This window comes from Magnolia sinica, chromosome 9 (genome assembly GCF_029962835.1).
Source record: "Magnolia sinica isolate HGM2019 chromosome 9, MsV1, whole genome shotgun sequence".
Classification (NCBI taxonomy): Eukaryota; Viridiplantae; Streptophyta; class Magnoliopsida; order Magnoliales; family Magnoliaceae; genus Magnolia; species Magnolia sinica.
In genome coordinates, this window is record NC_080581.1 from 71,440,098 (window position 1) to 71,579,040 (window position 138,943).

General features: G+C 40.9%; 4 protein-coding genes across 5 annotated transcripts; all 4 read left to right on the forward strand.

Moving 5' to 3' along the window:
- Positions 1-13,278: 13,278 nt before the first annotated feature.
- LOC131255106 (mitogen-activated protein kinase kinase kinase 20-like) lies at positions 13,279-20,229 on the forward strand. Its single transcript, XM_058255799.1, has 2 exons — positions 13,279-13,411; positions 19,400-20,229. The coding sequence occupies exons 1-2, from the start codon at positions 13,279-13,281 to the stop codon at positions 20,227-20,229; spliced, it is 963 nt and encodes a 320-aa protein (XP_058111782.1).
- A 13,480-nt stretch (positions 20,230-33,709) lies between these two features.
- Positions 33,710-102,433, forward strand: LOC131255639 (uncharacterized). 2 transcript variants are annotated; one of them, XM_058256406.1, is made up of 26 exons: positions 33,710-33,995; positions 39,662-39,832; positions 39,946-40,111; positions 40,828-40,947; positions 41,025-41,158; positions 52,540-52,699; positions 56,218-56,285; positions 56,577-56,675; positions 69,621-69,736; positions 84,704-84,878; positions 87,960-88,070; positions 88,142-88,220; positions 88,299-88,442; positions 88,543-88,656; positions 92,474-92,589; positions 92,683-92,765; positions 92,870-92,994; positions 93,111-93,222; positions 93,310-93,447; positions 97,645-97,741; positions 97,904-98,029; positions 99,031-99,123; positions 99,222-99,327; positions 99,418-99,560; positions 99,695-99,781; positions 102,140-102,433. In XM_058256406.1, the coding sequence occupies exons 1-26, from the start codon at positions 33,825-33,827 to the stop codon at positions 102,263-102,265; spliced, it is 3,180 nt and encodes a 1,059-aa protein (XP_058112389.1). In that variant the 5' UTR covers positions 33,710-33,824; the 3' UTR covers positions 102,266-102,433. The 2 variants fall into 2 exon arrangements, with proteins under 2 accessions (XP_058112389.1, XP_058112388.1); XM_058256405.1 differs by having other exon boundaries at positions 33,798-33,995; positions 40,831-40,947.
- A 4,651-nt stretch (positions 102,434-107,084) lies between these two features.
- On the forward strand, positions 107,085-109,859 carry LOC131255640 (pentatricopeptide repeat-containing protein At5g39350). Its single transcript, XM_058256407.1, has one exon. It carries the CDS (start codon positions 107,564-107,566, stop codon positions 109,718-109,720), a length of 2,157 nt encoding a protein of 718 aa, XP_058112390.1. The 5' UTR covers positions 107,085-107,563; the 3' UTR covers positions 109,721-109,859.
- A 449-nt stretch (positions 109,860-110,308) lies between these two features.
- LOC131255641 (uncharacterized) lies at positions 110,309-114,620 on the forward strand. The gene is made up of 5 exons (XM_058256408.1): positions 110,309-111,453; positions 111,553-111,662; positions 111,753-111,891; positions 112,026-112,112; positions 114,391-114,620. The coding sequence occupies exons 1-5, from the start codon at positions 111,286-111,288 to the stop codon at positions 114,514-114,516; spliced, it is 630 nt and encodes a 209-aa protein (XP_058112391.1). The 5' UTR covers positions 110,309-111,285; the 3' UTR covers positions 114,517-114,620.
- Positions 114,621-138,943: the final 24,323 nt, after the last annotated feature.

Consider the following 138,943-nt stretch of genomic DNA (forward strand, 5'->3'; position numbering starts at 1 on the left):
GGCCCTCCCTGGTTAAAAATTAGCATGGAGCCATCCGTCCATGGTAAATGGGGCCCACTTATTTGGATTAACCCACGAAGAGAATGAGCCTAACAAGGCCTAAGGAAAGGTCACAATGCGGACATCTAACCGTCATTACCCAACAATGTGGACATCTAACCAACATTGCTCCGAGCGAGTGACCCACATAAGGCCAAACATATAATGGGCCCACGACCTCACACAATGAACTCATAACTCAAGCGGGTCGCATCACATGGGCTGGAAATACATCTCAATGGTCCTCATCATATGAGCAGGAATATATCACAATGGCCTCACTAAATAGGTTGGAAAAACATCACAATGGGCCACAATGTATGGGCCAAGTATACATCTCAATGGGCTATGACTCATGGGCCCCATTACATCATAATGGGCCGCAACCCGTTGGCCTCAAATACAGTAAGTGGACCACATCAATGGGCCTCATACACATCAAGTGGGTTGCATTATATGTGCTGCACTAATGGGCCTCGCCCATTGGCCTCGGATATATCACAGTGGGCCACGTCTCATGGACCTAACAAGACAAACAGATGGCCCGCATATGAGCCAAACACATCATAGTGGGCTACATGCGTCACAATGGGCCACACTAATACATCAAGGTGGGCTTCATTTTATGGGCCGCACCAAAAAAATCATTTCAATAGTTGTAGGTATAACATGTGTATTATTACACCCATGGCCCACGTACGATGATCAGCGCTGTCCAACATATCCATGTAAATCGGCGCCAACCAAACATTGTCCAACACTATCCCAACATTATGGATGGTGTGGATACAAAATACGTACATCTAGGCGGGCCGCACAAGTGGACGGTATGGTGAAGTACACACTGCATGGTGGGCCTGTACAGTGTAGGCAGGCCCAGCACATGCAGCAAGCGGGCAAAACGGGTAGACAGTGCGGATATAAAATACATACATCAGGGGGAGAGTCCCACCATCCAGCTGGCTAAATGGTACAGATATACAATACATTTATCATGGCGGAATCACACATTGAAATGGGCCTTATATACATCATATTGGGTCTCGACCCATGGGCCCCAAATACATCTAATGGACCACATCACAGGGACCTCATATATAATAGGGTGGGCCTTAATAATGGGTCATAAACATGGTAAGTGGGCCACACCACATGGGCCACATGTATATCAAATGAGCCACACTCAAATATAAGTGGTGATAATGATCTCCACTACTAAAATTCCCAAGGCCCGCCATAACATTTATTTCCCATCCAATCTAATCATAAGATCTCAAGAATTTCAAAGGTAGCCGTTCAATCCTCACCGTGCACTATGGTCCACTTAATAAATAAATCTGCCTTATTTCGTCCCTAACCTTAAAATCATTTTCCAAAAATGGTTGGACGGTTGGATGAAACACATGCATCATGGTGGGATCACACTACAATGGGCCTTATGTACGTCCCATCGGGCCTTAACCCATGGGCCTCCAGTACATCAAATAGGCCTCATACATGGGTCTCGTATATATATATATATATATATATATATATATATATATATATATATATCAAGGTGGGCCTCAACGACGGGCCACAAATGCATCAAGATGGGCCTAGTCACATGGGCTTTGCATACATCACAATGGACCCCATAATATGGGCCTTATACAATTCAAAATGGGCCTCAACAAGGACCACCAATACATCAAGGTGGGCCTCAACAGACCGCCCACAAACACACCAAGATGGGCCTTATCACACGGCCTTAAAATATTTTCTAAAATGATTGGACGGTTGGATAAAACATATGCATCATGGTAGGACCCACACTAATGGAGGGTGTAGATCACAATATATACTTAAGTGGGTCCTAAGTGGGGCCTACGATAATGTTTATTTTCCACCCGACCTGAGCCCAATGTAATGTTTACTTGCCATCCAACCATTCATAAGGTCACGTGGACCATAGGAGGATAGGGCCCACAGTGATGTTTGTTGCCACCCAAATGGACAGGGTCATGTGGACCATGGGCCCACGGTGATGTTTATTTGCCACTCATCCGTTCTTAAGGTCACGTGGACCACGGTCCACCATAACGTTTTTTTACATCCACGCTGGGATGTTTACTTGCCATCTAGACCGTTCATGGGTCATGGTTTGGTAGCCCACTGTGATGTGATCCACTGATCCAGCCCGCCCATTATGCGGGTCCCACTTGGCTGACCGTTCAAACCAAGTTTCAACTGCATCCAAATTTCAGGTAGGCCCCACCAACTGATTTTATATGTTCTAGCATGTCTTCACATGATTTTAAATGGTATGGCCCACCTGAGTTCCGTATGCAGCTAATTTTTGGGATGGACGGCTGGTCCATGGGGACCCATCCAATGCACGGTTTCGATGTTCAAAACGCATCACGTGGGGCCCACGGCTAGAGCTGTGAGGTCCAGCCAGGCCGTCCGCCCGCCCATGCAGCCGCAAGCGCTGCATTCTGACAGCAGCAGCGCTGCTGCCTCTTGATTATTATTTTTTTTTCTAAATCCGATTTTCTAGGGAATTTCTTAGGTGGGGCCCTCATCAGGAAAATCTATCCTGACCATTGCATCTCACGGCTCAATATTGACCAAACAAGACCAATATTGAGTATTTTTCAGCGTGTAGAATCGTCGGGTGAGTTTTCAACGGTAAAAATTACCATTTCCTACGGTATGGCCCGCTTGATTGTCAGATCAGCCTCCTCTTTTGGCTCAACGCCTAAAATGAGATGAGAAGTGAAATGGGCGGCGTGGATTTTATACATACATCAAGGTGGGGCCTGCATGAGCAGTCCACCTCCAAACACTATTCTTCTTCCTCTCCTTTGCTTATTAGTACACCACCATGTCAGTGCACGCACACCACTTTAGCCACTCCCTGTCCAACGTCCCCTGGACGTTGGACAGCATAGATATAACACAATCATCATGGTGGGTCCTACGTGTAGGTGGTCCACGTGTCACCAAGGTGGGTCCCACATAAACGTGGCCCACCATATTTAAATCAACTTGATATTTGTGTGTTTCCACCACTATAAAGTAGGGTCCACATGACTTGTACGGTTGGGATAAAACATACCTCAAGATGGGATTCATCCAAGTGGACCACACATCACAAAAAAATGAGAGGAAAAGAAAGGAGCACCCACCTTTAATCTGCTTGGACCTCTTCTTCCATCAATGCATCCTAGAGCTCCAAAGGGTGCATTTGAACGGTGGAGATTGATTTTGGAGAGTGGGATTAGGTGGTAGAGAGTGGGCCACACCAAGCTCCCCATGGAAGCCATGGACGTTGGAGCTCTTGGGGTTGTTTGGAGAATGAGAGAGATAAGAGAGAGAGGAGTGAGAAAGAGATGGGTGATGGGAGAGAGGGATGGTGCATGTTGACTTTTGGGTGAAAAAGGAATGGGTGACATGCCTTGTTGGTGGAAAGGGAATGGCTAAGTAAGGTTGTGTACTTAAACTTGATTAGTGTACTTAAACTTGATTAATGAATTGATGTGACATTTAGGCTAGAGATTCTCTTAGAAATCGCGACGCGCGGTGTTTTCTCGAAACGAACGCGGGCCCACATTTCCTGGCCTGAGTATCGCCTCGGCGAGCGAGACGTGGCATCGGAATTGCAGCGACTGCGCGGTCACAAGGGTATAGGTCTCGGATCGAGCTGACTCTGGAATACGGGATACCACTCGGGGTCGCCCGCAACTGTCAATAAAAGATCGCGGGTCGCCGAAATTCCACCGAGAGGACCACGAAAGCCTACGGGACGATACGGGCTAGAATACGGGGCTTACAGGGCAGGCTAAAGCTGATGGTACCAAGGTCAGCCTAATATTCATGTCTGAGCCTGAGCACGTGCACGTCCATGTTGTTTCAAAGCTACTACTTTGAAAGCCACTCATGAGATGTTGGTCTTTATTTAAAATATATTGCCGTCCATAATGGAATGGACGGTCGCAAATGAGCATCCATCCTGCCCGTAGTGATAAATCTCGTTCTTTTCAATTTACCTAGTAAATTTCTCAGTAGATTTTCAGATTTTTCATTGGAAAAATGTTGCCAAAAATAAAAATATTTATTATAAATTAATAAAAAAATTTAAAATTTTGAAATATATATTTATATTATAATGAGCTATTTAAATTTTTATTATTATTTGGGTAAATTCTATGGATAATATTGCAATGAAAACAAAACATTTTTAAAATATTTGAAAATCTTGCAGCAATACTACTTTAATGTAGGGGTGCACATCAAACCGGACCGGAACCGACCAAATGGTCTACTTTGGTCCGGTTCTAGAGTGCACTGGTTCCAGTTTTAAAAATCAAAGAACCAATTATATCAGTTCGGTTCTCAATTTGTGTAGAACCGAACTAAACCATGAACTGATCCATAGAATCAAACCGTGAATCCAAACCGCGGAACCGAACCTATATTTAATTAAAAAAAACCTAATATGTTGCAGCTGCCCTCTCTCTCTCTCTCTCTCTAACCGATCCTCTCACTCGATGGTCCTCTCTCTCTCTCACTGATCCTCTCACTCGATGGTCCTCTCTCTCTCTCTCTCCGATCCTCTCTCTCACTGCTTCTCTCTCTCTCACCGATCCCCCCCCCCTCTCTCTCTCTCTCGCTACTTCTCTCTCTCTCTCACCGATCCCCCCCCCCTTCTCTCTCTCTCTCCCTCTCTCGCTGGTCCTCGCCCAGAACCGTGGAACCGATCCAGAATCGAACCAATTTTAATGGTCTGATTCCAATTCTGAATATCCTAGAACTGTTAGGAACGATTCGGTTTTGGTTTCACCCCAGAACCGGACCAGACCGAACCGACCTGTGTGCACCCCTACTTTAATGTAATTTTTTCCATAGTTTTTCAACGGTGAGTGTCGAATCCCCCACTGGTTTTTGGTGGCGTGATTCACTAAGTCTTGGAACTACTTAATTTTACAATCATACCATAACATAACATGGCAAAACAGATAGACATAGTGGATGTCGCATGGTCAGTGGGACCTACAACATTCAGGTAAGGATTACAGTAAACTTGTATGGGTAAGACTTTTCCAAAGATGAGATTTATTGGGCACACCTGGCGTGCAGTACTACTCATATATATGCCATACGTTTGGCATCAAGGCACATGATGTTCAAGATCCAATCCATCCATTAGAAAGGCACCACTATATTTTAGAGAAAAAATACAGTCACACCAACTAGTGGATGAGTTTGATCTCAGAGTTACATGTTATGATGGCACGGTGGCCACCCCTATATGAAAAGATCATATAAACCCATCCGACAGTCCAGTGGACCGCACGAGCAGCGGGCAGCGGGCCATGGCTGGCCTGGCCGACGAGCCATGGCCGCACACTCGCACAGCTAGCCATGGCTGGCCTAGCCAACAGTTTATTCCATACATCCATTGAGATTTGAGCTCTTAACAAAAAAAAAATGGAGTGGCCGAGTGGGTCCTACCTGATTGGGATCGGGAATGGTGTGCCAGGCTGCGGAGTGAAGACTCTGAACTTCAGTTAGAAATCGGGATCAAGATAGCTTTCTTTGCCCTTAAGAAGTTTTCAACAGCAGACATCCAATTCCCATTATTTCCCGTGGTGTGGTCCACTTGAGTTATAAATCTGCATTGTTTTTAGGATCATGCCTCAAAATGATTTAGAAAAATGGATGGACAATGTAAATCTAACACATACATGGTAAGGCCTGTTAAAGTTCCACATGTCAAAATATACTCTTCTTCTTCTATCATTGGGTCCCCATGCTAAGCAGATTAAGCTTCGGGGATAACATGTTAGTGGGTGTTACATTTACCATGGGGCCCACCTTTATGATGTGTTGTATATCCACCCTGTCTATCTGATTTTAGGACGATTCAAATCTCGTGTAGACTATCTCAGGAAACAGAGTTGATTGAATGCCCACCATTAAAAGCTTCCGAGGGCCTACCTTAAGCAGATCAGTAATGTTTATTTGCCATTTAACCCCTTGATAAGGTCAAACAGGCATGGATAAAGGGAAGATACAAAGATCAACTTGATACAAAACTTTTATGGCTTTAACAAAATTTAATGGTCATTCACTACTTTTTTCAATGGTGTGGTCCACCAAAGATTTGGATCTACTTAAGTTTTGGAATAATGTCGTAAAATGAGTGGAAACAGTGAATGGGTGGCATGGATATGCAATACATTAATCAAGATAGGCATTACACAGTAAGGATGGCAGCCACTAGGGAGTAACACCTAATACGCTTCCAATTTTAGGGCATCCTTTCCCGTTTTGGTGGTGGAAGGATTATGTGAGACCCATCAGACCCACCTTAGTGCATGTGTTTTCGCTATGCTAGCAATCCATTTTACCAACTTATTTTAGTACATGATTGTAAAATTGAACGATGTTTTTTCTCAAGTGGACCACACGAAAGAAAAGTAGGGATTTATCACCTACTATCGAAAACTTCTCAAGGCCTTTCAAGTTTTGGATCAAAATGATATTTGCGTATTCCCTTTATCAGGGTATTTATGACCTTACGAACATGCTAGATGGTAAATAAACATCATAGTGGTCCCTAACAAGGTTTCAAATGTGGGCATATTGTTCCATGACTTTCCGTGAGGTGGTCTACTTGTGCTTTGGATCTGCCTCGTTTATGGGTCATGCCCTAATTTACACTCATTTTTGGCACGCTTACATGGACCAATGACATACCGCCATGTGTTGGCACTATGCGTTAAATATTGAAAGAAATCTTACTCGTGCACCAATTTCATTGTTCACACTTGATCTAATGCGGTCAGATTGAATTGTCCAAAAGGTGTCATGTGGTAGTTAGGCCATATGTGGTGTAGATCAAACTCAAGAGGAAGAGTTAGAAATATGCACATGAGAAAGCATTAAATGTTAGAGTTCTATCAAAAGTATCATCCGCAAAAACTAAGAGTCTTGTTAAAGCAAGTCTCTTTCTCTCTCAACATTAAATGCCAAAATTCTATCAAACCATATCTTTATCTAGCATTAAATGTTATATAATACTAAAAGTACTTTCTACGGATGCCAAAGCCAAGTCACGTAACGACTTTAATTAGCAACCTCCATATACAGGAGTTCGGTAACATAGGATTTTAGCCAATGCACGATCCGAATAAGGGAGAGTCTCTCTTGTATACGTGACCATATACTATAGGCTACACTAACGTGTAAGAATCAATAAGAATTCCATAGCCAATCATCCAAATATTTCACAATGCTGAAGACTACACAGGGCCACTAACTCTTATAGGCCTATAAAAGTAATAATCGGTGAAAAGCTTGGGCTTCACATCAAACACAAATCTATCTTCCTTACATTACATTTATATTTTCGCTTATTATAACACAACTTAAGCCTAGTCTTAGCATATATATTCTTTATATTTTATCGAAGGATGAGGATTATGGGGTATACTTGAGGGCATCGATCCCATACATACAACGAATAATCCCAAAGAACTCTCTCAGTGGAAAATGAAGAATGGAAAAGTTATTACATGGATTTTAGATTGGTTGATAGAACTATTATTACTAGCCTCACTCCTCATCAGACAACCAAGGCAATGTGGGATCATTTAAAAATGATCTATCAACAACGCAATGATGCTCGGTTGTTTCGACTAGAGCAAGACTTGCTTAAAATCACACAAGCTTATTGGACAATACATGAATTTGACAATGCAATCGTGAGTATTTGGACTGAGATGTCAATGGTGGATCCTGAGTTTCCAACAAATGATGTCAACATCTTTTCAGAACATGCGTGAGTGCATTCATGTTCGACAATTTCTTATGAAACTATGCCACGAGTTTGAACATTGTCGAGCTGTGTTAGTCAACCGCAGTCCACTTTCTGCCATGACTGTTGTTATGTTTGACTTATTGGCAAAAGAACAATGTGTAATGCCCCGCAATTCGACACCTAAGTACAGATACCCCAATGTTGAGTTCCCTGGTGTTAACTAAATGAAAATGCACGTGTGATCTCATTCAGATTTACACTGACTTCACACACGAGTAATCAGAGTAACACAATTCAAATTAGCAGATCAAATGCGAGGTAAAAATAATAAAAATCAATAAATATAGGGCTAACAGTCATAGTACATTTAAAAAGTGATGTGTATTCAAATGGAGATTATACAAACCACAATATACATACCTAAGATGATTAAAGTGCAAAGTTTTCAGTTTTCACCCTATCCTCTAAAACATAACGATGGCAGTACAATCCGATCTCTGTCTACCCATATGAGGTCTCACTAGTACCTACATCAATAATATTGCCTAGTTGGTGTTTTAAAACGCTATCCCAGGTGGGAGTAAGTAGCCAACTCAGTAGTTCCATTAGTTCTAAGTTACACAAGTTATTAACCCAACCAGTGCATGTAATAATATAACAAGAATTCAAACAATTCATAAATACTCTTATTAAATGCACAAATGAGATTATAAAATGATGTATACACCTTACAATCTAACACTCCCCCACAAGCGACTTCAATGCCTATTTCGCAAATGCCAACACTCCCTCACGAGCGACTTTAATGCCCATTTCACAAATGCCAACACCCCCTCACAAGCAACTCAAACGCTAAATCGCAATTTATCTTATAGTATCGATGATTAGCCAAGTGATTATTAATTATAATTCATACAACAGATTGGCAAAGTTACGATACCGACGTTATATCATGGGTCCTTATCCGGATCACGCGTCTCGTTGCGGCAAATAGTGGCTACTCATCAGTATCCCTTGATCCAAATTTAAATATTACCCGTTTATCTCACAAATCAACTATTCTAAAAGTATGATATGATATCCAAAGGTGTGAGGATCAACCTGGCATGGGTCGTCACCCAAACAGCGAGTATGATCACTCAGTTCTAAGGTACGGGCTTGTCACATAAAACTAAATCACTACAAAGTAGCTCGTCACCCAATTCCATTCACATTCGGGTCGTTCGAACGGTACTCTGACACGGAACCATCGATCGAGTAATTTGACGGGAGTCCTTCGAACAATGATTTATCACCTCTATTAGTACTCACTGGTCATTACGGAGAGGCTTGTCAGCTCAGTATAGGCCGACAGATCGAACACGGTGTCCCATACTACCATGTCCGGCTCATAAGTCTTAGTGGGATCGTATCACACTAACGGCTATAAATGGACTCATCCATTGAGAACGGGATATCTTAAATTCAATTTGGTTGTGTCATACATTGTGAATATAGATAATCAATCAGCTAGTAGACTAATTTGATTGAATTTCATTCAGGTCCATGTGACCTTACAAACAAGTTAGATGGAAAATAAATGTCAGGGTAGGCCTTAAAAAGGTTTCAATAATAGTAGTTTAATCCCCACTTCTTTGTATTGTGGTCCACTTGAGATTTGCATTAGGGTTCATACCCTAAAATGGTTGAATAAAATTCATAGATACACATATATTGTAGGCCATAGAAGTTGCACACAGAAAACATTCGATTGATGCTTTATGCAGTCAGGGACATTTGGAAGTCTGTATATGTATTTTTATTTTTATCTTCTTCTTTTTTCTTTTTAGTCCTAAGGAGGATTTCCTCTCCCACCTTTGGTAAAAAGTTTCTCAAAAGTTAGATGGGCCTCATTAGTATGTTTGTGAGAGTTTGAACTCATGCATCCGTTTTTAGAGCTAATTTTGGAGTATGCCATAAAAAAACAAGTTGATCTAAAACTCGAGTGAGCAACATGAGATGAAAAGTGAGATTGAACGGTCACAGTTAAAACACTCCTATGATCATGTATCAGTTATTTTATTATTATTTTTTTTGTATTTTCCATTCATTGGAGTGGGAATGACCAATAAAGGCCCATTTGGCCGGGCAAATTGGAAGGGATTGGAAGTTAAATCATAGGATTGGCCGGGCATGCCAAACAGATTGCGTGATCTGATCCCAATCCCATGGATCTTAAGATAATCCACTGATAACACCATCATTACCTTTAAATTCCATCCAATCCACCCTAATTCGTTCAAATTTGCCTGGAACATGTTTGGTTCGAGGGATTGGAAGGGATGAGAAGGTTTAATCCAGGGATTGGCCAAGGGTGCCAAACAGACTCGATATAGCAATCCCATGGAACTCAAGACAATCCACAACACCATCATTACCTAGAAATTCATGCCATCCACCCTAATACCATTCGATCCCTTCCAATCCACCCGGCCAAAAGGGCCTTAAAGGGTTTGGAGCTGTCATAAACACTAAGGGCCCATTTGGCCAGGTGGATTGGAAGGGATTGACTGGTATTAGGGTGGATGGCATGGATTTCTAGGTAATGATGGTGTTGTTAGTGGATTGTCCTGAGATCCATGGGATTGTCATATCCCTGGATTGCTATATCCAGTCTGTTTGGCACGCCGGGCCAATCCCGAGATTAAACCTTCCCATCCCTTCTAATCCCTCGAACCAAACACGTCCCAGGCACATTTGAACGGATTAGGGTAGATTGGATGGGATTTAAAGGTAATGATGGTGTTGCCAGTGGATTGTCTTAAGATCTATGGGATTGGGATCCGATCACCGACTCTTTTTGGCACGCCCGGCCAATCCCAGGATTTAACTTTCAATCCCTTCCAATACCATCGAGTCCCTTCCAATCTGACTGGCCAAACGGGTCCTAAGATGGAGCCCAGGAAGGTTTCAACTATAGCCATTACTTTCCCTCTCATATGACGTCTTTTAAGTTTTGGATGTACCTGATTTTTTGTGGCATATGCTAAAATGAAATCACAAAACAGATGGACAATGTGAATTTCTCGTGAACATCATGGTGGCCCCACCTAGCTTCCAACGTCCTGCAAAGGCTTTTTGAAAGAGGGCCAACCTGATGTATGAATTTTATCCACACCATCCATTCATGGTGACATATCATTTTAGATTATGAACTCACAAGAAGAAAATATCCAAGGCTCAAATGAATCACAAAGTGGGGATTAAATTCCTACTGTTGAAAAATTCTTGAGGGCCACAGAAGTTTCGGATTAAGATGATATTTGTTGTTTGACTTCATCCAAGTGTATATGACCATATCAACAAGTTGGATGGTAAATAAACAATACTGTGGACCCTAAAATGCATTCAATGGTGGGCATCCTTAGCATCGATGCTTCCAGTGGTGTGGTCCACTTAAGAATTAGATCTTCTTTATTTTTGTTCCAGTACTCTAAAATGATATGGAAATATGGGTGGACTGTGTGGATAAAATACATACATCACGGCAGCCCCTCAATGGCCCTTGGAACCTCTGCCGGTCAATAGGTGGGGTAGTACATTATCCAATCACTAGGCCTCTATGACCTTTTGGGGCCATAAATGTTTTGGATCAAGATGATCTTTGATTTTTCTCTTCATCTGGGCCTGTATGACCTAATCAACAGATTGGATGTCAAATAAACAGTACAGCAGGCCTTAGGAGGATTTTAATGGTGGATATCCAATCACTATGGTTTTCATGTGGTGTGGCCCATCTGAGATTTATATCCCTCTCATTTTTTGGATCAAGCTATAAAATGATATGAAAAAATGGATGAACGGACTGGATGAAACACATACATCATGGTGGGGCCCATAGAGCACTGACCATCAGCCACGGAGGTGCTGGCAGGGGGAGTAGCCAATCCGTTTCCTCACTTGAGTTTGGATCCACATCATTTTAGTCCTGGATTTCCAGCTAAAGCCTCCTGCAGGAAGTTCCAAAACTTATATGAGGCACACCTCGATGCTTGTGAGAAATCTACCTGTCCATCTATTTTTTGAGATTACTTTAGGACATGGAACAAAAAATAACCCAGATCAAATACTCAAGTGGGCCGCACTAAAGGAAAAGGTAGGTAGGGAAATTCCTACCGTTGAAAGTGATGTTTACATGCCGTCCATACGGTTGGTAATGTCATTCCTACTGAGATGAAGTAAAAAACATAAATATTAGCCTGATTCAAAACTTTTGTTGCGTCACGAATATTTCAACTGTGGACGATCAATACTCACGTTTTCAACCCATTTGAGTATTAGATCCTAGTCATTTTTTATCTTATGTCCTAAAATGATCTCAAAAAATGGATGGATGGGGTGGATTTATCACAAACATCACGGTGGGTCCTACCTTATGAACAGTTTAGATACCAAATAAACATTGCAGTAGGACCAGATAAGGTTTCAACGGTGGGGATCATAATCACCAGTGCCTTTTATCTGCATCATTGTTTGCATAATAACCTAAAATGACCTTTCAAAATGAATGGACGGTTTGGATAATACAAATATTCACGGTGGGCCCCACAGAGACCCTGACAGGAACGTACGTCTCTAGTTAAGTACCCAATCCGCGGGAAAGGAAAGGAAAGCGCAGTTCCACTTTCCAAAAACGAAGAAAAAACCTTCCGAAGAAAAGCGAAAACCCAACGGTAAACTATTTTCAAAATTCAGAGAGCAAAGCAGAGAGAGAGAGAGAGAGAGAGAGAGAGAGGGATGGTGTTCAAACAATCCCACTGAAATTCAGAGAGCAGAGCAGAGAGAGAGAGAGAGGGATGGTGGTGTGGGAGAGAGGACGGATGTTGGGAAAGGGTAGTTATGGAACGGTGAGTCTAGCCTCTGTATTCACAAAACCCTGTTCTAAAACCCCTCTCTATGTAGCCGTTAAATCCTCCCTTTTTTCAAAATCTTCTTCCCTTCAAAAAGAGATGAAGATTCTCTTTGAAGTACAAGGTTGCCGCTGAATCGTCCGCTGCCTCGGCAATGACCTCACTGTTGAAAATGAACTGATCATCTACAACCTATTCCTTGAGTACATCCCTGGCGGCACGCTAGCCAACGTAATCAAGGCCACACCTCATGGATTGCCAGAATCCAATGTCCGAAGCTACACAAAGTCGATTCTCCTTGGCCTCAATTACATTCACGAAAGAGGATATGTGCATTGCGACATCAAGCCACAGAATCTTCTCGTCTGCTCTTCTTCAGAAATCAAGATTGCTGATTTTGGGCTGTCGAAGAAGGCCGGAGTGTCAGTGTATGGCAACAATCACGTCCGTGGCACGCCCCTTTACCTCTCTCCCGAATCTGTGGGCTGGAGTGAGTACGACCCACCTATAGATATCTGGGCACTAGGGTGTGTGGTCGTCGAGATGGCGGTGAGGAAGACAGCATGGGAATGCCTGATTAATGGCGATACCAGCGATCTTCTATTTCAGATTGGATTCACTAAGAGGTTGCCGGAGATTCCTGAGTGCTTGTCTGTGGAGGGGAAGGACTTCCTGAGTCGGTGTTTTATTAAGGATCCCCATGATAGATGGACGGCTAAAATGTTATTAGATCATCCATTTATTATGAATGATGTCATAAGAGATGAAGTATTGTCTGTTCATAATGCATTGCCTTCTTCTGGAGTTTGTATGGAAGAGGATTTTATACCACTGCCGGTTTCTTCATCGGAATCATCCTTTGAAATATCTAGAGGTGGATCTAATGGGTCTAGTATCCCAAGCTTGTGTCGCCCATGTCTACAATGGGTGCCTCATTTGCTCATCCAGTAGAGCATGCATAGGAGAATTTTGGTTGATTAGCATTAACCGGCTTCTTTGTATAGATGGACAGGCATTGATTGTGAATTTGTTTGTAAATATGGAGATGCATTCTTTGTAGGTTTTTCTTCCCTTTCTTTGTGTCTATATTTATACTGTAAATGAATCAAATGAACACGACCATTTTACTGAGATTTTTTGTTGTATCAACTATGTTTCTTCTTCTTCTTCTTCTTCTTCTTCTTTTCAAAATTGTATTAGTATTTAAGACCCACAAACTAGCTGTTTCTGTTACAGAATAAACTAGCTTTGATTCTCTACTTGGTCAATAACAGGATTTTGATATGCAGGGTATAACAATTTCAAGTTTCAATTTGTACAAGTGGGTCCCATGGTGAACAAGTTTAGTAATTCAATACTACAAAATGACTAACAGAGTAAACAAGCTTAGTAAATCAATACTACAAACTGAACAAACTGATGGTGAACCAAGCTCAGTGAATTCGATTCATTAAGCACCTCAAGAATCCAAACTGCAAACTGAACCATGACTATGAAAACTGTGTGTGACATGACATCCCAGCCATCTTTCATATGGGCTTACCACATAGATGACTTGGCCCTAGAGTCAGGTCAATCTACTCATCGAGAGAAACACCTCCCTCTAGTTTTTGTTGTTTTTTATGTTGGAAGGGCCTTTCTTTATTCATGAGCAAAGAGTTTCAACATATTTGATGTAGCTAAATATTCATAACAGCTTTAATGTCCGTGCCTCTCCCAATTGTTGGTTAAGCATATGCATAGAGAAAAGGAACATGGGATGGTCTTAGTTCGTGAATATTCAAACAAATGAGATCAGAAAGAAGGAAAAGAACATGTATGAAAACAGTGAAGATTGTATGAAAAATTCGTCATGGCCCACATTCAAAATACAGGTGCAGTTCGTCCAATGAGTGGACTGTCCTGTTTCTTAAGCAGGGTCATCTACAAGGTGAGGCCTTCCTGTTGCATGTTCAAATGTTCCATGCATGTGTTAGGGTAGTACTTCTGGCTGTGTGTAGAAATGCTTGTGAAAAGTTGCATGTGGCTTAAAAACTTAAACCAAATTCCATTTTCACCAACTATGTAATGTGTGGGTGCACATCATGGTTGTTGGGTTGTCTATATTGGCTATGTAGACATTCATCTGAACTTTGCACCTAATGATCAGTTATCCTGCCATGGGTGGCCCACGAGGCACAAAAGACCCCACCAGTTGGAAGAGCCACATGTTTAACTGATATCTTACACACTGTAAACATGAATAAAAGCACTGGATTTTTACTTGGATTCATCTAAATATTTTCTGTTGTGATGGTTTACTGCATCCTCTCCTGCAAATTACAATAACAGGTTTGTAAGTCTTTCTGGTCATAACAGGTATTTCTGCTGCTAGAAATTACATGATCTCTACTCGTGCTCAGTGTTCTCTGGTTTTCAGTTTGTATAAGAGAGACCCATGTTCGGTGATTTCCCACCATGGATGAGCTATGTGCCCATCATCTTCTAGACTGGAAGCTCCTGGGCACCAATCTTGGGCCTTTGCAATTGATTCTGGACAGGTGCAGTATCCGTTGTTGACTATCTATTTGCAGGCCACGAATTGAGAGATCAGGGTCATTGCTCTCAAGGAGATTTTTTGGGCATGGTCCATCACTGCAGGCCCAGCAGAAGAATGGCTAGTTTCACAATGGGCTCCATTTTTTAAAACTGAAAATCCAAGAATCTTTGCATATTCTCCAACCATTGATCACATAATTCATCTTTTACTGTCAGCCATTAACAGTAGGGCCCATTAGATGGTTGGTCATAATTCACAGGCCTTCCACATCCAACCTAAAGGAGGCCCTAGAACAGCGGCAACAACTTTCCTATTTGGGAGATTTTGGTTACCCATGTTTTGCATCAGACAAACTGTCTAGATCACTGAATCATAAGTCCATTGATAGAGCATAAAATACCTGTCGAGTCAAGTGTCTGAACTGTTCTCTCTTTAAATCATCCCACCAAAGGTTATTAGGAATACTAAAAAGCAGAAAAAAGTACTTATTTGATCCCGGGCCCAAGGATAAGCAGGTTTTTAGTTTGTGCAACAAATGGGGCCCATGGTTCTGTGATCCAGAGATTATCTGTTGTGCACCAGAGTGGATGGACAATGCCCAAAATTCTCCTTGATCAGATGATACCAATGGTCTTGATCTCTCCACCATAGGACTCACTTGTGTACTCCCCCCCCCCCCCGAACTGTACCATGTGTTGTATAATCCCTCATGCCAGGTGATACCAATGGCCCAAGGATAATCAGGTTTTTACCCAATGAAATGAAAGGACTCCCTCCCTCTCTCTATACAAAACTATTGTTTGGATGCTCCCTCCCTCCCTCTCTCTATACAAAACTATTGTTAACTATTGTTTGGATGCTCAGGTGGTGAATGATAATTTAATTAATTATACAGGAAACAAGCAGAATGGAGGTGGGATCATTTTTTTTTATTTGTAGAGGGGACCTCTATGCCATAAAATGCAATTCCCACATTGCTTGGCCTGAGGATATGCTTCATTTACTCAGTAGATCAGTGGGTCCCATTGTTTAACACTATTTTTTGAGATACTGGCCACCAATCCTACGGCCCTTTTCAAGTTGAACTTTCACCATATCTTTCTCATTTTGAATGTCTATTTGCATTCCACTACTTGAGAGTTCAGATCACCTGATCAAGGAGATTTTGGGGCATGATCTGTCTACTGTTGATTCCAACAGACAATAGCCTAAAACCATGGGTCCCATTTGTAAAAACTACATATTAAAAGCCCTACTATATTTTGCATATCCTCGGTTTAATTATTTCTAACAACCTGGCATCAACTTCTTGGGGTGCCAACAGTCAATCCTGGAGATTTTTTTCTCCTGTTGCTAATTTCTATCTAGACCGTTGATCTGATGGACCCAAAAATCTCCTAAATATGAAGATTGTAGCCATCAAAATAGTTCACCACTTGCACTAGATTGGCAAATTTCCCACGAATAGTTCCTGCAAACAGTTTACCGTTTGTACTAGATTGAGCGAATCGAATTGGCAGATTACCCATGCTAAAAACTCCAAAGTTCATCATGTCAGTTTACCCATGCTCGCATGCCTTCATTTCATAAGAAGGGTCAAAGGTTGGAGTCGAGATGACTTGAACTCAAGATATGTAATGAAATCTAGTGCAGTTTGTAAACTTAACAAATCAGATTTGGAAAATGAACATGAACTGAACTGAACAATGATCATGAAATCTGTGTGACATCTACACCATCTATCATCATGGGGGGCCCTACATAGAGATGAGTTGGCCCAAAAGTCATGTCATTCTACTCATCTGAAGAAACACTAAGGGCCCATTTGGCCGGTCGGATTGGAAGGGCTTGGCTGGTATTGGAAGGGATTGAAAGTCAAATCCTGGGATTGGCCTGGCGTGCCAAACAGAGTCGGTGATCTGATCCCAATCCCATGGATCTTAAGACAATCCACTGACAACACCATCATTACCTTTAAATCTCATCCAATCCAACCTAATCCTTTCAAATTTGCCTGGGACGTGTTTGGTTTGAGGGATTGGAAGGGATGAGAAGGTTTAATCCCAGGATTGGCCGGGCGCGCCAAACAGATTGGATATAGCAATCCAGGGATATTGCAATCCCATGGATCTCCAGACAATCCACTGACAACATCATCATTACCTAGAAATCCATGCCATCCACCCTAATACCATTCAATCCCTCCCAATCCTCCCGGCCAAACGGGCCCTAATAGTCTTTGTTGTTACCTTTTTATATCTGGTCACTCAAAAGAATGTCTGTCTGGTTAGAATCTGGTATATCGTATCTCAGAGTGTGGCTACAGCCAACTTGTGAGATCAACTTGTTTGTAATAAAAATGCTCGCCAATCGACTTGTTGTGAGATTAACAAGTCCCGACTTACTGACCAGAACTGGGGAAGGCAATAGGCTGAGGATGGGTTGGGCCATGTTTCACGGACGCGGATTAGCTACTAACGACTTCAGTCGCTACTCTCTGCTACTGAAGTGATGTCACCAGGTTTTGTGGGCCCCACCATGATGTATGTGTTGTATCCACACCATCCATCCATTTGGAGAGATCATTTTCAGGCATGAGACAAAGAATGGAGCAGATCCAAAGCTCAAGTGGGCCCCACCACATAGAGCAGCCACAGTATGGTTATCACTTATCACTGCCTCTTCTCCATTTCATCTGCCTCATTTTCGGTATTAAAACTTAAAACGATATTTAAAAATGGATGGATGGTATAGATAAAACCCATACATAACGGTGGCCCATCAGTTTCCTGCCCGGAAGGGGATTGCAAGCGTACTGAGTAAACGCTGTGGGTCCCACCGTCATTCATGCATTGTATCAACTCCGTCCATCTGTTTTATCATATAAATTTATGAGTCTAACCCAAATATTAAGTATATCCAAATTTCAAGTGGACCACACCACCCGAAATGGTGTGAATTGAAGTCTACCAGTAAAAAGTTCTTAGGGGGCTACGGAAGTTTTAGATCAAGCTGATATTTGTGATTTCCCTTCATCCATGTCCGTGTGATCTTATGATAAGTTTGGATGACAAATAAACATCACTGGGGCCTTAGAAAGGCTTCAACGGTAGAAATCAATACTTACACTGTTTCCTGAGGTATGGTCTACTTGAGCTTTTTCTATACTTCAATTTTGATCTCAACGCTTAAAATGATCTGGAAAAACGGATGGACGGCGTGGATAAACCACGTGAATTCACAGTGGGCCCAACAGAGTTTACTCAGTACGATAAGAGCGTACTGAGTAACTCAGTACGCAATCCGATTTCTTCCTGCCCGTGCCGAGCTCGGAACGTGCGGGCGTAGAACCGGACGCGGATTTCCTGCGGAAGCCTTTCGCAATAAGTTCCCGCGCTGTAAACTTAGTGGGTCCATCGTGATGTTTTTAGGAAATCCACTCCGTCCATCCGTTTTTTGAGATCATTTTAGAGCATGACACTAAAATCGAATAGGATCCAAGTCTCAAGTGGGCCGCACAAAAGGAAAAGATGGGTAGGGAAATTCCCACCGTTGATATCACATCCCATCCATACCGTTCATAGCGTAATCCATACCGTTTATAGAATCATTCCTACTGGGATCAACTGAGAAAACAAATATTATCCTGATTCAAAAATTTTATGACCCCACGAATATTTCAACTGTGTACGTTGAATCCTCTCTTTTGAGTCACATTTGAGTATTGGATACGGTTTATTTTTTATATTTTATCTAAAATGAGCTCAAAAAACGGATGGACGGGATGGATTTATCACAAACATCACATTGGGCCCCACCTAGGTTTACAGCGCAGGAATTACTGCGAAAGGCTTCCGCAGGAAATCCGCGTCGCGTAGAACCGAAGCCGCGTGCGTCGGCCTTTTTAAGGAAACCATCCGAAAAAGACGCATTTTCAAAAATTACCAAAGATTACAGAGAAAACCATAGCGAGAGAAAGCAAGAAGGAGAAAGAGAGAGAGAGAGAGAGAGAGAGAGAGATGGTGGTGTGGGAGAGAGGACGAATGCTGGGGAAGGGTAGTTATGGAACGGTGAGTCTAGCCTCTGTATTCACAAAACCCTGTTCTAAAACCCCTGTTCATGTAGCCGTTAAATCCTCCCTTTTTTCAAAATCATCTTCCCTTCAAAAAGAGATGAAGATTCTCTTTGAATTACAAGGTTGCCCCCGAATCGTCCGCTGCCTCGGCAATGACCTCACTATTGAAAATGAACTGATCATCTACAACCTATTCCTTGAGTACATCCCTGGCGGCACGCTAGCCGACGTAATCAATGCCACACCTCATGGATTGCCAGAATCCAACGTCCGAAGCTACACAAAGTCGATTCTCCTCGGCCTCAATTACATTCACGAAAGAGGATACGTGCATTGCGACATCAAGCCACAGAATCTTCTCGTCTGCTCTTCTTCAGAAATCAAGATTGCTGATTTTGGGCTGTCGAAGAAGGCCGGAGTGTCGGTGTATGGTGAATATCACGTCCGTGGCACGCCCCTTTACGTCTCTCCCGAATCTGTGGGCTGGAGTGAGTACGACCCACCTGTAGATATCTGGGCACTAGGGTGTGTGGTCGTCGAGATGGCGGTGAGGAAGACGGCATGGGAATGCCTGATTAATGCCGATACCTGCAATCTTCTATTTCAGATTGGATTCACTAAGAGGTTGCCGGAGATTCCTGAGTGCTTGTCCGAGGAGGGGAAGGACTTCCTGAGTCGGTGTTTTATTAAGGATCCCAAAAAGAGATGGACAGCTAAGATGTTACTAAATCATGCATTTATCGTGAATGATTTCGTAAGAAATGAGATGTTGTCTGCTCACACAAGTTTGATGCCCCCAACAGAGAAAGATTTGAAGGATTATTTGCCCCCATGTCTATGGGTACCTCATTTGCTTATACCGTCTAAGCTGGCTATTTAAAGATGAAGATGCATTCTTTGTAGTGTTTTTCTCCCCTTTCTTTGTGTCTATATATGACCAACAATGGTTATATTAGGAAGGATGTATTCACCTCTGTAATTAAATAGCTATACTCAATGAAAATACAAGCAATTATTCAGTTTTCTAGTTGTTTCCATTCCAGAATAAACTAGCTATGATTCTCTATTTGGTCAATAGCAGGATTTCAATCTGCAGTGTATAACAATTTCAGGCTTCAATTTGTACAAGTGGGTCCCATGGTTAAGTTAGGATTGCCCAGTCAAGGAGGTTCTGGGGGTATGTTCTATCCACTGTTAGCCCCAACAGCCAATAGGTTGGAACATAACGAAGTTCCCTGTTTGTGCAAGTTACGAACTGGAAACCATTGCCTCGGGCCTATAATCAAGTAATCCCACTTCTGTTATAACTGTTTCTTACAACGTATCATTTGCTGATCATGCTGGACTTCGTTAATCAAATTGATGCTCAGATCGCTGCAAACGGTTCACCATTTTCACTAGATTGAGCGAATTGAATGGGCAAATGCCTCATTCTAAGGATCTTCATAGTTGCCTTGTCTGTCAGTCCTTAAATTGGGTACAATTTTCTTTCTTATTTGAGATTGCATGGTTCGAATTCTTTTGAAGGATCGTAAGTCGGATTCGAGATGACCTGTACACAATACCCGTAATTATAGTCACAAACTTAACAAACTAGATTCACAAAATGACTAACAAAGTGCGCAAGCTTAGCAAATCAATACTACAAACCAAGCTCAGTAAATTGGATTCATTAAGCACCTCAAGAATCCCAAACTGCAAACTGAACCTGCACTGAACCATGACCATTTAGATGACTTGACCAATGAGTCAGCTCATTCTACTCATTGGGAGAAACACCTCTCTAGTTTTTGTTATTTTGTTTCAATGTTGGAATGGCCCTTCTTATTTATGAGCAATGTGTTTCAATTTATAGGGAGTATCTATATGTTCAAAAGAGCTTTAATATTCGTGCTTCAACCGATAACCGATTGTTGGTTCATCATTTGCATGGAGAAAAGGTGCATGGGGTTGGTCTTAGTTCCTGAATATTCAAACAATCAAGATCAGAAAGAAGGAAAAGAACATGTATGAAAACAGTGAACATTGTTTGAAAAATTCCTCATGGTCCACATTTAAATACAGGTGCAGCTCGTCCAATGAGTAGACTGTCCTGTTTCTTAGGCAGGGTCATCTACATGTTAAGGCCTTCCTGTTGCATGTTCAAATGTTCCATGCATGTGTTAGGATGGTAATTCTAGCTCCGTGTAGAAGTTCTTGTTGGGTGGTAATTCTAGCTCCATCCCACGAGGTGCAAAAGATCCCACCAGTTTGAAGATCCACATGTTTGAATGATGTCTTACACTGTAAAATGAATAAAAGCACCAGATTTTTACTCAATGTTTTCTGGTTTTCAGTTTGTATAAGTGAGGACAATGTTTCAGTGATTTCCCACCATGGACTCACTTGTACCCCCACTGTACCATGCACTAAATAATCCCTCATATCAGAATTACCCAATGAAATGAAAGACATCTATCTCTCAACATAAGACGACTGTTTAGATGCTCAGTTGGAGGGAGTAGTGATAATTACATTAATTATACAGGAAACGAATGTATAGATGTTTGGCTTGAAATGAACTACTTGTTATTCGAGGGCTGGCCCTTCACCATGATTGGAGTGGGGCTGGCCCGGCCTAGGTCATTCTACTCTACTGAATTGAATTATTCCAATTTAACTCAATAATGCACCTCAACACCTACCAAGAATGAAGAAAAGATACTTTGTCTCTCTAACAAATTCAACATTCAAGGGTCCTATTCAAAAGTAATATATAATGAGAATCCACCTCTACATGTTATCTTAGCTCATCAAATACAGGACTAGAGGAAATATGATTAGCAGCTTGACTGTCACAAAATAGTTCCATAGGCCTTTTAGAATGGAGAAACCAACCTCGGGCATAAATTTCCTCAGCCAAACTGGTTTGCAGGTAGTGTGAACCATTGGACAATATTCGGCTTTTGTACAAACAACCCACAATGCTCTGCTTCTTGCTTTTCCATGTGACTAATTACTACAAACATGTGGAGGTAGATCGGCATTTTATCAAAGAGAACCTTGAAGCCAAGATAATCCGATTCCCGTTCGTCAAGTCCAAAGATCAATTGGCAAATATTCTTACCAAAGCCGTGTGTAGCAAGAACTTCCACAACTCACTTGACAAGTTGGGCATTAGAGATCTATACGCACCAACTTGAGAGGGAGTGTTGGCGTGAGTTGTATATTAGAGAGATTGTAGGAGTAAATGGTGGCTGTAATCCCTAGCTGTAATCCCCTAATTAGAGGTGTAATATACACATAGCCTAATACAGGCCATACCGGACTGCTATATGTAGCCTTCCATCTTTGTACAATGAAATACGAAAAATTACAGAAAATATTCTCTACAAGCTGTCAAATTTCTCTCCCAGTTTGGTGCCATACATGTTTCTTGTGCATTATGATCCAAATTCATTCATCATAAAGCTCCATAAATGGGCCATAGACCAGATTTTATGTGAGTGGGCAATCCTGACCATATAAAATTTGTTGTGAGGAAACCACTGATGATTTCTTGTATATTTGTCTACACCTTTTTTTTTTGGCCACATGTCTAAATCAATGCAGGATTCTGTGTTCTTTTTGTAAGCTTAGATCTCATCTTACTGATATAGTTGAGCTTATCCATCTACTTCTGATATGCGAGCTTTTCTGCTGTTCTTAGTTTATGATCCTCTTATTTGTTCAAATGAGGAATTCTGAATGTTTGCTCTATGTTGCTTTGGCTGTGGATTTCTGCAGCTCAAATAAGTTTGATCGAAGGGCATTATTTGAACAAGTATTATTTAATCCTCGACCTGAGTGTATGCATTGTATCAGTGTTTCTGGTTTGTACTAGTGTGATCCATGATTCCTGGTCTAAACTCTTTATATGATGGGTGCACCAAAAATCTTCAATGACCCAAAAACTTCTAGGTTTGAAGAGCCTAGCTATCTCAATCTTAGGCATCTTTTCTTTAGAGTTGATCGTGGGCCTTTTCTGTTGTTCTTCTCTTAACCATGCATTTGCAGATTAATGATAAGTTGGGATTGTTCTGTTGAGGGAATTTTTGGATCATGGTCCATCTATGGTGGCCCCATTTGGCCTGTAATCTGAACTACTGAACATTGGGTCCCACTTTTTCAAAAAGAGAACTCAAGATGATGCATGTATCTTGGGATTGAGGATCATATCCCCTCACTGAAACGAATGGGATGCGCTCGTCGTCTGCTCTTTGGGATCATGTGATTTCCTTAGAAACCAGATCAAACTGTTAGAAATTTCAATTATTTAATAATGGATGATCAGCAAAGATGGACCACACCTAGCATGTACAAGCAAAAACCATCAGCTAAATACCCATGCTCAGCCTGTCCTGCTTATTAAGCATCTTGGTCCAGATCAGGCCTCTATGCATGGCCAACGCATGCCCATCTGAGCATGTGGGCCTTTAAGCTGAAGCCCCAATCGAGATGGTGGGGTGGGCCAAGGTTGATCACTTGATCTTCTTTTGTATTGGCGCACATTAGCATGGGTGTTCGTGGAATCTATGATTGTCTTATGATAGAAACTGATTAGGTGCATCACATGGTGATTATCAACACAAGTCATTGATGGAGTAGAGGGTCGGGAATCCTTTCTTCTTCTTCTTCTTCTTCTTTTATTTTTTTTATTTTTATTTTATTTTTATTTTTTTTAGAAGACATTTTATCATGTCTTACCTATTTAGGTTTTTCTTCCCAGTTTATTTGCCAATATGATGATCAAACTAAGTTTTGTCACTCGGCTGGCCCATAAAGAAATCGGTCAAGTTTGTGAGGAATTAGATGATTTTTATATGTACAAATCCATCTATACAAGAAGCCAGCCAGGTTTTTGGACCTATCTGTTTGAAGGCCACATATTGAACAAGTAGGATTGTCTGAATGGGCCATGCAAGATGGCACCCACGAGATGGCCAGTCTAGATCAACTGTCCACACAGCCACATGTAAGGTGGATGGTGGAAACTGACAATGAATCAAGATTTACTCATTGCAAGAACCAGAATTGATCTTTACTAGAAACGCTTCATTTTTTTAATTTTTGGTAACAACAGGATACCAAAAGGGCTTCCACCATGCAGTGCTAATATAGAATATGGTTAGCCATGATCTTGTTCCTCTTACCCAAGTAGTTACTATTAATGATTGACTTCTTGAGCTTTTAGAAGGAATTGCAGGAGTTGAGTTGGGGACTTAACGGATATTCTCATTCTCTGAGGAAGTGAACTTAATAGCCCGTAGTTTCACTGCAAGGTTAGTTTCAAGCTTTGGAATGCCTTAGGAGGATCAGTTGTTCTTGTACACCTTTCAATATAAAATGGTACCATATAACAAGAGAAGGACAAACCCAGGTGATTTACTAACAATCTGTTATTGTTATGTTTTATGCAAGCACAAACCCAGCCCATGTCCAAAAAAGAATTCAAAGCATTGCCCAAGCCCAACCCAAATGACAATTTATGTGACAATGAGCAGCCGACACAGCCCATGACCACTTGCATGTGCCAAATATGTTTTTAAAAAATTCAAATTGCTGAAAGAGTTTAAAACTCAATTGGCAGATTCACAGATTGATACATGCCATATGCAATATGTACTCTAATTTTGGAGCATTGACGTGATTTGCTGCTAAGAATGCCCTGCTTTTCTGTCATTAAAAATTTTAGATGGAATTTCTTTTCTTAGTTGTTCATATACATCTTTTCATAGTAATTTAATGGATTGGTACTGTTCAGGACTGCAGAATTGATCACAAACCCAGGTTTAGATTTTGTTTTGGCAGGGTCTTTTGTTGACGATGTGCAGACAGTTCCAAGTTGATGGCTTCGAGGCATGTCTCCGGAAATGCTACTGGTAAGCAACCTCCATGATGTGTTACAATATTGAGGTGTTCTTTTTCTTGTACTATAATATTTATTTGTTCACTTTCATAGTATTCATTATGATAGATCTTGTGATTTTCTCTAATATATACGTTTATAGCATTTTTGTTTACATATTTGGGTTTTTGTCTTAATGGTTCATGTTAAAAAAAAATTCTAGGTTATTGCGAATGTACTAATCAGGTTTTGTATGTTTACTTTCATGCATAAAACCTTTTGGGGCTCTATGTCAAAATCAAGCAGTTGAAAAAATATTGTTCCTAAATTGAAATTTTGCGATGGTTTTCAACTGTTCCTAAATTTAAAATTTAAAGACTTCAAAACAGTTCATAAATTGAGAATTTGTGACAGTTTTCAACCGTTCCTAATTTTTTGTGATGCCACTATTAAAAACCGTTTCTAAATGATTTAGGAACGTGTTTCAACAAGAAACGAAAGGTATTTGATTTGGGAATTATCTTATTCAATCATAATCAAGAAAGAACATATAGAGTAATCATCAAGTTTATTTATTTTGAATTCATTTACATCCTTCTGTTTCCCTTGATTCTAAGATAGAATATAAAAAGTACAAATTTGAATATCGAAAGTGGTAACTTTTTGGCTTGTGATTTGTTCATCTCATTGAGAGGAATATTGTATGGATGTGATCATCTTGTATTTTCTTCTTCAACTCATAACCATGGCTCTGAATTGAAGAAAAGTTGGCCTGCTCCAATAATTTTAACAGTATTTCAAGTCTTTGATATTAATCCACGCGCAACAATATGTTGCACGGGACGACGTAATGGAAGAACTTCATTTCTTCTTCTCCTCTTCCTTCTCTTCGGAATACCTTTAAGGTCTTTGTCTTCTCTAGAGCTTTGATCTTCTTCGTCGTCTTCGTTGTTTTCCGAATGACAAGGGAAGGGGTATTTATAGGCCTCCACACGTGCGAACCCTCGATCTCCGTGTTGTGGGGCCCACTTCTCACAATATCTCAGCCATCTGAACCACCTTGATCAAACGGTCATTGCGCGGTCCTGCACAACCAATGTCAGTGTTGTGCGGACGACTTAATTATCTTTGTAAGACTAAACATTGTGAGGATAGGAGACAATACATGTCATGTGCTTGGATGCACCAAAATCAAAATACCAAGGAGACCAGGGAGTTAGAACCTGACAGTCCACCAACAAATAAGGTTTGCACGATCTATTGGATCATATATGGAGAAAGATGTCCACCAATAGAGGGAGTAGCTAAATCATTAGTAGACGAGTCCTTAGATGCAATGAAGTAAGCCTTTTTCATCATTCATTATTCTTCTTTTTTCTACATTCATGTATGCTATTGCCACGAATCCTGAAATACGTACAGAGAGGACTATCTTTTCAAGTCGTTATGAGATAACCAAATTTCTTGCACGAATTACTTTTGATATGAGGTATGTCATGTTTTCCTAATGCAAAAGTAAATGGCAAAAGAACTATATTGAAAGGTGTAGGAATCTAGGGCAAACTAGAAAAGAGCTTTGAGACATTGTGTAATATCCTGGAATTTTGATATTTTATGGATTTTCAAAAATCCTTGAATTTTTTTGCTATAGTTAGCTTACGTTATCACTTATTGACCCTTAACGCTCGAGGTGATCCTATATGCACGTGGTACCGGTAAATCACCGCATAAATCCAATTAATCAACCATAGAAAGCCAATGAATCTGCCCGATCACTTAAACATCAAGTTTAGCCTAGTGATTTGTTCACATAGGGCCCAAATCTATTTAACATATTACTGGTTAATCAAGACAACCGCATCGAAATAAAGGCCCACCAAAAGGTGATATAACTAGGGGTCGGATCTTAACTAACAAACCAAACTGACCCAATTATCCTTTTAGACTAAGAATCAATGGTTTATGATGATTCTGATCGAATTGCCATTTTTGCTAGTTGTAAATAGGCCATACTATGAACTTAGCTAATCTAAACCCTAACCATTGTACACAAGAAATATAGCTCCCAAATTCATTCTGGAAATGTCTTGATTATCTAAAGAAGTTCTAAATCACTCATTAGTGGGCCAGTAAACCCAAGACTATAGAAAGACGTTTCTCTTAGTGGGCTTGACGTCCATCGTGAGACATTGAGCCAAGATTATGTCTCAAATCGCACAACTTGGACTTACAAGATCAGTGCATGAGATGTGTAAATATTCCTAAAATTAATCAAGAACTTAAGTTAATTCTCTGTTCCGAGTCTCTGCCCAAGCTGTGGCTTTTGGGCCATTGGATCATTACCAATTTTAGGACAATAACATAGAGTAATGTCATACACAGATTCGTATAGTCGTGGGCCCGATTGATGGTCATGACTGTTGAACTGACTTCTGATCATACTTGTCGATCGGTGCATCCAAATGGCGGGCCAACCATGTCCATGAGTAAAGCATTAATGGAGCCAACTATCCTACGGTGGGTGTTGACTCCTACGCCCCATGGTGGCCCCCAAAGGTTGGAAACACCTTCCCCTAGGGCTAGTATAACAAAAACTTAGCCCTTGAGGCCATTGGCACTAATTCTGGTCTTATAAATAAAGATTTTAGGGGCATTCCTTACCCCATCCGATTTTTCCATAGAAGAAGAGAGAGAGAGAGAGAGAGAGAGAGAGAGAGAGAGAGAGAGCTTGGGATGTGAGGATTGGTGAACCTCCACCCTCTCATCCCCCTCTATAGCCACTTTGCCGCTTGTGCTCTAATATAGTCTTTTGAGATAGATTTTTTAGTCCTTATAATGGTTTGTATAATTGTTTAGGCTTTGGTGGATTTTTCCTATAACCCTAATCTATGAGCGCTTTGAGTTGGGCGAATCATTACAAATGTGTAGACCATTATCTCTAGGTTATCTTTTATCGACCATTTAGTGTCTCAGTCAATTATTAGTTGCTTGTAGATGAATTTGTACATGTTAATATGCTAATATTTTATTTTTTTCCTATAATCTATTAATTGGATATGGATGCTCACATATTTGATTAAATGTCTAAGTGGTGAAATGTGTTGCTTTGTCGATGCTCACATGCTTGATTTAATGCTTAAGTGATTGTATTACTTTATGTATACTCACATATTTGATTTAATGCGTTAGTGAACATAGTACCGTATGGATGCTTACATGTTCAATGAAATGCCTAAATGGTTGTGTAGTGGAACGTATACTATAGTTGCATAATATAGTATTTAGTTTATAATGATAATTAAGATTGCTACGATGTTGGGTCAATTGGCTAACCACCTGAACTAAAGGGGTGCCCTGAGTTAGGATAGCCACCCTAGGGCTTGTTCGATCGACCCAGGTTGAATACGGATAACCGACAGTAGCTGAACTACACGGAATGCTTGCACCCAATTCCGGTTGCATCGGGGATCTCTCAGGTCAATCAAATTAGTCTACTAGCTAATTGATCGTGTATGTTCACAATGTATGACACAACCAAATTGAATTTAGGATATCTCGTTCCTAATGGATGAGTTCATTCATGACCGTTAGTGCGATACGATCCCACTAATACTCATGAGCTGGGTATGGTAGTATAGGACACCGTGTCTGATCTGTCGGCCTATACTGAGGTGACGAGCCTCCCCGTAGTGACTAGTGAGTACTAATAGAGGTGATAGATCATTGTTCGAACGGCTCCCGTCAAATTACTCGACCGATAGTTCCGTGTCAGAGTACCGTTCGAACGACCCGGACGTGAATGGAATTAGCGATTTAGTTTTATGTGACAAGCTTGCACCTTAGAACCAAGTGATCATACTTGCTGTTTGGGTGACGACCCATGCCAGGGTGATCCTCACACCTTTGGATATCGTGTCATACTTTTAGAATAGTTGATTTGTGAGGTAAACTGGTAATACATAAATTTGGATCAAGGGACACTGATGAGTAGCCACTACGTGCCGCAATGAGACACATGATCCAAATAAGGACCCATGATATAACATCGGTATCATAACTTTGCCATTCTGTTGTATGAATTATAATCAATAATCACTTGGGTAATCATATATACTATAGGATAAATTGCGATTTAGCGTTTGAGTCGCTTGTGAGGGAGTGTTGACATTTGCGAAATGGGCATTGAAGTCGCTCATAAGGGAGTGTTGGCATTCGCGAAATAGGCATTAAAGTCGCTTGTGAGCGAGTCTTAGATTGTAAGGTGTATACATCATTTTATAATCTCATTTGTGCATTTAATAAGAGTATTTATGAATTGTTTGAATTCTTGTTATATTATTATATGCACTAGTTGGCTTAATAACCTGTGTAACTTAGAACTAATGAAACTACTGAGTTAGCTACTCACTCCCACCTGGGTTAGTGTTTTAAAACACCAACTAGGCAATATTATTAATGCAGGTACTAGTGAGACCTTGTATGGGTAGACAAAGATTGGATTGTGCCGTTGTCACTATGTTTTAGAGGATAGAGCGAAAACTTAAAACTTTGCACTTTAATCATCTTATGTATGTATAGTTTGATTTGTATAATCTCCATTTGAATACACATCACTTTTAAAATGTATTATGACTGTTGGTCCTATATTTATTGATTTTTGTTATTTTTATCTCACATTTGATCTGCAATTTGAATTGTGTTACTCTGATTGCTCACGTGTGAAGTGAATGTAAATTTGAATGAGATCACACGTGCATGTTCATTTAGTTAACACCGGAGAACTCAGCATTGGGGTCTCTGTACTAGGCTGCCGAATTTTGGGGCATTATACACTGTTCTTCTGCCAATAAGTCAAACATAACAACAGTCATGGCGGAAAGTGGACTGCGGTTGAGTAAAACCACTCGACAATGTTCAAACTCGTGGCGTAGTTTCATAAGAAATTATCGAACATGAATGCACTCACGCATGTTCTGAAAAGATGTTGACATCATTTGTTAGAAACTCATGATCCACCATTGACATCTCAGTCCAAATAGTCACAATTGTATTGTCCAATCAGCTTGTGTGATTTTAGGCAAGTCTTGCTCTAGTCGAAACAACCGAGCATCATTGCTCAGTTGATAGATCATTTTTAAATGATCTCACATTGCCTTGGTTGTCTGATGAGGAGTGAGGCTGGTAATAATAGTTCTATCAACCAATCTAAAATCCATGTAATAAATTTCCCATTCTTCATTTTCTACTAAGAGGGGTCTTTGGGATTATTCGTTGTATGTATAGGATCGATGCCCTCGAGTATGCTCCGTAATCCTCATCCTTTGATGAAATATAAAGAATATATATGCTAAGACTAGGCTTATCTTATGTTAGAATAAGCAAAAATATAAATGTAATGTAAGGAAGATAGGTTTGTGTTTGATGCGAGGCTCAGTAGCCTTGTGAAGTCTTCAGCATTGTGAAATATTTGGATGATTGGCTATGGAATTCTTATTGATTCTTACACGCTAGTGTAGCATATTGTATATGGTCACGCATACAAGAGAGACTCTCACTTATTCGGATCGTGCATTGGCTGAAATCCTATGTTACCGGACTCCTGTATATGAAGGTTGCTAATTAAAGTCGTTACGTAACTTGGCTTTGGTATCCATAGAAAGTACTTTTAGTATTACTATAACATTTAATGCTAGATAAAGACGTGGTTTGATAGAATTTTGACATTTAATGCTGAGAGAGAAAGACACTTGCTTTAATAAGACTCTTAGCTTTTGCGGATGATACTTTTGATAGAACTCTAGCATTTAATACTTTATCATGTGCATATTTATAACTCTTCCTCTTAAGTTTGATCTACACCACATATGACCTAATTACATGGCACCTTTTGGACAATTCAATTTGACCGCACTGGATCAAGTGTGAACAATGCTCTCGATACACGAGTAAGATATCGTTCAATATTTAACACGTAGTGCCAACACATGACGGTATGTCATTGGTCCATGTAAAAATGAGTGTAAATAAGGGCACGAGCCATAAACGAGGCAAATCCAAAGCACGAGTGGACCACCTCACAGAAAGTCGTGGAACAATATGCCCACATTTGAAACCTTCTTAGGGCCCACTATGATGTTTATTTACCATCTAACATGTTCGTAAGGTCATAAATACCCTGATAAAGGGAATACACAAATATCATTTTGATCCAAAACTTCAAAGGCCTTGAGAATTTTTCAAAGTTAGCTTCTGTGGTGTGGTCCACTCGAGAAAAGACATTGTTCAATTTTGCAATCATGTACTAAAATAAGTTGGTAAAATGGATTGCTAGCATAGCCAAAACACATGCACTTGGGTGGGTCTGATGGGTCTCACATAATCCTTGCACCACCAAAACGGGAAAGGATGCCCTAAAATTGGGAGCATATTAGGTGTTACTCCCTAGTGGCTGCTATCCTTACTGTGTAATGCCTATCTTGATTAATGTATTGCATATCCATGCCACCCATCCACTGTTTCCACTCATTTTACGACTTTATTCCAAAACTTAAGTTGATCCAAATCTTTGTTGGACCACACCATTGAAAAAAGTAGTGAATGACCATTAAATTTTGTTAAAGCCATAAAGTTTTGTTTCAAGTTGATCTTTGTATCTTCCCTTTATCCATGCCTGTTTGACCTTATCAAGGGGTTAAATGGCAAATAAACATTACAGATCTGCTTAAGGTAGGCCCTCGGAAGCTTTTAATGGTGGGCGTTCAATCATCTCTGTTCCCTGTGGTATCGTCCGCACGAGATTTGAATCGCTCTAAAATCAGATAGAAAGGGTGGATATACAACACATCATAAAGGAGGGCCCCATAGTAAATGTAACACCCACTAACATGTTATCCCTAAAGCTTAATCCGCTCAGCATGGGGACCCAATTATAGAAGAAAAAGAGTATGTTTTGACATGTGGAACTTTAATGGGCCTTACCATGAATGTGTTAGATTTACATTGTCGGTCAATTTTTTTAGACATGATCCAGAAAACAATGCAGATTTATTACTCAAGTGGACCACACCACGAGAAATAATGGGAATTGGATGTCTGTTGTTGAAAACTTCTTAGGGCTAAAGAAAGCTGTCTTCCCTTCATCCAGGTCTATGAGACCTTGCGAACCAGGTAGATGGAAAATAAATGCCAAGGTAGGCCTTAGAAAGGTTTCAACAATAGTAGCTCAATCCCCACTTCTTTGTGTTGTGGCCAACTTGAGATTTGCATTAGAGGTTCATACCCTAAAATGGCTGAATAAAATTGATAGACGCAGATATAGTGCATGCCATAAAAGTTACACACGGAAAACATTCGGTTGATGCTTTATGCAATCGGGAGAATTGGAAGTTTGTATATGTATTTTTATTTTAAATTTTTGTTTTTGTTCCTGTCCGGGGGAGGATTTCCTGTCCCACCTTTGGTAGAAAGTTTCTCAAAAGCTAGATGGGGCTCATTATTATGTTTGTGAGAATTTGAACTCATACATCCATTTTTAGAGCTAATTTTGGAGTATGCCATGCAAAATCAAGCTGGTCTAAAAATCAAGTGAGCAACATGAGATGAAAAGTGGGATTGAACCGTCACGGTTAAAACATTCATATGATCATGTATCAGTTATTTTATTTATTTATTTTTTGTATTTTCCATTCATCCGAGCCGTGAATGACCTATGAAGAAGGGTTTGGAGCCTACATAAACATCAAGATGGAGCTCAAGAAGATTTCAACTATACCCATTACTTTTTGCCATTTTCCCTGTTGTGTGGCCTCCCTGGGTTTTGGATCTACCTAATTTTTTGTGGCATATGGTAAAATGAAATCACAAAACATATGGATGGTGTGGATTTCACACAAACATCACGGTGGGCCCCACCCAGCTTCCAACGTCTGGCAATGGCTTTTTTGCAAGGGGGCCAACCTGATGTATGAATTTTATCCACACCATCCATTCATGTTTACATATCATTTTAGATTATGAACTTAAAATAATAAAACATCCAAGGCTCAAATGAATCACAAAGTGGGGATTAAATTCCTACCGTTGAAAAGTTCTCAAGGGCCACGCAAGTTTTGGATTAAGATGATATTTGTTGTTTGACTTCATCCAAGTGTATATGACCATGTCAACAGGTTAGATGGTAAATAAACAATACTGTGGACCTTAAAATGCATTCACTGGTGGGCATCCTTAGTACCGATGCTTCTAATCGTGTGGTCCACTTAAGAATTAGATCTTTTTTTTTTTTAATTTCAGTGCTCTAAAATGATATGGAAAAATAGGTGGACGGTGTGGATAAAATACATACATCACTGTGGCCCCTCAGTGGCCCTTGGAACCTCTGCCTGTCAACAGGTGGGGTAGTACATAATCCGCGCGCCGTCCGTTTTTGTTGGCTGACGTGGACAAATAAAAAGAGAAGGCACAGGAATTCTCTGTGCCTTCAACACAGACGATCCGCACGGCCCAAAGCCCTAATGACGTCTCCCGCCTGTTTTATGCCCAAAGCTCTAATAACGTCTCCCGCCCACAGCAGATAGAGAGAGAGAGGGAGAGGAGAGGAGAGGAGAGAAATGGGTGCGATAGAGAGAGAAAGAACGATAATGGAAATGAAGGCGGAGGAGCTGTTGAAGGAGGTCCGCCTCCAACCTTTCACCCCAAAAGCTGCTACAGCCATTGAAAAAGCCATTTCTGCCATTTCAGAAGCTATTGAAAACATCCCCCAACACTACTCTACCATCAACGTTCGTAATCTTTCTTTCCTTTTCTTTTAATTTTTATTTTACTTCTATACGTGTTTGTGTATGTTAAATTTTATTTTACTTCTATGTGTATATATACACACGTGTGTGTACATATACGTAGATACATACATACATACGTATACATATATGTACATACGAGTATATATACACACGTATATGTGCGTGCTTGCCTGGGGAAATGGTACTATGAGATCGACAGCTCCGTGGGCCCCACTGTGATCTATGTTAGGGGTCGTTTGGATGCCTGTTAAGTCTTTAAGTAGTAATCTGATTACAGATAATCAGATTACATGGGTTGTTTGGATGGGTGTATTTTCCTGTAATGGGATTACATGCTGTAATATGAAACATGGCAAAAGGGCATGTTTCAGATTATAGGTAAACAGATTACAGGCAACGCATCTATTTTTTGAAACTTTTTGATGTAGGGAGAATTGAGGCGTGGCTTCAGCATTCCCACCCTCCCCTTCTTCCAACGGCTGGACCCATAGTTCAATGATATAGATCATCGTACATTTATGGCACATTGTATATGGCGCCCATTGTACACGTGGGCCCACTGCATCCTCTCTATGTGTATTGTTCACCAATGTTCAAGGAATTAATGGTCTTGATTTGACCCATTGTACATATGGGGCCATCCAACTACAAAATGATTAAGTAAAAAAGGAATTAGTAGGCCCATTTTTGTGGCCCGCCAAATGATTGGTTTAGTATAAAGTGTAACTACGTGCTTTATTGAAATGGGCTTATCCCAATGATCGATCTTAAATAAAGACTTTACATGTCATTTGATAATTTTTAAAGAATTTACCACTCCAAGCCTTGTCGTGCGTGAATACCCAATTATAAACTATAAACAAACAGGTTATCCAAACTGGACGGATTGTAAACATCGGATTACAACTTAAAAATTTTACAGGCATGCAAATGACCCCTTAGACATCCACATCGTGCTTTTGGTGGGTCCCCACTAGGTAATGGGATATCCAAAAAAGTAGTCGTATCTGGAACTCAGGTGTGTCACACTATCTAAAATTGTATGAAAACATGCCTAAAACATCTAAAAGCACTTGGTGGGGGCCCACTTGAGTTTTAGATATGGCTGAAACTTGGTGTGACCCCTCATCTAAGTGGGACACACAATGGATGGGCAGGATGTCTGAACCACATCTCAATGGGCCCTACAAATGATCATGAAGGCTTCAATGAGTGGGTATTCGCTCTCAACTGTTGTCTGTGGTGTGGCCAACCTAAGTCATGGATTGACCTGATTTTTAGGCCTGTGGCAGGCAGATATTAAATTGTGCTATTTTGGTGCATGAATGCATAGATTCAAGAAATAGAGAAGGAAAGAAAAGAGTGGTGTGTAAATTAAACATTGAAAAGGCCTACGACCACGTTGATTGGGGGTATCTTAAGGACATGTTGAGTAGGATCAGATGCGGGAGCAAATAGATCCAGTGGATTCGAGAATGTGTTTCTTTGGCGTGTTTCTTAGTTTTGGTTAAACGGATTGCCTAAGTGTTTCTTTAAAACTTCGAGGGGACTAGGGCAAGGTGATTTGCTTTAACAATTCTTGTTTGTAGTGGTAGCAGAAGCCCTTAGCAGAATGTTATTAAAAGCCAAGATGCATATCTTATTTTTGGATTCAAAGGTTCATGAGGAGGGGTTAGGATAACTTAGAATATATGGATGATACAATTCTATTTTGTGATGTAGAGTTGTCAATGGTTGACAATTTAAGGAAAATATGGGTGCTATGCGGTAGTCTTCGATCTAAAGATAAATGTCCGTAAAAGTGAGATGCTAGGCATTGATTTATCCAATGAGGAAGTTTGGGAGTTCGCAAATGTATTTAGTTGTAGAATCGGTTTTTTTTTTTCCCATCATCCTATTTAAGATGCATCCTCTTTGTGTATCATTCATCTATGTTTAAGGAATTAACGGGTCTCGATTTGACCCATTTAACATGTGGGGTCATCCAACTACAAAAGGATCAACTAAAAAAGGAATTAGTAAGCCCATTTTTGTGGCCCGCCAAATGATTGGTTTAGCATAAGGATCAACTACATGCTTTATTGAGTTGGACTTATTGATGAGGATATCGCGTCACATACACCCTTATGTATGTATCAGAGGAGGAAGCGGGCCACGCTGATTTCCCTGTGGCTAGGCGAGTACTCGTGATCGTGCTGAAGACTCCATGTGCATGTGCGAGTATCTGTAAGACCCCACACTGGGAAGATGCACATGAGCTGTTTAATGGAGTGATCCAGACCATTGGATCAGAGGGACGCGACGATTGGGCCATTGGATCACATGAATCACATGGTCGGGCCATTGATCGTTGATCGTCTACATCGGTTTTAGACTTTATCATATTTTAGGATTTAGTTTTTGATTTTTTTATATTTGGACATATTATGGGTGTTTTAGTTGATTTTATTTAGATTATGGCTATTTTCGTTAAAGCTCACAAGATAGGGGGCTTTTTGTAATTTTTGAAAGTTCTTGGATCTATAAAAAGAAGAGGGCATGTGACGTTTCCCTCATTGAATTTCGTGATAAATAAAGAGAAGCTCTTGCTTTCTTCTCCCATCTTCATGTGATTTGAAGATACTTCCATGTGATTTGGAAAGAAGATTGGTGCGAGGTTAATCTCCATCAACGGATGTACGAGGTCTCCATCTATCCCCACACCATCTTCTATTTTCTTCCCCACCCAGTTATTCTTTTCAGGTTCTTAATTCTCCCATCTCAAATCTTCGTTTTCTCTAAAACCTAACTTTCCCATACCCATCCACAAACCAAACCCTAACCCTAAACCTAAAATCCCTAACTTTCCCCAAATTACCCAAACCCTAATTTTTACCTTAGGACGTATTAGGTTTTCTATTTTAAAATAGACAATACCCTATGCTAATTGGATGTCCCTACATCCATTAGATCCTAGTTTCGTTTTATTTAATGATCTTATATTACGATGTTCGTAGCTGAGGCCAGGATTACGCATGATTTTCTTTTGATTTTCATGATATTTGTGATGGATATAGTGACATTTGTGTTTTTTTGTTAAATACCTTAATTCGGTTATCCGATCTCACATGTTACTTAGTTCATGCATCGGTCCTACATCACTTATCTTAATGATTGATCTTAAATAAAGACTTTATATGATGGGCCAAGCGCTGTTTTATTTGGGTTACACACCCGCTCACACTCTTGCTGCAAAGTTTGCACATTATTTGCTGTCTACTCCCACCTTTCCTTACTCCATACATCCACCCTACATCTTCATTCTCATTTCTAGCCATCCCCAACAAATACAATTATACAACATATGCACTAACTACATGGCCTCAAACACCACAAATGATAAAGAAAATGTGTTATCAATTTGCATCAACTAAGAAACTAAGCATATGAAATTGAAATTGAAGCAACGAAGAAATTTGCATCTCCCTAGACATGCATCACATATTTACATTTCAAGTTACAACTTTCAACATATTTTTAAAAAACAATTAACAAAAAAAATTGAAATTGAAGAAAACTAGACATAATATTAAACAACCCCCCTAAAAAAAAAAAAAAAAAAAAAAAAAAACACTTTATTTCCAATCAAATCTGATGTAGATTTGATCGAAAATGCCTCCCCTCTTTAGATTTGTGATCAGATTTAAATAAATTCTGAAATTTATAGAATTTTCGACATAATATTAAACATCCTTCTCAATCTCTCCACTCTCATGAATTATCAACCTAAGGTACCGAAAGTGGTCATTTTGGGAAACTTCGTGGTCAACAATCTTAACAAATTCCTTGTTGCCACTCCTATTGTTACTAAAATTGCACTTCATATTCTCTGTTTTAGTTGGACTAATTTTAATGTCTTTAGATTCTATAGCACCCTTCACCCTCCCTTGCCTTGTCCGTCAAAACTATGTCATTTGCAAACAACATACACCATGGGCTCTCTTCCTGCAAATGCCTAGTTAACTTGTCCATAACCAATGGAAAAAGTTTTGCGTTCAATGCTGACACCTGGTGCAAGCCTACAATAATTGGGAACTCACTTGTCAATCCACTAGTAGTCCTCACCTTTGTTACTGCTCTCTTACATATATCCTTAATCATTATCAGTGTTTGAATTATCTCCGATATTATCTCCCGCTCAGCGATACCAATAACACTGGTAGCGATATCGTTGACGCTGGTAGTATCAGAAATTCTCGATATTCGCAATGTATCACTAAGTATCGCCAACGTGTCAATGTCGCTAATGTAATCGCCAATATTTTCAACTATATAAATTCTAGGTGTTGCTTATATTGCCAATGTATCAATATCGCCTATGTATCACCAATATTTTTGATTATGTAAATTCTAGGTAATGTTTGCATCATAAGTGTATCGACGATATTTCAATAATATCGCCAACGTATTGATATCATCAAAATTTTATTTGTTAGAAAAAAATTTATTTCAATTTTTTTTCATGGGCACATGGTTGTATGTAGTGTTCAATTTGTCATTGATAATATTGGTAATATTTCGATATTATCGATATCGCAACATGCGTGATATTGAGACCACAATCTTTCGTTTCTTTTTCAATTGTTGATGATTTCTTGGTGAAATATCACATGTTGTTGATATTTTGCAATATCGATGGATGTTTGGATGGTTAAATAGGCTGGATGGGATGGTTGGACTGATTTCTTACAACAACAGATGCTCTTAAGGCCCCATTAAATGGAAACTTGTTATGCACGCATTCTTTTTGCCTTTTTTTTAGAATTTGTTTATTTATTTATTATTATTATTTTTAAATTTCTAAATATGCAAATGTATACATTTTAACATCTCCTGAAGTTTCGTTGGAAATTCTATGATTTTCCCCATGTTTCCCTGCATTTCCGGTTATCAATGATATTATCGGCAATATCAATATTGTTTCTGTATCCTTGGCCAACGAAACTTGTAGCAATACCGATACTTCAAACACTGATCAGTATCGATATATTCTCTTGAAACTACTTTCTTTCTCAATACCCACTAGATTAACTGTCTAGGGATTCTATCATAAGCTTTCTCTAAGTCAATAAAGACCACATGGAGATCCTTTCTCCTTTCCCTATATTTCTCCTTCAACGAAGTTTTGGAACTGTGTGATAGTTGGCTAATTCTTTCATTTTGATCAGGCACATCAGATGAATGAATTAGATGACATAAAGTTTATAAACAGCACAATGGGCCCTACGCAAAACTGATGGTTGACATGTCCACCCCAACTGTTTCCTGTGGTGTGGCTACCTAAGTTTTGGATCCTCGTGATTTTTTGGTTCTAGGGTGACCATGAGACAACTTAAGTGGGCTCTCATGAAAGTTCTGCCCCCATGCTTGACCTATGTGAGGTATGTTAGCATGGTTGAAAAAATTGTGACTGATTGTCCACATGTGCACACATATTCAGATTCCTGGTGGCGGATGATAGTGAGTAATTTTCATGGTATTGAAAGAGTATTTTGCGCATGAAAGAGTCCTTAAAAGAGCTCTATGCCCTTTTATGTAGTAGTATAGATATATATGAGAATTAAAACGCTGAAACTCCTACTCAATTGATTGTGATGCTTGTGCAGGAAGCTGCTCCCGGTATTGCCCGTGACCTCCTCTCCTCCTCCTCCGATAAAGATAAAACAATTGGCTTGACCTTCAAGAAGCCTGTTTCCTTGGAAATAGTCGGCAGTTACGCTATTGGATGCATCACTAAACCACACTCAAATGTCGATATCCTACTCCGCATGCCCCGGGTATGCACTCCATCCTCATTGCTATCTCTTGGTTATTCTTAGTACATGCACGCTTTCAAATTGCTTTTCTTTCTTTCTAATTCTATTGTAATTGCCTACTACTTACATGCCAGGAGTGCTTCCATGAGAAAGACTACTTGAACTATCGGTATCATGCCAAAAGATGTCTCTACCTTTGTATCATCAAGAGGCACCTTAAATCCTGTCCTGCCATTCGCACCATCAAATGGTCGACCTTTCACAACGAGGCTCGGAAGCCTGTTCTGATTCTATATCCAGGTTCGTTGCTATACCTCCATTCCTTTTTCCATGTTTTCTTTATACCCGAGTTGAGATAGTAGAGCATCATCCAACAACACATGATTTCTGTATACTTTGGCCTTGTCCATTGACAAATTAGTTATTCACTTGTTAAAGGAAAAGAAGAACTTGGCATAATGCATCACTCTCTCTGTTACTTGCCATTCTAGGAAGCTTATATTTACATTTTATTTTCTCTCGCAAGTTATATTTCTCTGGCTGTTAAACATTTTTTTTTTTTATCTAGCTGTTCTCCATCTTCATTAACAGGCAAAATTTTTTTGTCCCAGTTAGTAAATTCTTTTTTTGAGCCAATTAGTTAGTATTGAAGAACCCAATTAAATTCTCCGTAGGAGTTCTTGATAAGAAAATAAAACAACCAAGCACTAACCTGCCCTCACTTTTTTCCCTTAACATGAAAAATTCTGAGCATAGCTTTTCGGAAAAATTCAATAAAAAATTCAATAATTTACTCGACCAACTCAGGATTCTCAATCCAGTGCTTTAGGTGTGTGACCAAATTCATGAAGATTCTGTTCTAGTGCTAAATTGAGTTTTAAGTAGATTTGCACCCTGTCAAGTCAAAGTTGAATATCGAGATTTTAAACATTCAGTCAAAGTTCTTCTGGCATGTTGGGTTTTGCTGTAACATTTGACAGGAGAGTGGAGGCTGACATTATCTTCTTTTGATTTAGCAGATCTAGAGCTTGCTGAACCTTTTGAAGTTTTCATAAGGTTAATTCCGACTGCTGCTTCCTTATTTAGCATTTCAAAGCTGAACTTGGGACGAAACAACATTCGTGCATTAAATCAAGGTAACATCTGAGCAAATGCTCGTTTGAATTAATCCTCTTAAGTTGTCTGATTGACGTGTCTTATTCTCAATGGAAAGGGAGCATTCCGAAGCCTACGCCCAAGTACAATAGCAGCATTTTGGAAGATATGTTCTTAGAGGAGAATGCAGCGTTTGTGAAAGAAACTTTCCTTGAATGGAGGGATCTTGGGGATGCTTTAGTTTTGCTCAAAGTACGTTTCAAGTTCCTGCAAGGATATTGGTGGTTGGTTTCATAACAACTTTTGGTAGAACACCATTTCTCAAGTATCGCATGACCTTATGCTCATTAATTTGGTAGATGTGGAATTTTTGTCACTTGATCAAATTACTAATTCTGAGTTAAATGCATATTTTGTAGAGAAGCTCTTAAGTCCAACCAATTGGACCGCAAATTATGGTCAGCCCAATGGCTAAATTCCAACCTATCATGTGCACCCGGCATTTTTTTTTTTTTAGGATGACTATTTATTGATAAAGTGGCAAAAGTCAAAAGAATATAAAGAATAAAAGAAAACAAAAACAGTGAACACCACCCAAGCAACAAGCCACTACAAAAAACTACCCACACCTAACGGCCTCAGCTTAAGGGGAAGTTGCTATCCACTGTAAAATATAAGATCTTGTTGTGAAGAACACCTCTGTCAGATTGCCGCGAACATCCTGGAAGCATCTAAAATTTTGTTCCTTCCATATAGCCCACAACCCAATTAGAAGAAACAGCCTCCATTCCTTACTACCTAGACTACCCTGACCTCCACCATGCCATTGCCTGTACAAGTCTTCAATAGACTTAGGGAAGACCCAATAGACATTGAGAAGCTGCAAAATACTAGCCCACACCTCCCTTGAGAAGGGATAGTGCATAAAAAGATGGCACACTGATTCCTCATCTTGGCAACGCAATGGACAAGCATTGATGATTAAGAGACCTTTCTTTCTCAAATTGTCCAATGTCAAGTGTCAACACTATTGCAACCCATTAACCAAATAAAAGCTGCCACCTTAGAGGGTGCGCCATAGGACCAAAGAAATAGTGTGTGCGCTTGTCACCACCACCATTCCCTCCACTTTGGCCTTTTGAATTGAAAGCAAAGCGTGGAAGGACCTCACCGAGAACTTCCTGGATTTATCTTCAAGTCATCGCACCGAATCCCCCCCCCTCCGAAGTAGAGATCCCCACTAATTGATTTAGAAGTGCCAACAATTCCTGAAATTCGTCCTCAAGAAGGTCCCTTCTACATAAAGGAGTCTAAACCCCGCAATTCTTGACAATAGAAAAACAGCTTTTGTTAAGACTTGGGTATAGATCTTGCAAAGACTAATCACCCAACCACACATCTTTCCAAAATCTCACCCTCGCCCCATCCCCCACCCCAAAGCCCACCCTTGTAATGACTACTTCTTTAAGCATCAAAATATGCTTTCACACACCTGAAGCTTTATGCATGAATGGGCTATTGGGCCACTAACCTACTTGGTCCATCCCATACTTTCTAGCTATGACCTCCTTCCAAAGACCCCTCTCCTTCGCTTTGAATTTCCATATCCACTTCTTTAGTAAAGCTTCATTCATAGACCCCAAAGAATGGATACCCCCCACCCTCTTCAGGTCTACAGAAATCGATGAAATTTTCTCTTTGCCTTCCCACCTTGCCAAAAAAGGTTACTTCTTAACTTCTCGAATTTGTCTAACACCCATTTTGGACACCTAAAGAGAGAGAAAATATAAAGGAAGATTTGATAGCTCCTCTTTAATAAGCACGATTTTGCCCCCCCAAAGACAATTACCTGCTTTTCCAAACTAACAACTTCCTCTTGAATCTTTAAGGGAGGTATTGGCTTCTCGGGGGGGTGGATTCGCTTCTGGAAAGACGTGTGGTTAGTTTAGGGCCTGCTCTTGGCTGAATTCACTAGGTTGGCTAGGCTTTCTTCGTGTGTGGACATTCTCATCGCTTGCTGCTTCGCTTTTTCAGGCTCTGAGGTAGTTTGATCTCCTCCTTGTAGAAGACACTTAACGGACGAGGAGGTTTATGACTTTGCTTGGCTTTTTTCTCGGATTCATAACGTATTCTCCTCGACTAATGTGAAGGACAAAACGATGTGGAGAATGGAGAAGTTGGGTTGGTTCTCAGTTGGCTCCAACAATTTGGTTGCCCAGCCTTCTGTGGGTACGTGTAGTGGCCACATTGCCTTTGTTCCACACTGCCACTCCCAAGGTTACAGCCTTTGCTTGGTTGGTGAGTAGGAGCTAGGTTCTCACCATTGATACCTTTAAAAGAGATCAACGGCTATTCCAAATATTTGCAGTTTGTGCATGCAAGACATGGAGTCTGTGAACCACTTGTTCATCCACTGCCCCTTTGCTACAGTTGTTTGGGAGAGTTTCTTTGGTCTCTTCAGGTTGTTGTGGGTGATGCCGGGGGCCATTGAGGACCTGTTTCTCTTGTGGCACGGGGATGCGATGGGGAAGAAAGGTAGGGTGATGTGGAGGCTTGCTCTATTGGCTGGTCTGTGGGCTCTCTGGGGAGAAAGAAACTCACGGTGTCTTCAGAACCTGAGTGGGTAGTTTGCTGATGTCTTTAGAAGGGTGAAATCAGATGTCACGGAATCGGCCTCATGCTTAAAGGCTCTTGATCAGTGTATTTCTCTTTTCTAATTGGGATTTTTGGCCTTTTGGCCTTCTTATCTTTTATTTTAAAAGATTTTTGGCCTTCCTATCTTCTTGTAGCCTTTTGGGCGCTCTTTTTCTTAATTAAAAAAATTACGATACTAAATTTGTAGAGAATTTAGAGATTGCCCATTATTGAAGCATGTCTATATGCTTCTCTTGCAGGCATAAACCTATTAAATTAGACTCATAGGTTTGTAAACTAAAGATAAAAAACAAGTTGGAAATGTCCATGGGTTTGTTGATTAAGGATGCTAATTGCATTAGCTATTTTTTCTTTTCTGAGAAGCAACAACATTTTATTAAAAAGCCACAAAACGGACAAAGAATACAACCCCCGCCTATGAGCTTAGACAATAGAACCACCTATGGCAACCTTTACATGAATCGCCCAATTCAGCACAAAACTCTTGACTTTACAGATGACCTCTTCTATACTCCCTAATTAATTCCTAAAACATTACCCATTACGGGCTCCCCACAACACCCAAAAAACCGCCATTAAAAGTAATCTCCATATAGACTTTCTAGCTTTGCCAACTCCACCACCGCGCCATTCCCAAAATTAGCTCGGAAACAAACTTTGGCATAGCCCAATCCACGTTCATGGCATTGAAGAAATGATACCAAACGCTCTGGGCAAAGGAGCAATGGATGAAAAGGTGGTCAATTGACTCCTCATTAGCCATACACATCAAACAAATATTTGACAACACAAGGGATCTCTTCTGAAGATTATCTATTATAAGAACTCTCTTTCGACCCAGGAGCCAAACAAAAACTGCCACTTGAGGAGGAGCTCCGTAGAACCAAAAGTGAAATGGGTGGGGCGGGCTAGACTGCGGGGGAGTTTCTGAAATCAGCTCAAACAAAGATTTCACTGAAAATTGTCAAGGTGATGCCTTGATCAGAACATCGAATCAACTTCGAGGACCTCAGGCTGAACATGACTAAGGAATCCCAAAAGCTCAAAAATCTCATTTATCTCATCTTCCATTAAGTTCCTTTTACAAGGCAGGGCCCATGCCACCGATCGCTCAACAATAGAGAAACAATCTACCATTCTAATCGACCTATCTGGAGTAAGACGAGCAATCCTTGTGAAGAGATGTTGGAGTTTATGAACATCACACCAACGATCGGTCTAGAAACGAATATGGTTAACCCTTCCAAGCTTTTACCTTCACATTAAGTGCTTTATACTAGCCACGTCTTTCCAAATCGTTGACGCTCGATACATTGAGGAATTTCTCATGAACCACCTGCCTTCTTGAGTGCCATACTTGCTAGCTATCACTTGTCTCCAAAACCTGCCTTACTCCTCAAATTGCCAAACCCATTTCCTAAGGAGGGTAGTATTCATAACCCCCAACGGTTTAATGCCATCCCCTCCCTCTTTAACTGGTTTGCACTCATCATCCACCTGAGGAGATAGAACTTCCTTTTATTGCTCTCTCCTTCCCATTAGAAATTCCTTCTCAAATTTTCCAACTTATCCACCACCGTTTTGGGACATTTGAATAGAGATGAGAAGTAAATGGTCATATTGGAAAATTTCGACTTTAAAAGGGTCAGTCGCCTCCTTTGAAGATAAGCAACAATGCTTCCATGAGGCCAACTTTCTCTCAATTCTTTCTATCACTATATCCCAAAGGTGCTTAGTAGACTTTCCAATGCATAATGGCAATTTTAGGAATAATAAGGGGTAGGAACCTATCTTGCACCCAAAGATGCCAGAGAAGTGGTCAGGATCATCCCCACTAATGTGCACTCCAAGCATTTCTGATTTGGCCACATTGATCTTCAAACCTAAAACGACTTTAAAACATGCTAGAATTTTCCGAAGATTATATATCAACATCTCCTTAGCTTTGCAAAAGAGAAGTGCATCATCTGCATGCTGAAGGTGGGATATGTGGATGCTGGCCCTGAATATCAAATCTTCTGAACAATCCATTCTCGACCCCTTTAGCAAGCATACCATTGAGTGCCTCTCCCACTACCACTAACAAGTACGACGATAGCGTGCCGTAAAGGGAGCCATTGACCAACATGGAGAAAGATGTGGATTCGATGCATGCCTTAATCCACCCTCTCCATTTTAGGCCAAAACCCAACCGATTAGCTGAATATTCTTCACAACTAAGGGATTAAGGATATATCTTAAAAGGCTTTTACCTTATGCCCATGATAGTGTATTTGCTTAAATTCTAACTCAGGAATCTTAAATAACCTTTCGATTTAAAAATGCCTGAAATAATATGAAATAATTGTCTGTCGCTGTGCCTTGGTCTCCCACTTTGCATGGGGAAACCTTCTAAGCACTTGTGGGTGAAGGTCATTGAAAGATTTGAGAGGAAGTTGTTGAGTTGGAAGAGTAGATACCTCTTCTTGGGTGATAAAATTATTCTCATAAAGGCAACCCTACTAAACTTGCCTCTCTACTTCATGTCTCTATTCAAATACCTGGAGTCTTTGTTGGTCGGGTGAAGAAGTTGAGACATGATTTCTTTTAGCAAGGAGTTGTAGAGAATTGGAAGTTCCATTTGTTAAAGCGGGAAGACATGTGCAAACCTTACGAGGAAGGTGGAGCTAGCATTATGAGGCTGGAGGACGTAAGCTTTGCCCTTCTCAATAAATGGCTTTGGAGATTTGGAATGGAAGAAGGGAATTTATGGAGATCGGAGATTGCTAGCAAGTATAAGGTTAAGGAAGGATGGTGGTGGGTAGGGATTCCTCCCTTTACAAGTCACTTGGTTTATGGAAGGCGGTTGCCATCGTGACGCACAAGTTAAGTTTAAGGGAGGTATTGGCTTCTCGGGGGGGGGGAGTGATTCGCTTCTGGAAAGACGTGTGGTTAGTTTAGGGCTTGCTCTTGGCTGAATTCACTAGGCTGGCTAGGCTTTCTTCGTGTGTGGACATTCTCATCGCTTGCTGCTTCGCTTTTTCAGGCTCTGAGGTAGTTTGATCTCCTCCTTGTAGAAGACACTTAACGGACGAGGAGGTTTATGACTTTGCTTGGCTTTTTTCTCGGATTCATAACGTATTCTCCTCGACTAATGTGAAGGACAAAACGATGTGGAGAACGGAGAAGTTGGGTTGGTTCTCGTTTGGCTCCTACAATTTGGTTGCCCAGCCTTCTGTGGGTACGTGTAGTGGCCACCAGTGTTCGAAATATCGATACTATCGGCCGATATATCGGCCGATATTATCGGTATCGCACCACTGCGAGACGTAACTCCTCCGATAACCCCCGGAAGATACCAAAAATCCAAAACTTCAGATATCGTATGATATTATCGTCGATATCGTGCGATATATTGTCAATATCATGCGATACATTGTCGATATCACCAATACAACCCACCCCGATCTAACAGTTCGAGCTTTTTTTTTGTAAAGAGAGGAAAAACTGGAGGGAGGATTTCAGTACCGTGATTGGAGGTCGAATTTGGTGGGTTTCGATTTCCCTCTTTCTTTTTTCCGTTGAATCCAATGGAGATGCATCGCAACGCAACGGAGATTTCGGCGAAGGGATTTCTCCAACTGAGATTTCGGCGAGAAATTGGGCCTATTGAGGTGAAGATTTGAGATTTTTTTGGGTTCTGGAAGCTCCGGAACCCTCTTCCCTCTTTCAAAACGCAGCTTTGCTGAATCCCTTAGATATCCGATTGCGTACTGAGTTACTCGTACGCTTTATCGTACCGATAAAACTCCGTGGGCCCACCGTGAATGTATGTGGTTTATCCACATCGTCCAACTGTTTTTCCAGTTCATATAAGGGGTAGATCCCAAAATTGAAGCATATCCAAAGCTCAAGTGGACCATACCATATGAAACAATGGGAAAAATGATTACAACCGTTGAAACCTTGCCAGGCCCACAATGATGTTTATTTGTCATCCAACCCGTTCATAAGATCACAGAAACAGGGATGAAGGGAAAACATAAATATAAGCTTGATCCAAAACTTCTGTGGCCATCAAGAATTTTTCAATGGTATATGTTCAATTCAGGTTGTTTACCGTGGTGCGGTCCATTGGAGCTTTAAATATGCTTTAATTTTGGGATCAAGTCCTAAAATTACCTATTAAAATGGATTGAAGGAGCGGATAAAATATATAAATCACGGTGGACACCACAGTGTTTACTAAGTACACAAAAAAAAATGCACCTGTAACTCGTGGGTGGATTGATGCTACGTGAGCAACAACTTAGTGTTACGCTTGTTGTAGGGCCAACGTTGATGATATGTTGTAGATCCAATCCATCCATTCGTTTTTATAGCCCATTTTATGATGTAATCCCAAAAATCAAACATATTCAAATTATCAGGTGGACCACACCACATTAAACAATGATTAATGAAAACTTACCATTAAATGATATGGATTTGCTTAATTTTTCTAGTGCGGTCTGCCCAAGATTTGGATCTACTTAATTTTTGGATTAATATGCTTAAACTATATGAAAAAATAAATGGACGGCCTAGATAAAATATATACAGCAAGTTGGACTCCACAGATCCTGTGACAAGTCCGGCTGCTATACCACATAGGTTGTGTGGTGTGAAGACGAGCGTTGACGCTCCAAGTTGTACCAATGGTTCAAAGGAGATCAAAGTTACATGGGCTACACAATGACGTATTTACCGTTCATCAATTTTGCGAGATCATTTTAGATCATGAGCCCAAAAATAAGTCATATCCAAAGCTCAAGTGGACCACACCACAAATAGTAGTGGGAAAATGATTCTCTCCATTAAAACATTTGTAAGGCCCACCATAACATTTATTTTCCATCCAATCTGTTCATAAGGTCACACATACCTAGATGAAGAGAAAAAAAAACAAATATCATATTGATCCAAAGCTTATGTGACCCCAAAATGGTTTCAATGGTAGACGTTCAATCCTCCATTACATTTTGCAGTGTGGTCCACTTAATAATTGGATTTGCCTTATTTTTCGGCTCAAGCATTACAACTAGCTTGCCAAATGGATGGGCGGTTTGGATATAAAACATACCTCATGAGGACCCACATAACTTGTTGACGTCAACACACAACCATATTGGTGGTGTGTGGTACACCAGCTAATCCACTTACGCGGATTTCCTGGAAAGCCTTTGGTAGGAAGTTCCTGCGCTAGAAACGTAAGTGGGGCCCACCATAATGTTTGTGAGAAATCTACTCCGTCCATCCGTTTTGTGAGCTTATTTTAGGACTTGGGACCAAAAGTGAGCAGGTTCCAAGACTCGAGCGGGCCGCACTAAAGGAAAAGGTGGGTAGGAAAATTCCTACCGTTAAAACCTCCCTGGGTCAACAGTGATGCTTAAATACCATCCATAACGTTCATTACATCATTCCTACTGAGATGAACTGAGAAGACAAATATTATCCGATTCAAAACTTTTGTGACCCCACGAATATTTCAATTGTGTACGTTCAGTCCTCAACCAGTCTCTATCATTGATATGTATATTTTTCAAATTTTTTTTTTTTTTTTTTTGTTTTTCAATGAATTTGTTGTGTTTTCATACATGTCTTTGATACATTTATAAATGCCAAGCATTCAATTTAAATATAGTTGTATTAGTTCAGTTAAACATCGCATAACTTAGGACCATTTACAAAGGAAATTTATTATGTGCACTTTTTTTTTGAGATGTTATGATTTAAAAGTGTGTATTAAGGTCTTTTTTAACAATCCATGAAGTTTCATTGAAAAATTCAACCATTTTCCCAATGTTTCCCCATGTTTCCCAAAAAGTGCGATAAATTATGCGATACAAACGATATATCCCATGCGATAACCAATACATATCTGTATCCCAAGGGTGCGATACATAGCGCGATACCGATATTTCGAACACTGGTGGCCACATTGCCTTTGTTCCACACTGCTACTTCCAAGGTTGCAGCCTTTGCTTGGTTGGTGAGTAGGAGCTAGGTTCTTACCATTGATACCTTTAAAAGAGATCAATGGCTATTCCAAATATTTGCAGTTTGTGCATGCAAGACATGGAGTCTGTGAACCACTTGTTCATCCACTGCCCCTTTGCTACAGTTGTTTGGGAGAGTTTCTTTGGTCTCTTCAGGTTGTTGTGGGTGATGCCGGGGGCCATTGAGGACCTGTTTCTCCTGTGGCATGGGGATGCGATGGGGAAGAAAGGTAGGGTGATGTGGAGGCTTGCTCTATTGGCTGGGGGAGAAAGAAACTCATGGTGTCTTCAGAACCTGAGTGGGTTGTTTGCTGATGTCTTTAGAAGGGTGAAATCAGATGTCATAGAATCGGCCTCATGCTTAAAGGCTTTTGATCAGTGTATTTCTCTTTTCTAATTGGGATTTTTGGCCTTTTGGCCTTCTTATCTTTTATTTTGAAAGATTTTTGGCCTTCCTATCTTCTTGTAGCCTTTTGGGTGCTCCTTTTCTTAATTAAAATTTTTATTACCTTTCAATAAAAAAATGAAATAATAGAAAGAGGGCCCTTCGACCACGTGCTAAGCCTGAATCATATTTCGAATATTTGATCAATATGACCATCCAATATCAAAATTTTCTTCTTATCCTTCCTTTTCTGCAACATGAATGTGATCTCCAAAGTTTCTGCAACATGTTAGTTGCTTGTGTTTAGCCTGTGAGGATAGCCGAAGTTTCAAGTTTGGGCAGTTTCAAATCTAGCTCAATACAGATATAAACACTTCTGGATCTTGATTTGGACACTTCTGAACTCATTTTGCAGTTGATCGTCATTTTTTTTAAAATTGTGACTTGTGACCTTTGATCACATCATCAACATCATCCTCATGTTTGCAAGCCGGTCTCATATAATGTTTGATATGATCAAAAGCGCTAATGTTGTTTGCCATTGCCTTCCAATAAGAGGCTTTTGGATGGAAGGGAGCACTCCACACTCCACACCTTGATGCAAGGCAATGGTGTGGTTCATATAAAGAGGACGAGAAGGAATGACTTGAGGAGCTCCTATAGCCACAAATCTCACACTTAGGGATTGATTGATGTCATACTTAGGGATTGATTGATATATGTTTAAATGCTTTTTTTTCTTCTAATTTTACCCAGGTTCATTTTCTGGAAAAATATTGGGGAAGTAAGGGAAACTAGGATTCTTTTCGTCCTATTAGGGTACTACGAATGTAATTTTCTGGAATCCATGAACTATGCTTAGGCACCGGGAAAGAATTGCCAGTAATGGTACTGAGCATATTCATAGGAAAGGGATTTTGAAATAAAGCGCCCTAGCAGGGTCGTTACCATGGTATTTGCAAGTTAGCTCCTCCCAAGGAATTTCAAAATGTCTCTTTTGATGGCATTGGACTCAAACAGAAAACCAATTCCAGGTATTTCCAGGGGACCAAACACAAGTATTCACACGTTCATATCCCTAGGGACTATTTCCCAGACATCCAGATGTCGCTTCGGGGCTGTTTGTATTTCCAATTACAGGTAAATGAGAGTAAACGAATAATATTACTTTGCCTCGGAAACTGCATTGAAATTCATGAAACTGCACAGGAATGGTACTTGTAAAATCTGTGGGTCCCACCATAATGTATGTGTGTGATCCACCCCGTCCATGCGTTTTACCATATCATTTTAGGGCATGAATCCAAAAATGAGGCAGATTGTAAGCTCAAATTGATCACACCACAGAAAGCATGAGGGATAATGATGTCCACTGTTCAATATTCACAGCTTCCTAGGGCCTATGGGGATGTATATCTGTCATCCAACCTGTTCATAAGGTCACACGGACATGCATGAAGGGAATACACAAATATCAGCTTGATCTGAAACTTCTGTAGGCTGTGGCCCCCAAGAAGTTTTCAACGTTAGGCGTTCAATTCCCACTGTTTCCTGTGGTGTGGTCCACTTGAGCTTTGGATCTGGGATCTGCCTCATTTTTGGGCTGATGCCCTAAAATGAGCTGGCTGAATGGATGGACGTCGTGGATAAGATATAGACATCATGGTGAGCCCAGAAATTTTTACATGCTAAAATGGTATGAATGTATCCGGGAGAGTTCGAGGCTTTAAAAAAGGCTCTCCGTCGCTGTCAACATTGGGACAGCTGCTGTAAATCCAGGCGTAAATAATGATGGCTTATTTACCACGAATTACCATGATGAATAAAAAAACAAACAGCCCCTTAGGGTTTGTCCAAGAAAGAAATAATGGTTACGTTTCTAGTGCAAGATTTCAGTTATAAACTTATAACAAGTTACCTAAAATATAATTATCCATATTACTTTATAAACTATGATAGCACGCCTACTAACTTAAAATTACACTGTAAGTTGTTTTACTATAACTTAGTAGTTATTTTATAATTTTAAATTACTTTATAAAGTTATAAAGTTACTCTTAGCTAACATTACTTTATATGAGCACTTTATTTTTAGGTTAATAACTCCATTGGTTGAAGCTATGTTTACAAGTATGCTCATGAGATAATGAACATTTCCAAAAGTAAACTAATATTTTTCCACGAAATAAGAAGAAAATAAATGTTTATTTTTATATTCTAAAGATTTAGAGAAGTACTTCTGCATTTTAAAAATATCATGATAAAATCTCACTGGTACTTTTAACCTTGATTGAACAAGCATGGAAGGCCCAACAACCAAGCTTTTACAACTAAATCATGCCTGGGAATGTCAAGCCCATCTCACCCGAGAACTCTACTAAAACATTTCGTCATGTAACTTACCTACGGTGGGATCTATTGTTAAGGCTAACTTTGGTTCACCATCACTTTCATTGTTTAACTCCTTGAGGAATGCTCTTTCTCATGATATAAAATAGAAGTTGATTGCAACTACTTTTATACTACTACTCGATCCTTTGAGTGATGCAAAATGATTTCTTGACATATCGATGCAGGTTTGGGCTCGGAATAGGAGTTCTATATACACGCATGATTGCTTAAATGGATTTCTAATGTCTGTTATAATTTCCTACCTGGCAACGGAATCTGGGGGGAATCGCATCAACAGGTCAATGACCCCAATGGCGATATTTCGTATCACATTGGATTTCATTGGTATGTATGTCACTCTTTTGGTTTCCTCATGTTTTTATTTATCAGCACAATGGAATTTTTATTTATTAGAAAAGGGCTATAAAATAAAAAAGATCTATCAAGCCAGTGGACAGTGATGCAAGGCCAATGCATGAAATCAAATAATGTGTGAGATCAATCAACAAAATTAAATTAATTAATAAAAATTACAAATCTTGCTAACATCATCACAAATATCAAGATTCTAAGAAGAAAGCATGCATAGTCTATGCCAAAATTGTCAAGCATCGTCCTACACGATCATTAAACATGGAAAGCTAGGATCTAATGGATGTAGAGACATTCAAATGGCACAGGGTTAGGTCTATTATAAATGGGAATGTCTAATACTACCTAGGGTTTCCTAGATTTGGGTGTGGGTGAAGCTAGGGTCAGGGAAGTTTGGGGAAAATGGTGAAATTAGGGCTAAATTGGGAAATTGGATGAAGGGATTAAATGATTTAGGTATTACGAGATGTGAACTAGGGTTTTGGATGTAGGGAAATTAGGGATTTTAGGTTAATTGAAGGATTTGGAGATCTAGGGTTTGGGAAATTGGGAGACAAGAGATTTTAGGGTTAGGGTTTTGGACAAGGGATGATGGGGTTTTGAAGGAAGGATCAAAGATGTATGGGGGAAGGAACAGGTGGGCCGTATGGACCAAATGTGGGGATTGCACGTGTGGCCGTATGGTTACATGTGTGGGGCCCAGGCGGGTAGGGTTTGGCTTGCGGTAAAGGGGTTTGATGGGAAAGGGTAATGGGGAAGAAGGAAAGATGTTTGGAAGAGTTTTGAATGGCTTGGGGTGATGGGATTTCTCTTGACCCTGTGATTGAAGATGGGCATCCTACTAATCTTCGTTCCAAATCGCATGGAATAAGTCTTTACATCGCATGAAGAAGAAAAACAAAGAAGCTTTGTTTTTTTTTTTTTTTTTGAGAAATCCACCATTCCCCCTTTATGTAGTCTCAACTCTCAAGAGCTTTAAGAAAATTACAAAATAATCCTTGCTTTATGTCTTTTAACCAAAATAACCCTAGTATAAGAAAAAACATATATACTTGCCTGGTCATAGAGAGACCGGGGCCGGCCTACTTCTCTGATACGTGCGTGAAGGCATACGTGATGTGATGTCCTCATCAGATAGGAGTCATCAATACAGATTGATAATTGATGAACCTTTTCCATAGCTAGGGAGTTGGCTATACAATGGCCTGCCTAGATACATGGTAAGATTGATTTCCATGTAGGATGCACAACTCTTAGGTCACTAAAGACAAAAGTGAGATCCCAAGGAATAGATGTCATATGCTAAATCTGCTTTTTTGTTTGATGATGCATGATATTTGGTGGTTTTCTAATTTATTGTTTTTCTTAAGATTTGTCCATTTATGAAGTTGAGATGGAATGCCCTAATGCTGGTAACCACGATGAACAAGGCAATGCATTAGCAAGTACGGAATGAACCTAGCAAACTTGTTTGTTGGAAGTGAAATGGAATGCATTTCAACTTGAGAAGGAAACAAGACATACTAATTTTAAAGCTCAAAAGCATTATTGATGTGCCATAGTTTAGCTTCAAGCTCCAAATTCAGCAAATATTTAATAGAAACAGTAACTAAAAGGATAATTACATGGAAGTAGAACTGCTCCATGCACACCCAAGGGCATCACTTCTGAGAGATTTCTAGGCATTGCACCACTAGAATTGAAACCCATTACAGGAATCAAGCTTAAGTTGTAAGAAAAAGCTTCACAGATCAATAATTCAACATCCTCATACATTTGGTCCTTGGACCTTTATAAAACTCTCGACAAAAGAATTATGAATTTTCTACTATAATTAGGATACCTAAAGCCTCTTGGCCCTCACATAGTTTACTCTCTTAAACGATCACAACTTTATAATGGAACCAACCAAAAACTGAAATAGAGTTCTACACATTAACCTCGTTGGGTGGAGTCTAAGAGAAGGGGTAATAAAAGTTAAGAAAGGGCAGATTGGCATTCTGACAAATATCCTCCAGATCTTGAAAACAATGCCATATTTACGTGGAAAATTGATTAAATGATATTATCACAATAATATCGCAAGATTTTAAATTCTTGACAAATTTTAATTTTCCATGATTTAGCGTGAAATTATTGCTATTGTAAGAAGAGAATTATGTAGAGTTTAAATAATTTCTTTTACACCTATGTTTACAATTTTTGAAAATATTTATTAATCTTTATAAATATTTTTAAATATTTTATTTTCAATGAAAATTTTTCTGATAATATCTTGAGAAAAATGCCAAAATCTGAACTCTGAAGATATCCTGAGAAATTGCCAGGCCGAGAACAAGATTTGTCGGTATCCCATTACAATGCCATGCTACCTGTTTAGTTATTGCCATGGCTAAGAAATGCATGCAAAGGGTGATTCAAAATAAGACCTGGGTTGCCTGATAATGGAGCCTGGAAAATGATAACACTCGCGCAAGTGATACATTCACCATGTTCTACACATTAGATGATGCTGTGGCATTCATTTATTTATTGTTAAAAGCCATTTTAACTGCATGAATCCTCCTCTTTTTACAATTGGGGTTAATCCCTATAAAGGTGTATGGCTGGACTTGTGGACCCTACAATTTGATGGGCATTTTAATGCACACACATAGTACTTGAGACTCACGTATTGTCAGGCTGTGTAGGCCCTGCCATGATGTGCATGTGAAATCCATTCCGTCCATCAGAGACGCTGTTACTTTTTAGCCCATGCCCAAAAAAAATAGGCCGTTCCATGACTCAGGTGGGCCATATCACTGAAAAACATTTGACAGGGAATGCCTACCCTTGATTGCACTTGGGCCACTCTGAGTTGTATAATGGCATGACTTTTGGCATGTCCCTTCATCCAGGCCAGATGAAGCAAGTGAATCAGTTGGATTTCATATACACAACTTGGTCCACCATCCCCTGTCAACTGCTTTCAGGTGGCATGGCCCACTTGAGTTATGGATCAGCCTGATTTTTGGGTCCCTGGGAAAAAGGTCTAGGTGTCCTGATGGGACCCACAGCTTGACAGTGCCTGAAGCACAGGGACTGTCGACAGCATGTGAATATTTTGCTAATGTATATTAACATCAGTATCCTAGTTTGGTATCCAGACCAACCCGACTGTTAAATGGTTCTTAGCTGTGGACTCCAACTCGATCTGATTCTTAATCAGGATCCTGGTCTGTTGAAATTTGGTTTGGTCCCTTGCACCCTTGGATACTCACAGATCTGGATATCCAACCATTAATTGACGGCCCTCTTTCCCTCCCTCCTTCCCTGCCTTACCAGCATGGTTATGCACCAACCTCCCTCTTCCTCTGCACACACACCCACACACAACTACATTTGATTGTCATTACTTTTTTGTGTATTACTGTGATTAGCGGCAACTCTTGCTTTTCTTGGCATCAATCTGCATTGACTTAAATACCAACATCTACTTTATTATTTTTCAGCCAATTCAAAGTTATGGGACAAGGGTTTCTCACTTCATCCTCTAGGCCATTGCACTATGTCTAAAGAGGTTTGTTGCTTGTATTCTTACAACCATATATGCTTATCAATTTTCTTTTACCTTCCCTCTTGATGCCGTTCTTTTGCCTGTTTTACTTGTTTTGAAATTGTGTGATTTCACTCTTCTGCAACTTCTGAACGGCATCTGACATGTTCAGTGCTTTGTACGTCTGTGCAAGTACTTTCGGGGAAAAAAAAAAATTCTGTATGTGTCTTTATGTTTTCATCTTGCTACTGTTACTGTATTGTTATGCTGTTAATATTGTTCCATTGATATTCATGGACTGATTGGTCATTTCAGGAAAAGAGCCAACATCTGCAATCCTCTGGTACAATTGTATGTGATTTTTCTGGCCATTTTAACCTGGCTTTTCGGATGACAAGGAGTGCTTTAATAGAGGTAGATCTATGCTTACATTATTAACATCTGTTGTTTATTGCCATTTAAATCCATTGTTTGGAACTTTTATTAGCAGACTTGGGCATCATTCACTTGGGCCAAGTGGTATCATGGTCACAATTAGTTTTATCAAACATGGTGAGTTTTGAATGCTCTTGGCCAAGTTTTGGCCTGGCCCATAAAACACAACTAGGGTTGAATAATTTATCAAGTTCTAGGTGTATCATATATGTGTGTGTAGGCCTATAACTGGGCTCACTGACACATACATCTGGGATTTAGTCTTAGCTTTTTTCCCTTTTTATCTTTATTTTTATGCTTTCCCTATTTGTCCCTTGTATTTCTTTAGTTTTTTCCTCCTAATAAGTGCATATATGTACCTTAAAAAAAAGGGCATATAAGTAATTGTACCCATCTATTGTGTTATAAATAACGTAGGGCTGGACATCCCTGCCCTATAAGCTTCTTTTCTCCCAAACTCTCTCTCTCTCTCTCTGTCTCTCTCTCTCTCTCTCAAATTCTCTCCTCTAACTTTTAAGGTTCTTCTTCTTCTTTCCTTTCTTCTTTCTTCTTCCTCATAATTCTATGAGTTTTATTCTTCTAATCCTTCTCAACAAGTGGTGTTTCCCTTCCTTTCCTTATCTTTTTTTCTTTCTTTCCTTTTTTCTTGATCTTCTACTAATCTTCTCAACAAGTGGTGTTTCCCTTGCTTCCCTTCCTAATCTTCGGTGGTTCTCTTCCATCCCTACCTCTTTTCTTCTTTTTTCTTCACCCTTCCCCCTTCTTTGTTCTTCTTCTCCTTCTTCTTCTTTTTATTTATTATTATTTATTTATTTTATTTTATTTTTAAATTTTTTTCTGTTTTAAGAGTTGAGGCCTTTTCCTCACTGATTCATTGTGATTCATGAAAAGGTGGTGGCCCGCGATTGGAATTTTTTTTATAGGGTTTTGAATCATGTGTCGCTGGATTTGAAGCTTCTTTGATATGTGGTTGAAGCTCTTGCTGATTTTTTTTGTTGTCCGGTTGAAGACGTTGCTAGAAATTCTTATTCATTCCTTTTTGGAAGAATTTTTCTTGGGGATTTGCTGTTTTTTGCTAAATGGTTGGAGTTAATGCTGGATGTTTGGGTTTGATAGTTTTTTGTTTTTTGTTTTTTTTAAGTTTCTTTTTCTCCAGATTTTCAATATTCAGTTTCCAACAGTAAGAGTTTGCCGGCTATTGTCGTTTGGGCTTTCTTTCTAATTTATTTGTTCATCTGTAAGGTCATTCCTCTCTCTCTCTCTCTCTCTCTCTCTCTCTCTTTACGCACACCCACACACACCACAATGGGTACTTGAACCCATGACCTCTGTGTTGAAACTCTTATGAGTCTAACACCGAGCCATGAGCAAGGCCCCATAAGGTCGTTCCTCTCATCCTTGTTTTTTATCACAACTTTTTGAGATTATATATGGCCTCTTCGACTTTTGAGGTAGTTGATCCCATTAACTCTAAGATGGAACAGTTGATTGGTCATTATGAAAATCCTGGTTTGTAGATTACCACACAAACTTTAGTCTAGCAGTTACCTTCAATGGTTGAAAGCCGTTGAGATGTTTATCAGAGGAAAACAAAAGTTGGGGTATCTAGATGGTAGTATCACTGAACCTCAACTGTTTGATCCTTCATATGGAGTCTGAACATCAAATAACTTGCTTGTCATGTTATGGCTTTCGAATTCGATGGAACCAGAAGTTAACGAAGGTCTTTTTCTATTATTTATTACTCGTGAGATCTGGCAGACTGCCCATGTATTGTATGCATATCAAAATAATATGGCTCAGATTTATAATATTTATCAGGAAATTAGAAATTTAAGATAGGGGGAGTGATTGGTGTCTGACTATTATGCCAAGATGCATGGACCGTGGTAGGAATTATCCTTTCTGGATGATCTTTAATTCGTTGAGTTCCATAGATGTAGAGAAACATAAAAAGTGCATTGATAAGTAGAGATTTTTTTGAGTTATTAGATTTAGCAGGCCTTAAGACATAATTTGAATTAGTTCGTGCCCAAATTTTTGGTTCACCTCTTTAACATCACTTAATAGCATCTATGCACTATTGTTGCGTGATGAGAAGTGTCAGACTGCTATGAGATCAACTATGATTAAAAAATCTACTTGAGTGACTGGTTTTCGAAACTTTAACAATGCAATTGTTGGTCGGGGTAGAGGGTCGGAAAAGGAGGGCACGATGACGGCCGTGGTATTGGCCATGGTTGTGGCATAGATCAATTGTGTTCCCACTATGGCAGACAGAGACATGCTGTGGGTTATTGTTGAGTTCTTAATGGTAGACCTCTGGGCCGAGCTGCTAACTGTATAGCTTTAGATGGTAGAGATTCTCAGACTAATGCTAGGGGCATGGTTCCTTACTCAGCTTCATGTGTGGTTCCATTGGCTGGTGAGATTGTTCATATATCAGAATATGATTACGATGCTTTGTTAAGAGATGCCACTCAGAATAAAGCCTCCTCATTCACTTCCTTGGCTTAGACAAGTAATAAATCCACTTGTCTTCATACTACCTTTATTTCAAGCCCTTGGGTCATTGATTCTGGTCAGGGGCTACTGACCATATTACAGGTAGATATGGATCTTTTCTTTGTTTACTCTGAATTCTAGTTTAGAACGTGTGAAACTAATAGATGGTACTCTTAACTCCTATTGGAGGTAAGGGTATTATTGTCTTTGTTTTCAAAACTTGCTTGCTGGTGGACATGAGAAGGATGGTTTATACCTTTTTTGTTTGAATGCTTCAAATGAGTGGCTTAGTGTTTAGAAGAAAGACTTTTATCTCTGGCATTTTAGGTTTGGTCATCCTTCGAGTAAGGTATTGTAGTCTTTATTACTAGTGTCAGTCAAGTCTAGTGATGTTAAAAATTTCAAGTGCGAGGCTTGTGTTTTAGCTAAACACCATAAGTTTGTCTATCCACTTGTGGTGAAACTTTCTAGTAGAAGTTTTTCTGTAGTTCATTCGGATGTTCGGGGTCTAGTTCCTATTGTTTCTAATGGATAAAATACTTTGTTTTGTTTACCGATCATGCATCTCGTATGATATGGATTTATTTGATGAAATCTAGAGACGAGGTTAACTCTATTTTCAAATTGTTTATAGTTGGGTTAAAAGTCATTTTAATGTGAGTATTGGTACTCTTTGTATAGATAATGCAAAAGAATACCTTTTCAATGCTATGATATCTTATCTTCAGGAGCATATTATTAACTCTCAAACTACATGTGCATATACCCCACACCAAAATGGCATGGTCGAAAGGAAGAATAGACATCTTTTAGAAGTCACTTGGGCTCTTCTTGTTAAAATGTTTGTTCTTAAATCTTTTTTAGCCAAATGTTGTTCTTATAGCTTGCTATCTGATCAATCGTTTTCCCACTAATGTTCTTGTTGGAAAGTCCCCAATTCGGTATGTTTTGGACTTTTATCCAATCTCTATCATTTCCCTTAGGTGTCTTTGGGTGTGTATGTTATGTCTATAACGCTAGTCCTCGTAGAAACAAATGATCAAATAGAGTTGTCAAATGCATTTTCTTGAGATATTTGTCTTCACAAAAGGAGTATAACTGTCTTGATTCTCTTATTAAAAAGCATTACATCTCTATGGATGTTAAATTTGTGGAAGATACTCCTTACTTTTTTCATAGAAAGGGGGAGACATTCTATGGTTCTCCTCGTTCTTGTTCTTGAGTCTGATCAGATAGTGTGTCTTCTGCACTTGACAATGCTTGAAATAAGGTTGGAGTACTGATTTCACCGAGTCAAACTTAAAAGTGTATGAACGTAGGAATGTTCATAAACCCATCATTTCTCGGCACACCTCGAAGCATCCTCCTTATGCTATATGTATTGATAGTGTTCCTACTCGACTATCTATTTACAATGATCCTTATTTGGAACCTGCCTTAGATTTACCTCTTGATGTCGAAAAAGCAAAAGGACTGTACCTCTCGTCCCATTCAGAGGTTTTTTAAAATCCTATCCTTGCCCCCCTCAGAATCAATCCATCAGAAACAGTCCATTGTTTAGCTATAGAGTGTTCTTCCTCCACCATTAAAATCTTAAGGTGGTTCTTATTTCTCCTTTGTGGCATCGAGCTATGGTAGAGGAGATGATAGTTCTTGAAAACAATCATACATGTGCGATGACCGAGTTACTAGCTGCGAAGAATCCTGTGGGTTGTTGTTGTGTGTATGTTTTCAAGTACAATCCCGATGGAAGTATAGCTCACCATAAAGCTTGCTCTGTATTGACAAACCCTTAGTGAGGATTATTTTGAGACATTTGCTCCTGTTGTTAAGATAAACTTTGTACGGGTGATTATTTCTTTTGTTGCCAATTTGAATTAGCCATTGCATCGGTTAGATGTTAAAAATGCTCTTTTGAATGATGATTTGATTGGGGAGATCTACCTCAGTTTTCTGCTCCCTGGTTTGTTCGAAAGGAGGATGAGCAAGGTATGTCGTCTGAAGAAGGCGATATATGGGTTGAAGCAATCTCATTGTTCTTGGTTTGAAAAGTTTAACGGGGCCTTGATTCGTATTGGTTTCACTCGTATCCATTGGTCATTGTGTTTGTCAAGTGGCATGCGAAGGGGACTATTATTTTGAGTGTATATGTGGAGGATATTCTTGTTACCGGTGATGATATTAATGGCATATTAGAGCCAAAATTATAACTAAGCAAGGAGTTTGATATCAAATATTTTGGATCGTTAAAATACTTTCTTGGAATTAAGGTCTCTTGGTCCATGAAGGGCATAGTTCCGTCTCAACAGAATATGCTCTTCGATTTGTCGACTTAAGTGGGAATCTTGCAAACCTATTGATTCTCTATTGGAAGTAAATAAGATGGTTAGGGTAGATGATGGGGAACTTCTTAATGATCTTCGTATGCATTAGCGCTTGGTTGGAAGATTGATATATTAGAGGATTACCTGATCAAATTTGTCTCGTGCAGTAAGTGTGGTTAGTCAGTTCATGCATGCTCCTCGTTATAGTCATCTTAAAGTTGTTTGTCGCAAATTGCGCTACATCAAATCATCCTTGGGGCGAGGAACCCTCTTTGGTTGGTATCCTAATCTTGATATTTAGGGGTATTCTGATGTCAATTGGGCAGTTTCCCCAGATGATTATTGCTCTACGCCAGGCTATTGTACTTTTTTGGCAGCAATTTAGTCACTTGGAAGACTAAGAAATAGACAAGTCTAGCATGGTCTAGTGCCCATGCAAAGTATTGTGTTATGGTAAATACGATATGTGAACTTATGTGATTGAAAAGCAGTGTTTATGAATTGAGATTTCCTGGGAAGACTTCTATGCTGATATTGTGACAATCAAGTTGCTATTAACGTTGCCTCTAATCCTACTTTTCATGAACACATAATATATAGTTAAGCTAGTGATGTAGGACATGAAAATTAACTATGATATGCAAGAAACTCAGGCTAAGATCAACAAATTAATTAACAATAATAAATCTCCACATCCCACAATACAGTCAAACCATTCCAAATAGGGGAATTCTTAAAGATCCAAGCCTACACACAAGTTAGGGCTGATTTTGATTCAAAATAATCAATCTAATGAGTTACAAGGTATGTGGAAACCCTCAAGCTTGTGTAGGATTGTTTCATCATCAATGGGATCCTCTAATCGCAAATTAAGACAAAATTAGGGCTCTAAAATTGGGGAAAAGTGAGGATTAGGTAATCTAGGGTTAGGGTTCTAGATTAGGATGATTTATTAGACTGAGAATTGAGAACTAATCTGGTCAATTTGGGGTTTTAATCTGATTAGGGGAATTTTGCAGAAAATAGGAAAAATCAAGAAAAATAGAAACAAAATTCGTATCTTTCAAACCGGGTGATCCGAAAGGGATTTTGAAGTGGGGAGGAAGGCCTACCAGAGGGATGAATCAATCCAGGAAGAATGGTCCCGCATGTGGGACCCGCACATGTGCTGCACATGGGTGAGTAGGTTCGCACGTGTGAGGGGAGCACGTATGGGGTGGGAGCTACCTCCAGTTTGTTCGGCCAGGGGAGGAGTCTTGATCCTCCGAGCTTTGCCTCGATCCAATGTGCTGTGTAGTCATAGTGCTACACTAAAGGTTGTGGTCCTGCAGCGGCGGGCTGATCTGGAAGATGCACTATTGCTGTTGGGCTGAACAAGCAACATGATTGAAAGGGAAAGAGATGGTGATGATGAGAATGGGTTGGGATGAGTCTTCGCACCTTGGTAGTCTTCCCTTGATGAGCGCGGGGGGGGGCTTCATATGAAGGTTGCTGCAAGTGTTGTTTCCACTCCATTTGTTATCGTCTTCCGAACAGTTGGTAGATATCTTCTTAAAAGGCGCTTATAATGGAAGCTGGATGACGTATTCTTTGCAAGCTAGGCATGATTGATATTTATGCCTTAGCTTGAGAGACAGCATAGTTGTATGTGCGTGCGGGCCGATGACTGGGCCCATTGATACATGCACCTGGGCCCTGTATTATGGGCCTTAGCATTAGCCTTTTTACATTTTTATCTTTATTTTTATGTTTTTCTTATGTCCCTTGTCTTTCTGTTGTTTTTTATCCCCTAATATGGGCATACATGTAATTGTACCGTTCTATTATAAATAAGGTGAGGCTAGACATCCTAGACCTACGAGCTTCTTTTCTTTCCCAAGTTCTCTCTCTTGCTCTCTCTCTCTCTCTCAAATTCTCTCTTCTGTCAAGTTCTATAGATTGATTTGACTTATGCATGATCCTATTCTTAGCCCTTAGGACTTGCCTTATAGGCTCTTTTTTTTTTTCCCAAGATGCTTAACAAAGTAATTCCTTCAATCCCGTCTTTTCTTTTTTGGATACCATCTAGGATCAAATTTCCACCTCACAGTTGCAATATAACACATCCAATTGAGCTACTGGCTCCCTGCCACGAACTTTACTATGAGTATATGATAAATCCATTGATAAGAAAACATGATTAGTTAACCAACTATAGCCTTAAAATATTTTGAAAATGAAGGGTTATGGTTTCTCAAAAAGGCTTTCGTGGCCTTTTAACTTTTTATAATAAAAATAACTGAAAGTAATTTTGTAGGTGGATTTGGAGGCTATAGGAAATCGAGGTGTCAACACTCAATGCAGTAATTGAAATTCGCTATTTTATTCAAATGAAAAGGTCATTGATCTTCCAAAATAAATCTATTGAATCTCAAAATCTTTTTCCTTTTGTTCAGTCAGTTGGGCTTCATCCTACGACCTCATGGTTGAAGTGAAGAGCATTGGCGATCAAAATCTCAACCTTTAAGATTGTCAAATTTATTTTTGGTGGACGTATTATTTGTCATTAATATTTTGAATTTTTATGTTATTTTCATCTCCTTTTAATTTTATTTTAAGGTCTTATTTGGATTCATTAAAATATAAATTAAGGAAATGTCATTTCCATGAAAACGACATTCCTTTGTTTGTTTTTGTAAATTTCTTGCAAGTGCCATTTCCATTTCCCTCTTATTTCCTGAAAAGTTGCCTCCTTTTTGTTTCCTTGCCTATACTTAAGAAACACCATTTTCAAGAAATTGAGGGAAATGACCATTGTTTTTATAAAGTGCTCCACGAGTGCAATCATCTATCTTGAAGTGCCTCGTATGTGCTAATGTGCCACATTTGTAGCATGTGCTACCATCCACGTAAAGCACCACACATGTGCCATTGTGCTACCTGTGCGATCACCCATCGTATAGTGATCCATGTTTCAATGTGCCACATCCCCCAATGTTCCATGTGCAACATGTGCCACCCAATGTTTTTAGTATCAATATCGATGGATGTATCGCAACCTTGGGACATGGAAACATTCGGTTATTGCATGGGAAATATTGAATGTATCAGTAATGTTTTGTTGTTTTTTAGAAACATTGGGAAACATTGAGAAATTGGTTGAATTTTTCAATGAAACCTCAGGACATGTTAAAAAATACATTATTACAAACTTAGGAATCAATCACAAAAGGTAAGTGCTCAAAATAAGTTTCCTTTGCATGGGGTCCTAAACTATGCGCTGTCTAACAGAGTGATACAATTATATTCATAATCAACTAATATATTTTTTAAATCATAGAAGACATGTGAAAACACAACAAATTAATTATTTTTAAAAGTTGCACACGTGGCATACAAGGAATTAAAATTAAATTGTCCATATTCTATTTGACAACCGAAAAATTAGGTTTATTTCCTCATTTGATGTTGAGATTGGTGGACATTTCTTGGACAGTTAAGAATGAAAAATATCCAATGGTCCTCTTTCAATAAACAAGTGTTTACAAATCAAAGGGCAGGATTGTTCATACAATATGATTTGGGGACTGTGACTTAGAGACGGTGGGTTCAACAATGTAATTGGTTTAATTCGAATTAATATATGGCATGCATACAATTTTTGAGTGCATTCCTATCGTGTTGTACGTTGCAAGATTATCACACAACTCCCCTTTTTAAGGATTTCAGTGACTTTTAAAAAAGGTTTTCAAAGGTGAGCAAATGGGTCGATGGTTAAGATGGGTCCCACCATGATGTTTATGTGAAATCCACCTTGACCACCAGGTGCCTCACCCTATGTTAGGCCTGGGGCTAAAGATTTAGACCCATCCATGATTCAGGTGGACCACATGATTGGAAATAGTGTAAAGGGGAACTCTCACCATCCAAACTGTTTCCCTTGATGTTGCCTGTTTGGATCACAAATAGTCTTAATTTTCGGGTCCCATAAGTTTTGGTATGATATCTAATGTTGAAGTGGATTTCATTTAATTATTGCGGTGGGCCCTATAAAAATCAAGGGTGTTCGTCTCTCTTCAAACTATTTCCTTTATTGTGGCCCACTTGAATCATATGTCAACTTGATTTTTTGTCCTTGGACCTAACATTGGATTGCACATATAATGGTCAAAGTGGATTTCACAGACATATCAAGGTGGACCCCATAAAAAATCAAAGGCGTTAGTCTGGTAGGATTTTTATTCCTAAATACATTTGCCAAATCGTGGATGCCCACACTTTGTTTTTTATGAGGCCCACCGTGCTGAGGTATGTGAAATCCACTCCGACTATTAGATGCATAATCTCACGTTAGGCCCAGGGTTGAAAAAGTAGGTTGACCTGTGATTCAGGTGGGCAACACCAAAGGAAATAATTGGTAGAGAGGTTTCCACCCTTGTTTTTTACAGGGCCCATTGTGATGATTATATGAAATCCGCTCCAACCATTGGATGACACAATAAAATTAGGCATGGGGCCCAAAAATCAGGCCTATCTGTGATTTAGGTGGGCCACACCATGGGGAATAGTTTGGAGGTAAGCATTGCCTTGTATGTTGTTTCTAATTGTGTGGTCCACCTCAATCATGGATAAGGCTGATTTTGGGCCTTGGGCCTAACATGAGGTGACACACCTGGCGGTCAGGGCGAATTTCACATAAACATTACGGTGGGGTCCACTTGAGCTGCCTGTCCTTTGCTCGCCTAACATGGGGTGGTGCGCTCACTAGAGTATTATAGACCTGTAGTCTTTCTTTTTTTTTTTTTTGGGAGGGGGGGAATGTGTATTTTTCTTCTTCTTCTTCTTCTTCTTCTTCTTTTTTAGGTTGTTCAGTTTTCTATTGCTGGTATCCTGGATACATTGCAATATAATGTATCGCCGATATCAGCAATACATCGCAATATATTGCAATAATATCACCGATATCCCAAAACCCATAAAATGAAGTTGGGGTTCGTATTGGGTAAGTGTGATACCGATATTATCGGCCTTATATTAGTCGATATTATTGATATCGTAAACTTGGTGCCACCCTCATCTTCAAATGCCTTACTTATGCCACATGCTATTGAGCCATGTGGCATATGCAACACGTGCCAATGACCGCCTTCTAAGTACATTTCATGTGCAAATATCCATTCAAGTGCCCACATGTGCAAATGTGCCACACATGTCACAATCCATCTTAAAGCACCATAGACATGTCAATGTGCCACGTGCGGAATATACAACCACTCATCGTCAAGGGTGTAACATGCCACACACCCAATGTGTCACATGTGCAACATGTGCAACACGTGCAGAACATACAACCACTCATCGTCAAGGGTGTAACATGCCACACACCCAATGTGCCACATGTGCAACATGTGCCATACATATTCAAGGACCCCACATGTGCAATTGTGCTCCATGTGTGTGTAGCGTCTTGATTTCGTGTAGCTAATTATATGCACACCTAGACATATATATCTACATTATAAGGAATACAGTGAAAAATTAAACATAATGAATCAATATAAATGGTAGAAGTAATTGAATTTCGGGGATGAAATTTTGTTCAAGGTAGATTGTAATACCCAAAACTTTTCAATACTTGAGTATTGAAGGTTCTCGAGTGTTACCATGAAATTTAACTTAGAATGTACATGTGTACGATACCAATTTAGCTAATCCTAACCTTACATCTAAATGACCGTTAAGAATAATCTTCATCCGTGGATTAAGTCATCCGATCATCGATTTGTAAGACAGACCATCATATATCCAAGTATTCTCACTTGTCCATCATAATCAACCATTCAGCGAAATATTCACCGCTAGATAAAGACATCTGACCGTCCACTTTGATTTTGGACGACTCGATCATAGTAAACTAACTACTGGATCTCTACATCCGTTCGTACACGCATCGGATTGAGATTCTGATCTGTTCATCTTGTTCGCCACCTATGAATAGGCTTATTGCACCACTAAAAGTATAATATAAGAAACTCACAAATGTGAACAAGCCACTTGAGTCCAACGGTACCCATGTTCTACCTTTGATCACTTTGGAAATCCATTTTGTGTTCTTCCGTTTACGAAATTGACCGTACATCCATCTACATACACGGTCAGAGTACTAATCGTCAGGTTTCTTTATTTTTTTAATGTGTCATCTGACCATCCATCATGTTTAGATCCGTGAAATGGGCCATCTGGATATTTTGATAAATCAATCATTATGAAGATCTTAGAGTATATGTCCAAACTACCGGGTAATGTCTCAATTAGATGTGTACAGCCGTTGCTCTGAAGGACGGAGTGTGTTAGTCCATTAAAAAGACATCTGGGTCATCTGTAAGCGATTAAGGCCCAAACTGAGGTGATGGAAAGAACTCGAAAAACGAAGGATACCCGCCAAATTTTAGGACATTTGGACGGTGCATTCCGACGTAATCGACGTCGGAAGTCAGTTGAGAAACGGATGGCAAATCTGTAAATACCGAATGACAAGTGCATGGCACCAGATGTATGCATGAATGAAAGCTTGGTTCAATGATGGGCATTGTCTCCTCACCGACTGATCGTGTGGTCCACCCAGGGCTCGGATATGCTTCATATTTTGGCCCATGTCCTAACATGACCCTACAACCGATGACCGGAGTGGATTTTCTAAAACCCATCATAGTGGACCCCACCTATCCCGTATAACAAAACTAAAAAATGCAAAACTTCTGCTCGCTATAACAGCGTCTGTATAACGCACGAAGGCGAAAGAAGAGCCTTCCACGACAAACCTCCGACCATCTTACCGATCTAGACGGTCCAATCCACCCCAGAGGATTTTCCGACGCCTCCTAACAAGATAGGAGACAGGAGAAGTGAAATAATCTTGGCATCCTCGTGTTTTCCGAAAGAAGCTTGCACGAAAGCTTCTTCCACCCGCGGCAGATCCATCAGATCTGAACCATTCAATCTCCAACTAAGGTATTTCCAACTACAATCTGAATCCCAGAGGATTCAGGAAAGCCCCACAACGCAGGGAAGCCGAGTTTTGCGAACTCAGGAGTGGAAAGTAACGTGCAGAAAACGTTGTTACAGAAATTCGCGGAAACCACCGGGAAAACCGATCTGGATCTTCAATATGGATATTCAGTGCACACGTGTCTCACCTTCCATCTTTAAGTAAAATTTTCACTTTTTTTCCAAACAATGGATTTGGAAATGAAGAAATGCAAGTAATCTTGTCAAAAAACAATCAAGGGAAACAACTTTTTATTTCTTACAAGGCAACTTTTCATTTCTTACTGTTTTCTAGAAATGCCGTTTCCCAAAAAACACCAGTTTCCTCGTTTTTATTTTATTTTATTTTTTATTTTTTTATTTTTATAAAAACCACAAATCCAAACAGGCCCTAAAGAAATCGTACTTGTTGTTTTCATGTACATGCCATATATCCACTGCTGCTTTGGTCACAAAACCTTTTCACTATCCTGTATATAGTGCCCAGGTTCATGGGAATTATAAAATGTATGTGTACAAGTATTCTGATATTATTAATTTATAATTTATTTCAATGAAAATAATCTCTCTTTAGGAATCTGGATAGTTTTTGGCCACTCCGTGTTAAGTAAGTTAATGAGTGAATGGGATAAATAAATTTTGTAGTCACTTTTGAATTTGCAGCTTTCATTGACAAAAGGAAGGGAAACATTTTTGGAGTTTTTCTTTTCTTTCAGATGGGTATTTTATATTGCATAACTACGTTTACCAATACTTTCCTGGTTGGTTTTGAGATACTATTTTCAACATCTTTCTTCTTTCATGCCCAATAATGTGTTTAGTTTTTTTTTTTTCCCGCTCTCTCTCTCTCTCTCACACACACACGCACACACACACACACACACACACTTAAACCTGGTCACTAGGTAAGGAAATCATTTGAGTCAACATGTCAAGCTGGTCAACCTGGGTTTGAGTTCTAGTTTTCCAGCAATGACTTACAATCATGCTTGGCTTTGTTCTGTATATATCTTGCCTGAAAAATTTTAAATGCATTTTCTGTATATCTGAACGCGTTCATAATTTTCAGCTTCAGGATGTGGCTGTATGCACACTTAATTGCATGGACAAATGTAGGGATGGTGGATTTGAAGAGGTCTTCATGACAAAGGTTGACTTCCCTGCTAAATTTGATTACTGTATGAGGTACTTCTGCTGCAAACTTATTATTTGGATTCACAAAGTAACCTCTAACTTTAGGAGGAAGCATAACGATGATTTAGATCGCTTTATGTGTGTGTATGATATGTTAACTTGCTTCATAAGTTATACGCTTGAAGCATCATTAGTCTTAAGGTTGATGAATTTGTTTCCATTCCTTTTTTTTTTTGTGTGTGTGGGGGGGGGGGGGGAGGGGATCACCCCAGATACATTGACGGAGCAATAGCATGTGATGTTCTCATCACTCCCTCATTAGTGGGCCTAGTGACCACATTGACCACCTCATATGCATTCCTTGGAACCAAGGAACACCAAAACCCTAAATTGTCAACTAAAGAGTTAAATCTTTAAAATACAGGGAGCCAGACTCGAAGTCTCCGGTTATCTTTTGTGGGCCATTGTATGGTGTTTCAAGAGTCTCCTTAACAGATTTAACTTTCCTAAGAGTGATGGGGCTCAAAGCCAAAAACAATCTAGCTTTGATTCTAATCCAAGAAAAGCATAGGGAACATGTGTTTTGTAGATTATTATGGCGTGGACAGATTGCATCATCACTTTACTCGCTTCCAATTTCATTTGTTCCACTAAAAAATCAATATAGAAGCAAAGATCTAAAGAAGGCAAAAGATGACAACTTTTTGGAGTGTCACCATAAATATAACATCACAGTCACTTCTAGGTCGTACAAGCATCGAATCACTATGGATCAATAATTGCAACAATCCTTAAGAAAAAAAAAAAAATCTCTATTCAGTTGATTTCACTGTATCTTATGTTCTTATGGCCATGTACATGTATATGTAGCCTTCTTTACAATCCCAAATACAGTTGATGTATCCAAAGCTTCAAGTATATAGGTTCATAATAAAATTGCTTGAAGTAACTCAAATTAATCTTCGGCGATTTTTAATAAAAAGGAAACTAAATAGGTAATTCTAGTGCTACTGAGTTCCTTTTCCATGAAAGGGTGGCTGCAAAATTTAGGGAGTGGATTAGGTGTTACCTAGGTTACACGTTGTTGGGTGTTTCCCTGACTGTGGGCCCCACCTTGATGTATATGTTGTACATCCACGCTGTCCATCAGTTTTTCCGGCTCATTTTAGGGCATGGTCCCAAAAGTGAAGCAGATCCAAATCTCAAGTGGGCATGCAACCCTCCAACTTTATCCCTACTTGGGACCAACAGTGAGTGCACAAAACTCCCATAGGCACAATGTCATAGACTATTACAAAGGTTGATTACAATCGAGTATTTTATAGTCCATTACTTAGGTTGATTACAGTCAGCAAGTTGATTACAATCAAGGAGTTTCTCCATCAATTGAATAAGTAGGAACAAAGCTTCAGTGGGAAACCTCCCTAACATGAAAACAAACTGATTTTCTGATATATTCATCTCATGTCTGTCTTTGCACAATGACTCTCCCCCTAAGTTTCATTGTATGGCTCATAAGTTTAATCCCATGATAGATAGTGCAGCTTCGTATGTCTCCTTTATTCTTATAAATAGGTACCACAATACTTTTCCTACATTGTTTGACATTTTCTTTGATCTTACAATCTTATTGAACAACTTTGTCAACCAGAATACCAAATATCTCCTGTATCCTTCCAAAACTCTATTGGCATGCCATTTGCTCCGAGGGCCTTTCCTATATTCATCTTTCTCAAACCTTCTTTGATGAGGACTTCCGAACACCATACTGGAGGAGGGCTTAGCCAATCTCTTTATGGCTAGATGACCATTACATGGGGCCTACTTGGCCCAATTCACATTCCTAGCCACGTCGAAGACCCCATGTGTATGTTCGTGCATCTTTGAGGACCCCACACTAGGAAGATGCACGTGGGCTGTATATAGGAGCTTGATGGACACATTGGACCGTTGGATCGAGCAGACACGATCTTCAGACTGTTGGATTGCGCACGTTGGAGCATCTTGACCTTGATCGTGGACTACTTGGACCATGGACCATCATTGGATAGGATAGTTTGATAGTTCAAAGTTAGTGTTTTTTTATTAGTTTAGTCATTTGATTAGGTATCTTTGTAAGTTTTTTTTTTTTTTTAATGACTTAGGCATCTGAAAGAGTGTTTTGGACACTTTGCATGTTATGAGGGGTTTAGTTGTAAAAGTCTCCGAGAGGGGATTTATAAGTTTGGACGCCCAACTCCTTTAAGGGATTATGCATGTTATGAATGAAAGAGATTTCTCTCATTTTGCTTTGAGATTGAGCAAAAGAATTTCATCTTGTGATTGTATTGGTGGTGCGAAACCATGGGGAGCGATTCCCTAGTTATCTGTTTTTTTTTTTTTTTTCCAACACGGTATCATCGTTTCTCATCTTCCTTCTTTATCTCTTCCTTACCACCCAAATTACAAACCTAAATCGACCCATCCTAAGCTCAAGCCGACCATAACCTACCATCTTTTGCTGTCTGTACGGATGTACATATGCACTTACATACGATTGTTTGTATGGATAACCTTGTACAATGGCCCCCTTGTGTCGTTACGAATGCTCTTCCCTTTCCCTTGCTTCCCTCTAAAAAAACCCCTAGAGTAATTTCACCAAATCCTAACCCTAAAATTCCTAAATTTCAAAATCCCCAAAATTTCCAAACCCAAATTCCCAAAATATGAAAATCCCTTGACCAAATCATATATCCTTAATTCCCACAACTTAAAACTTATATTCCCAATTCTAGAAACCCTAAAGTCCTAAACCTTAATCCAAAATCTGAAATCCCAACCTGAAACCTCCCAAAACCTCTACCCTAATGTTCCAACCTTAATTCCTCTAAGCCTAGATACCCTAAACCCATTTTCCACATTCCCTAGCCTTTAAACCACCCTAACATGTCGAAACTCGTTCAAGCTACATGATTTCCATTGAATTCAGATTTAACCCTATGCTATGATAGGTCCTAGTTAATCAATAATTTATGAGATTTACATTGCGGGACTGTTATAGGCTTCAATTTGGACATGTCATGAATCTAAAATTTCTAAATTTATGGTAAATTGGTTTTATTTTGTCGTTCCATTGCTCTACTTAATCTACCTTTTAATTTCGTGGCAGCATATTAGGTTAGATCACTTTGTCTTGCATCATTCTTTCACTTCAAATATCCCAATGCTACGAAAGTATCAACGGTCTTTCACATCATTTCCGCTACGGTTCCTTCTATCTCTATGCTCTGAAATGGTTGTGATTTAACAAGTTTTGAAAATAGCTTCTCCACCTTTCATTGATGTCATTGTCCTTGACTAGTACTCTCCGGTCATCGCTTTCAATGCGTCTAACATGATCTAAGTTCATATCCTTCCTCACTCTCATTTTTGCAAGATTGAAGACGCCTTTCTGATCTAGGTTCATATCCTTCCTCACTCTCATTTTGATATTCAGTTTCAAAATCCACACTCCCAAACCCTAATACAGCTTCATTACTTGTTAGGTGAAGACACGACAATGGAAAGGTCAGGTGACGATGGCAATGGCGACACGATGATGGAAAGGTCAGGTGATGATGGCAATGGCGACGAAGATGACGGTATCGCAGGTAATGATCCGGTTGTGGAGGAGCTTCGCTCCTGGGGCCGAGCGCAGATACGAGATGAAGACGACGATCGAAAAGGGGAATTAGGGACATGGGTTCAGGTTACTAGGAAAAAGAAAGGTTTCTCTCAGCCAAAGAGGGTCAACAACTTCCCGACCCTGTTCGTAAAGGGTTTTCCAGAAGGTTGGATTCCCATCAACTTCTCCAGAGTTTTTGGGCGTGCTGGGGTAGTGATGGACGTGGTCCTGTCTCGACACAAGGTGAATGGCGCCATTAGACGCTTTGCCCTGGTCAGAAAGAGCTTCAAGGCTGAGCTACAAAAGGCCATCCTCGATCTTCATGGGGAGAGCTTTGGAGGGATGAAGCTGTTCGTCTAACGGGCCAGATTTGGCCCGGAATGACGTCGTCTTCGCCCTAAAGGAGAATCCCTCGTTCCGACTACCTGTCATAAAGTTCAGCTACAGAATCAAAATCCCCAATCCCTACTTACAGGCTCCAAGTCTTTCAGAGACTCTAATTGACTCCGATCAAGCCTCCCCATCTAGGCAGGAGGAGGCAAACCAACCTGCAAGGATGGCGAATCGAGTGGAGGATAGTCCAATTCTCATCGACAAGGAGACTTTGCAGAAATCTAAAGAGGCGTTAAGAAATTCGGTTGTTGCTATCACTAAAGCTGGAGCTTCGATATCCCAGGTTAGGAGTTGGATCCAGGAATGCTGCGGTCTCCTTCCGTCCTCATATTCCATTTAACCCTTCGGTTTTAATGAACTATGGATCAATCTGGGTCCTTTCATCAACCCCGATCTCTTCACGATGGCAGCTGCTTTGCATAGAGACGACCCCATCCTCTACATCCAACCGTGGGAAGCCTTTTCAGCGTTCGGATTCGAAGAAGTCTGGGTTCTAGTCTGGAATGTGCTGCTAGAATTTTGGAACGAAGCTTTCTTCCAATCAATTGCATTCAGACTGGGTGATCTAATCGAGCTAGATCCCAAAACTAAGATCGGCGAAGAGATGGGAGTGATCAGAATGCGAATCAGGAAGAAGAAGGGCACCCCTCTTCCGAATCAGCTACAGGTGGTTGCGGAAGACAGATAGATATCGTTGCCGATTCAACAAGAGGTCATTAGAAGCCCCATCCCTAGATGGGGTGACCTCTGGAGGTCCAGAGAAGCGCCATGCCAGGCCACACCCATTGAGCTAGCAAAGGATAAAGAAGAAGGATCACAACTGCCATGCTTCATAGGACCACCAATTCTTCGCGAGACACAAAACGTCTCCTCCTTAGGACTACCAAACTGCTTCTCGGACACTTGTCGCACTTCGGGGGCCTCGAGCGACTAGCTAGCGATCTCCGACCTCTCACGCATCCAGAGGGCGCTAGATGGTCTTACAGTTGACACCTGTCAACACAACGCTAACGCGTGCTTCTCTCCCTCCTGCATGTGTACGGCTGAGAGTCCTCCGCGGCGCTCTCCGTATTGAGGATACGCCGTTCAACTTCCTCTAGCCTCGGTGTGCTACGTGTCGATTATAGGGAGGTTCGGAAGGCGAAAAGTTGCCTTGTGTCTTCGCTTCGGTCAGATATTTTAGCTTCGGAGATCCCTAACCGTCTGCCGATTAATTTGAACCTGTCTTTATACGCCGAACCATCTCCCGACCGCTAACTCATCCCCAAACCTCCCTCTTCGGATCCGCCCCATTATTTTGCTCCCTCCTCTCAGATTGCACTCTGCTCAGATAGGGAAGAACGAGAGTTTGACTCCCATAGTATGGCTTCTTCGTCTTTGGAAGACCATCCTTCGCCAGATTCCTTATCTCCCAAATCTCCAGCGTAGCCAGAGGATCCTATCGGGCAGGCCCTCATCTCTCTCTTCCATGAAGGTTCCGAGGTAGGGATAATCAAAGCAGAACCTCTTCAGATGAGAGTCAGAAATCCTACAGAAATTGCTGGGGAAGATCAGTTGGTGACGCTGCCAAGCGAAGAATAGCGGACCGAGCTAATTAAGTCTATTCAGCGGCAAAGGTGGATCAGGGACGTGATGGGCCATATTGGAAGATCTGTGGGTCTCTCCTTCAGAGATCACCCTGAAGACTTCCTAGCCCTTTTCCATTGCATTGAAGCTGGAGGCAGACCGCTGCCACCGTCAAACTCTCCCAAGAATACGCAGCGGAGGAAAAGGAAAAAATAAGGAATTACAGAACCTTTTATCTTCCCCCAATGGGGAGATCGCTGGAAGGGCCGCAGGCAGATCATGGGGAAGAACAGTTTGCTAAGTGAAGGTTCTCTCATGGAACGTCAGAGGAGTAGGGTCCAAAAATAAGAGAAGTCTTATCAAAGATATATGTCTCAGAAGTAAGGCAGACATCATATTCATGCAGGAAACTAAAGTAAGTAGTTTCAACAAATTCCTTATGGGCTCGCTGTTGAAAAGCAAAGATGTCTCCTGGGTGGCTTCAGATTCAGTAGGTAGCGCGGGCGGTATTCTTGTAGCTTGGAATTCCTATGTTTGGTCGCTGGAAAGCAGCAACTCTGGCCTCTTCTCTGTGTCGGTTATCCTGTCCAAGGTCAATTCCAAAGTTCGCCGTCTCTTCATGTCAGTTTACGGCCCAAAATAGGCAAACAGAAGACCTGCCCTTTGGGAGGAGCTTAATGCTGCCACACAAATGTTCAGCGGGCCTTGGTGCGTTGGAGGAGATTTTAACATAATCGATTCTCGGAGGAAAAATCTTCAGGGGGCAAAGCTATGTCTTCGATGCGCCTCTTCTCAGATTGGATCAATGAGAACGAATTGGTGGATCTTCCGTTACAAGGGGCCAGATTTACTTGGTCCAATAGCAGAGTTGATCCCATTTCTGTTAGTTTGGATCAATTTCTAGTCTCCCTAGATTGTTTGGATCAGTTTCCGCTCGTCTCCCAGTCTCTCCTTCCTAGACCCACTTCAGACCACACCCTTGTTCTTCTTGACACAGACTCAATCAATTGGGGCCCGAAGCCTCTCAAGTTCGAGGTGACATGGCTGAGAGAAGAAGGCTTCCACCAGATGATTAGAGAATGGCGGGCAGGCTTCACAGTTGAGGGCTTTGCGGGTTTTAGAATTTGCAAGAAATTACAGATGCTGAAAGAGAAGCTCGAAGTTTGGAATCAAGCTGTATTCCGAAAAAGGGACTTCTGGCAGAGCTCCAGGAGTTGGATTCGGTAGCCGAATTGGATCCTAATGCGACAGATTGGACCAAAATATTAGAGCTTATCCATAATTTATTCTGCTAGGATTTTGACAGATGAAATGGTGTGGATGCAGAAATCGCATTGTAAATGGATCAAGGAAGGCGACAAAAATACGAAGTACTTCCATTCCATTGCTGGTGCCCGATATTGAGCAAATAAAATCGGTAGCCTCTCGATCAATGGGACTCCTACAGAAGACAAGCAACAAATCACTAACGAGGCGATCTCGTATTTCAGACTCCTCTTTCTCAAAGAAGACTAGGTCAGACCTAAGATCAACGATCTCCATTTCGCAGCTCTATCTGTAGAAGAATCCGCTTGTCTTGAATCCAAGTTCTCGGTGGAAGAAGCAAAGGTGGCGATTGAAGCATTAGGGGGAGATAAAGCCCCTGGGCCCAACGGGTTTCCTATTGTATTCTTCCGCTCGTTCTGGGAGGTTTTGGAGGTAGACATCATGGCTTTCGTCAATGAATTCCACGACAGAGGTCGTCTGTCCAAACAGCTTGGAGCTACGTTCATAGCCGTCATCCCAAAATCCTCGGGTGCTGATTCCATGTGGGAGTTTAGGCTGATAAGTCTTCTTGGTGCTCCATACAAAATTCTAGCGAAAGTGTTAGCATCCAGATTAAGGGGAGTGATGGAAAAGATCATTTCCGATAATGAGAGCGCCTTTATCCTAGGTAGACAAATCATCGACAGTGCTTTGATTGCTAATGAATGCCTCAACTCGTTTCTCAAATTGGGAGCTAAAAGTGTTCTTTGCAACCTGGACCTGGAGAAAGCTTTAGACCATGTAGACTGGGAGTTCCTCCTCTTCATGATGCGGCGCATGGGTTTCGGGTCCAAGTGGTGTAGGTGGATCAGAGAATGTGTAGGCTCGGCGCACTTCTCGATTCTTCTTAATGGCACCCCAAAAGGCTTCTCCGGCTGTTCCAGGGGATTGCAACAGGGAGATCCTCTCTCTCCATTTCTTTTTCTAATTGTTGTGGAAGCACTTTCTAAAATGCTTTCTGCAGGTCAGGTCGCTGGGATCATTTCGGGTTGTCATTTAAGAGGGCTGGCTTCGCCAATAACCCACATTCAATTCGCAGACGATATTCTGCTCTTCTGCGAAGCTGATCAGGTCAAGATCAACAATCTTCGAACGATCATTCAATGCTTCGAGGCAATTTCTGGTCTTAGAGTCATCCTCTCCAAATCCAAAATGATTGGAGTGAACCTGGAAGAAGCCGAGACTCGGTGCTTCGCCAATCTTTTCAACTGCTCAACTGATTCGCTCCCGACGACCTTTGTTGGGCTTCCTTTTTGTGCGGGAAAGCCTCCAAAACGTCTTTGGGATAAAGTCCTTGACAGATTCCGGTCCTTCCTGGCGCGATGGCAATGCAGATTTCTCTCTCTGGGTGGCCGTATTACCCTGATCAAAGCTACGCTCTCCAGCTTTCCACTCTACTTCATGTCGCTCTTTAAATGTCCATCCTCGGTGCTTAAAAGGCTTGAAAATCTTCGATGTGGATTCCTGTGGCATGGTTTTGAAGGCAAGAAAAAATTCCATCTCTTGGCCTGGAACAAGGTTTGCCGGTCAGTTCAGGATGGTAGTGTTGGCATCAGATTGCTTAAAACCTTGAATCAGGCCCTCCTGGGCAAATGGTTTTGGAGATTGGGCACAGAAGAAGGTAAGCTGTGGAACGTTCTGGTCAAAAGCAAATATGGGACGTTAGCAGGAGGTTGGTGGACAAAGGAGTCTTCGGTCTACAGGGCCTCTACTCTATGGAAAGGCATCTTAGCGTCTAAATCTGAAGTCCTCAAAGGCACGATTTTTTCGGTTGGAAAGGGCGACAAGATCCGATTCTGGGAAGACGTGTGGATGGGGGAATTTGCTCTTAAAAATGAGTTTCCGAGCATCTATCGATTTGCCCCTAATCAATCTATTTCAATTGCAAATTCTCTTCAGCTTTCAGGTGCTGAGATCGTCTGGTCAGTTAAATGCAGAAGAAACCTTAAAGACAGAGAAATAGTGGAGTATGCGGAGCTCCTTCATCGTCTCAGCACGGTAAATCCAGATCTCTCCGCAGCTAATAGCTTGCTTTGGAAGTTAGATAAGTTAGGCAGACTCTTGGTTAAGTCCCTCTACAACTCCATCAGCAGTGCGTACGCTCCCGCAGCTCTCCCCATGACTGATAAGATTTGGAAATACAAGCTTCCTCCAATAATTGCTGCGTTCGGATGGTTGGTGGGAAAGGCTGCCTAAGGTGTTAATAGTTGATAACTAGAGGAAAAAAGGAATGATGCTCACCAACATCTGCCTTTGCTACATGGGCGATGCGGAATCGGTTAATCATCTCTTTATCCACTGCTCCATCCTCTCTCAGATTTGGGCTTCAGTCTTTTCCTGGTTTGGTGTTTCTTGGTGCTTCCCAATCTCAACGGGTATGCTTTTAAAGGCGTGGCATGGAGTTTCCATTAGTAAGCAAAAATATGATCTTTGGAGATTGGCCCTGCTAGCGGTGTGGTGGGCTATGTGGAAAGAGCGCAACAAGAGATGTTTTAAATGAACCTCCAATTCGGTGGGATCTATAGTGGCTAAAGTCCACTTCTACATCACCGAATGGATTGTTTTTTCTTTTTCTCCCTGTTGTTGGTAGTTTGTTCGTGGAGAGAGCTCGCTTTGCCGCTTTCTCAGCGGCTCTTCTCTCTTTGTTTTGTTTTTTTGCCTTTAATGAAATTACTCGTTACTTCTCAAAAAAGAAGAAGAAGAAGAAGCCTTTCTCACATTCTCGTCCCTTGTATATTTTAATGATCATCATAAGCCTTCGTTTAGCATCACTTGCTACTTTTTAGCAATCTTCTTGGCATTTATTTATTGTTCAAAATTTTCACCATTTCTAGTCCCTTGCTAGGCTTTGAAACATAAACTTTTCTCGTTAATAACTTTTTGTACATCAATTCCAGCACTAGATTTCCTTATATAATTGGCTTTTACCTCTAGATATCCTAAAACATCTTTTGCCACATTCCTCATGCACTAAGCCATCTCATTCTATATACATTCCACTTTCTTCTATCAATTTATTTCTAAACAACATTGTGCTCTCTTTGTAAATTCCACTACCTAGTTTTTGGACTCCTATTAGTTCATTCCCTTTCTTTTGTCTCTTAATATAAACATCTATAATCATTAACCTATATTGCAGAGTTAAACTTTCTTCCGGTATAACCTTGCGATCCTTACATATTGATTGTTTTGTCTTCGCAAGTAGCATGAAGTCTATTTGGCTTGCATATGATCTACTTTTGAAAGTTATTAAATGTTTCTCTCTTTTTAAAGTATGCGTTTGCTAGCCATGGACTGTATGCCATAGTGGAATCAAGGATAACATTGCCCATCTCATTTCTTCTCCTAAAACCATTTTCTCCATCCCTTTCATATCCTTTACTTTCTTTTCTTATATGACCATTTAAGCCTCCTCTTACAAATATTCTTTTTCTCTTCGGAACTCCTTGCTTTAGTCCATTCTTATCCTCTCAAAATTGCCTCTTGATTCTATCCTCTAACCCTACCTTCGGTGCATATGCAATAATAACATTGATTATCTCCTTTCTTAACACAAGTTTTATTCATAAATCTAATCACTCACTCTCTTAAAGTCTACAACTTTGTCCTTTAAATCTTAATCTAACACTATCCCTATCTCATTTCTATTATTGTCCTTTCCTACACACCAAAGTTTATATCCATCAATTTATCTAGTTTTGTCCTTTTTTCACTTGATCTCTTGAATGCAAACTACCTAAACTCTCCTTCGTTTCGTCATTTCCAATACTCTTTACTTGTTAATGTTCCTATATTCCATGTGGCAAGACAAATCCTATTCCCTTGAACTAGCTTCTTTACCCACGCATGTCCAGAATGGCATGGGAACCCTTGCCTACTTTTCACAACAAGTAGGTGCTTTTGCAGTGCGTTGCTTCTCGGGGATGCTCTACCCAACCCTTGCTCGTTTATCACTATAACTAGATTCTGACGCAGCGCATCACTTGAGTAAGAACTCCCTAGCATGAGTTTAGATGTCATCTTGTTCGGATTCATGTTGAAACTTATGACATAATTTGATGTGACGCATGATAATTAACCACTTGCTCTAAAAGCTTGAACTAATAGAGCATGGCGAATCAATCCCTTTATCTCATACCCTAGGCCCCACATCCTATGGGTTAGGACCTTTGCCGAACCCCCCTCATGGGCCCCACTTCATATGGGTTCCGCTTCACATGAGCCTCCCGCTTCACATGGGCGGGGCCCGTCTCACACGGGCCACCCACCCCAAGTGTGCCCTTGCATCCCAGGGGCCACTCCACTCGAGCCCGATGTGAAAATGCTCCTGCATTAATCACCCCTGGTGAGAAGTCTCGAACACGAGACCTCCCGCTCTAATACCACTTTGATGTATGACAATTAACCACTTGCTCTAAAAGCTTGAACTGATAGAGCATGGCGAATCAATCCCTTTTAATCTCATAGCCCAAGCTTCACATCTCATGGGTTAGGACCTCGGCAGAACCCCCCATCATGGGCCCCACTTCACATGGGTTCCGCTTCACACGGGTGGGCCCCGCCTCACACGCGCCACCCGCCTCACATGGGCCGCCCATCCCAAGTGTGCCCCTACATCCTACAGTCTATCCCACTCGAGCCCGGTGTGACAATGCCCCATCATTATGATGCTAGCTGCCAACCTGACGCAAACCTCCTTAATTTGGGATAGTTTGTCAATGAGATAACAAAACTCCCACAGGCAAAATGTAGTACGCTATTAGATAGGTCGATTACAATCAATGAGTTACTTAGAACTCAAAACATTACAAAAAAAATAAAAATGCACAATACTTTTTCAGTGCTTAGGGAACAAAACAACGTGTTATCGGACAAACAATGCTCCAAAAATCCTCTATGATCACGATTTCTCCCCCAAATTTTGTGTTTTGATGCGAAATTGGAGTTTCTAAAACGCAACTATAAGGAGAATCCCCAACGAGATTTGGGAAAGTAAATTTTTTTAACCTTTTTTTTTTAATGATTTGGGCTGGTTTCATTCAATGTTCAAAATATCGGTATCGTGTCACGTATCGCACCCTTGGGATACAGATACTTATCGGTTATCGCATGGGATATATCGGTTGTATCGCGTAATGTATCGTTGTTGTTGGAAACATGAGGAAACATCGGAAATTGGTCGAATTTTTCAACGAAATTTCAGTGATTGTTAAAAAAGACATCAATATACTTAAAAATCAAAACATTACAAAAAACAGGTGCACATAATAGGTTTTCTTTGTATGGGGTCCTAATTTATCCGTTGTCTAACTGAATTGATGCAAGTATATTCAAAGTCTATTCATATAATTTATATATGTAAGAAGACGTGTGAAAACACAAGCAATACATTTAAAAGCAAAAGAAGAATCACTAGATTAGGTTACATACATGTTTGATTTTGATTTTTTTCAATTTTTCGCAACTTGATCCTCTAAATCTCGAATCGAAGTTCCCAATCCATGATTTTTCATGCTATGCAAAACATGAAAAATCATGGATTTGTAACAATTTGACGCTAATTAAACATGATTTAAAGAAAAAAGGAATGAAAATAAAAAAAATGCTTACTGGATCAAAACATGTGGGATATATCCCACTACTTGCGTGTTTCGTATCGCACAGGTGGGATACAAGATATATCGTGGGATATTATATCGGCCGATATCGTCGATATTTAAAACACTGGTTTCATTTACAAATACTTTTGACATTTCCCATTGCCACGTTCCACACTGACAATATCAGCCGATACCATTATAATTATCGCTGGTCTTCCTTTGTCATACCTTTGGCCGTCACTGGGTGTAGGTCAACCAGCCGAGAATTTATGGGATTCTTTGCTAGAAAGAGTGGAAATAAAGCTGTCTGCCTGGAAGTATATATCTGTCTCAGAATGAAGAGAGGTGGCAATGGAAGTTTGATCCCTCCGAAAACTTCATGCTCAAGTCATCTACCCATTTTTTGACAGTGGGGCAGTGTGCGGATAGGTATTGCATATTGGATTATCATATTGGATTATCTTGCTTCCCTTAAGAGGGCAGTGGTCAGATGGTCAGTCCCAACAGATGGTAATAAGTCCCAAGTATCTACCACTTACGAGCAGGAAGATGCTGAGCATGAAGTCAGCGCGTCATCTTTTTATCCACATGATTTTGTGAAGCGCATCATCTTTTATCCACAATGACTTTGTGCATGTTATTTGGAGGAAAATTTTGCCCCTTTTTGATATGATATTGTCATATTGATCATGCCAACTTCAAATGATATCTTATTCCTAACTTGGAATTGGGGGGCTCATGGCACAAGGAAAACAACTCTTTGATATCTTTCTTTACTGCCAGAGATGTGTTTATTTATTTATTTATAATTTTTAACAGAAAGAATGTAATAGTAGGAATGTTAACAATAGATCTGAAACCTCAAAAGTTGTATTTCAAAGGGCCAAGGGTAGGGTCATTTTTTGGGTAATGGGCTCAACCATTTTATGGGCTGTAAAAGGGATGACTTTGTGGATAATTGGGGTGGTATCCTTTGATTTTCTGCGGTCTTGTAAAGCGATGTTCTCTCACCAAATTTATATATCCCCATCCTTTTTTCTTTTTTTTTCATGTATTCTCTTTATTGACTAGTGCTAATAAAATTTTGAATTACCTTAACAAAAGCATACAAATAAAAAATAAAAAATGAAAGAGAGACAAAAATATAAAGAATTAAGTTTTCTTATACAATGTTTTACCATTTTCTGTTGTTGACTTCTCAACATGGATTTCGGAAGCACTAAAAACAAAGAAGAAAGGAAAAAAAAACATGGATTTCAGATACCTAGGTTACTTTTTGTCTTCAAGTGTACACATTTTGTGTGAGGTGTCAATAAAAGGGACACCTTGAAATGGCATGACATGTGCTGACATATGTCATCTACATCATCCACATGTGTCATGCCAATGTCGGGCGATGTCGAAGTCTGCTGCTGTGCTGACACTTACAAAAATCTGAACTGGTGTGTCACACCAGATAACACTGCTGGGATTGACTTCGGTTCCCATGGCACCTTACCTAACCGTCTCACTGTAATTTCCATCATCTCATCTCCTATGGGGACTACTACTTGGTTGCATCAGATGACCTCATCATTAATTCTATTATTCTCAGTCTTTCCACACATTTCCCTCATCTTCCCACACTTATCCTCTGTTCATGTTGCTTTCTAATTTCCAACACTACACATCATGTAGGGTAGCCAATTGATCAGAATTTTTATAGAAATTCCCTTGGGGGCTTTTGCCTCACCTTTTTTTAAGACTTTCCTAGCCATGCTTAACTCGGGGAATCGTTAAAATTGTGTTTTTTGTTCCCTCCTTTTAGGTGGTTTAAGGCTTCCCCTTGAAAATTTTTATGCACGTTTTTGTGGAATAGTCTGCCCCAAGAAATACCTAGGTTTCGGATAACCCCAAGGCATTGCAAGGAACCCATAATCTGCCGAAGCATTGTAGACTCTCCTCTCTTGGCGAATATTTGACTGCTTAGAGCTTCTCCTTTTCTATCTCCGCATATAATTGACCATTCAGATCATCTGCTCTCCTCACCTACCATATACTCAACAATTTTGGCCACCTACTTTCCTCTTGTGGCAGATCTTTGACCATTTGGATGGACCCTCTTGGAAGACCACCTTGAAACAGGCAGTGTGAACAACACAGAATTTAGACTTCTAGGAAATAACAGTGTCAACTCAACAAAAATTTAGTTATTTCTTGAAAACATTAAAGCTTGGACAACTTCCACAGGAAAGATCTACCAAAGACATCCCCCTGAAGACAAACTGCCCCTTAAAGTGGCACATCTCCACTTCTTCACCTTGCTCTAATCCTATTGGAAGCATCCTTGCCCAACTCTCCATCCTCTTGGACTGTGGAGCCAAATTAACAAAATTAATTCCCCCCCTCCCCTCTGCACACACAGGAACTTATGATGTCAATTTTACAGTAGATGAGTTTCTTTATTTTCATTTGTACATGTGTATGTTTGTTACAAATTTTCTTATATACGTTGCAATTTTCTCTTTACAGAATAAATTTGAAAGGAAGCCATGAGTTCTGTGAGTCTGGCTTTTTCTTGGATGATGAATGTTGGAGAATTTATGAGGAAAGGGTACATTCGCTTCTGGAACAAGCACTGAATGATAGAGCAAAGTTTATTCGTGTGACCTGGAGAAGCACACCATCTGAATGGAATATAGAAGATGTATGCAATCTATTCTTCTAATTGTAGTATCCTGTTGTAACTTGACCAGTTTTTTAAGTCTCTGTTCCAGTGGTCAACTCACCATGACCATATAGATCTGATTTGCAACCCTGATAAAATCAACGGAGTTGTGTCAAAACATAATTTCATGAAACTATATAAAAAGTCCATAAAGAAGGTTAAAAAGAAAGAAAAGGGGAGCTTATAGAAAAGGAATGAAAAGGGAAAACTGATGCAGCAAGATTGCGAAGAGATTGATTATGCAGATATAAGTACCTGGTTTGAACTCTAAATCTTCAATGCTAAGCCCAATGTTGTCAATTTTTATTATTATTATTTTAATTTTATATCACACTGCACATTGTAATGCTGCTTGAATTCGTATTAGTGCTTGAATTGTATCATAAATGGTAAGATTTTTTTATTTACTGAAAATATTGGAAAAATCTGGACAATATAAATAGATCAGAAAAATTAAAAACTCATCAATCATCCATTACCCAACAATGTGCACCAAGAAGAGTAATACATCATGATATTGGCAACCGAGAACTTGCATACTGTATATATCGTGATAATGTTGAAGGATTCTTGTCTTTCCTTAAAAGACATACACAAGGCCTTTAATAATTTTACTTTTCTTAAGTGTAGAATCATGTTGGAAAAGGTGGCATTGGATTTTGTTGACCATAGAAAAAGATACTTTGATGTCTTTGTTTTGGGTTTTCAAAGATCAAAATCCCCAACTCTCTCTCCCTCTCTCTCTCTCTCTCTCTCAAAAGACAAAAATGAGGATTTTTAAATGGGGAGGGCTTGTTACATGTTTTTAAAGCAGAAGGGCAAAAAACAAGAAGAAAAAATTCATTCAAAACACTAAAATGATCCTTTATGTCATTTTGGGCCCCATTTATGTGGTCCACAATTATCTTATCATCTTCATCTAAGCATCTAAGCCTTTTCCCAACTAATTTGGGTCAACCACATGAATCATTTTCCAGAATTCCACTTTATCAAGGGCCATAACTTTAGTTAGACCGTAGGTCATCAAGTCTTTTCTTACTGCCTCCACCACGTCTCCACCATGTCCTTTTAGGCCTACCCCCACCCTTTTAGAGCCTTCAACTTGTACCAACTCACTTCTTCTAAGTGGCATAGTTCTTGGTTTCTGTTGCACATGACCAAACCATCCAAGTTTATTCCCTCATCCTATTACCTATTGGTGCAACACCTCAAATGCATTCATTTCTAATTCTATCCTTGTCTTGCCACTCATCCATCTCAACATCCTCATTTGAGCTAAACATTCGATGAACATGTTCTTCCTTGCCCTTCAAAACAAAAAGTTGTTCCTTGACTGCCCAACATTCCGTTCCTTAAAGAATGGCTGGTCTTATAGCCATCCCATGAAATTTCCCTTTCAGTTCGAGTGGTACATGATGGTCACATGAAACTCTAGGGGCACACATCTCCATTTTTTCCACCCAGCTTGAATTCTATGGGCGACACTTCTCAATCTCTCCACTCTCATGAGTTATTGACCCAACGTATCGAAAGTGGTCATCATGGGAAAACTTCTTGGTCAGCAATCTTAACTAATTCCTTATTTTCACTCCCATTTATAACTAAAATTGCACTCCATATACTTAGTTTTAGTTCAACTAATTTTAAATCCTCATTTTCATAATTATCTTATGATTCGTACAATTTGATATGATAATCATATGATTACTTCAGTTTTGATTTTTTTGGATTTGCAATTTGAACGTATGATTCATTTTTTGTGGCGTGTGGTACGATATGATTCATGTCACAAATTGCACACTTTTGACAACGTTGGCTAGGCCACATGAATGAGAAAAATCAGGGCTATTGGTGTAAACCGAACACAGGTTGGAAAACAAGAGCAACACATGGGTTTTATCAACATTTTCTTAAAATAATTGTCCATTGTTCCATTTGAATGGCATTAAAGGCTTTTATATGGTCTGCATGCAGTTTTCTAGATGAGTCTAGATTTTGTCCCTTGTCTTTTCTAATATAAGCAATATCCAATGAACTTGCTGTAAAGAGTTACTTCATGTTTGTTTAAGAGAATCCAAAATATGGAAATGGAAAAGCCCTATGGAATACTTAGGAAATGAAAACCAAACAAAACTGTGGAACCCAACACTAATTCCATTGTTTGGTTATGTGTGTTGTTTTTCATGAAAATGTTAAAAGGTCAATGGTTAAACATTGAGAGTTGTCTCTCGTAACTGTGGATATCTTTATTTATAAGATCCTTCTATGAAATTGTTTTACTCAATTTTTTTAGGAGAAGAAAATCGATTTCCTCGTCTTTTTTGATTTCTCAAACGGAGGAAACTGTTACATCAGAGGGATTTGTATTCTTTTCCACAGTTTTCCAGGATTTTCTCTAAACTAACAAGCCCAAGAAATGGGATTTTATAGATAAACCTGCTAAAAAAGTGTATATCTCAATATACATTTTTTATGGTATCCAAAAGCCATGCATCTGTATTTACTGGCTAAAATATCTCAGGCGGCTAATCGCCTATCTCCAAAAGTGGCAACTTTTGTGCATTGAGTGCTATTAATATCAATAGAGTGATATAGGTACTGCTGAAAATGTGCTTTAAGGCTGGATTTGCAGACAGGCTTGTGAAACCCACTTTGGGCCCTTCTATGCTACACACATGAATGGCATTGGGTCTGGTTGATAAAAAAATATTCATAGAGATAAAGTTGCCCACTATTTGTTTACCATTTATTTAACTAATTTGCTCAATGATGTTCTCTACTCTCTACCCCCACATCTCCATCATGGTCCAGTTGCTTCCTGGCTATTACAAATTCCAAGTAGGCAACTAGCTGTGCGCATGAGCATTGGTTGAATGATTTCTAGCTGATTCAAGTCTGTTGGTAATGATATATATGCAATTAGCACCACTGCCAGCCAACATCACATTGATCGGACCATTTTTTTTTTTTTTGTCTTTGCCGAGTCTTCAAAACCTCAAGAATAGAAGTGTTTTTTTAATTATCAACTGATTCACAGAATGTTGTATTTTTTATTTCCAGGGGTTTGCGAAGTTTGGTGATGAGCCAATCTTTGCTGGTATAATAATCAGCTCTTTTGAGAAAAGTTTTCGTACGGTTGATGTGGGCCCAAATGCTGAGAACAAAGAGGAGGTATTTTACTGTTTGATTTCAACTATTTCTTCAAATATGCATTCTGAGATTATTTTCCTCTCATGCAATAGGCTGCCAAATTCAGAAAATTTTGGGGAGAGAAGGCAGAGCTTCGAAGGTTTAAAGATGGAACTATTGCAGAAAGCACAGGTGATTCATTTTTAATGGTGGATATCTCTTTGCCTACATTTTTTCAAGGTGGTTAATATACTGCCGATGTTGTTACAGTGTGGGAATGTGAGCAGTGGGAAAAACATCTCATTATAAAAAGAATTACAGAGTATATTCTTTCTCGGCATTTTTCCCTGTCAAATGAGGATATGGTACATGTTGTAGATCAACTTGATTTCTGCCTTCATCATGGTTTCAAAGGTATAAGTATAAAGTAACCATCACTAAAGTATTTCATGTACGTCTTTTTTAAAGAATTTTCCAACTGAGAATACACCACTAACAACAATAATGGGTTCAGATCCAATATCAGTTTCTGGTGGTCTACTTAGGGCATTTGAAGTTCTATCGAAGCGCCTGCGTCATGTAGATGGTGTCCCTTTGAGCGTGTCAAGTGTTCAGCCTTTAGACCCAGGTTTGTTGTTTTCCTAGTAACTTATGTCATGCAATTGTTGGTTGTCATATATGCTGTGCTGTATGCTATATTTCTTTCTATCTTAATTCTTGATCCTGTAAAATCTTTTTCTCATTTTGCTCCTGAATTTGGAGGGAACGCTCATTGAATATATCCTTGATACATGATTGGTAAATTTTTGTTCAGTTGAAATCTTACTAAGATGTTGAGGCTCGAGATTATGTTAGATAGTGTATTGATCCGTTGTGTTGGGAAGCCATGAAAAGGAACTGCACGTATATTGTGCGGAACCTGGTTTTCAAGTTTGGATGTGTGTTGTCCTTGCTGTTGATGTGGAGAAAGACTTTCAACTTTATGCTCATGCGGGACAATTTTTCACTTGGAGTGGTAGTCTAATTAACCGTTTGATAAGGAGCGGAGTTGTCATCTAGATAGGGCTTGAGACTGTTAATAAGGTACCCTGACCCACAGGTATCTTGGGTACCCTATTTAAATGTACCTGGATCCAATTTTTAGACGCACTTATTAATTAGGTCAGCTTCTGGTGAAAGCTTTAGATCCAATAAAAGATCAGGTCAGGTTGGGACCTAACAAGACATGTAAATGATTAATGTGCATGTACTCATCACAGTCCTTGATAGAGTGGAATGGCGGGACATGGATTTGTGTAACCAACTCCAATTAGTTGGATAATGCTTAGATGGTGGTGATGATATATATATATATATATATATATATCATCACCAGTGTTCATGTATTGCAACCTTGGGATACAGATATGTATCGGTTATCGCATGGGATATATCGTTTGTATCGCGTAATTTATTGCACTTTTTGGGAAACATGGGGAAACATTTGCAAAATAGTTGAATTTTTTTATGAAACTTCAGGGATTATTTAAAAAGAGCATAATACACACTTTTAAATCATAAATTCTCAAGAAAGAAGTGCACATAATAAATTTCCTTTGTATAAGGTCCTAAGTTATACGTTATGATTAAACTAAGGTAAATATATTCTAACATTTATAAATGTATAAAGATGTGTATGAAAACATAACCAATATATTCAAAAGCAAAAGATACATTAAAAATTAGAAAACATACCTATCAATAATGTGTGTATTCAATATCCACCCCGTCCATCCGTTTTTCCATGTCATTTTAGGACATTATCCAAAAAATGAAGCAGATCCAATAATCAGGGGGACCATTCCATAAGCAACAATGGTGATTGACCATTAGTGGCCACAAAAGTTTTGGATCAAGCTGATAATTGTTTTTCCCTTCATTCAAACTTATGTGGACCACGCAAGTGAAAATGGTTGGAATTGATGCTACCATCGAAAACAATAGGGCCCACCTTGATGCATGCACGACACATCCGCATCATCCATTGGTTTTGCACCCTGATTTTAGGGCATCCGCATCATCCATTGGTTTTGCACCCTGATTTTAGGGGTTGGCCTAAAAAATGAGACAATTACAAATTTCAGGTAGATGTGGACCACTCCACACGGAAAAGTGGTTATTGACCATTAAAAATTGTGGGCCACAAAATTTTTTGGATCAAGTTGATATTTGTGTTTTCCTTTCATCCAAGTCTATGTGAACTTATTAACGGGTTGGATGGTCACAATGGACCTTAGGAAGTTTTCAATGGTGGGGCACACGGTGATGTTTGTAAGAAATCTACCCCGTCTATTCATTTTGTGAGCTTATTTTAAGACTTAAGACAAACATTGAGCAGGATCCAAGACTCAAGTGGGCCGCACTAACAGAAAGGGTGGGTAGGGAAATTCCTACCGTTGAAACCTCTCTGGGTTGATAGTGATGTTTACATTCCATCTGTACCGTTCATAACGTCATTTCTACTGGGATGAACTGAAAGCACAAATATTAGACTGATTCAAAACTTCTGTGGCCCGAATATTTTAACTGTGGACATTCAATCCTCACTTTTTCAGCCTACTTGAGTCTTGGATCCGACTCAATTTTGGCCCCATGGCCTAAAATGAGCTCAAAAAAGGGATGGACGGGGTGGATTTCTCACAAACATCACGGTGGGCCCCACCTAAGTTTCCAGCGGAGGAACTTCCCGCTCGCAGGAAATCCGCGTTTGTGAAGATGAGTGTTGAAAATCCTCGAGCTGAGTTGTACAAATAGTTCAAAGGAGATCAAAGTTACATGGGCCCCACAATAATATATTTATTGTATCCACATCGTTCATCCATTTGGAGAGATCATTTTAGATCATGAGCCCAAAAATGAGTCATATCCAAAGCTCAGGTGGACCACACCACAAATTGCAGTGAGGGCAATGATTCTCACCATTATAACATTCGTAGGGCCCATCATAACGTTTATTTTCCATCCAATCTGTTCATGAGGTCACAAAGACCTTGATGAAGAGGAAAAACAAATATCATATCGATGCAAAACTTCTGTGACCCCAAAAGGTTTCAATGGTAGACGTTTAATATCCCGCAATGTTTTTCAGTGTGGTCCACTTGATCTTTGGATCTGTCTTATTTTTTGGCTAAAGACTTAATACGAGCTCGCAAAATGGACGAACAGTTTGGATATAACATATAACTCATGATGGGACCCACAGAACTTGGTGATGTCAACACATCATCCAAGTTGGTGGTGTGAAGTACACCAGCCCATCCGCTTCCTGTAAATAAGGGCTCGAGGCCCTTTTTTTTCGAAGCAGAAAGGGTTCTGACATTCTGGAATCCTAAAATCTCTCCCAGATGACGGGATTTTGAGGATTTCTCTGGATTTCGCGCCCAAATCTCTCCAAATCAGAGACTTGGATTTGAATGGCCCATCAAACGCAGCTTCCGATTAAGGCGATCTTCTTTACAGGTACCGAAATCTACTCTTGAAAGTTTCTTTTTTTTTTTTTCCAGATAATGGTGCTCTCCCAACATCTCGGAGTTGGCTACAGTAGCCCCAGCAGGTGTTGTATAGCAAATTTCTTGAAAAAAGAAATAAAATCCCGATAAAAGTGATAATATCGTTGATATCGCACGATATTTAGAACAATATTTAGCGATATCGAACGATATTTGGCGATATTTATCGATACAAAGAATTATGTAAATTTTTTCAAATTTTTAGTATCTTTCGAAGGGTTTCGTGTTGCTGGACTGCAATACCGATAATATCGATATTTCGAACACTGATCATCACCACCATCTAAGCCATAATCTCAACTAATTGGGGTTGGTGACACGAATCGTGTTCTGCCATTCGACTCTATCAAGGGCCATAACTTCATCACACACGTGATGGATGAAAGAGTCACACTAAAACCAGATGGACTGGTTTTCCTGATCCGATCACCAGTGAATGAGCTGGCCTAGTCTGCAAAATACAGTTGAAAGCTCATAAGATTTCCTGAGAATGGTGTTTTGTCAGAAAATGTTTTTCCTTTCTATGCATAACACTAAGGATAATGGCATTGCCACTAAGTTTATGATTGTAGGTCTAAATACTTTAAATTCTCAATTTGTTTTTTTCATTTTCTGATTTTTTATTTTTTATTTGGAAATAATTTCCTGTGATGATGTTTACTAGATTTCAGGCAATGGTTTGCGTATGAAAATTACTCACTAGGGCCCTTGTTCTATTATGCTTTTGAATTTGAGTTATAATCCTAGACTGTTAGACAGGCTTTGCACTCTTGAAAGATTTGGTAATATATTGTGCTGAGTTCAACAGCCTTATAGTTGTGCACACTCTTTTTTTCAAATGCCATTTTACTGATGACTTGTCTTTGACAATCTTCTACCTGGTTATTGATGCTTCAGCCTTCAGGTACACATCTGTTTTCCCCCCTGAACCTCATCCCTTGGCTAATGAAAAGGATGTTAACCGAAGATCACAGTTCACAACTTGTATTCAACCAGTGGAAGTTATGATTCAGGTAAGACAACATGTAGTTTTTTTTTTTTTTTTTGCTCATCACTGGAGATGTATGACATGTATGAGGTATTGAAGATTGTTTGTCTTTATCTAGTTGGAGGGATCAGGAAACTGGCCGTTGGATGATGTAGCAATACAAAAAACTAAATCTGCCTTCCTTCTAAGAATTGGAGAAAGGTGTGGGAACAAGGCGTTCTTTAAAATTTGCAAATATTCTTCTCGGTGAAGGTGCTTGCCTCATGTTTCATTTATTTGCCACTTTAATTCTGCTATTTTGGCAGTCTTCAGAACCGTTGGGGTATGATGTGTATTGCTAGTGAGGATGAGGTGAATGTCCTTATGTCTGGGTATGCTTTTCAGCTTAGAATCCTGCATGAGAGAAGCATCAATTGCTCCAGAAAGCAAGGTTTGCACTGTGGGGTTGATGACATGTTTATGTTTGTAATACACTATGACTGGAATTAGCACTTCCAAAATGTTGCGCTTATTTATTTATTTTTTTTTAAAAATATTTAATTGTAGTTGATGATTATCAAAAGAAAGAAGTCGACAAGGAACTATTTCTTCGCGGTCAGCATTCTAGCATGATTAATGGTTTGCAAGGTCGTTATCCTACATATGGACCAGTTGTGCGGTAAGCATAAGAGTTTTTATTGTATTCTGCTTTCGTTTATATCACTGGCATTGTTTATTCCTTTTTTTTTTCCTTTAATTTGTGAAGGCTTGCAAAACGATGGTTTGCGTCGCATTTCTTTTCACCTTTCCTTTCTGAAGGGGCAATTGAATTACTGGTCGCTTACCTCTTTCTGAAGCCTTTTCCATTTTACACTCCTTGCTCACGGATCACTGGATTTTTGAGGTAATGTTTCAATTTCGTCTTCTCTATTTGTGGGCAGCTTGTTTGTTATGTTATTTTGTAGTCATGCTTCTCTTCCCATGGACATCATGTGCATTAAAACTAAGTGTCTGCTTGATGCATTTTTGGTTGTTCTAAGACATTTAATTTTATAAATGCACATATACTGACAAAGCCTTAGGCCAAGGTTTAGGCCAGTGACAGAAGGCGGGAAAGAGGGAGGGCCAGTCCAGCTCATTGACAGCTCTATTTTTGGCGTTGATCCTCTAGTTGTGCTATCCACATGTACTAAAAACCAATAAGAATGAGCTGATTGCAAACTGAGACTACCTTATTTTCAATTTAACATGTGGATTATATCACCAAGTGTTCCTTTAGATTTTTGCTTCCTCCCTTTGATCCTACTTTTCAACAATGAAAGGAGGGAGAAATTTGGTCCAGCCCAACCCCACCAGCCCTACTGTTGCCCTTAATCATCTATTGGTACCACCTGCATGTACCACACCTATGTGAGTGAACTGAATACAAATTAATACTGTATCTATCAGGTTTCTGATTCAGATTCTTGCTCCGATTTCTGATCCTCATGTTGCTTGCATCTTCGACCATCTGCTATTCCACCTAGACAATCTTTATCTCAACTAATTTTTCACTGTGTTTGTGTTGTTTCTGTAAATATAGTCGACTTTACATCTCTTTTTGCTTAGCGGCAAGCGCTATCTCAGTGCTAGTCCTCTAGTTATTTTTTCTTGTTTTTGCTGTTTCCTTTGTTCTTCCTGTTTTTTAGCTTTGTATCCTTCTTTTTTCTTTATATATTCTTGTCAATTCTCAAAACAAAAATAAAAATATAGACTATTATGTTTCTGTGAAACAATGACTTTTTTTTAATTTTTTTTTTTTTTATATTATTATTATCAGTACCTAATAAAGTTTGTTACTATTTTTAAGTTTATTTATTTGTTATTTTATTTAGAAGCCTGCTAGGTGCTCCTGCTTCCTGACTTCTTGGGGAACACTGGTTTAGTTGTCACCCATCTGAATTTGTTCCCACTACTTGCAACTAAGATTCTTGTCTGAGTGGCAATTTTAAAATTGGACTTAGAATTCAGGGGAAGCCCAAAGACAGTCAAAAGTTGGGTATAAAAAATATGGAGGACCAATATACTTTATTGAAGCAAAAGTGCACCGGTTGAACTATGTCTAGGATCGTCAAAGAGCCTAAGTTGAATCGAATCATGCTTAGTGAAAGAGAAATGGCTGAGTTTTTCCTTTGTGTTCCTTTTCCTTGAATAAAATCATTAAGTTATCCTTGAAGAAGAAAGGAGAAGTTTTTTGGATGCTTTCAAGATATTTTGGGTTTGGGCACAATTAAAGTTACTTGAGTTCGGGTACAAAATTCAAGGTGATGATGCTGTTGGTGGACATCAGCAGTGGTGGAGGTTGCATGTGTTTTTAATGCTGATCAAAATTGTCTTCCGCAGTGTGATGATTTGAGACACCAATATCAAGATATTTGACTCGTCTGATGTATTATTTTGCGGAACTTGGGCTACTAAATTAGATGTGGGTTCTTTTTTTTTTTTATTTTCTTTTTTGGGTGGGGGCAATTTTATGTGTGTAGACTGTTGCTAGATTTTTTTAGTCTTTTTATTCGTAGATGATATTTCTATTGTGAGTTTAGAGATGATTTCTTTTTCATTAATTTGGTTTAGCAACTAATTTCTTATATATATATATATATATATATATATATATATCAGTGTTTTAAATAGCGTGTTGTGTAGCATTCAACCCTCCGTAGCGTGTAGCGAAATAGCATAGCGTGTAGCGTAAGCTACACAATACTTCTATTTTTTAATTTTACACTCATACGCACACCACAGTGGCTCCACCATAGAAAACAATGCAAATCCACCCCTTCACGCACCTCAGTGGGCCCCACCATAGAAAATAATGCATATCCACCCCTTCACGCACCTCAGTGGGCCCCACCTGGGCCATAGCATAGAAAATAATGCACATCCCAACCCTTCACGCACCTCAGTGGGGCCCACGTGGGCCACACCATAGAAAATAATGCACATCCCACCCCTTCACGCACCTCAGTGGGGCCCACATGGGCCATACCACAAAAAAAAAAGTATAAAGAACAAAAAACCGACAGTAACCGGCATTTTAAAAGGGAAAAAATGAGGAAAAAACTGAAAATACCAAGTTATTTTCATTGTACATCGAAAAAATTCAAAAAAAAAGGAACGAGCGTACCTATTTTTGTCTCAAGATGAGATTGAATCAGTGAAAACTGCAAATGTTGAAGCTCCACAGCGATTGGTTTGCGTCTGGAAGCAGTTTTTCCAACTCAAGATTGAAGAGTGGGGAGAGGAGCAACGTCAGCAGCGTCGGTTTGCGCCTGGCAGCAGATTTTCGACCTCAACATTGAAGGGTGGGGAGAGGAGCAGTGTTGGCAGCATTGGTTTGGGCCTGTAAGAGGATTTTTGATCTCCAGATGGAAGGGTGGGGAGAGGAGTTGCGTCGGTTTGGGTGTGGAAGCCCTTTCGAATATGGTTTTTTTTTTTTTTAAAAAAAAAACTTTAGTTGTGGCTTATGGTGTGAGTTCACCACTGTTTCATGCAGTTAAAAAAAAAAAAAAAAGAAAAAAAAAAAAGAAAAACACCAGACAAGTAGCGCACGCTACCTACGCTACACGCTACATATTCGTAGCATACGCTACGACCCCTGTAGCGCACGCTACAGGGGATAAACGCTATTTGCTACGCTACGTAGCGATTTCGCTACACTATGCTACGGGCGCTACTGAAAACATTGATATATATATATATAGGGAAATGGTTCTATGCGGTAGATCTCATGGGAACTTCCCATGAGGTCAAGCTGTGTGGGCCCCACTGTGATGCGTGTCGAACATCTACCCCATTAGTCAGATGCACCATTCCATGGTGGGCCTCAGGCTTAAAAATCAAGTCAATCCAGGACTTGTGTGGGCCACACGACATACAAAAGTTGAGAGGGGTTACCGTCCCACAAAAACGTTCACAATCATTTGTTGGGTCCACCGAGATGTGGTTCACAAATCCAGCCCATCCATTATGTGTGTCCCACTTGGATGAGGGGTCAGACCAAGTTTCAGACAATTCCAAATTTCAGGTGGGCCCCACCAAGTGCTTTTATATGTTTTAGGCATGTCTTCACCTGATTTTAGATGGTGTGGCCCACCTGAGTTCCGTATATGGCTGACTTTTAGGATATCCCATAATTTAAAGGGGACCCATCAAATGCACGGTGTTGATGTTCGACACACATCATGGTGGGGCCCACACAGCTCGACCTCATGGGAAGTTCCCATGAGGTCGACTGCATAGAACCATTTCCGTATATGGCTGTTTTAGATGGTGTGGCCCACCTGAGTTCTGTATGTAGCTGATTTTTAGGATATCCCATAATTTAAAGGGGACCCATCAAATGCACGGGTGAGGCCCACACAGCTCGACTTCATGGGAAGTTCCCATGAGGTCGACCGCATAGAACCATTTCCCACACACACACACACACACACACACACACACACACATAAAGAATCTTATACACACTTGGTTTGGTGTAAAAGCACAGGGATGGGTTTAGTTGTTCTTTTATCCGGGAAGTGAACTTTTAGCCGTTGGACCTGATTTTGGCTGAGCCTTGAGAAGACCTCAAGTTCTCAAGTTTATGAATTTTATATCTATTCATATGCTTTGGTGGATTGTGTATTGGTGATGGCTTCCATGTGTCTAAATTTCATTTGAAGTGCTGTGCAGCAGCCAACCACCAGTAGCTGGGTGAAGCTATGATGATGACGAAAACTTGTTTTCTTTCTTTCTTTATTTTTTTGTGAATCGATTTGCATGTTGTGTTTCTAGTGCTCACACAATGCTTTACCAACGAAGGACTTAATTTTCATCCATATTTACTGTACGATGACTTATAGTTTAATTGAGGATATGGTCCTTGATAGTGGAATGGCAGAACAAGATTTGTGTAGCCAACCCCATTTGGTGGGGATAAGGCTCTGATAGTGATGATGATTACTTCTTTATGCTCTTAAATGATATGAAGTTTTGTGATTATTGTTTTCTATTTGTCTTATTTTCTTTTTAAGCCGGTACTTTGCATCATATCAATGAATGTCAACTTGACTGACAGGTTCTTGAGATTATTATCAAGCTACGATTGGACCTTCTCTCCGCTTGTTGTGGACATAAACAATGATTTAACTTTGGAGGATGAAAAAGAGGTCAATGTAAGCATTATCATTTGCTTCATAAATTTTGAGCATATTAAAGCAGAATATGGTGTTGTTTTTTTCCTAATGAATAATTCCGTTGTTCTGTCAAAATAATACTCAAGATGTTCCTAGTTGCCAATATCGAGTAACAACTAATTGTTTGTTTTTATGGAATAGGAGAATTTCGTCGCAAGCAGAAAAGCTTATGAAGAAAAGGGTCATAACATAGACCCAGCCATGTTCTTGGCTACATCATATGATAAGGCTTCTGAAGCTTGGACCAAGTTTTCACCCAATACATCTGTGAGTAGCATCTCCTGGGTGACTTGCCCTTTTTTTTTTTGGATCGCATAACATGTGAGTGGGAGCTTCTCCGAGCAGCTAGTTGACAAAATCCATCCTTATACTTGTTGTGGTAATTATCTTTATGTTGTTATTGCCAATTTGATTTACTTTGGTTGCATTTAAGAATTGCCACAGTTCAAACCAATTATTATATGACATGCAACGCACTTGCGCTCCTTTGCAAGAATTTAAACAATTGTTGGTTAGAGCATTACCCAACTCCTCCCAACTTACGTTGAGTGTCAGTGTCATCATCTTTGTTATGTGCATCCTCTGCTCACTCCTCCCAACTTACGTTGAGTCTCATTGGCACATGAGATGATCACACACCACTCTACTCATTGGCACATGAGATGATCACACACCACTCTATTGGCACTTCTCTGCTTCATGCCTTCAATCCCCAAGCTTCACGTCTCCAAGTATTACCTATTATATTAGGGTCAAAACCTCTGAAGCATTGTAGGCAGGAGTAAATGATGGAGAGCTGTTATAAATGGTTTGAGGATGTGCAACAAAAGCCAAAGGTAGCTCCATAAAGAGGGGAACTTGTTTAAAATTGAAGGGCCTAAAAAGAGGATGAGAGGAAAACCTGAAAGGGCATGAGTTGAGGTGGTTACAACTTACAAGGGATATGAAGGTTGAAAAAATTGCCAAGTGTTGGTCCTTCAAGACTTTCTCTCTCATGTGAAATCGAATGTTTGTTTTACTAGACTTTACCGAATATTAATTCTTTGAGAGTACGTATATAATTATTTATAAATCCTTCATGAATGCCTAGGGCCTTGGGAAAGAAACTACCGAGTTCTCTAATTACTGATTTGGATCTTTATAGTTGTAATGTAAATGCATTCCCTTGACATAATCATTGAAAGCCACTATATATTTAATGTTGTCTTTGTTTTTTGATGTATTTCTGTTGTCACTAACCTTTGAATCTTTTTTTTTTTTCCTGGAAGGTGCTTAGGAGAATGGTGTCGTATGCCCGAAGCAGTGCAGACCTTCTAACGAAGTTGATTCTAGAGGGCCAGATGGGTCCTTATAGGTGGGAGGTGAGGCAGAATAATCTTGGTTTAGTTATTTGAGTGGCTTTGTATTTTCTCCACCCTTAAAACTTCTTATCACATTGTACATGGATCTGTTCTTTCAGTGCCTGTTCCGGACTCCTTTGAACAACTATGACGCTGTAATTCTTCTACACAAGGATAAACTGCCTTATCCTCAACGCCTTCTTTTCCTATCTGAGATGAACCAAGGTTTGTTCTACTTCCAACTAGTTAATTTGTTGGGAGATTGGCCATCTACTGTGCTTGGTATGAAAGCACCCATGTCATAAACTTGTGCAGGAAGGCGTGTCATTCAAGGGAATGCAAGCAAGGATTTCCATCCCTACATATCGCTTGTAAATAAACAACAGAGCTTTGAGGAAATAAGGAATAAGTTGATGGTGAACTTCGATCCAACCAGTTGTTTTGTTGAGGATCTAAAGGTAAAGGTGAAAATTTTCTTATATAATCATGTATTATACAGTGAAGTTACAGATGTTGGGATGGAGTAGAACTTGTTCAACGCATTTTGTTGGAATGAAAAAATGAAGTTACAAATGTTTGATTTTGATCACAGAGAAAGTTCCCTGACACATTCAAGGTCTGGTATGATACTCTTGGAGGCGATGCCATTGGCCTTACTTGGGAGAAATCAGGGTTAAAGGTAACCAAAGTTCCACTCTAGTACTCTATTTGCTATCACACTTGAACATTGTGCGGGTTGCAGACATCATCTGCTTTAGGCCCTGTTTGGGATCAAAGAATTGAGCATGTGAATTTGTAAATCCATGAACTTGACAAATTTATGGATTTTTATTGGATTTGGATTTAACAAATTCCACTGTTTGGGAATCAAACTACAAATCCATGGATTTGGGGCGTTTATTGCAAAGGAATTACTTGTTTCATGTTTGCTAGAGTCTTTCATTTTTGAGGATTTGTCAAGTCTTTAGTTTTTAGACATTTGGATTTGCCCCAAACCCATGGATTTATGGAGGTGCGGATTTGGGAAAGCTGTGAATTTGGAAAATCCTCAACAAAAAACAAACAAGGGGTATTTGAAACCCATGGATTTCACAAATCCTTGCCCCAAATCCCTCACCCCAAACAGCCCCTTAAGAAATTTGGCGTGCTGACATCTTTATGCTGTTATATCGTAAATGGTAACATTGGACAGTATATTATGATAACTTTAGTTCATAACACAATAGAAAATATCTCTAGATAAATAAATTAAGCAGTATATGTAGTACCCAAAAAGGGGGAAAAGGGAGACAAAAAAGCTATAAACGAAATAAAATGCTTTTTCCTATCAGTCACGTGGATGTGTTTGACATGTGTACCTGACACATTTGACATGGTGATCAATTGAAACAAGCCGTCTTTTATGTTATGAAACAAATGAGTCACAACTAGAGAATGCATGCATTCAACTGATTGACAAGTAGCGCATGCAATTATGAACCCATTGAATATGATGAAGCATTTATGGTTTTGATATTTTCTTGACAAGATTCTTGGACTGAGCTTGCTGTAACCAACAAGTCGTTTTTCTCAGAATCCTCCTGGAAACAGTGACTTGGGGGGGGTGTTGAATATCTACACCATACATAACACATGTACCTTCTGTCCAATTTTACCCATGCAATTAGTCACTTGGTGGGGTATTAACAAGTATTTTTTGAGTCTAGCTGGCCCTTCAACTGATGGGTATTTATGTCTTCATGGATGAGAGTAGGGTGCTCTCGCTTCTCTTCCTCTGTGTTTAGCCCGCATGTAAGCATTGTATGAGGGGAGAGTGAAACAAGGGCTCTGTGGGGCTCAATGTGATCGCTATGTAACATCCCTACCATACATCTATTGTGCGGCTCATGTAAGGACGTCTGCCCAAAAATGAGGCAGATCTAAAGCTCGAGTGGGCCACAACTAGAAAAAGTGACATAGGAGGCACACGTTGAAACCGTTCTAACATTTTCTCCTACCGCGTGTAGTCCACAGTGCTTGTAGCCTCTCCCTTTTCCTCATACTGTCCCTCTGTTTTTCTCTCCCTACTCTCTCCACATGCATTGCATGTGCCATACCCCCTAGTTGCCTCAAGGAAATCATCATTTCTACGACACCTATGGATTTCTTTATTTTATTTTAGTCTCGGGCTTGCCCTACCTCCAGTCTTTTGCCAACACGGCACACTAAATTAAAACCTGGAGAAGACTCTTTGAATCAGTGATTAAGATAAGGTGCCTTTATTTACATCCACTCCAACGAACAAATTCATCCATCCTCTCTACTTTTGGTTTTAAAATGGTACAACTTGAAAGGGCAGTTGTATTATTGTGTAACCAAAAGTACTGAGGATGGGTTTATTATCAGTCATGATGGGTGCTGATCATGGCTCAGAACTTGGCTGATTTACACAACAGAATCTCAAGTTGAGTCATTGGGAAACTTGGTACTGGGCCTGACTCAGCCTAGACTTAGAGAGACTCGCTGAGTCGACTTAATGGCTCTCTCGAGTCAGCATAACTCGGTGACTCGAACCCAATTACCGTCATTTTGAGGCAGGATTTTATTAAAAACAAATTAGTTGGGAGTGAGATTCGAACCCCCAACATTGACAAAGGCAAAAACCTTATCTAGTGAGTTATATGGAATATTGTTACTTTGTCTTATGTTCTATATTACTTATGGTAGATTAATAAACTATTTTAAATATCCATAACGTTCTTAATATTTCCAAGTTATAATCTAGTCAAATAGGGTTGAGTCTTTGGGTCAACCCAACCTTGCTGAACATTGAGTTGAGTCAATTTTCCAGGTTTTTGAACTATTGTGCCAATAGCAATTCACCTTGGGATTTTGGCTGACGTATATAGCCAATAAAGCTCCCAACCAATGTGCTACCTATCTTTCTCTTTCGTCTAAAATGATAAGTTCAATACTTTTCTGGGAGCAGTGTTAGAGGATGGATGAAAGGGATTGACATTTATAAGTTCTAACATGGTGTCTTTGTTTTGTTTCCCAGAAACGGCAGCGGGAAGAATGTGAGGTTGCACAAGATACAATAGGCATACTCAAGGAGGTGGGTGAGGTAGGTAAAGGGTTTGTGAAGAGTGTTTATTATCTCAAAGCCCCAAGGATTCATAGCTAGATGTACTTGAAAACCTTTTGTCTGTCTGTGTTTCTTTGGTGGCTGGTACACAGTTTATTTTTTGTTTGTTACAGCAGTGTATCAGTCAAATTTGTTTTTTGAGGATGCCAAATCTATTGAGAAACTGTATTTATCCTGCGATGAGCACGAGAGCCTTCCCATTCTGCCTGCCTGAATCTTCCATGGATTTTAATTCAATGCAAAGATGGGCTTCTCCATAAATGAGAAACTTGCCTTGAAATCCGCTGCAAGTGTGGTCCATTTCTGTGTTTCAATATGAAGGAAAAGAAGCTACTTTGGTGTATTAGACTGTGGATAGCGGCCGTGTGCCATGCTCGCCAACATATAATTGGGATTTCACCCCTGAAAAGTCCTCATTGGCTATATTACCTGCAAAAAGCTCCCTGCCGACCCCTTGCCTCCATCTCTCCCTTAAGGTGTGTTGCACGTGCCATACCACTATTTCATTGAAGTTAATAAAGCAATTTATTTATCCCTTGAAAGGACTAAGCAAAACCTGTCCTTCCAAGATCTTCATGTACCTGCCCCCACATGTGCTAGCATGCACATAGATGCAAGATCCAAACTGTCCATCAGTTAGTTCATCCACAATGTAGATGGCCTGGCCCAAGATATGGTTGGTCCACTGATCAAGTGTGCCAGTCTTATGTAACAAGTGTGTTTGATGTGATCCATCTGATTAGTATGTTTGGTGGGACCCAACTGTTGAACAGCTTGGCAATTGCAGCTGTGTGTGACAGGTGCCATGCAGGATGCACCCGACCGTTCGACTATTGCTTCGGGGAACTTTGGCCTATGGATATGGGGTCATCTTTCAATGATCCAAACCTTTTGTGTGATGTCTGTTGCCTTGGATGGTTGATGGTCAAAACATTAAGAAATGAACTCTTAAATTGGATGATTTCCATAATCAATAATATATTTATTATTATTATTATTATTTTGGTTTAGTATACCCGATCTAGGGTTGGGATGGGCCTAGAAAACATTTAAGGGAATTTTTAATTACAACAGTTGATGTTTGATCACATGTAAAGATGCTTTTGCCCTTGACTTTGTAGGGATGTGAGTTCTCATTTTATCCCTATGGAAAAGGTTATCTACGTATTGTTTTGATCCACCATTTGATTGTTTAGATGAATTGCCATCGATGGTCCACTATTTAACGGTCTAAATCATGTGGTTAAGTTGGAGTTTCTGTCGTATCTATGAAGGATAAAAGTGTCATTTCATGTGGTCAGTAATAAAATTTATTAATCAAATGTCTGAAAGTTAACCCTTGGGTATTTTATAACTGCATGTGAAAAAGGAGAAGATCTATTCGACAATCGTGGGAAGGGAGGGGTTTTTTGGCCTATAGCAAAAAGGGAGGGATATATATGTCAAAAACTCTAAACTAACATAAGGGGCTGTTTGGCACCTTGGATTTGAGGGGATTTCAAATCCCCTGGTTGGTTGTTTGGCACCATAATATAATTGGGATTTGAAATCCATGGTGAGAGCTTGGATTACATCTAAAATCCTTTCAAGAGTTGCATCTGTAATATGTGTCACTATACTATTAAGGGCTTACTGTTCTGGTACTAAAAGTGGAAAGCACGGGTGTGGCAATCAGAAAATTGTGTTTGGCTGCACCAAATTGAGTTGATAAATCATGACATATCTTGAAATTTTATGATATTTGGTGAACCAAACGCCCTTTTTAGTGTCTAATAGAAACACGATTGGAAAGCCAACCAGATTTTCTATAGAAAACCTAGAAAAATTGGCTACGCTCTAGTAATGGAATACTGAGCTCCCCAAGGCTCGTAATGGGCAGTGCTCGTTCAAGATCCAGACCACTTTCTGTGCAACCCAACATGATATATGTATTTAATCGTCCATCTATATTTTCAAGATTATTTATGTGCATGAGCCAAAAATGAGACAGATCCAAATCTCAAGTAGACCATGCCACCAGAAAATATTGACGATTTAATGCCCACCATTAAAAACTTCCTAGGCCCCATTGTAATGTTTATTTGCATTCGACCGGTTGATCAGGTAATATGGGAAAATACAGATATTAGCTTTATTTAAAACTTTTATGGCCCCCAGGAAGTTTTTAACTGTGAGTGTTCAGTTGCCATTATTTCTTATGGTGTGGTTCACATGAGTTTTGAATTGGGCCCATGTCCTTAAATGATCTGGAAAAATGGATGGACGGCATGGATTTAAAGCCTCGTTTGGCACCATGGATTTGAAATACCTTGGATTTGGAATCCTTAGGCTGTGGTTGGCACCCTAGATTTAGAATTCCCTGTAATCCAAAAGTAACTATGCATAGTATATCTACAGGTGTTTGAATTTAATTACTAAATTAATTTTAATATCCTTAATTAGTATTTGTACGTAAGGTTTGACACAATGGTTATAATAAACCTGTTGAAATATATACTTTGGCTGAAAATGATAAAATTCCAAGTCTTAGATGGGCCACAAGCACAGGATCACATCCAAGTTAGCCGTTGATTTACATGGACTATGTTTGGATAGTGCGGATCTTCCTATTAAAATAATTTTAGTGATGCGATTGATAATTTGATTGTTTCGAGATATCATCAGTATGTTATGTGCCCAATAGATTGGTAATCTAGTGACACATATAACACATGTGACTCTTAGAAGGATTTTATATGTAATGCAAGCTTCTACCCTAAATTTGAAACCTCATCTTTGAGGGGATTTAAAATCCCCTCAAATCCACGGTGCCAAACCACCCCTTTGAGTACACCGTTTGGATATTAGCAGGGGTGTACATTGAGTCGATTCGAGTCGAGTTGGCCTTGGCTCGACTTGGCTCGGCCACTAGTTGACCTCAGCTTGAACTTGGCTTAGCTCGGTCCTCGAGCCTGATTGGTCAACTTGGCTCGGTTCAGTCAGCAACTCGGGCCAGTTCGAATCGAGTTCGCATGTGCAACATTTTCACAAACACCTGGACTGGACCTTCAAAATCCCATTGCATGTAAAATAGTTGCAATGGTTTTATAGGTATTTTATCCAACACCTTCTAATCAAGAAAAAAAGGGTTTTTATTTCATATACATACCTTCCTTGCCACCAACCACACTTTGTTGAGTCATTTCATCAAACACTCTGTGAGCAACATCAATATCAAAGTAACCGAGTTACCGAACTGGTTCAAATCGAGCAGGGTTCGAGTTGAGTTCAATCCGAGTCGAGTCGAGCTGGGCCAGCTCGAACTCATTTTCGAACTTTTAAATAATCAGCTCGGCTCGAACCCAGTCGAATCGTCGAACGAGCTAACCGAGCTAGCTCGTTTCGTGTACACCCCTGGATATCAGAGCCATTATCCTCATGATAAACATCATCAACCTCAAAAAATCAGTCCACTCATCAGGTGAGCCGCACCATGTATAATGGTCTGACTTAAAGGCAGTGATGTGGCCATTCAGATTTTCGACGCACATGATCTTCCTAGGGGAGATTAAAGTTTACAAGCGTCGGTTGTCCTATACATGAGACATCGGTGGCCATCCGTTTTCAACCCTCCTGGTACCCACCAATTGAACGGTTAAGATTTTAAAATCAGATATTACACCAACGGTTCGGATCACCGCTCCATGGTCCCACAGAAGAACTCCAGATAGAGAGGCGCGGATTGCTTACTACCCCACTACGACCTAGGTAGAGACGGACGGCACTGTCAGGGGATCTGTGCGGCCCACCGTGATATATATGCTTTATCCAAGCCGTCCATCCATTTTGAAAGATCATTTTAAGTCATGAGCCCGAAAAGAAAGGCAGATAAAAGGATCAATACACTACACCAAAGGAAACAGTTGTGAAAATGACCCTCACCGTTGAAACCTTTCTAGGGCCCACCGTGATGTTTATTTGCCATCAAACCTGTTCATAAGGTGAAATAAACCTGGATGAAGAGAAAACATTAATGTCAGCTTGATCTAAAACTTCTATGGCCCCAATAGATTTTCAGCGGCAAACATTTAAGCCCCATTTTTCCAGTGGTGTGTTCCTTTGATTATTTTATCTTTCTCATTTTAGGATTGATGTTCTAAAATAATTCTTCAAAATGAATGGACGGCGTGGATAAAACACATGCATCATGGCGGGCCCTACAAAGGCCCTGACTGGACCGTCAGTCTTGAATAGTATCCGTCCCCTTTAGGGGTGCACATGGGTTGGTACGGTCCGGTCATGGGGTGAAACCAGAACTGAACCGTTCCTAACGGTTTTAAGATATTCGGAACCGGATCTGGACCATTAGCACCCTAAAACTGAACCAGAACCGGACCGTTAAAACCGGTTCAATTTCATTTGTGTTGTGATCCATATGATGAATGGTTTAGATATTGTATAAGGTATGCAAAAATACATTTATGGAAACAATCAAATGGTGCATTGTAAACCATAAATCATGAGTCAAATATAGAAACAATCGAAGGGTTCTTGGTTCGGTTCCAAGTTCGATTGCAGGTTCGGTTCCGTGATTCGGTTCTACGAATCGATTCACGGTTTGATTCAAATCTACATACCTCCAAAACGAGAACCAAGGCAATGTAAGTAGTTCTTTGATCTTTGGAACCGAACCAGAATTGGAACATTGCACTTTAGAGAACCAGACCAACCCGGACCATTTGGCTGCTTCTGGTCCAGTTCCACCAGTTCGATGTGCACCCATAATCCCCGCCCAAGCGGGAGCGTGGGCGCACGGATTAGGAGATTCTGGGACAACAGCTTAGTGGGTGCATCTTTGGCCGTGGGGCCCATCTTGATGCATATATTGAATAATCACTCCGTCCATTAGTTTTAACATTTCGTTGTAGGGCACAGTCCCAAAAATGAAGCAGATCCAAATCTTAAGTGGACCACCCCACAAGAAGTACTAGTCATTGAATCCCACCATTTAAAACCTCTTCTGGGCCATAGGAATTTTTTAACGGTGGACGTTAAAAACTTCTTGTGTTCTGTGTGACCTTATCAACAGCATGGATGGAAAATAAATATTATGGTAGGCCCTAGGAATTTTTTTGATGGACGTTCAATGACCACTCTTTCTATGGTGTGGTCCACTTGAGACTTGGATCTTCTTAATTTTACAAAATATGTCCTAAAATGATCTGGAAAAACTTATGGACGGATTGGATATACAAAAAATACATCATGGTGGGCCCCACCGTCAGGGACTCACCAACTAAGCTGTTACCCCGGACTCACCAAATCCGCCCCCGAGAGGGAGAGCGGGGGAATGCATGAATGGCCGCTCTTTTCAAATTCAAACGTCTTCTCCTTCATAAACATATCAATGGCTGTCGGTACATCATCCGAACCCTTCATCATACATCACCAACGGCTACGAATCCCCGAAATCTCCATCTTCTACTTAATGGCGCTGATTGTGGGGCCCGCTTGGATGCCTACACCAAGGCTCGGTCCCTCCAAAATGGCAAGCAGCTCCACGCATACATGCTCTACTCTGGCCTCCTCAACAGCACGACCCACCACCACCTACGCTCCAAACTCGCTGCCATGTATGTGATCTGTGGGGCCACCGATCATGCCCGTCGGATATTCGATGAAATTCCGAAGATCACGATAAGCACGTTCCTGTGGAATACCATGATTAGAGGTTATGCTCAAAATGGTAGATCAGAGGATGCAGTCTTTATGTTCGATGAAATGCTCTCTTCTGGTCGGCAGCGTCCGGATAACTTTTCATTCCCTTTTGTTCTCAAGGCCTGTGCTGATCTGTCGCTGTTGAAATTGGGTATGGAAATTCATTGCCAAGCTGTGGTTGGTGGATTTGGAGGTGATGCCTATGTGCAGAATTCTCTCATTGCCATGTACATGAGCTGTGGAGAAATAGAGATGGCTCGGGTGGTGTTTGAGAAGATGCCTGAACGGACCGTGGTCTCTTGGAACACCATGATAGCTGGGAGTTTCAAGAATGGATTCAGTGAGGAAGCCCTGGGGCTTTTCGACCAGATGAGAGATGCGGGTGTAGAAGCTGACTGTGCGACTGTTGTATGCCTGCTGCCAGTATGTGCTCATTTGAAGGACTTGGCCCGGGGTAGAAGAGTCCATGATTTGGTTGATGAGATGGGGTTTGGGAGTCATCTCGCGGTGAGGAATTCGCTGGTGGATATGTATGCTAAGTGCGGTAGCTTAGTGGATGCACGCAGGGTGTTTGATGAAGCCTGTGAGAAAGATGTGGTCTCATGGACGGCCATGATTGGAGGATATGTCTTGAATGGTTTTGTGCATGAAGCATTGATCCTTTCTCATCTGATGATGCAGTTGTCAGTAATCAGGCCGAATTCAGTGACTTTGGCTGGTTTGCTGTCGGCTTGTGCGGGTTCATCTTCTTTAAAGCATGGTAAGTGCATACATGGATCAGCTATTAGGCATGGGCTCCAATCTGATGTTGTTGTGGAGACTGCGGTGATTGACATGTACATGAAATGTGGCTGCGTGGATCTTGGATACCGAGTGTTTGCAAAAGCTTCAAGAAGAACAGCCCCATGGAATGCGATTTTGTCTGGTTACAATCGCAATGGGTTAGCAAGAGAAGCAATAATGCATTTCAAATTGATGCAGATGGAAGAAGTTTACCCTGATGCAGCAACCATGACAAGTCTCCTTCCCTCTTATGCCAATTTAGCAGATTTGCAGCAAGCAATGAATATACATGGCTACTTAATTAGGTCCGGATTCCATGAAAGGGTTGATATATCAACGGCTTTGATTGATGTCTACTCAAAGAGTGGGAGCCTTGATTATGCTATCAATCTCTTTGAGAGGCTGCCCAACAAGGACATTGTCTCTTGGAGTGCAATCATATCTGGGTGCGGAATGCACGGGCATGGTAGAGCTGCCATTTTGCTTTTCAATGAGATGATGCAATCTGGGGTGGAACCAAACCAAATCACATTCACCTCCATGTTGTATGCGTGCAGCCATGCTGGTTTAGTAGATGCAGGATTGCATTTCTTCAACAGCATGGTGGGGAATCATCACATGAAACCACGTTTGGATCACTATGCGTGTATTGTCGATCTTCTTGGTCGTGCAGGCCGGCTTGGGGAAGCACATGAGCTGATTAAAACGATGCCGTTTGAGCCCAATCATGCAGTGTGGGGAGCATTGCTTGGTGCATGCGTAATACATAAGGATGCTGCCTTAGGAGAGGTTGCTGCTAAGCATCTTTTCGAACTAGAGCCAGAGAATACTGGGAACTATGTATTACTAGCGAACCTTTATGCTTCAATGGAGAGGTGGGAAGATGTTGAGGCTGTGAGGAATATGATGAGTAAAAGAGGATTGAAAAAAACACCTGGGTACAGCTCAATTGAAGTTAGGAATACAGTGCAGGATGTGCTTCCAAGATTTCTTGATGTGGGGGCATTTTCATGACTCTGTTACTCGTGCTTGTGTTGCCATCTCTTACTGCAGCAGCCAAATCCAGCCCAAGTGGGCTGGGCTCTGGGTGTATGGGGCCAGCCTGCCCATTTTCATCCCTATTATCCACAGGGAAGATGAGTTCACGAGAAGGGTTCACCAAGGACTTAAAATATGTGCAGGTACACGTCCTGATTCATTATTTTTCTATGAACTATGTAGAAGTAAAAGGAAATAGAAAAGAGAGAGAGAGAGAGAGAGAGAGAGAGAGAGAGAGAGAGAGAGAGAGAGAGAGAGAGAGAGAGAGAGAGAGAGAGAGAGAGAGAGAGAGAGAGAGCCCTCACTAATTTACATCATTGATTTTTTATCATTTTCTCTTGATTAAACTGAACGTCTTATTCAACTCACTACTGTATCCAACTGCAGACAAAAATTTGCTTAGCAAAGCTTGCTTAACATAGCTAAGGCAATGATATGTTAGCATGCATGAGTAAAATGATTAAAAAGAATTTTTTAGGACCATTAATGTGAGCCATATGACTATACGGCCATTACAGCCGACCTAGATGAATAAGGGGCCGTATGGTGGTATGGCCCACCTAGTCTATGTGGTAAACTTAAGATACCCATGTCATATTGTGACATGGCTTCATAATGCCAGACCTATCAATTATGAAGCCATGCATTTGTCTTGGGAGCAAACACACATCGTCCGTGCTTCTGTGCATGAGGGCACATGCGCGCTTCTGCAAATGTGTCTCTCCGCACATGCGTGTTTTTGTGTGTAGAAATAATATGGTTGGCCACCAAAGCCCAACCAAACCTAATATAGGCAACCCGGACTCAGTTTTACTCAGGTTGGGTTGGTTGGCCCATGCGTCGGTCTGACCCATTGCTAATATTACTCTTAGGCTGCTTCAAGTTGCCTCATTTGAGATTATATACTTCCTAGTTATCCCACATGCTGATGTCAGCATCATCATCTTTGTTATGTGCATCCTCTTCTCACTCCTCCCAACTTACGTTGAGTCTCATTGGCACATGAGATGATCACACACCACTCTATTGGCACTTCTCTGCTTCATGCCTTCAATCCCCAAGCTTCTCGTCTCCAAGTATTACCTATTATATTAGGGTCAAAACCTCTGAAGCATTGTTGGCAGGAGTAAATGATGGAGAGCTGTTATAAATGGTTTGATGATGTGCAACAAAAACCAAAGGTAGCTCCATAAAGAGGGGAACTTGTTTAAAGTTGAAGGGCCAAAAAAGAGGACGAGAGGAAAACCTGAAAGGGCATGAGTTGAGGTGGTTACAACTTACAAGGGATATGAAGGTTGAAAAAATTGCCGAGTTTAGGTCCTTCAAGACTCTCTCTCATGTGAAATCGAATGTTTGTTTTACTAGACTTTACTGAATATTAATTCTTTGAGAGTACCTACATAATTATTTATAAATCCTTCATGAATGCCTAGGGGCTTGGGAAAGAAACTATCGAGTTCTCTAATTACTGATTTGGATCTTTATAGTTGTAATGTAAATGCATTCCCTTGACATAATCATTGAAAGCCACTATATATTTAATGTTGTCTTTGTTTTTTGATGTATTTCTGTTGTCACTAACCTTTGGATCTTTTTTTTTTTTTTTCCCCTGGAAGGTGCTTAGGAGAATGGTGCCGTATGCCCGAAGCAGTGCAGACCTTCTAACGAAGTTGATTCTAGAGGGCCAGACGGATCCTTATAGGTGGGAGGTGAGGCAGAATAATCTTGGTTTTAGTTATTTGAGTGGCTTTGTATTTTCTCCACCCTTAAAACTTCTTATCACATTGTACATGGATCTGTTCTTTCAGTGCCTGTTCCGGCCTCCTTTGAACAGCTATGACGCTGTAATTCTTCTACACAACGATAAACTGCCTTATCCTCAACGCCTTCTTTTCCTATCTGAGATGAACCAAGGTTTGTTCTACTTCTAACTAGTTAATTTGTTGGGATATTGGCCATCTACTGTGCTTGGTATGAAAGCACTCATGTCATAAACTTGTGCGGGAAGGCATGTCATTCAAGGGAATGCAAGCAAGGATTTCCATCCCTACATATCGTTTGTAAATAAACAACAGAGCTTTGACGAAATAAGGAATAAGTTGATGGTGAACTTCGATCCAACCAGTTGTTTTGTTGAGGATCTAAAGGTAAAGGTGAAAATTTTCTTATATAATCATGTGTTATACAGTGAAATTACAGATGTTGGGATGAAGTAGAACTTGTTCAACGCATTTTGTTGGAATGAAAAAATGAAGTGACAAATGTTTGATTTTGATCACAGAGAAAGTTCCCTGACACATTCAAGGTCTGGTATGATACTCTTAGAGGCGATGCCATTGGCCTTACTTGGGCGAAATCAGGGTTAAAGGTAACCAAAGTTCCACTCTAGTACTCTATTTGCTATCACACTTGGACATTGTGCGGGTTGCAGACCTCATCTGCTTTAGGCCCTGTTTGGGATAAAAGAATTGAGAATGTGAATTTGGTAAATCCATGAACTTGACAAATTTATAGATTTTTATTGGATATGTATTTAACAAATTCCACTGTTTGGGAATCAAACTACAAATCCATAGATTTGGGGCATTTATTGCATGGGAATTACTTGTTTCATGTTTGCAAGAGTTTCATTTTTGAGGATTTGTCAAGTCTTTAGTTTTTAGACATTTGGATTTGCCCCAAACCCATGGATTTATGGAGGTGTGGATTTGGGAAAGCTGCGAATTTGGCAAATCCTCAACAAAAAACAAACAAGGGGTATTTGAAACCCATGGATTTCACAAATCCTTGCCCCAAACCTCTCGCCCCAAACAGCCCCTTGAGAAATTTGGCATGCTGACATCTTTATGCTGTTATATCATAAATGGTAACATTGAACAGTATATTATGCTAACTTTAGTTCGTAACACAAAATAGAAAATATCTCTAGATAAATAAATTAAGCAGTATATGTAGTACCCAAAAAGGGGGAAAAGGGAGACAAAAAAGCTATAAACGAAATAAAATGCTTTTCCCATTAGTCACGTGGATGTGTTTGACATGTGTACCTGACACATTTGACATGGTGATCAATTGAAACAAGGCATCTTTTATGTTATGAAACCTGTTTGGAGTAAACGAGTCATAACTAGAGAATGCATGTGTTCAACTGATTGACAAGTAGCACATGCAATTATGAACCCATTGAATATGATGAAGCATTGATGGTTTTGATATTTTCTTGACAAGATTCTTGGACTGAGCTTGCTGTAACCACCAAGTCGTTTTTCTCAGAATCCTCCTGGAAACAGTCAATAAGTCATTTGGGGGGTGGGGATATCGGATATCTATACTATACATAACACATGTACCTTCTGTCCAATTTTACCCTTGCAATTAGTCACTGGGAGGGGTATTAACAAGTATTTTTTGAGTCTAACTGGCCCTTCAACTGACGGGTATTTATGTCTTTTCAATTCATGGATGAGAGTAGGGTGCTCTCGCTTCTCTTCCTCTGTGTTTAGCCCACATGTAAGCATTGTATGAGGGGACAGTGAAACAAAGGCTCTGTGGGGCTCACTGTGATCACTATGTAACATCCCTACCATACATCTATTGTGCGGCTCAGGTAAGGACATCTGCCCAAAAATGAGGCAGATCTAAAGCTCGAGTGGGCCACAACTAGAAAAAGTGAGCATAGGAGGCACACGTTGAAACCCTTCTAACTTTTTCTCTTACTGCGTATAGTCCACAGTGCGTGTAGCCTCACCCTTTTCCTCATACTCTTCCTCTGTTTTTCTCTCCCTACTCTCTCCACATGCATTGCATGTGCCATACCCCCTAGTTGCCTCAAAGAATTCATCATTTATTTACATCCACTCCGACTAACAAATTCATCCATCCTTTCTACTTTTGGTTTTAAAATGGTACAACTTGAAAGGGCAGTTGTATTATTGTGTAACCAAAAGTACTGAGGATGGGTTTATTATCTGTCATGATGGGTGCTGATCATGGCTCTAACACTCACAGATTTGACTCAGAACTTGGCTGGGTTACACAACGGAATTTCAAGCTGTGTCATTGGGAAACTTGGTACTGGGCCTGACTCAACCTAGACTCGGAGAGACTTGCTGAGTCGACTTGATGGATCTCTCGAGTCAGCATAACTCGGTGACTCGAACCCAATTACCATCCTTTTGAGGCAGGATTTTATTAAAAACAAATTAGTTGGGAGTGAGATTCGAACCCCCAACGTCGACAAAGGCAAAAACCTTATCTAGTGAGTTATATGGAATATTGTTACTTTGTCCTATGTTCCATATTACTTATGGTAGATTAATAAACTATTTTAAATATCCATCAACATTTTTAATATTTCCAAGTTATAATAATTAAATATCTAGTCAAGTAGGGTTGGGTCAACCCAACCTTGCTGAACATTGAGTTGAGTCAATTTTCCAGGTTTTTGAGCTATTGTGCCAATAGCAATTCACCTTGGGATTTTGGCTGACGTATATAGCCAATAAAGTTCCCAACCAATGTGCTACCTATCTTTCTCTTTCGTCTAAAATGATAAGTTCAATACTTTTCTGGGAGCAGTGTAGAGGATGAATGAAAGGGATTGACATTTAGAAGTTCTAACATGATGTCTTTGTTTTGTTTCCCAGAAACGGCAGCAGGAAGAATGTGAGGTTGCACAAGATACAATAGACATACTCAAGGAGGTGGGTGAGGTAGGTAAAGGGTTTGTGAAGAGTGTTTATTATCTCAAAGCCCCAAGGATTCATGGCTAGATGTACTTGAAAACCCTTTGTCTGTCGGCATTTCTTTCGTGGCTGGTACACATTATTTTTTGTTAGTTACAGCAGTGTATCAGTCAAATTAGTTTTTTGAGGAAGCGAATTCTACTGAGGAACTGTATTTATCCTGCAATGAGCACGAGAGCCTTCCCAGTCTGCGTGCCTGAATCTTCCATGGATTTCAATTCAATGCAAAGACGGCTTCTCCAGAAATGAGAAACTTGCCTTGAAATCTGCTGCAAGTGTGGTCCATTTCTGTGTGTTTCAATATGAAGGAAAAGAAGCTATTTTGGTGTATTAGGCTGTGGATAGCGGCCGCATGCCATGTTCACCAGCATACAATTGGGATTTTATTTTATTTTTTGAAGGATACATACTATTGGGATTTTGTTGGACATAGGCCCATGGGGCCCACCTGTGAGCAATCACTAGTTGGTGGGTCCCATGAGGTTTAGCCTTTTTTTTCTCTCTATTGTCTTAAGTTGAATTACACATTCAACTTTAAACAAAGATTTAGATAAGGAGATGAAGATAAGACCGGATAATCTTTGGTCTTATTCAAAATCCCGTTCCTTCACTAGAGGCCCTCTTGTGAAAATCATATGAAGAAACAACAAGAGTAAATAGAGAAGATTAGAAGATTAATATTATCCATCTAGCTTGTCCCTTAAACGATCTAAGCTTTAGATCATAATCTAAGGCCATCTATATCGTAGAATCAAAGGGGTGATTAGATCCATCTACTCCGGTAGTGATTAGGTGGACCGTTAAACCTGAACTGTTCATCCTCAGCTTTGAGGAAGTCCCATATTGTGTAGACCATTGGATCCTGAAGGCCCACTCATATTCACAGACTTTCAGATTTCACCCCTGAAAAGTCCTCGTTGGCTATATTTTTACCTGCAAAAAGCTCTCCCTGCCGACCCCTCCATCTCTCCCTCAAGGTGTGTTGTATGTGCCGTACTCCTATTTCATTGAAGTTAATAAAGCAATTTATTTAGCCCTTGAAAGGACTAAGCAAAATCTCTCCTTCCAAGATCTTCATGTACCTGCCCCCACATGTGCTAGCATGCACATAGATGCAAGATCCAAACTATCCATCAGTTAGTTCATCCACAATGTAGATGGCCTGGTCCAAGATAAGGTTAGTCCATTGATCGAGTGTGCTAGTCTTATGTAACAAGTGTGCTTTGTGGGATCCATCTGATTAGTATGTTTGGTGGGACCCAACTGTTGAACAGCTTGGAAATTGCAGCTGTGTGCGACGGGTGCCATGCAGGATGCACCCGATCGTTCGACTATTGCATCGGGGAACTTTAGCCTATGGATATGGGGTCATCTTTCAATGATCCAAACCTTTTGTGTGATGTGTATTGCCTCGGATGGGTGATGGTCAAAACATTAAGAAATGAACTCTTAGATTGGATGATTTCCATAATCAATATGATTTTTATTTTTTATTTTTTTTATTTTTGGTTTAGTATACCCGATCTAGGGTCATGATGGGCCTAGAAAACCTTTAAGGGAATTTTTAATTACTACATTTGATGTTTGACCACATGTAATGATGCTTTTGCCCTTGACTTTGTAGGGATGTGAGTTCTCATTTTATCCCTATGGAAAAGGTTATCTACGACATTTGTATTGTTTTGATCCACCATTTGATTGTTTAGATGAATTGCCATTGATGGTCCACTATTTAACAGTCTAAATCATGTTGTTAAGTTGGAATTTCTGTCATATCTATAAAGGATAAAAGTGTCATTTCATGTGGTCAATAATAAATTTTACTAATCAAATATATGTAAGTTAACCCTTGGGTATTATACAACTGCATGTGAAAAAGGAGAAGATCCATTGGACAATACTGGGGAGGGAGGGGTTTTTTGGCCTAGAGCAAAAGGGGAGGGATATATATGTCAAAAACTCTAAAGTAGCATAAGGGGTTGTTTGGGACCTTGAATTTGGGGGGATTTGAGGGGATTTCAAATCCCCTGGTTGGTTTTTTGGCACCATAACGTAATTGGGGGTGTGAAATCCACGTTGAGAGCTTGGATTACATTTAAAATCCTTTCAAGAGTTGCATCTGTAATATGTGTCACTAGACTATTAAGGGCTTACTGTTCCGGTACTAAAAGTGGAAAGAATGTGTGTGGCAATCAGAAAATTGTGTTTGGCTGCACCAAATTGGATTGATTAATCATGACATATCTTGAAATTTTATGATATATGATGAACCAAACGCCCTTTTTAGTGTCTAATAGAAACACGATTGGAAAGCCAACCAGATTTTCTATAGAAAGCCTAGAAAAATTGGCTATGTTCAAGTAATGGAATGCTGAGATCCCCAAGGCTCGAAATGGGCAGTGCTCGTTCAAGATCCAGACCACTTTCTGTGCAACCCATCATGATATATGTATTTAATCCATGCCGTCTGTTGATGCAAATGTCCGGTTCCTCCTCTTGGATCTTCGTGTACCTGCACAAAAAGGGGACAAAGGAGACCCTGGCTTGAGCAGGGGACCCTCCGATGCCAAAGTCAGGCCTGGATTCTGGGTCTAAGAGTATTGAGGAGCTTTTTAGAGAGAATTTCTTTCGTACTTTCAGGGTGATCGGGGTCCCTCTTTTATAGCTGCTGGGGCATTTAATCGCACGAGGATTCTCTTCCTGATATTGTGCGCGGGATCTTCTCCTAGTATCCCGGGGATTTGGGTCGTGCCCATCTGGAGCCTTCATCCGATCCCGTGAGCTTCGGGGTTGGAGATCTTATCCCAAGATATCCGGGATGAGGCTTGATCTTGCGATGGCCGATCTGGTAAGGTGGTCCGCCCGACGCATGCCCGGAGTGCGGATGAGTCGTCCGAACCGACTCAACCTTTGTCGTCGGAACCGACTCAACCTTTGTCTCGATTTTGCGAATCATGCCTCGGGTTTGGCACATTCTTAGGCGGCCGAGGCATTAAGTCCGAATCTACGGACTTATATCTTTTGTTCCCAACAGTAAGCCCCCCTACTCCGTGTGTTTCATATGACACTTAGGAGTAGCGAGTTTTGAGTCGGTTCACAACCCAGTCCGAGACAGTAGGTGGTCATTTAATGTGTTCCATGTCGCCTTTGACGGGAGGCGGTTCGGTTCCTGACATCGCATGCGCCGTCAGCCGTCAAATCGCTTATCCCGCCAATGAGGGTTGGACACGTAGCAAGGGCATTATTGTCGTCAGTCGACGAGCGCCACGTGTCGAGTGGGGGAATCGATGCAGTCGTCGAATCATTTCCTCATTAATTACTCCCGCCGTATGGCAATCTTATAAATTGGTGGGGGTCCCGCATTTTGAACTTCTATTGCCATTCCTACTTTCCATTCCCTTTAGAGCCTTCTCAGTCTTTCATCTTCTTCCTTTCCTCTCTCTTAACCGTCAGCGCTTCCTTCCGCCATTTCCGTTTTCCTTTCTCCCTCCGGTGAGTTTCTCCTTCCTCTTTATTAGATAATAATGGCGGATAGGGGTTCTCGAAGTCCCCAGGGGGGAGCTTCCGGAGACGAAGGCGAAGCGCAACGTTTTTGGAATGTTGCGGAATCGCCTTCCTTACTGACGGAGATAGCAGTGGATGCCAACGCTGCTTTTCTATCTGAGAGAGTCACTGAAGTTCCGGCGGAGCGCCCTGCTTCTGTCGTTCCTTCTCGTGGTGGGTCGTCTTTATTAACCCGCCCGGGAAGGCCTAACTTCCCGAGGGGCATGGAGGAAGATGAGGAGGAAGAAGATGAAATGTTGATTGCCAAGGGAACCTCCGATCCAGTTCCTGTCGATAAACCGGCGCATGCCGAGTCTGAAGGAGAAGGATCAGGGGAAGATTTAAGTGGTCCGGTTCCCTCAGTTTTAACTGAGGCGGACTTAGACAGAATCCGAATCGGGTATCATATCCCCGAGTCGGTCATCACCTATCTCCCCCGTCCAAATGACTTACCGGATCACCCTCCTGCTGGGGCGGTCGCCATTTACCAAGTGTCAATGCAATGCGGCTTGCGTCTGCCCCTTCAGGCCATCGTCCGGGGAGTACTGTCTCGCATTCGGATTGCCCCGGGGCAGATAGTCCCGAATGGGTGGAGGAACTTATTCGGGTGTGCGGTGTTGTGGGCCGAGATGGAACAGCCACCGCTTACAGTCGACGAATTTCTCCACCTGTACCAAGTGCGAGTGAATCCGAACTACCCTGGCTTCTACGTCTTCGCTGCTTGGCGAGGCGGAGGCGGTTCCCTGATAACTGACCCTCCCACTTCCAACAAACATTGGAGAGAGCGTTGGTTTTGGGCATGTGGTCGCTGGGAGATGGATGAGTCCGGGCCCTGCGAGGCTCGTGTTCCTCGGACATTCCAGAGGGCAGGTGACTTGGGTTTTCTCTCTCTCGCCCCTTTTCATTTTTTGTAATATTCTGAGTCTGAAGGACTTGTGTCTGGCAGATATCCCGAAGAAGCGGCCGAAGCTCGGCACCAGTGCCTCGGCTCGGATCAAAGAGTTGAGGTCGTTGGATCCGAGAGATAGGTCTTGGAAGGTGCTTCTACAGCCGAAACGCCTTCATCTTGCAGGTCTAGATTCGGAAGTTACAGGCAATTGAAAATGTATCTTCTGAATTTTCTGAATTTTTCCTGACTTACTTCGTTTTTTTTTTTTTTTATAGATCTGCCCGAGGCCCGTCCCAATCTCAGGATTGTTCACGAACCGGCTCCCTCAGAAATGACTGGAGCTCGTCCTCCCCTTAGGGCAGTCACGAAGTTGAAGGCTCCTCCGCGGTCAGCTCTTCTGTCGGAGCCTCGGCCGCCTAAGAGGCAAAGGGCGGTGCGGAAGGAGAAAGAGCCGGCGAGTTCTTCTGCCCCTCCCGTCGTCGTAATTCCCGACCCAGAAGAAAGGGCTGAAGAAACGGCGGTTGCTGCCTCGGAACCTCAGGCGGCACCCGACTCGGCAAACGTTGAGACGGACGTTCCGAGACGGGAGGAAGAGACCAGGGCCGCGTCTTCCGGAGGGGAAGGTGAGACGAGGACCGCATCCTCCAGAGGGGAGGAGACGAACCAGGAAGGGCCGTCTGTCCTGCAGCAAGTGATATCGGGGATGGTTCCCTGGGCCTTAGCCCACGGGGGCGAAAGAGAGTTCGTGAGGCTCTACAACGCCCCGTCATCGCAAACCGTCAGCCATGCAGCAAGGGTGCTTCTTGAACTCGCTCCCTGCTTGATTAAGGCCGGCAAGGAGCTATCCTCGACGCATCGGCTGCAGACTCTTCTGTCGGAAGCCGAAGGGCGACGCGAGGAGGTCGAAATCCAAGTCGGCGTCCTGACAGACGAGGCGTCCCTCGCCCGGAAGGCTGCCGAAGATGCGAAAGCAGAGGCGGCTTCCTCCAGAAGAGCCTTGGAGGATGCGCAAGCAGAGGTTGCTCGAGTACTGGCTCTTCTCTCCGAAGCTGAAGAAGAGAACCGGCGAGTTCTCGCAGTTCATGCTTCGTGCGTAGATGAATTAGCTCGGGCTAAGCTTGAAGCGGCAGAGCATATTCGGCAGGCCGACGAGAAGACTCGGGAGGCTGAGAAGGCCAGGGACCAAGCCGTCCAAGCTTTCCTTGAGTCGGCGGAGTTCGAGGACGAGAGGGACCGCTTGTTCCAAAGCGGATATCTGGAATGCGTCAAGGATATAAAAAAATCTTTTCCTGACCTTGACCTTTCAGAAATCGAGGGTGGAGCAGCCTCGGAATCCGAGAACCCGGACGTCGCTGCTGAAGACACTGCTGCTGGGGACGAGGCCGGTGCATGAGGACAGTTACCAGGGCCCTTTGATTTTTTCTTTCTATTCACTTTGATGTATTCACACATTGTATTTGTATGTGTTTTGATGAATGAAGAAAAAAAAATGCTTAGCTTTATTCATTTGACTTGGCTTTAATCTTTCTTAGTTCAGAGTCTTTAAACATTGAGTACCGAGCTAAGGATAGTAGACCTTGAGGTGTTCAGCGTTCCAAGGGTGAGGCAATGGTTGTCCGTTTAGGTCTTCTAGCCGATACGTTCCTGGTCGGATGGTGCCCGAGACGATATAGGGTCCTTCCCAATTGGGTCCCAGCGTACCCGACCCAAATTCCTTGGAGTTGGGAAAAACTTTCCGGAGAACCATATCTCCCATTCGAAACCTTCTAATCTTAACTCGGGTATTGTAGAACCGAGCCACTTGTCGTTGCCGCGCCTCCGTGCGCAGCCGCGCCATTTCCCTTTGTTCGTCCAAAAGGTCGAGTCCGAGTGCAAGGAGTTCTTCATTCTCTTCTGCATTGAATGAGGTGATTCGAGCCGAAGGTAATCCGACTTCGACGGGGGTGACGGCTTCCGAGCCATAAGCCAGTGAAAACGGAGTCTCTCCTGTGGCCGTTCGAGCTGTAGTTCGGTAAGCCCAAAGAATTTTCGGGAGCTCTTCGGCCCATGCTCCTTTGGCCCGACCAAGCTTGGTCCGAAGATGTTGCTTGATAATCTTGTTAACCGCCTCAACTTGTCCGTTGGTTTGAGGGTGATGAGGTGAAGAATAAATGTTTCTGATTCCGAGGTTGTCGCACATCTCACGAAAGCTCCTATTATCAAATTGCCTTCCATTGTCTGTGACAATGGTACGGGGTACTCCGAATCGGCAGATAATATTTTTCCACACAAACTCGGTGATCTTCTGCTCGGTTATTTTAGCTAATGGCTCCGCCTCGGCCCACTTCGTGAAATAGTCCACTGCTACCACAGCAAACTTGGTCTGACCTTTTCCCATAGGGAGCGGGCCTATGATGTCGACACCCCACTGTGCGAAGGGCCAGGGACCAGTCATCGCCGTCAATGCCTCGGGGGCTTGCCTCGGAATTGCCGCGAATCGTTGACATTTGTCGCATTTTTGGACGAGCTGGCGAGCGTCGTGTTGGATAGTGGGCCAGTAATATCCCTGTCGTAGGACCTTATGGGCGAGAGATCGCCCTCCAGAGTGGTTTCCGCAGATTCCTTCATGGATTTTCCGTAATACATAGTTTGCCTCGCAGGGTTCGAGGCACCGCAGCAACGGGGCGTAGTAACCTTTCTTATAGAGGGTTCCGTTGAGTATGGTGTAACGGGAGGCTCGGATCTTAATTCGTCGAGCCTCGGCGCGATCCTCAGGCAACTTTCCTTCGTCAAGGTATTGGCGGATTGGATCGATCCAGGATGGTTCCGAGTTGATTGTATTGACGGCCTCGCTAATTGGTTCATCTATACTCGGCTTATCGACGTATTCGACAGGGACGGACCTGGGTATTTCATCTTCATCGGCTGAGGCGAGCTTTGCTAACAAATCGGCTTTGCTATTTTCCGTACGAGGGATCCGAGTGACACGACAGAGTTGAAATCCGTTGATAAGTTCTTTCGCTTTCTGCATGTATGCCCTTAACTGGTCTTTCCGTATCTGGTATACACCGGTAACTTGATTAACAACCAACTGAGAGTCGCTGAAAACACTGAGGTGCGTGACCTCCAAGCTAGAGGCGAGACGGAGGCCGAGTAACAACGCTTCATATTCCGCCGTATTGTTCGACGCTTGGAATCCGAGTCGTAAGGCATACTGTATATAGGTATGATCGGGGGTTTCCAGCACAACCCCAGCTCCACTTGCCTTCGAGTTGGAAGAACCGTCGACAAATAGTTTCCAGGGAACAGGGGGGCTTACTGTTGGGACTGCAACATCCTTTGGCATATTGTTGACCGGGAGCTCGAATGGTGGAGTTCCTTCGGCGATAAAATCAGCTACTGCTTGCCCTTTGATTGCTGCCTTCGGTCTATATTGAATGTCAAATTCACTCAATTCGATGGCCCATTTCGTGAGTCGGCCGGAAGCTTCTGGTTTCTGCAATACCTGGCGAAGCGGAAGATCGGTCATTACGATGATGGTATGGGCATGGAAGTACGGCCTGAGTCGGCGAGAGGAAGTGATTAAAGCCAAGGCCATTTTTTCCAGGCTTGGGTATCTTGTTTCTGCCGGCAATAATGCTTTGCTGACGTAGTAAACCGGCAGTTGCTTTCCTTCGGATTCCCGTATCAAAGCCGAACTAACCGCTGCCTCGGACACCGCTAGGTAAAGGAGCAAAGACTCCCCCGACTCGGGCTTTGATAAGAGAGGTGCAGAACCGAGGCATGATTTTAATTGTTGGAATGCCGCTTCACATTCTTCCGTCCAATCCATTGTTTGTCTCCCTTTCAACTGTCTGAAGAAAGGGAGACATTTATCCGTGGCTCTGGACAGGAACCGATTGAGTGCTGCGACTCGTCCAGTCAACCTTTGGATGTCCTTTATGGTTTTAGGGGATTCCATATCAATCAAAGCCTTTATCTTCTCAAGGTTTGCCTCTATTCCTCGCTGACTAACCAAGAAACCGAGGAACTTTCCGGAGCGCACCCCAAAAGCGCATTTATTCGGATTCAGCTTCATCCGAAACTTTTGTAGGGTGAGAAACATTTCTTCCAAATCATTCACATGATCTGCCGCGTGTATACTTTTGACGAGCATATCATCAATATATACTTCCATGGTTCGGCCTATAAGCCGAGCAAAGATTTTATTAACTAATCTTTGATAGGTTGCGCCGGCATTCTTCAGACCAAATGGCATCACTCGGTAACAATAAAGGCCTTTGTCGGTGACAAAGGTAGTTTTTGATTTATCTGTCTTATGCATTGCAATTTGATTATATCCTGAATAAGCATCCATGAAGCTAAGGAGCTCATGTCCGGCGGTGCTATCTACTAGCTGGTCTATCCTTGGAAGCGGAAAGCTATCCTTTGGGCAGGCTTTATTTAAGTCAGTATAGTCAATACAGACCCGCCACTTCCCGTTGGATTTCTTTACGAGCACGACATTCGCGACCCACTCTGGATAGTATACTTCTTCTATGAAATTAGCCTGGAGGAGTTTGTCGACTTCTTCCTCAATGATAGCGTATCGTTCAGGGCCGAGCGGTCGCCGCTTCTATCGGATCGGTCGATACGACGGATCGATGTTGAGTCGGTGAGTTACCACAGAGCGGTCGATCCCGGGCATATCTTCATGACTCCAGGCAAAGACGTCGGCGTACCTACGGAGCAGGGCTGTCAGTTTTTCTTTCAAAGGGGACTGCAGAGACGAGCCAATTCGTACCGTCTTGGATCCATCTGTCTCGACCAAGGGGACCGAGACAAGATCCTCGACCGGCTGTCCTCGTTCATAATTCTCGCCCCGAGGGTCCAATGATTCGATCGTTAATATGTTGGTCGGACTTTTGTCGGCGGCTCCTTTTACGGCTATCATGTAACATCGCCTCGCATCCTGCTGGTCTCCTTTGACAATTTCGACTCCCGACTCGGTCGGGAATTTCATTGAAAGATGGTATGTGGATACCACGGCCTGGAGGAGACTCAATGAAGGTCGGCCGAGTATCGCGTTGTATACTGAGGGTTGATCGACGACCAAGAAGTCAACCATCATCGTCGTCTGACATGGGGCACTACCAGCAGTGAGCGGCAACGAGACAATCCCTTCAGGCAGTATCTGTCCTCCGAAAAAATCGATCAACGGGGTCCGAACTGGGCGTAGTGTGGACCGTTCGATCCCCATTTTGTCGAACGCCTGGGTAAATAACACGTCTGCAGATGACCCCGTATCGACGAGTATCCGAAATACCTTTCGGTTAGCGATAGCCAGGGTGACAATCAATGCGTCATCGTGGGGGTGATAGATGCCTCGGGCATCTTCCTCTGTGAAAGAGATGCAATATCTTTCTCTTTTCTTCTCCTTTTGTGGCCGATCTATGATCATGAGCTCGGACTGAGGCTGAGTAAGTTTTCTTGCATGATTCCTTCGTGCATTGTTTGAGTCGCCCCCACCTTGTGGACCGCCGATAATCGTCCGGATTTCTTCCATAGGCTGGCTCTCGGTCGGGCGTGCCTCAGCTGCCCCAGCTTTAACCATATGTTCTCTAAGTCAGCCGTCTTTTATGAGTCGTTCGATCTCTTCTTTTAGGTGACGGCAATCACTTGTGTTATGTCCGTGATCACGGTGATAATGGCAGTATTTATCTTTGTCCCGCCGATTAGGATTACTCCTGAGCTTACTGGGCCAGTTAACAAAGCCTTCGTTTTTTATTTCCATCAATACTTCTTCCCGAGTCTTGTTTAGGGGAGTATATGTGGAAAATTTTTGATCCGGCTGTTTGCCTGACCTTCGCTCATCACGCGCCTGATCATCCTTGCGCTTCCTTCCTCCGGCCGAGTCGGCCTCCTTTTTGGCCGACTCTTTTGCCAAAGTTTTAGTTTCACGCAGGATTCGCGCTTCCTCGGCATTCGCATACTTATCCGACCGTGCCATAAATTCTGCCAGAGTGTCGGGCGGAGTTTTGTCTAGAGAGGCCAGGAATGGCTTATCTCTAACTCCTTGCATGAGCGCATTGAGAGCCGTTTCCTCTGAATGTTTTCGAACCTGAAGGGATTCGAAATTAAAACGCTTGATATAATCTTTCAGTAGCTCTCCCTGCTTTTGAACTACGTTGTTCAGATGTGCAGGGGGCTTCAATTTCTTCTTTCCGCCGATGAAGTTGGTGAGGAAGGCGTCGCTCAGCTCAGCAAATGAACTGACGGACTTTGGTTTCAACTGTTTGAACCACAGTCGAGCTACATCGGTCAATGTAAGAGAAAAGGCCCGACACATTACTGCATCCGAGGCATCGTGGAGCTCCATATAGGTTCTGAAGCATTCGATGTGCTCCGTTGGGTCGGTCTTGCCGGTGAAAGGAGTGATTTAAGGTAATCGAAACCTCTCGGGCAACCGGGCCTTCAGTACCGAGTCCACAAAGGGGGACGCCTTCGCTTCGGACCCGGTTGGATATACATTCCGGCCGTGCTTTATGTCCGCCATCTCTTTCGCCATTTCTTCCCGCACTTCTCTTTTAAATTTTTGAATATCGGCTTTTCAAGGTTCACTGCTCTCTGCCGTGCCTTCCATGGATGGGCGATTGCGCCTTCTTCGCTCTATCTCGTGCCGAAGATCAGTCGGGGGGAGGGAAGCGTTGGCTGACTGCGCTGGAGATGGTTCTGATCCGCCTTGGGGTTGGCTCGGCCGGAAAGACTGCGGCGCGAAAGGTTGAGGATCAACCGCCGCCGTCGGTACGTGCGCTGTCTCCCCTTGAGGATGCGGGAGTGGCTGCATTTGCTGCTGATACATTCGTTCCAGCATCTGCTTCATCATATTCATATCGGAGCGGATTTCTTGAACCTCCTTGTCCAACCGCCCATCGTCGCGACCCCGCTGATTGTTGCTTGTTCCGGTCGCCCCTCGTCGGCGGTTGTTAGGTGGGTTCTGGGCTGCGGGAACCGCGATTGGACCCGCTGGCCCTGTAATTGCATTCTCATTCAAATCTTCTTCTGGGACCGTCCTTCTAGTCATCACCATTGAAATTAGTATTGAGATACGAGATGGCTTTTTGTACGTTCCCACAGACGGCGCCAAGCTGTTGATGCAAATGTCCGGTTCCTCCTCTTGGATCTTCGTGTACCTGCACAAAAAGGGGACAAAGGAGACCCTGGCTTGAGCAGGGGACCCTCCGATGCCAAAGTCAGGCCTGGATTCTGAGTCTAAGAGTATTGAGGAGCTTTTTAGAGAGAATTTCTTTCGTACCTTTCAGGGTGATCGGGGTCCCTCTTTTATAGCTGCTGGGGCATTTAATCGCACGAGGATTCTCTTCCTGATATTGTGCGCAGGATCTTCTCCTAGTATCCCGGGGATTTGGGTCGTGCCCATCTGGAGCCTTCATCCGATCCCGTGAGCTTCGGGGTTGGAGATCTTATCCCAAGATATCCGGGATGAGGCTTGATCTTGCGATGGCCGATCTGGTAAGGTGGTCCGCCCGACGCATGCCCGGAGTGCGGATGAGTCGTCCGAACCGACTCAACCTTTGTCGTCGGAACCGACTCAACCTTTGTCTCGGTTTTGCGAATCATGCCTCGGGTTTGGCACATTCTTAGGCGGCCGAGGCATTAAGTCCGAATCTACGGACTTATATCTTTTGTTCCCAACACCGTCCATCAATATTTTCAAGATTATTTTAGTGCATGAGCCAAAAATGAGACAGATCCAAATCTCAAGTGATGATTTAATGCCCAGCATTAAAAACTTCCTAGGGCCCACTGTAATTGTTGATGCCCCCCACCATTTAAAACTTCCTACGCCCCATTGTAATGTTTATTTGCATTCGACCTGTTGATCAGGTAATATGGGAAAATACAGATATTAGCTTTATTTAAAATTTTTGTGGGCCCCAGGAAGTTTTCAACGGTGAGTGTTCAGTTACCATTATTTCTTATGGTGTGGTTTACATGAGTTTTGAATTGGGCTCATGTCCTTAAATGATCTGGAAAAATGGATGGACGGCATGGATTTGATCAGTTCTCTAAAGCCTCGTTTGGCACCATGGATTTGAAATACCCTGGATTAGGAATCTCCTAGATTTGAAATACCTTGGATTTGGAACCCCTAGGTTGTGTTTGGCACCCTAGATTTAGAATTCCCTGTAATCCAAAAGTAACTATGCATAGTATATCTACAGGGGTTTGAATTTAATTACTAAATTAACTTTAATATCCTTAATTAGTATTCGTATGTAATGTTTGACACAATGGTTGTAATAAACCCATTGAAATATATACTTTGATTGAAAATGATGAAATTTCAAGTCTTGGATGGGCCACAAGCACAGGATCACATCCGAGTGATTGACCAATGAATTTTAGCCGTTGATTTACATGGACTATGTTTGGATAGCGTGGATCTTCCTATTAAAATAATTTTAGTGATGCAATTGATAATTTGATTGTTTCAACATATCATCAGTATGCCATGTCCCCAATAGATTAGTAATCTAGTGACACATATCACACATGTGACTCTTAGAAGGATTTTAGATGTAATGCAAGCTTCTACCCTGAATTTGAAACCCCATCTTTGAGGGGATTTGAAATTCCCTCAAATCCACGGTGCCAAACCACCCCTCTAAGTACACTGTTTGGATATTGGCATGGGTGTACATCGAGTCAATCCGAGTTGAGCTGGCCTCGGCTTGGCCACTAGCTGACCTCATCTCAAACTCGGCTCGGCTTGGGCCTCGAGCTTGATTGGCCAGCTCAGCTCGGTTTGGTCAGCGGCTCGAGCCAATTCGAGCCGACTTCGAGCCAAGATCAAGCCGAGTTCACTTGTGCAACATTTTCACAAACACCTGGATTGACCTTCAAAATCCCACTGTATGTAAAACAACTGCAATGGTTTTACATGTATTTTATCAAACACCTTCTAAGCAACATAAAAATCAAGAAAAAAGGGTTTTTGTTTCACATACATACCTTCCTTGCCACCAGCCACACTTCGTTGAGTCATTTCATCAAACATGTGGCGAGCAATATCAATATCAAAGTAACCGAGTCACCGAACTGGTTCGATCCAAGTTCGATTCAAGCTCGGTTCAATCCGAGTCGAGTCGAGCTGGGGCCAGCTGGAACTCAGCTCGAACTCATTTTTGAGCTCAAAAAAATTAGCTTGACTCGGCTCGAACTCAGCTTCGAACCAAGTCGAATCGAGCGAGTTAACCGAGCTAGCTCGGTTTGTGTACACCCCTAGTTGGAAGCTTTCTTTCAGCTTTGTTTGAATGATTTCATTGCCGACCATAGATACTTTGAATCATTGTGTTTTGGTGTATTACATTTATAAGTTCGTCAAGGTATTTTCAATGTAGCTTTTGGTTACATCACGGTGGGCCAAAGACTTTACTTGTGGAAATTTTTACCTTTTACATAAAGGGGGATTTTTACCTGCATCTAAATGAAATGGAGTGGCCATGTCCATTGGGGAGAGAGTAGCTGCATTTGTAACGGGGATTGTGGTTATTTTTTTTCATTTTGTATATTATTATTAAACTCTAGATACGGTCGGTGGATATCCGTTACTGTTAATGAACTCCACTGAAACTTCATTATGGTATGCAAACTTGATGCATGATATTTCTTGGCATTTGATTGTTCTAATTTATGGGATACAAATGACAAAAGTGAGCTGTGAAATTTTTGTATTTGTGGACAGAAATCAACGTGGATGAGAGAACCAGATGGGCACCGATTACTAGCCATGACTCTAGTGATAGCGTCACTAGCCAACTGAAGTCACCAACAAAAATTGGCAGTTGGTATTGGTGACCTAGATGAGCGGGTCACCAACTAACCCCGCCTCACAATTGGCCCACTATGATTTTCAGCCGTTTGATCCACATACTGCGCACGTTAATGAAATGAGATCTGTCACGCCCTAAACTCGGAAACCAGACTCACAAAATTTCCGATCGCCGAATCCGGTTCTAACAGCCTCCGTAGTACCCCATTCTCGGCTCTCAGCGCGCATGCGCCAGATTTTCGATCCTAGGATCCTACAAGGAGGATTTTCAATATGATTTTTTTTTTGTATGGAGCATAACCACAAGTTTACCCAAATCACAAAGGCAACATCATCATCACATATCCACTAATATAATCATTTGAGTACAATGCTAAAAGGGAAATACATAAATCGAAAATCAAGCTCCAGAAGATCGCTGCATGCTCCAAGCTCAACACTGCTACAACCTAACATCACCTGCACGCATCTATCATGCATAAGCTTATAGAAAGCTTAGAGGGTGGTGTAAGTGTGTGCACAAGATAAGTGTCAAGTATACCATAAAGTCCATAAATCATACATCATCGGAAAAAACAGAAATATTGATAAGACATGAATCATACGATATCAGAGTAAGCGAAAATATATTGGTTAGTCCATGAATGCTATCAGCCGTACCAGGGCTATGCGATGCAAAACATAATAAGACAATAACAGATGCTGAAGATGCAATGCAATATGTAAATCCTAACGATCCACAAATACCATCAACCTCATCTAGGCTATATAAGTGCAAAACATAGTAACCCAAAATGCTAAGTACTGCGAATGCAATGTAATATGTGGTGCGAATGAAATGACCATGCTGGAATGTGAAGTCGGGATGATAGTACGAAGTATCACAAGCTATGGGATCCATCACAAGAGACTTCTATCCAAACCAGTCTCATACCTAAATTTGGATAGTCAGATACGATGTGGTAAACTTCTGATCTCAGGTTAGTCGCGCACCCAACCAAAATCCTGGCCATGCGAAGGTACACGTAACAAATAGTTACGCACCACCGGCCCGAGTGGATAGTGAATGAATGAATGAATGGATATGCAATTCATGTTCAATAAGTCCATATATCAGTACGGTTGCTCTCTGGAAAAATCACCGGGGTCTATTACACTCCACACTGACTGCCTCCTCCCTAACTACACAGTCAAGCAAGTGGAAGAGACCTCACTACCTGCTTGCCAATATCAGGCCCGGCTCGTCGATAGCGGACCCATTTACGAGCTGGTCATACTCAGCCTAGCTTATAGCCCCCTCACTCAGGCGGATAAGGTCACACCCCCTTCCAACCGACCACGACATAGTGGGAGATACGACCTTATGGTATAGGCACCGACGCTCATATTCCACTCGGTCTAAACGTTGGAGTATCTCCTACTATCAAGAAAGTTCTGGGATTTTCACTCAATGACATCCTACGTGATTACAGTGCTAGACCAAGCATTTTTGGTGTCCCATTTGGCCATCCACGATGTGTCTGTGGAGGGCACAGCCCTGATGTCGCTAGAGCGTACAATGATCAAGTCACATATATGCGAGATGCATGAGTCACACTATCCAGTCATGCAGCAATCCTGTGCGTACGGCGCGATAATGTGGGCACTCTGTCTCATAAGGAGTCCCGTAAATAGTCTGTCCCATGGCGTATGCTATGATCAAACATTCCTCATATCAGGCATATATATGATGCGTATGGGCATGAATCATGGAGTTATACTAAGCATTTTATATGGTGATGAACTATCCTCACAACGAAGATGGGCCTTGATGGCTTACACACAATAAATATGGGCCTACAAATGGGCCCTAGAGAAAGTTATAATGCGGACATTTAACCAACATTATTCTTACAATGTGGATGTCAAACCAATATTGCTCTCAAGGCATGACCCGCTATAAATGTTATTACATAACCCATGATGGAATCACACAATGCAATAGACCTTGTATACATTTCATTGGGCCTCAACCCTTGGGCCTCAAATACATCAAATGGGCCTCAACCCACGGGCCCTAATACATCACAATAGGCCTTAACCCATGAGCCCTAATACATCACAATGGGTCTCAACCCATGGGCTCCAAATACATTAAATGGGCCACATCATATGGGCCTCATATACATCAAGTGGGCCTCAACAACGAGTCATAAACATATCAAAGGTGGGCCCCAATGGATGGGCCATAACTACACAAGATGGGCCTTAGAATACGTCAAAATGGGCCTAATCACATGGGTCATATGCATATCATATGGGCCTAATCACATGGGTCATATGCATATCATATGGGCCTCAATGGACGGCCACAAATAAATTAAGATGAGCCTCATACATATACCAATGTGGGCCTTAATGGACAGCCATAGATAAATCAAACTGGGCCCCATACATATACCAAGGTGGGCCTTAATGGACGGCCATAAATACATCTATATATATATATATATATATATATGAATCATCTCAAAAGATCCACTGTACTGCACCTCAAATAGCACTGGTAACAATGATTTCCCATCATTAAAATCCTCAAGGTCCACCATAACATTTATTTTCCATCCAATCTAATTATAAGGTCTCCTAGATTTGGTTGGGAGGAAAAACATATATCAAGTTAATCCAAAATAATTGTGGTCCAAAAAGGACTCCAATGGTAAGCGTTCATCTCACCACCGTTTTTCTGTGGTGTGGTCCACCTAATAAATCTACCTTATTTTTAGTCTTAAACTTAAGATGAGCTTGCCAAATGGGGGAGTGTTTGGATGCAACACATGCATCATGGCGTGGGGTCCACATGAACTATGGACCTGACTCAATCTTTAGCTCATGCCATGAAATGAGCTTTCAAGATGGATGGACGGTTTGGATGCAGCATATGCATCATGGTGGGGTCCATTGATGGATGGCGTGGATACCAGGGTGGGCCACAGAGCTTAGTGACGCCACTCCAGCAGGCTGCTGGAGTGAGCTACACCAGCCGTCCCACCCAGGGACGGTGTACATGCATCAGTGGGTCCCATGTGGGGCCCACCATAATGTTTATCTTCCATCCAATCCGTTCATAAGGTCACGTAGACCTGGATGTATAGAAAAAACAAATTTCATAGTGATCCAAAACTTCTGTGGCCCAGAAAAGGGTTTCAATGGTAGGCATATAATCCCACTGTCTCCTGCGTGTGGGCCACCTGAGTCTCAAATACGGTTGATTTTTTGGGTGGCCCCTGGTCATAGGGAGGCCCACCAAATGCATGGCTTTGATGTTCAATACACATAACAGTGAGGCCCACGGCTGGGACCCCTGCCACCGTTTAACGCAGCAAACGCTGCTGGCGTCAGCAGCAGCCGCTGCTGCATACATTATATTATATTTTATGTTTTTAAAAAAAAAACAAGTTTTTCTATATATTTTCCTACGTGGGGCCTGCGTCAGGTAAATTCACTCCAGCAATTGGTTCCCATAGCTCAAGATAAGCCAAACAAGCCCAATATTCAATATATTTCGGTGTATAGAAATACTAAGGTAGATTTCAACGGTAATGATACTGTTTTCAACACTATGGCCCACCAGATACCTGGATCAACTTTATTTTTCAGCTCAACGTCTAAAATGATATGGGAAATGGGATTGACGGCTTGGATTACAAACATACATCAAGATGGGGCCTATACAAGTGGCCCTTCCCAAGAGCTTGAAATAAGCTCATATTTGTGTTTTCATTTCACGTCAAAGGACGTCCCTGGACGTGGATGGTCTGTGCAAAACACATGTAACAGGACGGGCCTTACTCAGGTGGGCCACCAAATGATGGATGGTGTGGATACAATACATATAAAGTAGGCCCCCACTTATGGATCACTTGGATAAAATACATGCCTCATCGTGGGGTCCATCCGGGTGGGTCACACGGCCACATCATCATATGAAAAGAAATGAAAAAGAGAGGGAGAGGGAGAGAGAAAGAGAGTGGGAGGCGTGTGATGAAGAGTTCCGCCACTATGAGCCCTCCCTTGCAAGAAATCATACATCAAGTGGGTCCCATTACACGGTGGAGATCCTTTCTCTACCAAAATGGAAGGTATAGATGACTCTATTTATGCAAGAAAATAAACATCATGATGGGATCCATGGAGAATGACTCCATCATGAAATGATTATGAGCATCAAGGTGGGCCATCAGCCACACACCTAGGGTCCAAAGTGAGATCCATACCATCAATCGGTAGGCCTCACTTGACCCTTCATCAAAAAAAAAAATCTAGGCCTAATAGAGCACCCACTGTTCGATTTTCTTGGTCCGTTGGAAAGCCGATCTCCTTGTGCTTCACTTTGATGGAGGGAGATGAGGTTTGAATGGATAGGATGAAAGATTTTTAGAATAGGGAGTGGGCCACATACATCAAACTTTTCTCTCACTTGGGAAAGTCATGGATGTCCACTCTTTTGCTCTCCTTGTTGCTTGGGAATTTTGTTGAGAAAGAGAGAGAGGTGTGGTAGTGGTAAGAGAGATGTGAGTGATAGATGTGAGGTGAGTGATGGGTGAGGTGAGAGGTTAGTTGACTTTGGGGTTTGCTTGACTTGTGGAGAAAGGAAGCATGGGTTGCTCTTGTACTTGACATGATGTGATGTAATTGATTGATGGGACATGTTGTAGAAATTCTCTTGGGATCCCAAAAGCGCGGCATTTTTTCGAAATAAATGCCGGCCCATATCTTCCTGTCAGGGTATCGTATCAGTATGCAAGACGCGGCGTTGGAACCGCGGCGACGGTGCGGTCATAATGATACAAGTCTTGGATTAAGTCGACTCAAATCTACATGATACGACTTAGGGTCAATCGCAAACGTTGATTATGCGTCGCAGATTGTCGAAATTTGTCAGGAAGGATTGCGGGAGTCAACGGAACAGTACGGAGTAGGATACGGGTCTTATAGGATCCAAGACTGCACTGGACCACATCGTAGGAAGCATGGGTGCTAAGAAGGGCCACTGTTACACCAAACATGCATGGCCACATGGGAGTAGCAATAAACTAGGCATTTCCAAACACTTCCACCATTTAGAATTGGAGGATGACCGAATCCCATGACCCATCCAAACACATTTCCAACAACATCCCCGACTATTGCAATCCGGTGGAAGTGTTGGACAACCACTAACAGTCCATCCATTACCTTAAACTTATTCCATCCCATATAGAGTACCAAGTAAAAACTACTTTAGTTAGTGAATGACCAAATAATTATAATTTATAATAATCATTATTGTCCAATTTCCTACACCGTATAGTAAAATGACATATTTTTTATGGTCGATTGACCAGTATCACCTGTAAATAGTGTAAAATTAGGTTGATAATTCATCGACAATGGATATCCAATTAGGATATAACTTGTGATATACTGAAATAGTAGTTCGACCGAGGACCTAACCTGCTACCTCATGGATCAATTGTACAATTTGATTATGATCCTAATTTTATTACCTAACCATCAAAGGTGGCTCTAGACCAACCGAGTATTGTTTCTCATTATAAGGTTGATTCCTGAGCACATGTTGTCCATAAGTATTCTTTGAATCCTGACTTCAAGGACAAAGATCCTATTCTAACATTCAGGGTACTTGAAATCTCTAGGCGGTGGTGAATTTTACACCTCATGTACCAGAACAGGGATAAGAAGCGTATTTCATCGTAGAGGGGGTAGTTGTGGCACTGGCTGTACCAAGGGTACTAGTGCCAGATTCCCATTAGAACTGCTATCGACTTGTTGTTGAGGTGCAATAAGTGCCCTTTCGGCAAACATATTCATCATCCTATTCATGTTATTAGTATGGCTAACCGTCCACCTATTAAAGGCTTTTATCTGAACTCGTGACTGTTCAGCTTGAACATGTGATAATTTTATGATGTGTTGAATTTTCCTTTGAACTTCAATTATCCCGGCCGACATGATATCAAGAGATTTGACCCGATATGTCGATGCCCTATCGAGGTCTAATGGTGGTGGAATAGGCATCGGATTGGGTGGTGGCTTCACTTACAACTCTTCCTCTTAAGCAACAGCAACAGTTTCGTTAGCTACAACAATATTAGTTGCTGCAGAAGTATTATGACCACATCTTTGGTTCATTATTCCATAGTCGATAAGTATACTCGCAATAAGTGTCCCACCTGGTGTGCAAAAAAAATTGAATATTTATGACAGCTAAGTAGATTTGTAGTCTCATTGGGCACGCAAAAAATTGTTGGCACTCAGTTTGTTTTCTGTCGCATGCAGTGTGTGCGGATGTGCTAGAATCGATATAGTGGCTCGATTTAAACCGATTAACTTTGACCCCAAAAACTAAAATAAGCAACTACATTCAATATGAACGTATGTGACTAAATTTTGAGATGATCAGTTGCCTACTCAACCACTTGCGGAATATTTATAATGATCAGGTAATTGTTGGAGGGTAGGGTTCTTCCTTCGAAAATGGGTTGTGCTTAGACTTTCATGATAAATAACTTTTTAGTATACTAGTGCAATAATTTTTTATTTTTTATTTTTTTAAATGCTCACAATTGGTCGCTAGGAATGATTGTAATAATGCATCTCTGAAAAGAACTGCTTGATATTGGATAAAAGACATATCCAACGTATGGGCGTGGATTTGGATCACAACAAAGAAGTGTAGCTAAGAATTACTCCTTGTTCCGTGGATTTCTTCTACTATTTATAAATTTCTCCTGCTTATCTTTTTTATATATTTCTTTTGTGACTATTCTTCTTTTGTCAATTGTACTTTGCTTCTAATACTCTCGATCACATTTCTCATCTTCACCGTACTTCTGGCTTCTTAAGCATTTTGGTTGCATTATTTCATCGACCATTTGATAACGTCTAACACCATACTGGTGCTATATAGTGTAAAATTAGTGTCGATTATATTTCCGTAAAAACACTTCAAATATGTTAGAAAATCTTATCTTTCATGCAATACCACATGTCATCCTTTCATCGTCTCTTCTCGATCAATGAATCAAGTTGGAGGTCCATAGGTGGCCAACCAAGTCGGTAATTGTTCTTCAATTTTAAGCTAGGATTAGACTTTTGTTTCCTTTGTATGAATGGCCCAAATCTTCCGCAAGAATTCCACTTTAGGTTCCTCCATATGAACGGCCCAGGTCTTCTGCAAGAATTCGGTGAAACTGTGGAACTTGAGTTGCGCGCTAAAGATAGCGGGTAAGCATTCTGCGAACGCGGATTTCTTATCAAAGCCTTTCGTAGGAAGTTTAGGTTGGGCTCACTGTGATGTTTGTGAGAAATCCACCCCGCCCACCCATTTTTTAAGCTCATTTTAAGACATGAGGCCAAAAAAAGCCGAATCCAATACTCAAGTGGGCTGAAAATGTGAGAATTGAACGTCCACAGTTAATATATTTGTGGGGCACTTCTGATCTTTCGAGAGGTATATGGGCACCGCTTCTTTAATTACAACAGCAATAACATGACCAATATGAGTATATTCTATTGTAATCGGATGTCTTAAATCTTTATTTCCCGTGCTGCTCGACTAGTTGAGGGGGTTGCTTGACCAGTCGAGGACAGCTCGACTCGAAGTCCAGCGTGTTTTTCTTTTAGGTATCCGGGACACTCAACCAGTCGAGGGTCAGGCTCGACCGGTCGAGGGTGCCCTTCGACCAGTCGAGGACCTAGCTTGACTAGTAGAGGGTTACGCAGCCGGTACGCAGACTGCGTAAATTTGAGGCGGTTTCGCAGAGGTGCGGAAGAAGAGTTTCCTAAATTATAAATAGGGGTTCCTAGGGCTATTCTAGGGCATGCTAAAGCTTTCTAAGGGGTTCCAAGGGCTCTTTAAAGGGTTTTGGGGTTTTTAAAGGGTGTAACAAGGGTGAGATTCGAGGTTGTTCGAATCGGATAAGTCTTTTCTCTTTGTAATTTATGCTTTCATAGTGGAATTCTGTCACTTTGTGCCGTGGTTTTTTCCCGCAAGGGTTTTCCACGTTAAATCTTTGTGTTCTCTAGTATTTGCTTGGTGCCATTGAATTGCTATCCTAGATCTAGATCTATGAGATTCCGCAACACAAATCCCCAACATATTCATGATTACTAGCTCCTATGATTCGAATACACATCAATTATCAAACCTCGTTGTTATATATCTGCTACATTCAAATGGGTCTAACGTTAAATCATATCATTTAAAAAAAAAAAAAAAAATGTTCTTTTAATGCAAAGGTCGAAAGGAAAATGAAAGAAATATTGTCATTCCAGAAATAAAGACATCTTTGATTGTCTTTTTCGTAACAAATATCAATTTGTCTCTACAACTCTATCCTTAAATAATGAATTGTGTTTGTATAAGCATTTGGCACACAACTATTTTAATAGCTACTTTGGCTATAGTTTCCAATACTCTACTCATTTCATAAAGTATTCAACAACAAATACCCAATATTTGAGAGATCCCTTCCTTGAACTCATACATGTTTCTCTAACTCTTACTACAATGGGTTTGGTGGTAACTAATACTATGGCCAATCCCATCAAAATGGGGATAATGAGTTTGAGTCATCGCACAACTCTATGGGGCGGAGACAGATATACATCACAAGTATATTTCTATCTTTTTATTTATTTTGCTTTTGAATGTATTGTTTGTGTTTCATACTTGTTTCCTTGTATTTATAAATGATATGAATTTATTTTGAATATAGTTGTATCATTTTTATCAAATAGTATATAAATTAAGACTCTTTACAAAAGAAAGTTATTACATGCACTTGTTATCTATAATTTTTTTGTTTTTATGTGTATATTTATGTCCTTTTCAATTTCCTTTGAAGTTTCATCAAGAAACTTAATTAATTTCTCAATGTTTTTTCCTCTTTCCTAAATATAATAATACATTACGCGATGCATCAATCATTTCTCATATGATAACTAATATATTCATGTATCCGAAAGACATGATACATTCGTCAATGGCTATACAAAAGTATTATTTATCATACTCTTTCCTATGTTGTGGTCCACTTTGCCTTTGAATCTACTTGTTGTTTAGGCTCATGCCCTAAAATACCCGGTGGAATGAATAAGCAAAGTGGATATAATATTCACATCACAATGAGCCCACAGATATACCATAGGCCATCCAGGAGGGTTAGTTGAGTTCAGGTTGAGTCAACATTAGCTCGAACCTAACTCACTCAATAAATGGGTTGGATCGAACCCAATCTATGAAACCATTGCCTTGTGGCCCGACCTAACCCATTAACCAAATCAAAGCCGAATCGCGCCTAACCAATTTACTTGTAATCGGGCCAAGTTCAGTAAACATAGGCCCGACCCAACATGACCACACCCAGTTTAAGAATGGAATATGAGGCTAAAGGTACATTGAACCCATCTTAATTAATTAATTTATAGATACCAACATTAGTATATATGCACATATACATCATGTGATGTATTTATATTTATCATCTATTAATTTATTTTGGAATTCAGATCCTTTGCTTGCTGCAAGCAAGAAAATCTTATTTATTGCTATATGATTGGGATACACCATCATACATTGCATTAAATGTAGTGGTGCTGAAAACGTGAGCAATGATGTGGACCAACTGCGATTTAAGAAAACAAGATTTTTCTGCCCATGGCAAACAAAGGAACCCGATTCTTTATTTAAGGTTTTGGGCCAGGTCGGATCCCGTTTGATCATTTGGCCAAACCCATTGATCAGCTACATGAGGTATGTCAGATGGGTCAGTTTTTAACTTGAGCCCAGGTCACATTTCTAACCCCAGACTGACACAATGCCTATTTAGCTGCCCAGACCCACATCATTACTGCCTCGGGCCGTTTGACCCGCGGGCTGACCGGATCCATTGCCAGCCTCCAACATGAATGGGTTTTATTTATTCGTTGTCGGCCGGGTCCGGCTAAAGATCCGTTCTAGCGCACGAGCTGTGCCTGTAATCGGATCCGCTTAGGCCCGACCGGTCCATTCCCACCGTTCAGACCTCTCCCATCTATCCTCGCGCGACTAAACTCGGCACTTCTCCCTCCTATCAAATTCAGACATTGAAGAGATAAATATCGGAAAAACTGCTAAATTAGAAAATGAGATACAATCGAATCCGTTCATTATCTTGGTCCTACTA

Excerpts from the sequence above, each read along its gene's own strand:
- LOC131255640 (XM_058256407.1), top strand. The coding sequence starts at position 107,564 with ATGGCCGCTCTTTTCAAATTCAAACGTCTTCTCCTTCATAAACATATC.
- LOC131255639 (XM_058256406.1), top strand. The coding sequence starts at position 33,825 with ATGGGTGCGATAGAGAGAGAAAGAACGATAATGGAAATGAAGGCGGAG. Across the intron at positions 92,995-93,110 it reads CAATTGCTCCAGAAAGCAAG|TTGATGATTATCAAAAGAAA; the intron begins GTTTGCACTGTG and ends ATTTAATTGTAG. Across the intron at positions 93,448-97,644 it reads CGGATCACTGGATTTTTGAG|GTTCTTGAGATTATTATCAA; the intron begins GTAATGTTTCAA and ends CTTGACTGACAG.
- LOC131255641 (XM_058256408.1), top strand. The coding sequence starts at position 111,286 with ATGTTGTCTTTGTTTTTTGATGTATTTCTGTTGTCACTAACCTTTGGA. Across the intron at positions 111,663-111,752 it reads TCTGAGATGAACCAAGGTTT|GCATGTCATTCAAGGGAATG; the intron begins GTTCTACTTCTA and ends TTGTGCGGGAAG. Across the intron at positions 112,113-114,390 it reads GGGCGAAATCAGGGTTAAAG|AAACGGCAGCAGGAAGAATG; the intron begins GTAACCAAAGTT and ends TTTGTTTCCCAG.
- LOC131255106 (XM_058255799.1), top strand. The coding sequence starts at position 13,279 with ATGGCGGTGAGGAAGACAGCATGGGAATGCCTGATTAATGGCGATACC. Across the intron at positions 13,412-19,399 it reads GGAGGGGAAGGACTTCCTGA|CCGTTAAATCCTCCCTTTTT; the intron begins GTCGGTGTTTTA and ends CTGTTCATGTAG.